A 144,179-nucleotide genomic window follows, 5' to 3' on the forward strand; every position below is an offset into this window, starting at 1 on the left:
TGGATTACAAAAACCGGAAAAAAAGTGAGGCTTAGATTCGAGTAAATACGGTATATTCCTTTTCACCTGGTTTATTTACTGCATTTCTGTTTTTCTCCTTTCATCAATTAAATTCAGTATCTCTTCCATTACCCATGGATTTCTACTAGCCCTCGTCATTTTACCTACTTGATCCTCTGCTACCTTCATTATTTCATCTCTCTAAGCTACCCATTCTTCTTTTACTGCATCTCTTTCTGCTGTTCTTGTCAATTGATCCCTAATGCTCTCTCTGAAACTGTCTACAGCCTTTGGTTCTTTCAGATTATCCAGATCCCATATCCTTAAATTTCTATCTTTTAGCAATTTCTTCGTTTTTAGTCTACAGTTCACAACTAATAAATTGTGTGAGTCAACATCTGCCCCTGGAAATGTCTTACAGTTTAAAACCTGGTTCCTAAATCTCTGTCCTACCGTTATGTAATCTATTGGAAGCCTTCCAGTGTCTCCAGGTGTCGTCCATATATATGACCTTATTTCATGATTCTTAAACCAAGTGTTAGCTATGATTAAGTTATGATTTGTGCAAAGTTCTACCAGGCAGCTAGGTCTTTCATTCCTTACCCCCAGTCCATGTTCACCTACTACTTTTCCTTCTCTTCCTTTTCCTACTGTATTTATTCCAGTCCCCCATGACTATTACATTTTTGTCTCCCTTAACTATCTGAATAATTTCTTTTATCGCATCACACATACCTTCAATATCTTCAACATCTCCGGAGCTAGTTGGCATATAAACTTGCACCACTGTGGTAGGTGTGGGCTTGATATCTATCTTGACTACAGTAATGCATTCACTAAGCTGTTCATAGTAGCTTGTCCGCATTCCTATTTTGTTATTCATTATTAACCTTACTCCTGCATTACCCATATTTGATTTTGTATTTATAAACCTTTATGCACCTGACCAGAAGTCTTGTTCATCCTGCCACTGAACTTCACTAATTCCCACTATATCTAACTGTAATCTATCCATTTCCCTATTTAAATTCTCTAACCTACTTGCCCAATTAAGTTATCTGACATTCCATGCTCCAATCCATAGAACACCAGTTTTGTTTCTGCTGATAACGATGTCTTCCTCAGTAGTCTCCACCTGGAGATCTGAATGGGGGATTGTATTACCTCCGGAATATTTTACCCAAGAGGATGCCATCATCATTTAACCATACAGTAAAGCAGCATGTCCTCGGGAAAAATTACGGCTGTAGTTTCCCCTTGCTTTCAGCCATTCGCAGTACCAGCACAGCAAGACCATTTTGGTCTATGTTACAAGGCCAGATCAGTCAATCCTACTGACTGTTGCCCCTGAAAAGGCTGTTGCCCCTCGTCAGGAACCACGCATTTGTCTGGCCCCTCAACAGATAACCCTCCATTGTGGTTGCATCTACAGTATGGCTATCTGCATTGCTGAGGCAGGCAAGTTCCCCCCCCCCAACGGCAAGGTCCATGGTTTATGGGGGAACCCCTTCCTATCACTTCTGAAATCCAATTATTATTCATTCCGGTGCTTTTTTTTTAGGTACAGTAACACTAAGTTTGTGCAGTCTTTTAAGCGAGTAGGATGTTTGAAATAATACTTAAAACTCAAGTGCTCATCTGATTTTTGTGGCTCTTAATTGAATATATGGCTCATTAAAAACATGGCTTGCTGTAAACAATAATTTATTGTCTAGGTAGGACAATGGGGTTTGCTCTTAAAATTTGAACACTGCTGGTTTCTATTTTTTTTTTTTATCATTCCTTTTATTTTGTGTGTCTTGTATTTCAGTATAATGTAACAAATCTGATTCCATTCTGATATAAATCATTCATTTGTGCATAACAATTCCTTAACAGTTTCATGATGATAACAATTCCATAACTTCTACTTAACAACTGCTACTCTGTAGCTACTACTGCAGAAAGGGCACAAAAATACAAGAAGTTGTAGTACAGCAGTGTTAAACAGTATCAAGTTTACATCCAAAGACATTAATACACAATTAGTTCTTTTATAAATTATTACTCAAAACATATTATAGATTAGAAAAAACTTCCAAAATATAAGTTTTATTGCCCAGATTGCAGTTTATACATATCCTGATTACTAGTTCAGAAAAGTTATATTGCTATCTTCAGATCATTGGATACATAAATTATGAAGGCCATATGTGTGGCATATTGGCATCTAGCCATTGAAAACACAGAGGTGAACTCGCAGAAAAGACACTCTCATGCAAGACTAAGTACACTAAAATAAAAGACGTACTTTATCAGTTTCTGCAGTTACAAGTTTTATTCTAATGTACTTAGTGTTCCATGAGAGTGTTATTATTCACATATCCGATGATCTGAAGATGGCTATATAACTGTGCTAAAACTAGTAAACAGAATATTTATCAATTGTGATCTTGGCAATAAAAAGTATAATATGGAAGCTTTTTTTACACTGCTATAGACATCTCTCCTTCTGACAGTGTAAGAACATAACATATTATAGAATGACATTAATAATTTCAGATCTATAGTACTAATAAAGACAAGTCATAGTTTAACTTTGTTACCAAAAAACTCCAAAAATTCGTGACCGATTTACTTCAAAATTTTACATGATACTGTAATAAATGTTCAACAGACATAGGTTTCATATTTTTTAAATATATATGTAGTTTAAGGTTGTTGCCAAAAATCTCAAAATGTTCTTGACAGATTTATTTCATATTTTTATGTGATACTCTAATAAACACGTAGAATGATGTAAGTGACCTTTTTTTAAATGTATGTGTACTAAATAAAAGAGAAACAATATAAGGAATAGGATAGATTGCTACCCACTGTAAAAATTACGTATTGAGTTGCAGATAGACACGAAAAAAAAAAAAAAAAAAAACTGATGCACGTGGAGCTATTGACCAAAACCTTCTGAAGCAGAGAAAACAAACATTCACACAAGAAAGCACACCCCGTTCACACATAGCCACTGCCACACTTAGCCGTCACCACCAGCAGCTCTGACAGGAATGCGACTGTCACGTGAATAGCAATTTGGAATGGGGCGCGGAAGGGGAGGAATAGCAGGGTTTTGGGGGGGGGGGGGGGGGGGGAGAAGAGCAGTGTCTGGCAGGATGTGCAGAGATTAGAGACCACCAGGCAGAGCATCAGGAGGTGGATTAGAAGGGAAGGAATGGGCAGTGGAAAAGGAGGGGAACAGGGAATGGGAAAGGACAGACAGGAACATTGGCAGAGGGTGGCACACAAAAGAGGGAGTCGGAATGTGAGAGGGGAGGAGGTGATAGGAGGAGCAGGGGGATACTCTTGGGTGTAGGGTAACAGGGGAATGGGTTGCCGTAGCTTGAGGCTGGGATAATTTCAGGACTGAAGAATGTCGTGTAAGGATAACTCCCATCTGCTCAGTTCAGAAAAGCTGGTGGTGAAGGGAAGGATTCAGATGAGGGTTGTGAAGCAGTCATTGAAATAAAGGATGTTATGTTGTGCTACAGGGTGGTCTACTTTGCTTCTGGCCACAGTTTGGCAGTGACTATCCATCCTAGTGGACAGCTGGTTGGTAGTCATACCAGAATAAAAAGCTGCGCAACGGTTGCAACACAGCTGGTACACAACATAGCTGCTTTTGCAGGTGGCCCGGCCTTTGATGGGGTAAGATAAGCCCGTGACAGGACTGGAATAGGAAGTGCTGGGTGAGTGGATTGGACAGGTCTTGCACCTAGATCTTCCCCAGGGAAATGATCTTCCCCAGGGAAATGATCCATGTGACAAGAGGTTAAGATTGGGAGTGGCATAGGGATGGACTAGGGTGTTATGGAGGTTGGGTGGGTGGTGGAACACCACTTTAGGAGGGGTGGGAAGGATCTTGGGTTGGATGTCCCTCATTTTAGGGCATGATGAGAGATAATCAAAGCACTGATGGAGTATGTGGTTCAGTTGTTCCAGACTGGGGTGATATTGTGTGACAAAGGGCACACACTTTGGTAGCCAGCTCTTCGGCTCTTGGGGGTGGTGGGAGGATTGGGGGTATTTGGAGAAATGGAACAGGAAGTCCGTTTGCGAACTAGGTCTAAGGGGTAGTGTCTGTCTGTGAAGGCCGTGGTGAGACCATCAGAACACTGGAAAATGGATTTCTTGTCACTGTAGATTTGCAATCCCCAGTCAGTGAGGCTGTATGGAAGGGACATTTTGATGTGGAAGGGATGAGAGCTGTCAAAATGTAGATACTGTCAGTGATTGGTGGGATTAATGTGAATGGAGCCATCAGAGAGGAGGAGGTCAATGTCCAGGAAGGGGACACACTGACTTGAGGAGGACCAGGTGAAGTATATGAGAGACAAGGTGTTGAGGGAATGAGGATAGGGTGTCTTGGCCTTGACTCCAGATCATGAGGATATCATCAGTGAACATGAACCAGGCCAAGGGTTTGGGGTTCTGGGAGGCTAGGAAGGTTCCTTCTAAATGGCCCTAAACAGGTTGGCATAGGAGAGTGCCCTGCGGGTGCCAAAGGCTGTGCTGCAGATTTGTTTGTATACCTTCCCTTTAAAGGAGAAGTAGTTATGTGTTAGGATGAACTTAGGTAGGTGAAAGAGGAAAACAGTTGTGTATCTGGAGTGTGAAGGATGTTGGAAGAAATAGTGTTCAACAGCGGCAAGACCATGGGCATGAGGTATATTGGAATTAGGGAAGTGGCATCAACAGTGACCAGTAGTGAACTGGGAGGTAAAGGGGTGGGGATGTTGGAGAGTTGATGAAGGGAGACTTTGATGTGAGCGGCTAGATAACAGACAGTTGGTTGGAGGTGTTGGTCAATGAGGGCCGGAATCCTTTCCATGGGGGCACAATAACCAGCTACATTGGGGCATCCATGGTTATTGGGTTTGTTAATTTTGGGGAGCATGTAGAAGGTGGGTGTGCAGGGTGTCATAGGAATGAGGAAGGAAATGTATTCAAGGGAGAGGTTCTGGGAAGGGCCTATGGCTTTAAGCAGGGATTGAAGGTTATGTTGGACTTCTGGGTGGGATCACTCTGGCAAAGTTTATGGGTGACAGGTCAGGCAATTGGCGGAGACCTTTCACCTGGTAGCCACTGCAACTCATCACTACAATGGTGGAGCCTTTGTCAGTAGGGAGGATGATTAGATTAGGACGTGTTTTGAGACTTTGTATGGCTGTCCTTTCCTGTGCTGAAAGGTTGGCACCAGGAAAAGAAGATTAAGTCCATGACAAGTCCAACATGATTAAATTTGTGTGTAGGGCTAAAGATGAGGCCTTTGAATAGGACTGAAACTTCTACAGAGCTGAGGATTTTGGTGGAAAGGTTGACAACAGTATTCCGGAGTTGTTTGGGCTCTGGATTTGGAGTGTTGGTAGTGGGTTCTTGTGGGATGTGGCAAGCTGAAAATGTCCATGAGGCATGAGACAGGGTCTGTGTGCTGCGAGAGGTTGACATGGAGGAGCACTGTGGCTAGGATAGGGGTTGGACACTGGTGCCCCAAAAAGGCAGTAAGATGTCAGCAAATTGGATAACTTGTGAAGGTGGTGTCTGTAATGCTCTTCCAGATGCTGGAGAGCAAGGGATTCCATTTCAGAAATATGTAGTAGGAATTGCACAGTAGCAGTATCTTGCAGATGGAGGCGGGGTGGTTCTAGGATGCCTGTGCCATGGAAATGTGTTTTTGCAGTACCAGGTTTATGAGGAATAAGGACTGATGGAATCTGAAAAGGTGGAGGTCATTGTGAAAGGAGGGGTGGGATCCAAAGAAAAGAATTTTTATGGTTAGGCCATTTGTGAGGATTTCATGGTTTAGGCAGCATTTAAGGAACAGGATATGAGACTGGGTTTTAACCAAGAAAAGGTATACTTTTTTGAACTGGTGCAGAAAAATAAAACAGGGGTCCATTGTAGCAGGGATGGCGTTGGTAAAACTGGAAACGACATAGGAAATAGGTAAATGAGGTTGTTGGGAGGAGCTAGATGACAGAAAAAGACTAGTAAAAATGCTTAAAGGCACACAAGAGACATGAACAGATATGCAAAAGGCACATAGATACACACAAAAATGCATATACATACACAGAAATATGCACATATATGTGAAAATACACACAAATATGTAAAAATTGTACAAAAAGTGGGAAAAAAGGAATTTATGAAGTGTGGAAGTTTGTGTGCCGTGTGGAAGTTTGTGTGCCACAGGTAGGTGGGGAAAATAATACATGAAAATACCCAAATGAGCGAGGAAGTGTGATCAATATGAATAATTATAATAATTGGAGGGACGGATTTGAGACAAGGGATGCTGCACGAACAATCTGAGCGTTCACTTAGCCTTCGTTGTGCACATATGGGATCATTGATACAGTGGGGCTCGGAAGTCACAGTGTGTGCGGTGTGGAAGGCAATGAAAATACACATGAAGGAAGAGAGAGAATGGACACTGAGAACCATAATGCTTTGGAGACAGTAACGAAGGAAAATAACACAGGATTGTGGGATGGAAGAAAAGCTGTTAACAAAATCAAATTATGGAAACTCAAGATTGGTATAACAACAATATAAGGATAGAATATATAGCTACACACCATAAAGATGGTCCATTGAGTTGCAGACAGGCACAGCGAAAAGACATAGACTTGCAGTCATGGGTCAAAGCCTCCCACAGCAAGGAAAACATTCATACAAGCAAGAAAGCAAAAGGAGAGGAGGGGGAGCAGGGAAGGGGAAATGATGGACAAGGAATGAGGGAATGTGAGGGGGGGAGGTGATAGGAAGAGGGGCTGGAAACTGTTGGGTGGAAGGTGTGGGGGCAGCTGGTTACTGTATGTTGAGGCCAGGGTAATTTTGGGAGAGAATGTATTTGAAAGATAACTCCCATCTGCACAGTTCAGAAAAGCTGGTGGCAGAGGGGAGGATCCAGATGGCCCAGGAAATCAAGTGTTTTGTATTCCGCACCATGTTGGGCCACAGGATGGTGCAGACCTAGTTTACAAACAGATTTCCCATACCATTTCCCCACACACCCCCAACCCTCCCACCGCCATCAAGAGCCAGCTACAAAAGAGTGCCCCATTTGTCATCTAGTACCACCCAGGACTAGAACAACTGAACCACATACCGTATTTACTCGAATCTAAGCCGCACCTGAAAAATGAGACTCGAAATCAAGGGAAAAAAAATTTCCTGAATCTAAGCCGCACCTGAAATTTGTGAGTCGAAATTCAAGGGGAAAGAAAAGTTTTAGGCCGCATCTCCAAATCGAAACAAAGTTGGTCCATTGTAATATGAGACACAATTTAGGTCGAATGAATGATGATACAGCTACAGTAGTTCGGTTTGAGTCGTAAGCTTAGCAGTTAAGCTTTACCAGGTAGCCATTGCTACGCGTCAGGCACTCCGTCCGTATTTATACGGGTACCCTTCCTTTTTCATGTGCTTTGTCTGTTTTGAGTTGATTGCTTATTTTTCTTTGATCTGATAAGCGCAGTTTTCTTTGTTATAGGTGTTTATGTCACTCTATGCTGAAAATGCATTACTGTACTGTGTCATGCATTGTTTGTCGCATTCTGATAGTGCGTGTTTACGGCCTGTCGCCGCTCGCGGCATGGCTTGCTTTTGTGTGCGCTACTGCCGCTTACAATTAAAAAAAAAAAAAAAAAAGAGAGAGAGAGGAATTGTCTCATTAGCGAAACAATGGCAAGAGACTGCTATTTGTTGTTACTTACACTGCTGCTTTCTTTGATAATGATCAACAAGAACCAAATAATAGACTGCGTATGATAGAAGATGTTCTGAACGAGAGTTTAGTGAAAATTTTTCTCTGTTTGAAAATCTTTGCTGGCGCCTCTTTAGTACATTACATTCTGCACAGAAATTAGAGTCATCTTAGATTTAAAAATCTAGTCAATTGCCGTGCTTCATTTCTGACTGTATCACTGTTAAGCATAAGAATAATACGAATATAAACATGACACGATATGTATATTCTTCTGCGTTTGCTGTTGTCTCACTCTAGTTTTGTGGTATATTAGGCAGACACGATTTAAATGAGATAGCAAGAAATACAAAACAATACATGGCAAAATGTTTATATTCGTATTATTCTTATGGTGAGGAGAATACTGCATGTCATTCAGAATTTATAAAAGTTCCTATTAGCAACCATCTTTTTTCACAGACAGGAAAAAATACAGAATGTAGAGTTGGCCAAATTGACAAACATCCCAAACAGTCTTGCCAGCCGGGTTTTCGTAGTACATTGAAATGCTGCTACATTCGAAGATGAACAATATGGAATTTGTATTTACTTCGTTGGATAACGTATGAAAATGCAGTGGTCGAAACTCGGGGCGGAGAAAAAATCTCGTCTTCCACCTTTTTTAATTTATTTACTGGCACAGAGGTTTTGGCGCCAGTATTTATCTTTGTGCCTACAAAGCATGCCTGTGTAGCATTACATATATTCGACGGCAGAAGTAAGTTTTGGCGGCACCCACCAACATTTTTCAGAACTTCCGCTTGCTTTGCACTAGATTCTAAGCCGCAGGTGGTTTTTTGGATTACAACAACCGGAAAAAAAAGTGCGGCTTAGATTTGAGTAAATATGGTACTCCATCAGCACCTTGATTATCTCTCATCATGCTTTCATATGTGAGACATCCTACCCAAGATCCTTCCCACCCCTCCTAAATGGTGTTCTGTCACCCATCCAACCTCCATAACATCCTAGTCGATCCTTATGCCACTCCCAAACCTAACCCTTGCCACATTGGCTATATCACTGGGGAAGACCTAGGTGCAAGACTGTCCAATTCACCTGCCCAGCCACTTCCCATTCCAGCCCTGTCAGGCTTATCTTAACCCGTGAAAGATTGAGCCACCTGCAAAAGCAGCCATGCTGTGTACCAGCTGTGCTGTAACAATTTCACAGCTTTTTATATTGGTATGACTACGAGCCAGCTGTCCGCCATGATGAATGGCCTCCACCAAACTGTGGCCAAAAGCAAGGCAGACCACCCTGTGGCACAACATGCTGTGTAACATAACATGCTTGATATCAATGGCTGCTTCACATCTCAGGCCATCTGGATGCTCCCTTCCATCACCAGCTTTTCTGAGCTGTGCAGATAGGATTTATTCTTACAATACATTCTCCACTCCCAAAATTAACCCAGCATCCTGAACCTACAGTAACCTACTGCCCCCTTACCCTGCACCCAACAGTTTCTGCCCCCTCCTCCTATCACCTCCTCCCTCTCACATTCCCTCATCCTCTTTTTGTGCTGCCCTCTGCCAATGTACCTATCTGTCCTTTCCACTTCTCTCCTTTTCCATACCTCTCCTTTTCTGCTCTTCTCCTTTTCCTCTCCTTTTCTACTCCCCTCCTTTTCCCCTCCTTTTCTACTCACCTCCTTTTCCTCTCACCTTCTTTTTCTCTCCTCTCCTTTTCTGCTCTCCTCCTTTTCCTCTCCTCTCCTCTTCTTTACCACTCTCCTCTCCTCTCCTCTTCTTATCCGCTCTCCTCCTATTCCTGTCCTCTTCTTTTCCACTCTCCTCCTTTTCCACTCTCCTTTCTTGCTCGCTTCTTTTGCGCCCACACCCACATGATGCTGAGCCTGGCATCCCTAGCCCCTGCACGCCCTCCCAGATTGTGCTTTCCCCCTTCCCCCCAATACCCTGCTATCCCAGCCCTTCTCCACCCCACTCCAGATTGCTATTCAAGTGACAGGTACATTCCTGTTGGAGCTGCCACTGGTGGCGGTCAAGTGTACGTGAGGTGTGCTTGCTTGTATGAATGTAGGTATGTTTTCTTTGGTAAGGAATGGTTTGGCTGATAGTTGCACGTGTATCAATCTTGATATTAGCAATGATCAATTCCATTGCACGGGATAAAAACTGTAGAAGAAGACCAAGGAATGAATATAGTAAGCAGGTTCAAATGGATGTGGGTTGGAATAGTTACTCCAAGATGTAGAGCCTTGCACAGGATAGACTAGTGTGGGGAGCCGGATCAAACCAGTCTTTGGCCTGAAGACCAGAACAACTACAACAATAACAAGCTTACAGTGCAGTTTGTGCATTTCACTCCACCGAAAATAACACAAACATATAAACTTTCTTTTCCGTATTATGTGCTTATAGTAGTGTTATGTTGAAGATGTTTAAAATTGATAATCATATTTCACTCGTAGTAAGTTTTATGGGGTTCTTCATTGACAAAAAAATGAATAAAGCTGGGGAATAACACTGTGTGCAACTAACCAATTATAAAAAAAAGTCTGACTCTTGAGATGTGGACACAGATTTTTGGCTGTCAGGCAAGCCTCGTGTGATACTTGAATGTACAGGAATCACCAGATGATTGTCTTAGAGAGTTTGGCCTGTTCACTAGCATTGAAACACTGCTGACTGGTTTGACAGAAATAGCTGAGCAGCAGCTGATTTAGATTTGCCTGTAGTGAAAGAAAATCTTTGCAGTGTGGAGAGATGGAAACTTTGATTCTGTGGAAACGAGCAGGACAACACCTGTGCCCATTTCACATTCTTGTTACTGATGGTTTGTAAGTTCTGTATCTGAACCATTCATTCCTAAAAGAATGTGATGTACAATCTTCGTCAAGTTTTGTGCTGTCATCGTCAAAGAATCAGTAGTCTTCATCAAATGACTCCCTTTCATTACAGTAGTTACAAAGTGCATATATGGTAGAACATTGATTTGAGAATTCCCTCAGACCCAAAGAAGTTAAACTCTCTTCTCCCCACCTCCGCCCCCCTTCTGTGGTGGAAGAGGTGGAGAAGTGTCTTGCTTGATACAGTAGCAGAGGGTTTCATAATCAAATCTGAACATCAGGCTTGATACATCATTCAGTATGAGCAGAATGACGAATTGTAGCTTAACTGGAGGAATTTCTTTGCCCTGCTGTATATCCTTGGCACTGATAATTTCACGTATCAATCAGGCTTTCTGAAGGAATGGGTATGGTGATACTGCTGCTCTGCGAAGTATAAATTTCTAAGCTAATGGATGTCTACAGATTTTCAGTATCATTTATTTGGTTTCCAACAGTAGCAAATTTGCTGGGGTTAAATTCGTAATGACCTGACCAATTCTAATAGCACTGTACTTCATGGTGTTAATTTCATTGGGAACATATTTTGGGGCATTGCCATACAAAATGCTACAATTATTCAGTACTGAATGAAAGAGGCTGCAGTATAGGGAGGGTCAAACCAATATCTTGGAACAGCAAAAAAGAGGAAAAAATAAAACGAAAAAAATTCTGTGACAATCTTCGCATGGAAATGAAACGTGTGACAGATAGCAGAAATGTCTTCAAATGTAGTTTAAAGAGCTTATTCCTTAACAACTCCTCTTGTACCATAGGGGAATTCTTGAGTAGAGATAATTAGTCACTGTGAATTTAATCTATGGAACAAATAACTAACTAGCAACATGAGGGAAAGGTAGACTGCTACTCACCATAAAGATAACACGTTGGGTTGCAGGAAAGACGCTTACACATTTAATTTTCACCCAAAGTGTTCTTCAGAAAAGCAATCACACACACATTCATTCGCACAAGCAAGTACACCTCATACACACACTTATGCTATCTCCGGCATCTCAGACTGGTATGCTAACTGGCTAACCATCTAAGTGACTAACTTATGTATGCTTCTCATCATACTTGAGCCACTGCAAGTACTACGCTCAGTTCTTTTCCACTCCTTTTGTGGTATATATTCCAAATGTCTGGTCTGTGTCATTTTGCTGTCTACATAAATACCTAGCCATTTGGTTGAACTTTTGACAGGAATGGTATATGGCCCTAGATGAAATGAGAATAACATATTATTCCAATGACATCTTGAGAAGATGACAGATGATGTTCTGGGAAGCTAACAAGAGGGTCGCTTCTACTCATCACTGATTTCGTCCAAATTTATAACATATCCAGGGGTTAGCCAGTCAGTGGTTGGCACAACAGAAAGATTACAGAACAGTAAACCAGGGGTTGTGGGATCTGAGATCAACTCCCTAAGTGGAAGCCCTTCCCCCTCCTCCACTCCCCACGCTGCAAATAAACAGAAATAATGCTCAATATATTGTATTTATTACTATTTTCATAAAAGTCATGGGAAGGAAAAACAAAGGAAAATTTGGGATTGCAAATAAATTCACTAGAAAAGATCATACTTGCAGCGTCCACGAGGACTAGGGTCTTCCATATTTTGCCCCATAATTTTTTTCTATAAACTTTACGCTCACTCCTTAAATGTTTACTATTTGGGTAAATTTACTCTGTAAAAAAAAATCTGATCTCACTAGGATCACACTGACCTGTGCCAACTAGAGCATCAAATTTTAATATTGGGTATTTTAGGCTTTGTAATTTTTATTCAGTGTATTAGTTATTGATAACTGCATAAAATCAAAGTTAAACACTAAAATATTTTGCTTTTTTAATATTCTTGAGACTCCTCCTCCGCCCCCCCCCCCCTGTCCCCCTCCCCCACCCACCCCCACACACACACACATACACATACACACACAGTTTCTCTCTTACAATCTGAGTGTAGTCTGTCATTTTTGCATATAAATATAGAGTGCTGCCCATTCATGCCAAAAGGCATTCTTGAATAAAACTGGTGTCCATCATCTTCAGGTAAGAGGGCAGATTTCTGCTGTTGCTTGACATGAAGTTGGCTAATGTTTTCTCTGAAATGAAGATGAGATTGAATTAGGAGACGTAAATTAATGAATTAAAACCAATAATAAATGGTAATCAGAATAATATTAAACTTACCAGTAATGATCCATCCAATTCTCCACAAAAATGAATCTACATCTACATCATACTCCACAAGCCACCTAATGGTGTGTGGCAGAGGGTACTATCGGCACCGCTGTCTGATCCCTCTAACCCTATTTCACTCGCGAACAGTGAATGAGAAGAATGATTCGTGGTAAGCCTCTGTACTGGCTCTAATTTCTCAAATTTTCTCCTCGTGGTCAATACACAAGTTGTATGTGAGGGGAAGTAATATGTTGTCTGACTCCTCCTGAAAGTTGCTGTTCCTCTCTCCGTGAGGCACAACGTCTCTCTTGTAACGTCTTACAGTGTGGAGTTTGTTTAGCATCTCCGTAACGCTCTCTCACCAGCTAAACAATCCCTTGACAAAATGCGCCGCTCTTCATTATATCTTCTCTATCTCCTCTTATCAGTCCTACCTGATAGGGATCCCAGATAGATGAACAATACTCAAGAATTGGGCAAACAAGCACCTTATAAGCTACTTCTTTAAGCTACTTCTTTTGTGGATGAGTTACATTTCCTTAAGATTCGTCAGATGAATCTGAGTCTTGTGTCTGCTTTTCCCACTATCTGTTTTACATCGTCATTCCACTTAAGGTCGTTCTGGATGGTTACACCTAGATATTTTGCGGCAGACGCTGTCTCCAGCTGTTTGTCATCAATAGTGTAGCTGTACAGTAGTGGATTTCTTTCCCTATGTATGCGCAGTATGGTACATTTATTTACATTCACCGTCAACTGCAAGAGTGTGCACCACTCATCAGTTCTCTGCAGGTCATTTTGCAAATTCTTACTATTTTCTGGCGTTGATACTTTGGTATAAACAACTGCATCATCTGCGAATAGCCTTAATGAGTATCTGACGCTTTCTACTAGATCATATATATAGCGAACAGCAGTGGTCCTGTCACGCTTCCCTGTGGTACTCCGGATATTACCTTTACATCTGTTGATTTAGTTCCGTTAAGAGCGATGTGTTGAGTTCTATCTGCAAGAAAGTCTTGAATCCATTTGCAGGTCTACTCCAATACTCCATAAGCCCATATTTTTTTCATTAAATGGCAATGAGGGACAGTGTCAAATGCCTTACTTAAGTCAAGGACACGGCATCAGCCTGAGTGCCATTGTCCACCGCGCTGTGGATCTCATGGAGGAACAGAACAAGCTGAGTTTTGCAGGATCTCTGTTTGTGTAATCCATAGAGGAGCTTCTCATTTTTCAAAAAAGTCATAATTCTTGAGCATAAAACATGTTCCATAATTCTATAACAGATTGACGTCAATGATATAGGTCTATAATTGTGTGGATCTGTCTTACAGCCTTTTTTAAAAATGGGAATTACCTGCACTTTTTTCCAGTCATAATCTTTATAGAAGCTTATAGGTATCTCATCTGGTCCTGAAACCTTTCCACTACCAAGCAATTGTAGTTGCTATTCAATTCCGCGAGTTATCTTAATATCTGCCATTTCGACGTTTGCACGACGGTTTAAAGGAGGGACAGTGTTATGATCTTCCGCGGTGAAACAACTTCGAAAACCAAATTCAGTACTTCAGCCTCCTCTCTGTTATCTTCCGTTTTGGTGCCAGTGTAGTCACTGAGAGAATGAATAGATGATTTTGACCCACTTACTGATTTTACATACAATCAAGATCTCTTAGTGTTTTTACTCAGGTCAGTTAACAACGTCTTACTTTCGAAATCATTGAACACTTCTCTCATTGCTCTCCTTGCACTCATTTTCACTTTGTTCAGCTTTTTTTTGTCCGCTAGGTTTTTACTTCTCTGCTCTTTGTTTATGTAGCACTTTCCTAACCGGCTATTAAACCATGGTGGATCTTCCCCATCCCTTAAATCCTTACTCGGATCATACTTCTCTAGGGCATATTGAAGGATGCTTTTGAATTTTTTACATTTGTTCTCCATGTCTTCGTCCTCATCACCAAATATTTGATGCTGACTGCTGAGATATTCTGAAATTTGTATCCTGTCGCCCTTGCTGAGCAAATATATGTTCCTACCTTTCTTGGTTCTCTAACTATCTGCTCAAGGTAATTTTTGGACAAGACATTGAGAACAATGCCACATGATTCCCTGTCCCTGGCACCAGTTTTGATGGCATAACACTCCCAATCTATACTTGGCAAGTTGAAGTCACCCCCTATTACAACGGCATGATCAGAAAAATTACTAATGATACTGTGCAAGCTCTGTCCAAAGCACTCTTACAACTACAGATCCTGATCCAGGTGGTCTATAAAAGCATCCTTTGATTCCCCCAGATTAATTCACATTCGGAATCCACGATAACCTTGTTAGATTTTATCAAATTTTTTATTGCAATAAACATTCCGCTATAATTGGTGCCTAACCTATCCTTATGATAAACATTCCAGTCTGAACTTAGAATTTCGTTGTCATTGACGTCTGCCTTCAAACAGCTTCTCGAATATATATCTTTTCCATTTGTAGATTCTTTCTGTTCAAATTTGCTACCATTGTGATATTGGTTTGTAGATCTGTTATTGAAATTGTTGAATCTATCCTTTCATATGATCTCAGATCTTTTAAGAAGAAGAGATCTGCATGAGGAGGTTTTACAACTCCATTGTACTGAAGCCACAGTTTGGCATACACACTTATCATGAAAAGAGAGACATCTCTCAATACATTTTTATTGTCGATGGATAGTTCAAGTTGTGAACTTAGCATAAACATTTTTAAGCAACAAATTGCTCTTGCCATCTATCTTGCTTACACATTGCTCCAAGAGGATATATTTTCAGTTTTTTTTCTGAAGTCTCCTCCCAAAAGTATTACACAGAGCTCTGTGAGTTCATAGTAATTACCTCTCAGTGTTGGTTTGTCTAATTCATTTTCATAAAAATCAGACATTTCCTTAATTTCTGACTCATTAAAAAACAAATTCGCAATATTTTTGGCAGTGTGACAATTACTGGCATCAGTGTTTTTCAAGTTTTCTATTCAATGTTTAAAAAATGGTATGTTAGGACAGCTTGTTACACCAAGTACCTTACATTCAGATACACTTTCATAGGTGTGATGATGGATGGGAAATAAACTACTCCCTATCCATTATGTGCTCAAGTAAGGTGTTTGACCCATCAAGACATCCAGTTTTTAAGGCAGTTGTGTTGCTGCAGAGAATTTGTATATTGTCTTTAATACCGCAGTATGTTCATGAATTTCAAACAGCATTTTTTCACTTGCTCTTCACCAGAACCGTTATGTAGTATTGCAATGCCAATGAGCTGCTAACAGTCCCCAAATAATAACTGGAAGTCTTTCCTCTTTTAGACCCATAACATTTAATGCTGGCAACAGTTTACTATCCCAGTGAACAGTAGAAGTACATGGCATGGAAGCTGGTTTTATTGTTTCAGACCATTCTCTTTTCTTCTTCTGATTTTATGAAGACGACATTGATTAATACAGAGGTCTTCAATGTTGTAACCAGGTGCCCTGCTGTCCCATAAAGAATATATACAGTATCTTACACTCAGTTGACATATATCCAAGGCAGCCACTAATTTTTTAATAATGAAGTCTTTGTTGCTTCACTTTGCAGCATTGTCGAATGAACTGCTATCAGATGTATGTTCTAAAAAGTCACCATCACCAAAGTTAATTTCATCAGAACTTGAAAATGTCTTCTCTGATTCCTCAGACGATGAAGAGTTTAGTACAGCAGAACATGTAGAAGTAGGTGTTGTGCACTTTTGTTTCTCTTGCCTCGCCCTTCCTTGTTTATCCAGAAGTATTTGGTTTACTCCACCAAGGGAGCCTTTATGCCAAGGATCTCTTTCTTGAATTAAAAACATCCTGCCTTCTTCCAACTTTATTGTTTGTAGGGCATAGGTGTGTGCAATATCACATAAATTATTCACATTACTTATAAACTTATTTTCACAATGCTTAAACCCCCCCACCCTCACACACACACACACACACACACACACACACACACACACACACTTTGAAAGCAAGTTAATAAATATTTTTGAACAATGCTGAATAGCTCGTGTCATTATTCTTGCTTTCTCTCAAGATACAATGCACTCACGAACCACAAGATTAACACTTTCACTAATGTTTAATTTTACTTTTTCTAAGCACTTCTGTATTTGATGGTAGTGTGTGTCCTGTTATTTGGTGGTTTTTGCATCTCCTATTAAAAATGTACATTTCTTGGCACTGCATAACTGATGTGATGTTTCAGATAGTGACTGGAAAATATGTGCCACACGATCAATAACAAATAAACAACTGACTGCACATGCACATGCACATACTGATTACCTGAGGTGATATCAGTGCGACAGCTGCAAATAGTGCGAAAGATCATTTTCCTCATCTGAGTTTGCATCTTAGTCGTCACAGGTTACAATGTTTCGATTGCAGCAAAATTTTGTACAGACAAGTTTTTGAGTCATTCAAACTATATTGGAGGGTGAGTGCTAAGTCAGAAAATAAGAGACACCCAAATGAGGGCTCTTCAAATAATTTCCCAAGAAGAGACTGTAACTATAGCGCGAAGGACTTCGTATTATGTTGGTTTCATTTTTACCTTCGAGCAGTCCTCAGCATACAGTATGCTCCCGGCACTCTTTTGGTCCAAGGATTCAAAAACTGGTCAATGAGAACTTGGAGAAAAAAAAAAAAAAAGTAGGAACGTGAGGATTGAGTGCAGTCGTGCAGTATTAAAGTGACTCTCCCAAGAAGCACTCTATTAGTGAAACACTGCACTGTCTGTTTTTGTCGTCAGTTAAAGAATTTGGTTAAAAAGCTTCACATCCTGAGAAGAGTGCATCAGAATACATTCCACTGTACACCACCAGCTATCCTTGCCAATGTTTGGCGAAATGATGGGTTACGCTTGGTTTGCTGCCAAACTGTGTGATGACAGTGAACCTTTTATGAATGTAAATCAGGTTTGTTTTGCTACAGAAGTTTTAAAACAACCATGAAATTATAAATTTGTGGCAGTTATAACATGTGCAAGATGCGCAGTTATAATATGTGCAAGATGTGAGAAAATTACTGCTTCTGCTGTTTTTATGACGGATATCACATTAACACATGTAAATCATCATTGTATACAAAGTTCTCGTGTCTGATTTACAATCCCTTCCAGGAAATTTATTTGCAATCACAAACTTTCCTTTGCCTCGCTTTTTCATGCCTTTTATAAAGTTTCTACTAAGGGACTCAACCCACAACCCTCAGATTACTGTTCTGTACTCTCCCAGCTACATCAGCCCTGCCTGGAAACAACGCTAACATAATAGCTCATGCCTCACCCAACTTGCAGCAGAAATGGTAAACACTTGGCCATCTGTAACCCTCCCACTTCTGTCATTCCATATCAGGCCAAGCCCCGTGTATATATCATAAATTTGGTTGAAGCTGGTGATGAAGAGTAGGTGTGGTCCACTTATAAGTCAGTTTCATATGACCATTCTGAGATTACTTCAGCCACCTGCTTCTGACACAATAATGTCACTTTGGGACTTATCAATGATATATAGCTACAGATATCAAGGTCAGAATAGCATTTCTACATGGGTAGTGTTCAGTGAGTATGTAAGAGGGCTCAGAGGTGATAGGTTCTTAGTTGCAGGTCAAAATAGTCTTTCTACGTCAGCAGTGTACAATGAGTTTGCAAGAGGGCTCAGAGGCGATACCTATGGTACTTCCCTGTAGAGTGTATGTGGCCTGTAGAGTAAGTTATCTCTTCATTGTATGGAAATTACTCAATAGTGCAGTATATTGTAGTTGCAGTTGATGAGACGGATTGGGAACTGGACTTTGTGCATCAGTAAACTGATATCCGCCCTGTCGCCATACACCTTCATAACTTCCAGGAATAATACTGTCAAATAGCCTTATTTTAAGGCTTGTGTGCTCGATGTCCATTGTTAATAGGCTCAGGGAATCCGTCTAACAGAGTCAGTACTAGTTATTGATGTTTCATCCACCTCTGTGAGAAATAAAACTGATGCAACTGCATCAAATGCTCAAGGTGTCCCGAATTTATGCTGGAAAGGCACTTACAAGTTTTTAAGTAGCTTCAACAACAACAACAACAAAAAAAAAAAAATGTGTACTGATGAGCCTAAACATTATTACCACTGCCTACCACAAGATATGATGACATTGCAGTCACACAGGGTGATAAGGAAAGTATATAAGGAGAGCAGGTGAATCGAGAATCATTCTAGTGGTACTGGTGCAAATGGGGAAATCCATTGACATAAGGGACATCGTCAAAGGACAGATCGTTACAGTCCACTGCCTTGTAACAAGCATCTTGGAAACAGTGTAACTGGTTGGCCACTTGCATGCCATTGTTGTGGAAAGTGACTGAAGGGTGCTGACACAACGATAGGCAATATGGTGTTGAGCATCCAGGCCTCATCATAGAATGTGGAGGTCAGAGGCTTGCCCACTCTGTAAAAATGAGTATGTGGGAATCTGTGGCACATGTCGCAACAGATTACAATGCTGCTGTAGGCACAGGTGTTTTGGAGCGCAAATTGTTGAACACGATCCCAATATCATCAGTTACAAATGCATATGGGATTATCGAGATTCGACCGTTGATCAATGTCAATGTGGCACCTGGTCAGATGAATCACATTCCTTGGTACACGAGGTCATTGGCCGTGGTACAGGGTGCTGTTGTCAAGGCACGTAATTGCCTCTGATCACAATAACAGTTGAACACTCTTGTCGTTTTGGAGCTTGGAAGAACTACATATGTGGTAAACATTTCAGCAGTGTGTGTGTGTGTGTGTGTGTGTGTGTGTGTGTGTGTAAAAGAGTCATCTCAAACAGGCCTTGCAGATCTGGATAACATTCAGTAGAAATGCAGCTTCATTTATTGATACATCATTAATATTCAAATAAGCTAGTTATTTCACTCTGTATTTCCATTCACACTTTGCTTTCCAAGTGTAGAAATCACTAGTCTTTACACTGATTAATGTAAGTCCTAGATATTTTTCACAGTGATGCATTATTTGTATTACTATATTTACAAATTGAGTTTGCTCTTTACACATAATTGTTGGGTAGATTAAAGGAGTTATCTCTAATCAACTTAGATATAATCTAGTACATCACTTGGGTATTTCACATCAAATAAATTAGTGTAAATTTTTTCTGCATTCTTCATCTAGGGAAAAAGGATGAAGAATAGGGTGTGTAATATAATTTAGAGCAAAAACTTCAAATAGTTATTACAGGTATTGTATGATTTCTGACACTTTCTCTTACATAAATACCACGTTTCTAGTTTGCTGCCTGCACTCATTACAGTATCAAAGTGCTTTTCAAATTTCTACAGTAATATATTTCGTACTGTTCAGTACAAAAGTAGGTGGCAGTGCATACATATTGGTGGAGAGAGCCTCACATGAAAAACTCCATCAAACTGCTGATAAACCTGAACTTCAGAACTTCAAACATCAACTGTTGGAAAGAGATTTAAAATTTGAAGAGTTCACAGTAATAATTATTGTCAGCTTTAACAATAAAATTAACCTTATTATCTTGTTAACCAGTTCAGTTAAAAATTCTTACCCTCCTAACATTGACATAATTTTTTTATCAAATTCTACCTTTGGATTTTTCTTTTACAGGTTGGAAGCACCCAAACGAGGAAACTGCCTATGACAAAGTGAAATACAACACTAATATAAATACTACCAGAAGTGTAGATACAATATGTATGTTCAGTCTGTGTCTCTTGTTTTGTATTAATGCCTACAACAGATGACAGACTGCACTTGTTTTCATTTTAAACAGTGCTGCACATCCGTGATTTAGAATATATTGAAGTGTGAAAGTCAAACATTTTACCTATTTTCCATGTTGTATATAAACAATATATGCGTGAACACACATACACACGTGCATTATTACAACCTTTATACAAGGCAGTCAGGAACTGTCTGAAAATCTAATAAGGGTGTTGCAACCTAGTTCAAAAGCAAATTTCCCTGGCTATCACACCCAATCCTGTTACTGTCCTTCCAAAAACCAACTTAGGAGTACACCTCTTGTCACTCAGTATTATCCTGGTCTTGAACATATTAATCAGCTACTTTGACAAGGCTATGATTTCCTAAAATCATGCCCTGAAATTAGATCCATTCTGTCTGATATTTTGCCCATCACACCTAGAATAGCTTTTCTTTGCCCTCCCAATATCCACAGTACCCTTTCAGATCCTATGCTCCTTCAGTACTCATTTTCCTATCCTACAGATCATACTCCTGTGATCGTCACCGCTGGAAGACTTGCCCTATGCACCCACCACCACAACCTATACCAGCCCTGTAACTGGCAAAATGTATACTTACAAACAGAGAACCATCTGTGTAATGACACCCGTCTTGTACCAGCTGGTACGTAAACACTGTTCAGCTTTTTACATTGGCATGACTACTAACAAAGTTATCAGGGTGAATGGGCATAGGCAGAGGGTAGATACTGGCAACACTAAAATCGTGGCGCAGAGCTTACTCTACAACACGAGTTGTGACCTCAGTTTCACCACACATTCCATCTGGATTCTTCCCCCTAAAATAAAACTGTTGTTGTCAGCATGGCGTGAGATGTGTATAATATGGATTGCTGATAAATAAAATATTTTCAGACTTGTAACTGTTGAATGTTTATGCCAAAAGTTATACCAATTTTTGCGGCCACAATAATAATGTGATCCACAAGAATGTAAAAAGTGGGCCTTCACTAGCTGAGATGTTTGATTTAAGTAAACAGATCCAGAACTGTTCATTAATTTAGAGATGAAATGTTGTTACAAAAATGTTCGTGAAATTTAAATAACTTTAGATCTGCATTCTTGATGTGTAGCTTAGCTGCAAATACTCCTGAGCTCTTCTGCTGTGATGCTATACACGCAAAACTAAATGTGTGATGTATGAAATAAATTCCAGGCACAGATGTTCCACAAGATTGCTTTATTCACATGCAGGATGTTCAGTGGAAAAAAAAAGTAAAGAAAGTTCTACATGCTGTGCAGTTGCTGGTTTGTAACAAACTGCCTCCCTGCTGTAAGTAAACCACTGGTATTTATATGATTTACAACCACTGACAATCAGAATTTACAAATTTTATGAAATTTCAGTTAAAGGTGTGTAACTAAATTAATTTAGATACAATAGAAAAATAATGCATTACAATTTTGTGTGGGCACAGACATAATTAAGTTAAGAATTCTGAAGTAATTTACAGGTTTCCAGAAAATAAGAATACATATTACATTCTAGTTAATTATAGTCCAAAGAAAGAACAAAAAGTATTCCTGCCATTTGTATGAATTGCAGATAATATGTTTATCAAAAATAGCTAGCATGTTTGCCAAAAATAAATTTGTAAGCTGCAGAAATATGCTTTTGTTTAGGTAGGTTATTACAGTTTTTCAGAAATATTAATTAACAGACTCATTGCTGTAGCAAGTTTAGATCAATGACTTAGTAATATTTGTAGCATATTCACAAACTTGTTATTGAGCACAGAATACAAAAGCAATTTCAGATGTTACATTAGTTGCCTTAAAAAGCCTAATTACTGGTATAGGTGCATTGTAACATTATAAACAATTAAGCGTAAAATAAATGTAGTCTCTTCAGGCGGTGGTAAAGGATGCTCCAGGAGCTGTTTTATTACATACAGGACACGAGTTTCTTAGAACTCTACAGATGGGAACTGGTGTTTCTTGTCCTTGGTTCTCATCATCTACCTGGCCTTTATTACATTAATTTCTTTGTTGTATTTCTTTCTGTACTCTTTTCATTTTCTATATCTTTTATGATCTGACATGTCTATCCCCCCTCCCCCTTCCACCTCTTAGCTTTCTGTTCTTATTAAATCATGCGTGGTGTTTTGTCAGTTATCTCTGTATTGCATATTCCCCTATCTTCCACCTTTAAGCTCGCAGGTTCTCAAATCTCATCCGGTGCACTCCCCATTTCCATAACCCCACCATTCCTTTCCCTTCATCCCTTCCTTCCATTTTATATGTGTGTTCTCCTGATGCCGTTTAGCAAGTAGAATTTTTATCAGTCCAATTGCATTATACCACAATATAAGGAAAAGAGATATTGCTATTCACCATAAATATGTCATATTAGGCAAGGACTAGACTGCCAACAGGCACAGTATTGGGAGGCTGGGAGCAGAAAGTGGAGAGTGAGAAAGGAGAGGAGTGGAGAAGGGGAAAGATGGGTGGGTGCGTTGGCAGAGGATGGCACTCAAAGATGGTGGGAGACGAGAATAGGCAGGAGGTGATTAGGACAGAGGGGCTAGAAACTGTTGGGTGTAGAGTGTGGGGACAGTAGGTTACGGATACGATAATCTTGGGGGCAAAGAATGTGTTCTAATCTAACTCCCATCTGCACAGTTCAAAAGTTGGTGGTGGAGAGGAGGATCCAGATGGCTCAGGTAGCAAAGCAGCTATTTAAATCCAGAATGTTATGCCACAGCGAGAAGAAGTGCAATAGTATCGAAGGAAATTGACGGAGATCCGAAATGTGAAATAATCTGGGTGAAGGTCACGGTTAAAGCAGGCTTAGACATGGTAATAGGATATCTCTATAGGCCCCCTGGCTCAGCAGCTGTTGTGACTGGGCACCTGGACGATAATTTGGAAAACATTTCGAGTAGATTTCCCCACCATGTTATAGTTCTGGGTGGAGGTTTTAATTTGCCGGATATAGACTGGGAGACTCAAATGTTCATGACGGGTGGCAGGGACAAAGAATCCAGTGAAATTTTTTTAAGTGCTTTATCTGAAACTACCTTGAGCAGTTAAACAGAGAACAGACTCGTGGCGATAACATATTAGACCTTCTGGTGACAAACAGACCCAAACTATTTGAAACAGTTATCGCAGAACAGGGAATCAGCGATCATAAAGCGGTTACTGCATCGATGATTTCAGCCATAAATATAAATATTAAAAAGGTAGGAAGATTTTTCTGTTTAGCAAAAGTGACAAAAAGCAGATTTCAGAGTACCTGATGGCTCAACACAAAAGTTTTGTCTCAAGTACAGATAGTGTTCAGGATCAGTGGACGAAGTTCAAAACCATCGTACAATATGTGATAGATGAGTATGTGCCAAGCAAGATCGTAAGAGATGGAAAACAGCCACTGTGATACAACAACCGAGTTAGAAAACTGCTGCAGAAGCAAAGGGAACTTCACAGCAAACATAAACATAGCCAAAGCCTTGCAGACGAACAAAAATTACGCAAAGCGAAATATAGTGTGAGGAGGGCTATGCGAGAGGCATTCAATGAATTCGAAAGTAAAGTTCTATGTACTGACTTGGCAGAAAATCCTAAGAAATTTTGGTCTTATGTCAAAGCGGTAGGTGGATCAAAACAAAATGTCCAGACACTCTGTCACCAAAATAGTACTGAAACAGAGGATGACAGACTAAAGGCCAAAATACTAAACGTCTTTTTCCAAAGCTGTTTCAAAGAGGAAGACTGCACTGTAGTTCCTTCTCTAGATTGTCGCACAGTTGACAAAATGGTAGTTATTGAAATAGACAACAGAGAGGAAAGGCCGCTGGACCTGATGGGATACCAGTTCGATTTTACACAGAGCACGCGAAGGAACTTGCCCCCTTCTTGCAGCAGTGTACCGTAGGTCTCTAGAAGAGCGTAGCATTCCAAAGGATTGGAAAAGGGCACAGGTCATCCCCGTTTTCAAGAAGGGACGTTGAACAGATGTGCAGAACTATAGACCTATATCTCTAACATCTATCAGTTGTAGAATTTTGGAACACGTATTATGTTCGAGTATAATGACTTTTCCGGAGACTAGAAATCTACTCTGTAGGAATCAGCATGGGTTTCGAAAAAGACGGTCGTGTGAAACCCAGCTTGCACTATTCGTCCACGAGACTCAGAGGGCCATAGACACGGGTTCCCAGGTAGATGCCGTGTTTCTTGACTTCCGCAAGGTGTTCGATACAGTTCCCCACAGTTGTTTAATGAACAAAGTAAGAGCATATGGACTATCAGACCAATTGTGTGATTGGATTGAAGAGTTCCTAGATAACAGAACACAGCATGTCATTCTCAATGGAGAGAAGTCTTCCAAAATAAGAGTGATTTCAGGTGTGCCGCAGGGGAGTGTCGTAGGACCGTTGCTATTCACAATATACATAAATGACCTTGTGGATGACATCGGAAGTTCACTGAGGCTTTTTGCAGATGATGCTGTGGTGTATCGAGAGGTTGTAACAATGGAAAATTGTACTGAAATGCAGGAGGATCTGCAGCGAATTGACGCATGGTGCAGGGAATGGCAATTGAATCTCAATGTAGACAAGTGTAATGTGCTGTGAATACATAGAAAGAAAGATCCCTTATCATTTAGCTACAATATAACAGGTCAGCAACTGGGAGCAGTTAATTCCATAAATTATCTGGGAGTACGCATTAGGAGTGATTTAAAATGGAACGATCATATAAAGTTGATCGTCGGTGAAGCAGATGCCAGACTGAGATTCAGTGGCAGAATCCTAAGGAAATGCAATCCGAAACCAAAGGTAGTAGGTTACAGTACGCTTGTTCGCCCACTGCTTGAATATTGCTCAGCAGTGTGGGACCTGTACCAGATAGGGCTGATAGAAGAGATAGAGAAGATCCAACGGAGAGTAGTGCACTTCGTTACAGGATCATTTAGTAATTGCGAAAGTGTGACGGAGATGATAGATAAAATCCAGTGGAAGACTCTGCAGGAGAGAAGCTCAGTAGCTCGGTACGGGCTTTTGTTGAAGTTTCGGGAACATACCTTCACCGAAGAGTCAAGCAGTATATTGCTCCCTCCTACATATATCTCGCGAAGAGACCATGAGGATAAAATCAGAGAGATTAGAGCCCACACAGAGGCATACCGACAATCCTTCTTTCCACGAACAGTACGAGACTGGAATAGAAGGGAGAAGCGATAGAGGTACTCAAGGTACCCTCCACCACGCACCATCAGGTGGCTTGCGGAGTATGGATGTAGAATCAGAAGTGTTGGGGACGAGTTTGATTGGGCAGGTCTTGCACCTGGCTCTGCTGACAGGGATATGATCCCCATAGCAATAGGTGGGATTGGAAAGTGGCGTAGGGATGGACTAGAGTGTTGTGAAGTTTGGGTGGACGATGGAACCCCACTTTAGGAGGGGCAAGAAGGATCTTGAGAAGGATGACTCACTTTTCAATGCACAATGATAGGTAATCACAGCCCTGACGAAGAATATGGTTCAGTTGTTGGCAGTCTGGGTTGGTATTGGCTGACAAAGGGGGCACTCCTTTATAGCTGTTTCTTGGGGGTTGTAGGATGATTTGGGGGGGGGGGGGGTGAAGGGAAATGGCATGGGAGATCTATTTGTGGGATGGTGCCTGTCTGTGAAGGCTTTGGTGAGACCCACAGCATACTGTGGCAAGGGAGTTCTTGTCACTGCAAATATGTCATCCCCGGGTGGTCAGGCTGAATGAGAGGGAATTTTTGTTGTGGAAAGGATGACTGTTGTTGAAATGCAGATCCTGTTGCTGGATGGTGGGTTTAATGTCAACATAGGTGTGGACGGGGCCATCAGAGGAGAGGGTCAATGTCCAGGCTAGTGCACACTGGGAGGAGGACCAGATGAAGTGGATGGTAGAGAATGTGTTGAGGTTGTGAAGGAATGAAGATATCATCAATGAACCAGAACCAGACTAGGATTTTGGTAGGCTAGGAAGGTCTCCTCTAGACGGCCTGTAACTGGGTTGGCATACGAGGGAGCCATGCGAGTGCCAATGGAGGAGAGGTTCTACGAAGGGTCAATTACATTACAGTCTACTTTTGACCTAGTGTTATGTTGCCACTACCTGAAAGGCAACTGGTCATGTACAACAAATTAATGTAAGTTATGCCCCCTCCCCCGATATAATGATTTCCATAGAAGATCCACTTCCGTTCGGAGTAGACATTAAATATAGCTCAGTTACCTCTCTCAGTAGCTCAGAATAAATCATCTCAGTGATTTTTTTTGTGGGGGGGTTTCTGATATGAGGGCCAGTAAAGAGAAAGTAAGAAAGTACTTCCACTAAATAAGTTTATCACATACTAGCTGTGCCCCTTGGTGTCACCCACCGATAAACAGGTATTTATAAAAAATAAATAAATTAATTAATTAATTAAAAAAAAACACGTTAATCCAAAACTCACCATCCACACATATGTACCATCACAAAAGTTATCTTTTGAAGGTATTGAGGTACAAACCACTTGCAGCCCGGCACACCACATGACATTGGGAGGGAAGGTGGTACCATACACCGAGACGAGACGATGGGAGAAGCTGACAGAATATGTCATTTACTTAAGGAAAAATTCTTTGTGCGACAACGTAGCAGATTAAAAAATGTGCCAGGAAAGGGAGTCAATAATTTTATGATCGTTTCCAACATGCCTACCACGGAAAAAATAGTTACTGTCTTGCCCTGTCATTGGGTGTCTTTAAGCAGCTATAAGATACACCCGAGGCTCAGCAGCTCATTTGAATGGCCTTGTATGGAAGTATTGTGTAATACAGAACATATTAAACGTTAAAAGCATTTTCACAAATAAGATACAGTTTAAAAGTCAAAGAGGAAATAGCTTTTTCTAAGAGTAATTGTTGTTCCACATTTCACATCAATATTGTTCACGTAAATAAATGTTTTATAGTGCACAGTTTTAAAAAAAGAGCTAATTCTGTTCAAAAAAATTTCCAAATCCAATTAGCAATTTCGGCATGAAGGAGTAACAAACATACTCACACATAAACTTTCATATTTATAATATATATGGGATTCCTTGCAGACGTGGATAACGGGGCCAATATAGACCATGCCAAATGTGTAAAGAGCTGGAAGCTCCCAAGCCACTTTTTCAAATTCCTTGATTACAAAATGGCAACTGACTAGCACAAGAAACAAACCAAACCAAGTTTGTTGCTTGATTAAATTGTTCAGGTAAACATTGCTTTTAGAATGATAATGCATGACAGGACAGTCTCTCCAGAAGAAAAATTAATTATATGTGTTGTCATCAAGATGCAGCCCATCCTTCTTGGCTGAAAAGAGAGTGCCTGTCAGCTCATTCCTCAAGATCAGTGTGAATGAGCTTTCTGTAGGCATACTCTGCTAATGCTATGTTCATTACCCATTCGATAGCCTAGTGACAAAATGATTCCATCACCATCCATTTTCATGGTAAATTGAATATTTGGATAAAGAGAGTTTAGAAGACGAATCAGAAAATTACTAACACTCGATGCCTTGGAGTGACACATCAAAGGTTTTACATACATCCAAAGAGTGGAGAGTATCTGTGACTGATAGTTCACCGTCCTGTACCCATAACATTGCACTGTGTCTGTTTGTAAAATGTTGGCGACAAATGAGCTGTGAGTAATTAATAAGTACTGTTATTATAGACACTGTAAATAACGGTGATATATTTTGTCTTCCTCCACACAGTGAATTGCAAGTAATGGAAATTGACTATGAAAATCCTACATTTGTGATAGGAGTAGCTGTACTGCATGAAATGCTCATTTTTAATTACAGAAGTTTACACCTTACTAATGGTGTTTATAGCTATCCAAACTCTAGAGAACCTGTCTTCTGCAGTGGGCTGTTTTGAAATGCGGTTTGCCACATCAATGTGGGTTCCAAAACATTTTTGATTATTTGTGTTTCTCTCTTCATACTACTGTTTCTTTCTTCACATGAATAGATGACTGTGATATTATTTGCTTTTCAGTGGTCACAGATCTTAAATATCAGTTATGCAGTTTATTTTTGTACATGTAGATTCGATATAATATAGGAAGTTAATGAATGTCATTGTGTTCGAGGAATAAAACTTCATGTATAAAAAAAGGTAACTAACTTTGTAAAAACAGTTAACTTGTAAGGAGTCTGGATGGCTGGCCAGTACTTACCTTCAGCACAGCCCAGATACACACTGAATGAATGCTAAGTAGAATAATCATTAATATTAAAAACTCCTTCAGTTACAAATTGACATGTAGGTTGTTTATGTATTAAATAATTTATAATCAACTTTAAATAAAGTTCTGTTATAAATGTGTATTGTTACCATGAATTTATTGAAATTCTAACAGATCTTAAATTCCACACATAAAAACAATGGAAAATCCAGGATGGAATGTAACAATGTTCTGAAAAGGAAAGTTGCTACTCACCATATAGAGGAGATGCTTAGTCACAGATAGGCACCGCAAAAAGACTGACACAAATATAGCTATTGGTCAGTAAGGCCTTCATCAAAATTAGATGACGCACACACACATACACACTCAAGCAAACTCCAGCCCCGAAAGTGAACCTAATGACGTTAGGAATTCTGTAGTAGAAAGTGTGATGGTCTTACAGCATCATCAATGCAGCATTGTCCAACTCCACAAGAACTTATGTCCAAAAATCTTTTGCCAGGCTGAAAAGGCCTTGGATCATATTATCTTTCTATTAAAACAAGTCTTGTATGTATCTCTGTATCAGACAAATAGGTCCCATCTGTTGCTACTTGCACAATGTATTGGCTATTGTACAATGTGCCTTCTGAGTACACTGCACAGTGTTTTCGTATTGCTATGTGCACTTTTTGTATTGTGTGTCCTCATTCTACTTATCCTGCTCTTGTAAATCAAACTCATTGAAATGAGATGAAGAATGTGGTATTCCCATACTTTCTTCCATATATACCTCTACCTGCAGAATAGAGCAGCATTTTCAAGAAAGCTCGTGTGTGGGTATTCTGCAATCAAAGGGCTGTCCACAAACACTGAGGCAGGATTCAGGAATGTGTCGTTCAGACCAAGGAGTAATTCGTGACGCTGTTGATGTGTTGACTCAAGAAGCTTCAGACCAACTTCAAATGCAGCGTATTCCTTTGTGGAATGAAAAATACATCTATGTAGTAAAGGAAATCATTGCAGAAGTTCCTGAATTTTGTGAACAGTCTCAATATACAAATACACACAAGCACATATTGTACCAACCAACTTCAAATACAGATATGAAGTCCATGTACTTGAGCTGGCAGTTACTACAGCATGTAAACCATGTTGGCAGACCTCAATACACCACAAACCTAACTTCCTCCAAATTTCCCCCCATTTGCCTGGATGCAGTGCTGAAGACATTGCAGGAAGGCTTCCATGATCCATGATATCCTGCAGAATGGTGGTTATTTCACAGTGAATGGTAGTTTATTTTTGTCAGTTGTCTGCAAACAATTGGCAAAAGACCTTGTCTTCACATAAACCCAGAGGAAATAATGTGGAGCTTTAATCAGATCTCCATCACATCACTGAAGCAGGATACCACATGGTTTGAAAATATTTATTAGAGTATAGCTATACTTTGGCATGTTGTGTAAGCTATATGTTGTTCAGCAACCCTCTGGTGTGCCATTTTAAAATGAGGAACCTGCACACCATAATTTGACTGTGGATTTTCCTGAGATTAATAGCGGAAGTATTGCTTACTAACATGTCCAGTCACGAAAACGTTTGCTGGATCAGACATTAGCAGTTGTTGGCGAAATAGTGGTTCTCCGTTAAGCATTGCAAGAAAGTCAGTGCATTTGATAAGTCTGCTTTGCCTATCCATGTCTCAATTCTTGAACCACCTGTAGTTTATTTCATCAGCAAGTGCTGCAGTGGACAGCGCAAATTTTGTGAATGTATAGGATTGTGTTCCAGTGACAAACGCATTCGTTTCAGGTTCTCGTAAGTTCAAACATTTCGTCCCCGTGGTGACTTAGTTGAAGAAACTTACAATTGTTTCTCCACTGTCTAACTCACCTGAGAATACTGTGCCTCTTGGGTACAGCCAAATGGCAAGGTACAGCCAAATGGCAATTATTATTGTTATGTCACAGTGTCTGCCGAGATTTCGTCATGGAACCAGTTCAGATAAAGGCTTTTACCACCGAATTCCCAACAGCAGACTACTACTCAATGGCATATTACTTACATAATTCCCTCCTTCCTCCTATTCAGTGATATAAGCATGCACAGCATTCAGTACACATTCTGCCAGGTTTACCAACTGAAATTGGTAGATACAATATGTACCATCTTGTATTAGTGGAACAAAAAAAAATTTGTTTGCTTTTCCCCTCCAACCAAGAAGTGGCAAGAATCCAGGAACATGAAGCCTACATTAGATTGGGACATCACGAGATGCATGATAGATGGAATAAAACAATTCAGAGTTTTACTTCTTGAAGAGGAATATGTCCAATGAAGAGCGTGATTGCATTCTATGTCACAAGCAGAACTTAGGAGAAGCATATTGTATTACGTTGTTTGCAGCAGAAACCCATTTTTGGTGTAATTTTTTTATATGAAAACTAAGATTTTTAAGTAAAACAAATGTTATTAACATTCTGTATCTTTATTCTTCGTGTTTACACATTTACAGCCCTCTGCTGCTAGAAGGCTCTGAATTGTAGCACATAACATTGCTGTGTTGGTGCATGAGAAACAGTGTGCTGTAATCGAGTTTTGAATTTGAAGCATTTGTCCACACATGGAGCATGCCAATGCCAAATCACATGAGCGCTCTGACATTGGCAACAATTTGATGACATCGTTTCACTGTCACTGATCATCATCCTTACAGTCCCAACTTGGCCCCACACAATTTTCATCTGTTTCCAAAACTTAAAGAACACCTTCGAGGACTACTTTAATTTGATAGTGATGAAGTGGTGCAAGCAGAGGTGACATGGCTCAGTCAACAAATTCAAACATTCTACAGTGACTGTATCAACAAACTGGTCTCTTGTTATGACAGATGTGTTCATCACAAGGGTGACTGTTACTGTTGTGGTTTTCAGTCCAAAAGACTGTTTTGATGCAGCTCTCTGTGCTACTCTATTGTGTGCAAACATCTTCATCAGGGTGACTATGTTGAGAAATAAATACATAGACATGAAGATGTAGAATGTTAATAAGAGTTCTTTTTTTATGAGCTATAAGAGTTTTCACTTGAAGAATTCAGTTACATTACTTTTCAGCACCTGATATATTGGTAGTCCAAAAGTTTTTGCATTTTGTCATTTTCAAGTAACTTGTATGCTATAAAAGTACACTTTACAAGTCAACATCAAATTGAATATTTATAAAAATATGTCTTTATTGGTACAATTTGTTATAATTAGATGTCACTTAATAACATATCAGCAATTAAAACCTCCTGGAAATGCTAATACCAAAGACAGTCTTTAATAGAACAATCCACTGTACTGAAATACTTTAATGGATAGAAGTATGAAATAGTGAACTCAGTATCAATATATAATAGGTTTGGATCCCACCGTAATTTTTTTAATGCATCTGCACATTTTCTGAAAGATTTTGAGACTTTCTTATTAATTTAATACAAATATGTCTTTTCATATTCGATGTTATGTACAAAAGTGCTTTCTGTCAGGAGTGAGTTCGTTTGTTTTCATAAACATACCAAGGAACATGTACCAAGGAATTGCACACTGAATTTTATGCCCCTGCCTGATTCAATCATAACTCAGTATTTATTTATTCATTCAAAAAACTTTCCAGGTTGTGAAGTATACAATTCCTTGTGGATTAGATTGTGATGGGGGTTATGTTGAGCTGGGTTGGATGGGTAGAGGGATTGGGGGTGGGTGGCAGTGACTTGTAAGGATGCACCCTGTTCGCCAGCAAGGGAGGGGTGGCAGATTCATGGGACAGCCCACATGAAGTATGTTTTACTTTGCAGTTACAAACAGGCCAGATGTTATCGAAGGCAACAGAATAGAGATGGGGATTAGTGGTTATGGAAGTTAATCAGTCAGGAGGACAAAGAGAATGTTTCTGCTAGAAGAGCAGTTGTTAACATCTCCCTTAGACAATGAACTGCAATCATTTAGTTCCAGAATGATGAAAATAGAGGAATTGTGGGCAAAGTTTAAACAGATTGTAAATCATGCTCTGGACAAGTGTGTCTCTAGTAAGTGAATTAAGGAAGGAAAAGACCCACCATGATTTAATAATAAAATCTGGAAAATGCTGAGAAAGCAAAGGCTGTTGCACTCTCAATTCAAAAGAGGATGAGCAAGTGACAACAGACAAAGATAGTAGAGATTCATGCGTCTGTGAGAAGATTTATGCGCGAAGCATACAAAGCTACCACCGTCATTACCTTGGGTAAAGATCTGGTGGAGAACCAGAAAAATTCTGGTTCTATCTAAAATAGTTAAGCTTATCTAAGGCTTCCATCCAGTCACTAGTTGACCAGTCTGGTTTGGCAGTAGAAGATAGCAAAAAAGGAAGGCCGAAGTTTTAAATTCCATATTTAAGGAGAATCATACAAATATACCATTGTTTGACTAACACATAGAATCCCGTTTGAATGACGTAGTAATGAGCATCCCTGGCACAGAGAAATAACTGAAAGAGTTGAAAAAAATAAGTTGCCAGGTACAGATGGAATCCCATTTCGGTTTTACAAAGAGTGCTCCACATCATTGGCCCCTTACTTAGTTCGCATTTACCGCAAATCTCTCAACCAGCGCAAAGTGCCAAGATAATGGAAAAAAGCGACGGTGACTCTTGTGTATGAGAAGGGTGAAAGGCTAATATATGGTATATATATCACACATGTCAGGTTATCAAGGTTGAATATGTTAGTGGAAGAATAATGATGATGAGACTGAAATGGAAAAAGACAGACTTAGTTATCATCCAGGTCTAAGTAATCATTCAGATGAAGAGGTAGAAGAATGTTATGATACAATAGAAAACTTAGCAGAGAGAGAGAAAAGAAATGCATGTATTGTTATAATGGGTGATTGGAATGCCGTAGTTGGCGAAGGACCATAAGGAAAAATTCTGGGAAAATTTGGACTGGGAGAAAGAAATGAGAGAGGGCAAAGATTGTTGGAATACTGCAATGAAAATTTCATGGTAGTTGGAAATACTCTATTTGATAACCACAAAAGATGACGATATACTTGGATATCTCGGTTTGACAACAAAAGATATCAAATTGATTACATAATGATACAACAAAGATACCAAAATTGCCTAAAGAGTGTCAAAAGCTATCCAGGGGCAGATATTTATTCAGCTCATATATTGATAATAGCTGAGGTTCTAGTTAAGTTGAAAATAACCTGGAAAGGACAGAAGAGAGAGCACATTAACTTTGAGAAACTGAAAGACAAAGGCAATTGTGAAAAATTAGGGAATGCATAATGCAAAATCATGATGAAAGTACAGGAAACGGACTGCACAGAAGGAAGATGTGATCGTTTTAAAAATGGGATCAAAAAGGCAGCTAAGGAAATGCTTGGAGTCAAGGAGAGGAAAAAAGTAAAGAAAGAATGGGTAACAGTAGATATGATAACCAAGATGGATGATCACAGGAAATGGAAAACTGTAAACACAGAAGAATGGAAGTGGAACTACAGGAGGTTAAATAATGGATTAAAACGGGAGACAGAAAAAGCAAAGGAGAAACGGCTGACAGAAAAGTGTGACAAGATAGAGAAATTAAGAGAAAGAAGGAAAATATGATTTGATGTACAAAGAAGCAATGGATTTGACATTCAGGGAAAAGAGAAACAATGGACTAAAAAAAGTAGAGGCAGCAGATAGTAAAATGGTGAGTGAACCCCAAGAAATATTGAGAAGGTGGGAAGAATATATAGGATAGCTATACACTGCAGACAGCTGACCAAGTGAAGAAGACCTTGGGATAGAAGGAGAAGATAAAGTTGCAGATGATGACAAAGGAAATGCAACACTAACTAGTGAGATTGAAGACTCTATGAAGGAGATGAAAAACGGAAAGGCAATGGGAATTGATGAGATTCCTGCAGAACTGTTAAAGTCATTGGAGAAAGAAGGGAAAAAGGAGTTGATTGAATTGTGTAATCAAATATACATGACAGGAAAATGGCACGAGTACTTTACAGAAATTGTCTTAATACCTAAAGAAAAGAAAAAGAACAGCAAAAAGTGTGAGTAACATAGAACAGTGAGCCTGATATCGCATGCAGCCAAAGTCTTGCTGAGGACACCCAACAGAAGGCTATATGGAAAGCTGAATTGCATAATAGGATATGAAGAATTTGGTTTCAGGTGAGGATTGGGAACTAGGGATGCCATTGGACTACTGAGAGTGATAGGGAAGAGGTACATGGAGAAGAAAAAGAAAGTGTATGTTGTGTTCATTGATCTTGTGAAAGTTTTTGACTGTGTCAGATGGGACAAACTGATGGATATCTTAAGGAAACATGGAGTTGACTGGAGTGATAGATGGCTAATTAGAATTTTATATCTGAACCAGAGAGGAAGAGTAAGAATAGGAGGTGTGATGAGTGAAGAAATTGAACTGGGAGGATGTGTCAAACAAGGCTGTTGTTTATCACTAACACTGTTCAATATATATCTGGTGGAAATTATTAGTGAAAGTTTTGATGGAAGGAGAGGAGTTTGTATAGGGGGTCGGAGAGTGGATTGCATAAGATTTGCAGATGACATGGTTGTGATGGCAGAGAGTGCAAGAGAGATGGAACAAATGTTAGATGATCTAAACACAAAATTAGAAGAATATGGAATGAAGATTAACAAGAAGAAAGCGAGAAGCATGATAATTGGAGGAAAGGAGAGAAAATTCCGTATGAAAATAGGGGGAGAGGAAATAGAGCAAGTGAATAGCTTCAATTACTTTGAAAGTATAATAATGGATGATATGTACTGATCAACAGAAATTAGGAAAAGAATTGCAATGGCAAAAGAAGGATTCAAGAGGAGACAGAAATTACTGTGTGGACCACTAAACAAAGATCTGAGGAAAAGACTTGCCAAATGCTACATCTGGAGCATTGCACTATATTGTGCGGAGATGTGGATATGGAGAAGAATGGAAAAAGTGAAGTGGGAAGACTGAGTAAGGAATGAAGAAGTATTAAGAAGAGTTGGAGAAGACAGAAACATTCTGAAAGTCATCAGAAAGAGAAAACGGACTGGATTGGACATTGTTTGAGGGAGGGACTGTTTATTGAAGGAAGAAATAGAAGGAATGGTGGAGGGAAAGAGGAAAAAGAAGATATCAAATGCTGGACAATATCAAAAGAGGCAAATATTCAGAAATGAAAAGACTGGCTATGGACTGACAAACGTGGAAGAGGCTTAACCCATGACAAGACCTGCTGTAAGGCAGAATACCATACACATGCAATATCCTTAACATCAGTTTGCTGCAGAATCCTAGAGCACATTCTGAGTTAGAATATAATAAATTTCCTACAGACTGAAATCCTCACGTCCACGAATCAGCATGGCTTTAGAAAGCATCGCTCGAGTGAAACCCAGCTTGCTCTTTTCTCACGTGATGTACTGTGAACTATGATGGGCAACGAGCAGATTCCATATTTCTAGATTTCCGAAAAGCATTTGACATGGTACCCCACAGGCAGACTGTTAACAAGGTATGTGCATATGGAATAGCCTCCCAGATATGTGACTGCCTCTGAGACTTCTTAAGTAAAGAACCCAGTACATTGTCCTCAACAGCAAGTGTTCATTGGAGACAGGGGTAACATCAGGAGTGCCCCAGGGAAGTGTGATAGGACTGTTGCTATTTTCTTATACATAAATGATCTGGCAGACAGGGTGGGCAGCAATCTGTAGTTGCTTGCTGGGGTGTACAGGAAGGTGCCAAAGATAAGTGACCTAGACAAAATTTCTAGTTGGTGTGATGAATGGCAGCTGGCTCTTAATGTAGAAAAATGTTGAGTTAATGCAGACGAGTATGAAAAACAAACCCATGACATTTGCACACAGCATTGGTAATGTGCTAAATGGTCAACTAGTTCATTTGTAAAGGCGACCACATATAGGATGCTAGTGTGACCTATTCTTTAATACCGCTTGAGTGTTTTGGATCTGCATCAGGTCGGATTGAAAGAAGACATAAAAGCAATTCAGAGGCAAGCTGCTAGATTTTTTATTGGTAGGTTCAATCAGCATGCAAGTATTACAGATATACTTAAGAAGCTCAAGTGGGAATCCCTGCAGAGAAGAAGACATTCATTTCAAAGAACACTACTCAGAAAGTTTAGAGAACCGGCATTTGAAGCCAACTGCAGAATGATCTTACTGCCGCCAACATACATTTCGTGTAGAAACCATGAAGATAAGATACAGGAAATTACGGCTCACAGGGAGGCATATAAACAGTCGTTTTTCCCTCTCTATGTCTGCCACTGGAACAGGAAAGGAAACAACTATTTGTGGTACAGGTCACCCTCCGCCTCTCACTGTATGGTGGCTTGCAGAGGATGTATGTAGATGTAGAGGCATGTGATGCACAGGTCGGAGCCGATGTGGACTGATGCACGCTGAAGATGACATGGGGTAGTGAATCGAGGGAACAGGATGGAGGAAGGGGAAACTTGGGTGAAAGGTGTGTGGACAGTGGGTTACCAGAGATTGAGGCCTGGATTACTATGGAGTGGAAGGTGTGTTGTAAGGATAACTCTCATCTGCGCAGTTCAGAGAAACAGAAGGTGGTGAAGTAGCCACTTAAATTGAATATGTTGTGCTCAGATGGGTGTTGTGCCACCAGTTTGTCAGTTTTGTTCTTTGCAACAGTTTGATGGTGGCCATTCATCCTGGTGGACAGCTGGTTGGTAGACTTACGTAAATAGCTGTGCATTGTTTGCAGCACACCAGAATTGGCATATGACAAGGCTGCTTTTACTGGTGGCCAGTTCCTCTGATAGAGTAGGATATAGACTGAAGTAGAAAGAGCTGTGTGGATTGTTTTTAATGAGCACTCATTTTTGTTTACTCTGATTTGCAAGACAGATCTAGGCAACAACTTTCATTGGAAAGAGCTGCAGTAGCAAACCATGATGGGAAGCACGTTCCATTTGATACACCAATTTATTTCTAAGCGTGCACCAACCATGAATGAAACCAATTTTGGTATGCTTCGTGAGAAGAAATTATGTCGATGCCTTTTATCAGTGAATAAACTTGTCTCAGGCATGTGGAAAAAAAGGTTTTAGATTTTCAACAAAAAATCTGTGCACTCATATTAAACATTTAACTCTAGTATGCATGTTGTTGAAAAAACAAACTGAATGCATATGCAGGGCCTCCAAGGCCCTATCCTTATTTTAAATAGTTCTCTTTATATACCCATCTTTTGGAGTTAAACAATTTGTTTGAAATTTACGGGCATATTGAAATGTTCCTACATTATACTGAAAGAATCTGATGGGCCTGAGTAATATTTTATTAATCCATTGATGCCCAATTTAGTTTTAATTAACATATATTCTTAATTTTTGGAAAACTGTATCCTGACAAATTAATTTATGGAATTATGAGGAAATTTTGTTCACTTAGGACCTAAATGTGAAATTTTAGGTCAACCTTACACTTCCCACAATATGTTCTAGGCTTTCCTTTGCAGGTCTCAAACTGGTATCTTCTTTACTTTTCACACTTCTGGATGATGTGCCGTTTCTGGTCATATCGTATGTCTGGTACATTAGTTCTGGGAAACTAGATGAGTTTCGTTGGTCTTCCCTTAGTTGACGTCATTTCAAGACCTTTCTTCTGGTATGTTCTGGCAATCTGTCTTCTGAATTCTTTCACTTCAGAAGTTCCTTCATTGCACCTCTTGAAAGCCATGCATTTGCACCTCTTGAAAGCCATGCATGCGTTTACAACAGTCATATCTAACATCCTCGTAAAAAGACACCATTATCACTTTTTTACCATGCTCTGCGACTCTGTGTTTCTCTGTTAGTCAGTCATGAAGTACAACATATCCAATGAAATTCTTGTGTGTATTCAATGCATATGGCTGTGGAACACTGAGCTTTTCTTTCTGAAGTGAATTCCAGTGTTGGACTTTGACAGAAGGGAGCACAGTGTCAAAATTAATTGCTAGTGCAACACACTTGTCCTTCAATTTTGTTACTAAAATTTCCTTCTCTCTATCAAATCTGAACTCAAAATAATCCTTCCCTTTCTTTTTCTTTACATTATTGTTTAGTTTTCCTCTTATTAAGACCAGTAAACTAATTGTTAAAAAATACTTTGTAATGGCATCATCCTGGTCCTTCCCACAATATAGAAAGAAGTTGTAACGGTAACCATCAGTATCACATAAGGCCCATAGTTTATATCCAAAGTGTATGGGCTTGATTCAAACTGCTTTATAAGGTGATGTCCTTAACATATCACAATCATTTCATCAGCTGCTAGATTTTCCTGAAAGACACCCCATCTCTGATAATTTTGTACCAGAGCCTCTGCAAATGACTTTCAAGATATGTCACTTTTATTTTTGGCCTTTTTATTATCATTGAAATTTAAAGTAGATTTCCATTCAAGGTACCTGTTACAACACATTGAATCTTTCACTATTTGGCCACTAAGATCATCATTCTCAGACCAATAATCTCTTCCACTGGACAATTTACGATAGCCAGTAAAGATCAAAAATCCAACAACAAATACACAAATTTCAACAGGTACAACTGATGCAAAACTAAACAAGACATGGTGGCAACAATAACCACATTGGGGAGGGGGGAAACTAACTTTTAAACCAACCATGTACATGGTGAAAGACCCACAGATATGGTAAGGTTAAATTTTATTAAAAAATGAAACAGCGATAACGATATAATAAAAGACCGACTATAGCAAATACCCTGTTCAAGAATCACAAGAGAAGGAGGTATACTTGGAAAAGGCCGGGAGATACGGGAAGATTTCAATTAGATTACATCATGGTCAGACAGAGATTCCAAAATCAGATACTGGATTGTAAGGCGTACCCAGGAGCAGATATAGACTCAGATCACAATATAGTAGTGATGAAGAGTAGGCTGAAGTTCAAGACATTAGTCAGGAAGAATCAATACACAAAGAAGTGGGATACGGAAGTACTAAGGAATGACGAGATACGTTTGAAGTTCTCTAACGCTATGCATATAGCAATAAGGAATAGCGCAGTAGGCAATACAGTTGAAGAGGAATGGACATCTCTAAAAATGGCCATGACAGAAGTTGGGAAGGAAAACATAGGTACAAAGAAGGTAGCTGCGAAGAAACCATGGGTAACAGAAGAAATACTTCAGTTGATTGATGAAAAGAGGAAGTACAAACATGTTCCCGGAAAATCAGGAATACAGAAATACAAGTCGCTGAGGAATGAAATAAATAGGAAGTGCAGGGAAGCTAAGACGAAATGGGTGCAGGAAAAATCTGAAGACATCAAAAAAGATATGATTGTCGGAAGGACAGACTCAGCATACAGGAAAGTCAAAACAACCTTTGGTGACATTAAAAGCAACGGTGGTAACATTAAGAGTGCAATGGGAATTCCACTGTTAAATGCAGAGGAGAGAGCAGATAGGTGGAAAGAATACATTGAAAGCCTCTATGAGGGTGAAGATTTGTCTGATGTGATAGAAGAAGAAACAGGAGTCGATTTAGAAGAGATAGGGGATCCAGTATTTGTAGAATCGGAATTTAAAAGAGCTTTGGAGGACTTACGGTCAAATAAGGCAGAAGGGATAGATAACATTCCATCAGAATTTCTAAAATCATTGGGGGAAGTGGCAAAAAAACGACTACTCACGTTGGTGTGTAGAATATATGAGTCTGGCGATATACCATCTGACTTTCAGCTTAAAAGCTCATGCATCGAAGCTGCTTACAAGAATAATATACAGAAGAATGGAAAAGAAAATTGAGAATGCGCTAAGTGACAATCAGTTTGGCTTTAGGAAAAGTAAAGGAACGAGAGAGGCAATTCTGACGTTACGGCTAATAATGGAAGCAAGGCTAAAGAAAAATCAAGACACTTTCATAGGATTTGTCGACCTGGAAAAAGCGTTCGACAATATAAAATGGTGCAAGCTGTTCGAGATTCTGAAAAAAGTAGGGGTAAGCTATAGGGAGAGACGGGTCATATACAATATGTACAACAACCAAGAGGGAATAATAAGAGTGGACGATCAAGAACGAAGTGCTCGTATTAAGAAGGGTGTAAGACAAGGCTGTAGCCTTTCGCCCCTACTCTTCAATCTGTACATCGAGGAAGCAATGATGGAAATAAAAGAAAGGTTCAGGAGTGGAATTAAAATACAAGGTGAAAGGATATCAATGATACGATTCGCTGATGACATTGCTATCCTGAGTGAAAGTGAAGAAGAATTAAATGATATGCTGAACGGAATGAAAAGTCTAATGAGTACACAGTATGGTTTGAGAGTAAATCGGAGAAAGACGAAGGTAATGAGAAGTAGTAGAAATGAGAACAGCGAGAAACTTAACATCAGGATTGATGGTTACGAAGTCAATGAAGTTGAGGAATTCTGCTACCTAGGCAGTAAAATAACCAATGATGGACGGAGCAAGGAGGACATCAAAAGCAGACTCGCTATGGCAAAAAAGGCATTTCTGGCCAAGAGAAGTCTACTAATATCAAATACCGGCCTTAATTTGAGGAAGAAATTTCTGAGGATGTACGTCTGGAGTACAGCATTGTATGGTAGTGACACATGGGCTGTAGGAAAACCGGAACAGAAGAGAATCAAAGCATTTGAGATGTGGTGCTATAGAAGAATGTTGAAAATTAGGTGGACTGATAAGGTAAGGAATGAGGAGGTTCTACGCAGAATCGGAGAGGAAAGGAATATGTGGAAAACACTGATAAGGAGAAAGGACAGGATGATAGGACATCTGCTAAGACATGAGGGAATGACTTCCATGGTATTAGAGGGAGCTGTAGAGGGCAAAAACTGTAGAGGAAGACAGAGATTGGAATACGTCAAGCAAGTAATTGAGGACGTAGATTGCAAGTGCTACTCTGAGATGAAGAGGTTAGCACAGGAAAGGAATTCGTGGTGGGCCGCATCAAACCAGTCAGTAGACAAAAAAGCACCAGCAAAGACATTAGTTATGGTTGGTTGGTTTGTGAGACTGAAGGGACCAGACTGCGACGGTCAACGGTCCCATTAGTTACGAATATACAGTAAAGTGCAGACAATTTACCATACAACAGCATTCACTTTGTTTGTAGATGATTTTGTTTCACTCTCTCGTATGTAGAAGTTTTGTTATGCTCTACTGCTGGGAGTATGACAGGCTACGAGCCTTTTGTATCATATGTGTTTCTGAATAAGAAGACTTAATAACAGCATTAAACAATGGAAAATCCAGGATGGAATGTAACATAACCAGAGACAGAAAGTTGCTACTCACCATATAGCGGAGATGCTGAGTCGCAATAGGCACAAAAAAAGATTCACACAATTTGAGTGAGGTCTCAGTCCTCTGAGACTGCAGATGTGTGTGCAAGTTGTGTGTGTGTGTGTGTGTGTGTGTGTGTGTGTGTGTGTGTGTGCGCGCTCCTGACAAAGGCCTTAATGGCCGAAAGCTATGATTGTGTGAATCTTTTTGTTGTGCCTATCGCGACTCAGCATCTCCGCTATACGGTGAGTAGCAACTTTCCTTCTCTGGTATTAAAATAACAGTATTAACTATTTTTACTAAAGTGAAATAGAAAAAAATTAAGATGAATTCCTTCATATTTTATATCATCTTGAGAGGACTGGTGTTCCCTGGAGTCAGCTGCCTGCATCTACAATTGAAGTTGAGGAAAAGAACTCAACGGTCATTTTTTTGTAAACTTAACAGAACAAGAAGCTTTCAGAAGACGAGAAATATAGTTAAATTATGTATAGTGATTGACACAGCAAAAGAAACGCCACAAGGTAAAGTAAATGAACAATAATACAATTTCACATATGCAGAACATTTCATAACAATGCAATTGTACTAATATTCCTAATCAATTTCTTTCATTCTTTCCTTTAATTTTTTAACTATTTTTGTTTATTGTAATACAACGTGAAAATAGAACACAGAACCACAATACCGTGCAAGAATAAATTATGTGATTGCAAAAAGCTCAAAAGTATACAGACATCTCTAATAACTAAAGGACAGGTCTATTCTCTTTACTCTTTTACTACTTGCTGCTGCTGCTGCTGCTGCTGCTGCTAATACTTCCACATCCTCTACTACAGTTACTGTTTATTAATAACTGCTCCTAAAAAGTGTAAAAGTCAATATGTAATAGAGAAGCAGTAATGGTGTTTCGGTAAATATTTTGAATTGTTCAAAAAAGCTGAAAAACAATTTAGCTCATACTTGATAAGAGGGGTGCTAAAGGGAGAGTGGGAGACTACTGGAAAGGAGTTTGAAATCAAATCAAGAATTGTAGGAAAATTTAAAAAGTAAGACTTTCAAGCGCCTTTGGGGTCCTGTGTATGCACTTTAGAATTAAGTATCACTTTTATTATGATAAAGGAGATTCTGTGTGGAAACAACATGAATGCAAGCCACTATTGCTGACCTATCACCATCCCATCTTGAAATTTTCCACACTGTGCCATCTGAGCACAGGATCTCCTATGTGTGTGAGTACTGTTAACAACCAGATGCAGGGTCCGCCGCTCGTGGTAGCGTACTCGCTTCCCGAGCACGGGGTCCCGGGTTCGATTCCCGGCGGGGTCAGGGATTTTCACCTGCCTCGAGATGACTGGGTGTTGTGTGCTGTCCTCATCATTTCATCATCATCCAGGAAAGTGGCGAAATTGGACTGAGCAAAGGTTGGGAAATTGTACGGGCGCTGATAACCACGCAGTTGAGCGCCCCACAAACCAAACATCATCATCACAACCAGATGCAGGGAGAAACATTTACTGTCTGCTGTTGCAGGAAACAATATTATTTCAAATTTTACTTCTAAAATTGTTTAATGCTAAAAGGAATGTACAGGATAACAAGTGGGCTAATTATGAAAGTAAATGTATAGCTTTCTACGTCTTCCATAAATATTCCAGGCCACACAAGCAATTACATATCATTTTGTTACGGTCATACTTATTTTAGAATGTGACTGCAACATTGTACTTGTAACCAGAAAGTACTCAGCAGATCTATTAAAGTACTCAGTAAGTGTGGAAGAGTGTGTTCACTTGAAGCCATTCCCATTACTACACATACCAGGCAAATCAAGCATTGCCAGAGAACTCAAAAGAACTTAGCATCAACATTTAAAAAGACTTGCTGGTTGCAGCAAGACATAGTACTGGGATTATTTTCTTGCTGTGTCACTCACATAAGGTATAGAATGGGTAACGGTATAGATCAGATCTTGACAAATGAAGTTAATAAAAGTGTAAACTGACGCATTCCATGCTCTATAACTTACAGTTAGTGTGATCCACAGAACATAGGACTAATTAATTTGTCCCCGGTCACATCAATTAAGAACTAACAATATAATAAGTGAAGGTTTCCACTTCATGTGTAATGTAGGCATGCTCGTTCCGAAGTGCCGAGCCCTAACAATCTGCCCTTTGTTAAAGTCACTTGTGTCTGTGGTTTTGCCAATTTGAAGCTCTCATAGTCAATAGAATAATTACCCACTTGTCTCTGCTCTGCTTATATACTTTTCTTAGTGCATCATGTGCCTGAATGTCGCCAGTTGCCATTCAGTCTTGTGATGGCCAGTGGTTGTAACATTTTCTACATATTATCTGTGAGAAAATGGTCACATTTCAGTGAATGAAATAAGAATACAGTACTCCTTACAATAATTCATTGTGTGCTTTATTTTCTCATTAATCAACTCTCTTTCCATTTCAAATCAGCTACTAGTGCTAAGTGATCTGAAGGAAAGACAACATTTGGTAATGCAGTGTGCTGTTTTAGTTCCTCTTCAGTAGGTAAAGGAACAACCTGGAAACAGAAGATAAACCATATTGAATATAAAATTGTAGATTTTTGATACATATCTGCTTACATACAGAAGAAAAACACACAAAAAATTATGACTGGACATCTCACCATAAGATAAATGATGGGTGAGGACAAGCATAATCTCGTCCACTGCCAGCACACACACACACACACACACACACACACACACACACACACACACACAGAGAGAGAGAGAGATATATCCTTGAGAACCAGGAAATTCAAACGAAGTCCTGGAATTTAAAACATTCTATTCTACTGTAATAAACAATAAAGTCAATATTTTTGTATGTTTTATGAATTGGTTTTGTTTAAAAATGTGCAATAAAGAGCAGAAAAGTTTGGAGCAAATCATTTAAGAAGCCTTGATGAGTCTGAAGATGATGGAAAGGAACCATCTGACAATGATTCAGATTAAATGTCACCTGAAAATAGCAATAGTGTAATACTTTTTAAAGATGAATTGCTGCATACGTTTATCATATTATTTTCACAGATTGTGTTCTCCTGAAGGGTTCTTGACAGGTACATCAGGAACTGAATCAGAGCATACGAGTCCATTGAATGTAACACTGGACTGTGTATCTCTCAATGTTTCAATTTGTATAACGTCATAGCGCTCTATGAATACATAATTTTGCTTTGATCTTGTGTTTTGTGAGTTTCTGTAGGGGAAAATTTGCATAAAATGAAATAAAAAATCACATGTTGGCCTATGTATTTCAATACTAAAACTTCTTTTCAATTTTTTTCTGTGATAATTACTATTAAATTTAAGTTTCATCTGTGTAGGCAGGTTTAACATTAGCAATACCAAAACATGCATATTTAAAGTGGAAAGTTCGATAAACCTAAAAATATTGTGAAATTCAAACAACATATTTGTACACATGAGTTTTAACTTCCAAAAACATCACATATTTTAGCCAGTCCATGGGGAACGACAGGTACCTATGAGCTATCTAGGAGCACAACTCCATATCGATTAGGGAGAGATGGTCATTTTATTGCGAACTCATGAGATGTGAAAGAAAATATAGAAAAAATAAAAAAAATAAATTAATACTGGGTAACCGTCATTGGAGTGGTGGGCTAATAAGTAGAAAGTTTTATACAATGTTTCATAGACTTTGACAGCATCCAAAGGAATTTTTTCAATATTTTCGAATGAGTGTCAAAAGTTTTGATGAATTACTTCACATGTTAATCTTATTATATCTTATATTTCATTCAATTCACTCAATGTACAGTTATGGAATTGGCATCAATGTGTTTTGGAAGAGTTGCACTATGTTTGGATTTTTGTTTTATGTGCGGCAACAAATTATTAATATGATTTACGGACACTTTACGAAGATGCGTTTTCTGATGAGGTTACCAAATTTTCGACATACTGGCAACATTTTTGGTATTGAAGTTTGGTGAACACACAACGCAAATTACATCTTAAGAACACATCACATTTTCATCTACACCAAACCAGAACTGTTACAGATTTCTAACATGCGATAATTTCAGTTAAATACGACACACCATTGTCCGCTCACTAACGGTCGCCCGTGCAGTTTTGTTTTGAGAAACAGATCTTGAGGTTTATAATTAAGCAGTTATTAATTTTTCTGATATTCTTCCATTCAGGCTCAGGTGAAGTACATTCGCCAGCAAGCTTTATTCATAACAAATTCCTAGAATAAAGTGCATTCTTCGTTTTAATCATACGACTCCCTGTGCTGACAGTCAGCAACCAATGGGGAGTGAAGAATGCATGGAAAGTGCTAATTTTGTCACCCATGCATGTGGCTATCAAATCCTAGCAATGCAGTGACAAACTTGTCACAGGCTGTTCACGAGTTGGCGGACAAAAGTGTCACTTGATTGCTACGACGTAACATGCACACTCTTCTCCATATATACCCACAGACTGGACAAGAGTGACAAAACAGTCACGGTAAGAAAAATCACTTGTGCGCACTAGCCGTAAGTGTTAAAACAGGAACAAAACATTTTCTTCCATGTTTTTGTTTCTCTTCGCAACGCGGCTTCGAAGGCTGACGAAGTATAGCCGACCTTGATGTCGATAACAGGGCATGAGCAGGACTGGAGCACCTGCGCACATGTCTCAGATTCACACACCTGATATGCATATAATCAAATATTGTAAATAACATTTTTATAGTGTAATCTAATGAAATAAGTATAAAAGCTAACAAAATATAGGTATTTCATTCTGTTCTGTTTAGTCAGGTCAGGTGCCATGGTGGTCTCACTGAATGTTAATGGAAGTTCAGTGGTTGGTACACAATGTGAGTTATTGTTCAGATTTATGATAACAGATGGACAATTTTTGTATTACCATCATGGGAAAAGTAAAAGGAACAACTATATATCAAGCTTGTTATGAATTCAAGTTTCTGTGGGTCAAGAGAGGAAATGTTAACACAGATGCTATGTGTACATGGTGCAATACTTCAATAAACATTTCTTCTATGGGGCAAGCAGCTCTTACCAGCCACATACATTTGAAGAAACACAATGGAAAAGAAATCCTTGCCTCTCAACATGTTTTTGACAAGCGACAGTCACGAAGTGAATAAAAGAGTAGAATCCACCCGCAGTAATTCAATGTAACTTGTTGCATATAAAAATAATTTAGTTTTGTTATTTCAGTATACTTCAATTGTAGAAACATTTAATTCATTTACTTATCAAACACAAATGCTCAAACTAGCAGGGGCTCACATCTGCAAACCACAGTGAAGTGGTGCAGCCCACTGTACCTGTTATTAGGGTTTCTTCCCATTCCATTCACATACCGAGTACAGGAAGAATGACTGATTAAATGCCTCTGTGCATGCTGTAATTTGCTTAAATGCCTGTGTGTGTGCTGTAACTAATCTTACATTGCCCTCACAATTCCTGTGTGAGCAATACATAGGGGGTTGTAGTATATTCCTAGTCGCCACTTAAAGCTGTTCTTGAAACTATTCAAGTAGGCTATCTAGGGATAGTTTACATCTATCTTCAAGTCTGCTAGTTCAGTTTCTTAATCATCTCTGTGACACCTTCCCACGGATCTAAGAAATCTGTGACCATTCATGCTACATTTCTCTGTGTACATTCAATATCCCCTTATCTTCTGTTAGTCCTATGTGGTATGGATCCCACACATTTGAGCAATATTTTAGAATTGGTCACACATGTGACTTAAGCAATTTTCTTTGTAGACTGATCGAACCTTTCCCATATATTACCAATATATCAAAGTCTACCAACTACACTACCCACAACTGAGCTTATGTGAAGAATCCACTTCATATCCCTACAAAGTGTTACAACCAGGTATTTGTATGAGTTGGCCGATTCTATCAGTCATAGGATATTATGTTTTTTTTTCCTTTTTGTGAAGTGCACAGTTTTACATTTATGAACATTTAAAGCAAGTTGCTAATCTTTGCACCACTTTGAAATTTCACCAAGATCTGACTGAATATTTGTGCAGCTTCTTTCACACAATAGTTCATGATAGATAACTGTATCATCTGCAATAAGTCTGATGCTACTATTATTTTTGTTTACATGGTCATTGATATAAGACATGAACAGCAAAGGCCCCAGAACACTTCCCTGGGGCACACCCGAAGTCAGTCCTACATCTGACGACTCTCCATTCAAGATAACATGCTGCGTCATCCCCACCAAAAAATCCTCAATCCAGTCACAAATTTTGCTTGACACCCCATATGATCACACTTTCAACAATAAGTGTAGATATGGTGCTAAGTCAAATGCTTTTTAGAAATCAAGAAATACTGCATACTACCTGACTGCTTTGATCCAAAACTTACAGTATGTCACGAGAGAAAAGAGATAGTTGGGTTTTGTGTGATCAATGTTTTCAGAATTCCTGTCTGAGATGCGGCACCTCATTAGCTTTGAGCTCAGAGTATGTTCTAAGATTGTGTAACAGATCGATGTCAAGGATATTTGATGATAGTTTTGTGAGTCATTTCTACTATCCTCCTTGTAAACGGGTGTGACCCATGTTTTCTTCCAACTACTGGGCATGGTTTTTCGGATGGGGGATCCATGATGGATTATCATTAGAAGAGAGGCTAACTCAGCCACAAATTCAGTATACAGAGACAGGGATTCCATCAGGCCCTGGAGCTTTGTTCCGTTTTAACGATTTCAGCTGTTTCTCAATACCACTGATACTAATACTTATTTCACTCATCTTTTCAGTGGTCTAAGAATTAAATTGGGGCAATTCTCTTGGGTTTTCCTTTGTAAAGGAACATTTGAAAACAGAGTTAACCATTTCTGTTTTTGCTTTGCTACCCTCAATTTCAGTTCCTGTCTCATTCACTAGTAACTTTGATGCCACTAACAGTCATTACATACCACCAGAATTTCTTTGGGTTTTGTGAAAGATCATCTGACATCTCTTTAAATAATTGTCAGCAAGATGTTCTTTTACCACTCATGGACATCAGTGCCAAGTTTTGAAATCCAGAATCATCTCATATATGTGTGTGTGTGTTTTTTTTATTGTCTCTATCAACATACCAACAGTTTCGTTTGGTAAGTTACAGCATATATATAACAATAACTTACCAAACGAGAAAGCGCTGGTAGATAGACACAATAAAAAACACACAATCAAATTTCAAGCTTTTGCAACCCAAGGTTGCTTCTCAGGAAAGAGGGAAGGAGAGGAAAAGATGAAAGGATGTGGGTTTTAAGGGAGAGAGTAAGGAGTCATTCCAATCCCGGGAGCGGAAAGACTTACCTTGGGGAGGGGGGGGGGGGGGGGGGGGGGGGGGGACAGGTAGACACTCGCGTGAGCGCACACACACACGCATCCATCCTCACATATACAGACACAGGCAGACATAGTTGCGAAAGTTGTGTGGGTGTTTGTGTGTTTTTTATTGTGTCTATCTACCAGCACTTTCTCATTCGGTCAGTCACAGCATCTTTCTTTATATGCTCCTTGCATTTACATATGTCTGCCTGTGTCTGTATGTGTGTGTGTGTGTGTGTGTGTGTGTGTGTGTGATGCGCGTGCGCGCACGCGAGTGTAGACCTGTCCTTTTTTCCCCGTCTTTCTGCTCCCGGGATTGGAATGACTCCTTACCCTCTCCCTTAAAACCCATATCCTTTCGTCTTTCCCTCTCCTTCCCTCTTTCCTGATGAAGCAACCTTGGGTTGCAAAAGCTTGAATATTTGTGTGTGTGTTTGTGTGTGTTTTTTATTGTGTCTATCAACATACCAGCACTTTCTCATTTGGTAAGTTACAGCATCTTTGTTTATTCAGCACACTTCTGCTGTTGATTTGTTGGAATGCAGAATCTGAATAAAATTTTACAAGTATCTACAGTTTAGAGTACTCAAAGATTTAAATGCAGATATTAAGGAATCTTTTAATGCGATAGGTTGTCTGAATATAGGTAGTTGTGAGCTTCATGTGGTAAATGGAGCATCTGACACTGACATAACAAAAACTAACTGGAACATTATTGCCTTTCTAAGGACAATTTATTTTTTATTTAAAGATTCTCCTATTAGAAGAGCAAAATACATAGAATGCTCTAAATGTACAATCTTCCCTAAAAATTTTTGTTCAATCAGATGAGTAGAGAATATTGATGTTGCTCTTTTGAGCTTTCTCTGATGCTGCATGTATGTTTTAGAATCTATTCCTCCTTTTTGGAAAATATACCTTATGGATGAAAACAATAGAGTTACAGCAAGAAAGTTTGATCTTGATGATAGTACTCAGGAAGCATTAAAGAATGTAAATAGCCCATCAGAGTTGGACATTCTACATCTGTAACAAGAAATGCAAACATGCATTTTAGGAATACTGGGCAAAATAAGACAGTGTTTGCCTTTAGAGTATAAGCTTAGACGGGCTTTCTTGTTTACACTCATTGGTTACTATCAGTTTTTCTTCAGCTGAAAAACAGTTGACATCATGTTTAGATATTCTAGTTTCTAATACTAAACTCTCTGGCATTAAGATTGGCCATGTAAAACAAGAATATATGGGTATTTGTAGTCAAATGCATGTAAAGGATGTCCTTAGAACCTTCAACAGGTGTGAAATATGCTATTCACAAAAAACTTGTGAAAATTTTAAGGATTTTGTTACAAAGATTCTTATCTTATCCCAAGGCAGTGCAAGCATCAAGTTTGGCTTCTCTGTGAAACTTGCTGGCAAGGGAGTGGGAGGGGGGGGGGGGGGGCAAGAAAGAGAGAAAGAAGAAAGAAACTGTTCAGGCAAGACACAAAATCCATACTGTTTTGAAACTTTCTAAGAGCTTAAAACTGCATGTTTCCCATGCAAAACAGAGTCCTTCATTTGCACCAAAATTGGACACACCATCGATTTGTGTGTAGCAAGGTCAAGGGAAGTTTGCACATCCATTCGCCTAGTCATCAAATGTAATGTAACTGAAAATCAAGGGCCACAAATGTAATCAAATCCTAAAATGGCTCAATTACAGGTCATGGGGAGCAGACATTTTAACTCTGCCTCAGTGCTATAATGTCTTCTTGCAGTCCCAGATAAATTATTGGTGCCAGCTTTATGGACTGGAAATAATTACAAGTCTCAAAACCATCAACTATGGTTCCCGGTACTTACAGCCCCAACTCCACATCCAGCCTTTAGTGATCTGCCAAACTATATAAACTATATATACTCACAAATTCTCATTGGACCAAACAAGAATTTATATGCCTTATGGAAGAACTCGCTAGTATTCCATTTAGTTGATCCTCATTTCATGCAAACTGCATTAAAAAAAGTGGCACCTGCAGAAAAGACACTTGCAGTCCACCTGAAAGGACCCCAGTGGATCAAATCTCAATCCTTATTCCACATCAGCTCCTGTGAGAGCCCAAAAATATTTATTTAACAAAATACACGAAGTATAATTTTGTAGCTTCCTATATCAGTACTGACATGTAACAGGCTCCACAAATGAGTTTGTTTCAGTGAACGGCCTCGACTGTTTTGCAATATGCTCTGATTATTTTTTTAGCACCACGCTAGCTAACGAATTCGCTACCTATGAAGTGTGGTATATGCAATCCTGAGGGCATGGAGCAAACTGAACATTATTCAAGTTGCAAAGTCCCTTGTCTACTCATGGCTTGACAAGTCCATTTCAAACCACCTGCTGTATGGCCCAGCAGAGAAACCACTTCAGTCCATCTATAATGCTCCAAAAGGAATAGATATTTCACTGAGTACAAAAGTATATGGGAATTCTGGGTGACTGACAGATAAAGCAGCTACAGACAGTGACATACTGTGACACTGCATTGTCATCACTGGAAGAAGTGACTGCAAATGGCAGACAAGAAGCTACAGTCGGTAAAATGACAACCCATCAAATCTCCTTCCAGCCACCTGGGTGAATGCTGCTAACACTGTTCAATATTAGACAGTGCAGTGTATATACTGCAAACATTACATTTGTGAACATACACTCCTGAAAATTGAAATAAGAACACCGTGAATTCATTGTCCCAGGAAGGGGAAACTTTATTGACACATTCCTGGGGTCAGATACATCACATGATCACACTGACAGAACCACAGGCACATAGACACAGGCAACAGAGCATGCACAATGTCGGCACTGGTACAGTGTGTATCCACCTTTCGCAGCAATGCAGGCTGCTATTCTCCCATGGAGACGATCGTAGAGATGCTGGATGTAGTACTGTGGAACGGCTTGCCATGCCATTTCCACCTGGCGCCTCAGTTGGACCAGCGTTCGTGCTGGACGTGCAGACCGCGTGAGACGACGCTTCATACAGTCCCAAACATGCGCAATGGGGGACAGATCCGGAGATCTAGCTGGCCAGGGTAGTTGACTTACACCTTCTAGAGCACGTTGGGTGGCACGGGATACATGCGGACGTGCATTGTCCTGTTGGAACAGCAAGTTCCCTTGCCGGTCTAGGAATGGTAGAACGATGGGTTCGATGACGGTTTGGATGTACCGTGCACTATTCAGTGTCCCCTCGACTATCACCAGTGGTGTACGGCCAGTGTAGGAGATCGCTCCCCACACCATGATGCCGGGTGTTGGCCCTGTGTGCCTCGGTCGTATGGAGTCCTGATTGTGGCGCTCACCTGCACGGCGCCAAACACGCATACGAGCATCATTGGCACCAAGGCAGAAGCGACTCTCATCGCTGAAGACGACACGTCTCCATTCGTCCCTCCATTCACGCCTGTCGCGACACCACTGGAGGCGGGCTGCACGATGTTGGGGCTTGAGCGGAAGACGGCCTAACGGTGTGCGGGACCGTAGCCCAGCTTCATGGAGACGGTTGCGAATGTTCCTCGCCGATACCCCAGGAGCAACAGTGTCCCTAATTTGCTGGGAAGTGGCGGTGCGGTCCCCTACGGCACTGCGTAGGATCCTACGGTCTTGGCGTGCATCCGTACATCGCTGCGGTCCGGTCCCAGGTCGACGGGCACGTGCACCTTCCGCCGACCACTGGCGACAACATCGATGTACTGTGGAGACCTCACGCCCCACGTGTTGAGCAATTCGGCGGTACGTCCACCCAGCCTCCCGCATGCCCACTATACGCCCTCGCTCAAAGTCCGTCAACTGCACATACGGTTCACAACCACGCTGTCGCGGCATGCTACCAGTGTTAAAGACTGCGATGGTGCTCCGTATGCCACGGCAAACTGGCTGACACTGACGGCGGCGGTGCACAAATGCTGCGCAGCTAGCGCCATTCGACGACCAACACTGCGGTTCCTGGTGTGTCCGCTGTGCCGTGCGTGTGATCATTGCTTGTACAGCCCTCTCGCAGTGTCTGGAGCAAGTATGGTGGGTCTGACACACCGGTGTCAATGTGTTCTTTTTTCCATTTCCAGGAGTGTATTTTGTTACATTATTATCATATTATTTCTTTCCTTCTCAGACGTTATGTCTGGTTAAAAATGGAAAGTGACGCGGACCTTGATCAAGCGTGACTTCCTTTTAACTGTGCGGTATATGATACATTGCATTTAGGAACTTTCGGGTAATTGAACATGTATCAATTCCTACCCCCATGAACGATGGACCTTGCCGTTGGTGGGGAGGCTCGCGTGCCAAAGCGATACAGATAGCCGTACCGTAGGTGCAACCACAACGGAGGGGTATCTATTGAGAGGCCAGACAAATGTGTGGTTCCTGAAGAGGGGCAGCAGCCTTTTCAGTAGCTGCAGGGGCAACAGTCTGGATGATTGACTGATCTGGCCTTGTAACACTAACCAAAACGGCCTTGCTGTGCTGGTACTGCGGACGGCTGAAAGCAAGGGAAAACTACAACTGTAATTTTTCCCGAGGGCATGCAGCTTTTACTGTATGGTTAAATGATGATGGCGTCCTCTTGGGTAAAACATTCCGGAGGTAAAATAATCCCCCATTCGGATCTCCAGGCGGGAACTACCCGAGAGGATGTCGTTATCAGGAGAAAGAAAACTGGCGTTCTACGGATTGGAGCGTGGAATGTCAGATCCCTTAATCGGGCAGGTAGGTTAGAAAATTTAAAAAGGGAAATGGATCGGTTAAAGTTAGATATAGTGTGAATTAGTGAAGTTCGGTGGCAGGAGGAACAAGACTTCTGGTCAGGTGACTACAGGGTTATAAACACAAAATCAAATAGGGGTAACGCAGGAGTAGGTTTAATAATGAATAGGAAAATAGGAATGCGGGTAAGCTACTACAAACAGCATAGTGAACGCATTATTGTGGCCAAGGTAGATACGAAGCCCACGCCTACCACAGTAGTACAAGTTTATATGCCAACTAGCTCTGCAGATGATGAAGAAATCGAAGAAATGTATGATGAAATAAAAGAAATTATTCAGATAGTGACGGGAGATGAAAATCTAATAGTTATGGGTGACAAATTCGTCAGTAGGAAAAGGGAGAGAAGGAAAAGTAGTAGGTGAATATGGATTGGGGGTAAGAAACGAAAGAGGAAGCCGCCTGGTAGAATTTTGCACAGAGCACAACCTAATCATAGCTAACACTTGATTCAAGAATGATGAAAGAAGGTTGTATACAGGGAAGAAGCCTGGAGATACTGACAGGTTTCAGATAGATTATATAATGGTAAGACAAGAGATATAGGAACCAAGTTTTAAATTGTAAGACATGTCCAGGGGCAGATGTGGACTCTGACCACAATCTATTGGTTATGAACTGTAGATTAAAACTGAAGAAACTGCAAAAAGGTGGGAATTTAAGGAGATGGGACCTGGATAAACTGACTAAACCAGAGGTTGTACAGAGTTTCAGGGAGAGCATAAGGGAACAATTGACAGGAATGGGGGAAAGAAATACAGTAGAAGAAGAATGGGCAGCTTTGAGGGATGAAGTGGTGAAGGCAGCAGAAGAGCAAGTAGGTAAAAAGACGAGGGCTAGTAGAAATCCTTGGGTAACAGAAGAAATATTGAATTTAATTGATGAAAGGAGAAAATATAAAAATGCAGTAAATGAAGCAGGCAAAAAGGAATACAAATGTTGTAGTGTTGGCAGAAGAGCCAACACTGTGGGGCAAGAGGAGGCCGATATGCACGCGCCAACTCACGCAGGTGGCGCTAGGTCTGAAACAGGATACGTAATGAATGCTATAAAGAAAAGTACGTAGCTGCTGGAATACTTAACTTAAATCCATCATTTGTATACAGCATTCTTGATGATACAAGTGAGACTCTCTCTAGATATGGTTAATGGCGCCTTGCCAGGTCGTAGCCATGGACTTAGCTGAAGGCTATTCTAACTATCTCTCGGCAAATGAGAGAAAGGCTTCGTCAGTGTAGTCGCTAGCAAAGTCGTCGTACAACTGGGGCGAGTGCTAGTACGTCTCTCTAGACCTGCCGTGTGGTGGCCCTCGGTCTGCAATTACTGACAGTGGCGACACGCGGGTCCGACATGTACTAATGGACCGCGGCCGATTTAAAGCTACCACCTAGCAAGTGTGGTGTCTGGCGGTGACACCACAAATGTCTCAAAAATGAGATCGACAGGAAGTGCAAAATGGCTAAGCAGGGATGGCTAGAGGACAAATGTAAGGATGTAGAGGCTTATCTCACTAGGGGTAAGATAGATACTGCCTACAGGGACATTAAAGAGACCTTTGGAGAAAAGAGAGCCACTTGCATGAATATCAAGAGCTCAGATGGAAACCCAGTTCTAAGGAAAGAAGGGAAATCAGAAAGGTGGAAGGAGTATATAGAGGGTCTATACAAGGGCGATGTTCTTGAGGACAATATTATGGAAATGGCAGAGGATGTAGATGAAGATGAAATGAAAGATATGATACTGTGTGAAGAGTTTGACAGAGCACTGAAAGACCTGAGTCGCAACAAAGCTCCAGGAGTAGACAACATTCCATTAGAACTACTGACAGCCTTGGGAGAGCCAGTCCTGACAGAACTCTACCATCTGGTGAGCAAGATGTATGAGACAGGCGGAATACCCTCAGACTTCAAGAAGAATATAATAATTCCAATCCCAAAGAAAGCAGGTGTTGACAGATGTGAAAATTACCGAACTATCAGTTTAATAAGTCACAGCTACAAAATACTAATGCGAATTCTTTACAGATGAATGGAAAAACTAGTAGAAGCCGACCTCGGGGAAGATCAGTTTGGATTCCGTAGAAATATTGGAGCATGTGAGGCAATACTGACCCTATGACTTATCTTAGAAGCTAGATTAAGGAAAGACAAACCTACGTTCCTAGCATTTGTAGACTTAGAGAAAGCTTTTGACAATGTTGACTGGAATACTCTCTTTCAAATTCTGAAGGTGGGAGGGGTAAAATACAGGGAGCGAAAAGCTATTTACAATTTGTACAGAAACCAGATGGCAGTTATAAGAGTCGAGGGACATCAAAGGGAAGCAATGGTTGGGAAGGGAGTGAGACAGGGTTGTAGCCTCTCCCCGATGTTGTTAAATCTGTATATTGAGCAAGCGGTAAAGGAAACAAAAGAGAAGTTCGGAGTAGGCATTAAAATCCATGGAGAAGAAATAAAAACTTTGAGGTTCGCCGATGACATTGTAATTCTGTCAGAGACAGCAAAGGACTTGGAAGAGCAGCTGAACGGAATGGATAGTGTCTTGAAAGGAGGATATAAGATGAGCATCAACAAAAGCAAAACAAGGATAATGGAATGTAGTCGAATTAAGTCGGGTGATGCTGAGGGAATTAGATTAGGAAATGAGACACTTCAAGTAGTAAAGGAGTTCTGCTATTTGGGGAGTAAAATAACTGATGATGGTCGAAGTAGAGAGGATATAAAATGTAGACTGGCAATGGCAAGGAAAGCATTTCTGAAGAAGAGAAATTTGTTAACATCGAGTATAGGTTTAAGTGTCAGGAAATTGTTTCTGGAAGTATTTGTATGGAGTGTAGCCATGTATGGAAGTGAAACATGGACGATAAATAGTCCAGATAAGAAGAGAATAGAAGCTCTCGAATTGTGGTGCTACAGAAGAATGCTGAAGATTAGATGGGTAGATCACATAAGTAATGAGGAAGTATTGAATAGGATTGGGGAGAAGAGAAGTTTGTGGCACAACTTGACTAGAAGAATGGATCAGTTGGTAGGACATGTTCTGAGGCATCAAGGGATCACCAGTTTAGTACTGGAGGGCAGCGTGGAGGGTAAAAATCGTAGAGGGAGACCAAGAGATGAATACACTGAACTGATACAGAAGGATGTAGGTTGCAGTAGGTACTGGGAGATGAAGAAGCTTGTACAGGATAGAGTAGCATGGAGAGCTGCATCAAACCAGTCTCAGGACTGAAGACCACAACAACAACATCAATAATTACAGATAGGGTTGATACAAGACATAGAGAAGATCCAACGGAGAGCAGCGCGCTTCGTTACAGGATCATTTAGTAATCGCGAAAGCGTTACGGAGATGATAGATAAACTCCAGTGGAAGACTCTGCAGGAGAGACGCTCAGTAGCTCGGTACGGGCTTTTGTCAAAGTTTCGAGAACATACCTTCGCCGAAGAGTCAAGCAGTATATTGCTCCCTCCTACGTATATCTCGCGAAGAGACCATGAGGATAAAATCAGAGAGATTAGAGCCCACACAGAGGCATACCGACAATCCTTCTTTCCACGAACAATACGAGACTGGAATAGAAGGGAGAACCGATAGAGGTACTGAAGGTACCCTCCGCCACACACCGTCAGGTGGCTTGCGGAGTATGGAGAAAAAAAAAAAAAAAAAAAAAAAAAAAAAAAATTCTGTAGTTGTATATATATGTTTGGATGTAGCTGTATTGCGTTGATGTACTGGTGGATATTGTGTGGTATGACTCCTGTAGTTGATGGTATGATTGGTATAATGTCCACTTTATCCTGATGCCACATGTCCTTGACTTCCTCAGCCAGTTGGATGTATTTTTCAATTTTTTCTCCTGTTTTCTTCTGTATATTTGTTGTATTGGGTATGGATATTTTGATTAGTTGTGTTAATTTCTTCTTTTTATTGGTGAGTATGATGTCAGGTTTGTTATGTGGTGTGGTTTTATCTGTTATAATGGTTCTGTTCCAGTATAATTTGTATTCATCATTCTCCAGTACATTTTGTGGTGCATACTTGTATGCGGGAACGTGTTGTTTTATTAGTTTATATTGTATGGCAAGTTGTTGATGTATTATTTTTGCTACATTGTCATGTCTTCTGGGGTATTCTGTACTTGTTAGTATTGTACATCCGCTTGTGATGTGATCTACTGTTTCTATTTGTTGTTTGCAAAGTCTGCATTTATCTGTTGTGGTATTGGGATTTTTAATAATATGCTTGCTGTAATATCTGGTGTTTATTGTTTGGTCCTGTATTGCAATCATGAATCCTTCTGTCTCACTGTATATATTGCCTTTTCTTAGCCATGTGTTGGATGCGTCTTGATCGATGTGTGGCTGTGTTAGATGACACGGGTGCTTGCCATGCAGTGTTTTCTTTTTCCAATTTACTTTCTTCGTATCTGTTGATGTTACGTGATCTAAAGGGTTGTAGAAGTGGTTATGAAATTGCAATGGCGCAGCCGATGTATTTATTCCTCCTTCCTTTCTGCTTAATGTGAATCTTTCGTTTGCTGAATGTATGTGATGTATTCTATATTTGTGGCATTGTGACCGTGTAGGTGTATTGAGTGCTTCTAGGTCTGTGTTACTCCATTTCACTACTCCAAATGAGTAGGTCAATATTGGTATAGCGTAAGTATTTATAGCTTTTGTCTTGTTTCTTGCTGTCAGTTCTGTTTTCAGTATTTTTGTTAGTCTTTGTCTATATTTTTCTTTTAGTTCTTCTTTAATATTTGTATTATCTATTCCTATTTTTTGTCTGTATCCTAGATATTTATAGGCATCTGTTTTTTCCATCGCTTCTATGCAGTCGCTGTGGTTATCCAATATGTAATCTTCTTGTTTAGTGTGTTTTCCCCTTAACTGTGCTATTTTTCTTACATTTGTCTGTTCCAAAAGCCATATTTATATCATTGCTGAATACTTCTGTTATCTTTAGTAATTGGGTGAGTTGTTGATTTGTTGCTGCCAGTAGTTTTAGATCATCCATGTACAGCAACACGTACGCTGCGTATTTTCGTATTACGAAAACATACATTGGAAATCCACCAAACACCGCATGTTACTTTCCGAACCATTGAAACCGAGATTTCGATGCGATTTTGTAAGCCGTTCGTAACTCATGTCACGTGATCTCGCCAGCCGATGACAGAGGATATTCAGAGCAAGGGGCACGTGATGTAGTCAGCCAATAGCAACACCAGTGTTAAGTAGCGCGCCAAACAGGGAAAGTTAATAGTTTAAATTAATATACATAGTGTTGTTACAGGAAAAGCAAAGCTTTCACATAAAATATTGGTCTCAAGCTGCAAGAGAAGCTAAGCTTTCGCATATACTGTTGATCTTTTTTGTGCGCGTTACACACAAACGTGCCTGTAAAATTTTTAATAATGACATAAATGTCTGACCTTCAGGGTTCGAGGGTTCGAAATGCTTCTAAATGGCTCGTCATCAGACACCTGATTTTTAAATGAGAGTCAAACGCTTTGTGATTTAATAAATTCACGATCCATTCTTGTACGTAGTTCAACTTACGTAAAAGGATATTTACTTTGAAAGTAACACTTTTCAAACCACCAATCGTAATATTTTCCCGCGACCTGTTACAAATAGGTTCGTTTCAGCAGTTGCCAGAGAGCTCAGGTAACAGGCGACACCGCGCTTGGGTAGATATCATGACGTAGGAAGCCCGTATGTACGTACGTGTAAAAGATCATCAATGAAAGATGATACTGCAAGAGCATCGGAATTTCGTGAAACATATTAAAATGTGCACATTTAAAGTGCATACTTAAAGGCACACTCGTATGTCCAGATTCCCAATGAAGTACCGTAGACCCCGACCTGATATTAAGCTTTTAAGTGTGGTTTTCAGGATGTAAATTTTCTTGGAGCACCAGTACTGTATTATATCATGTTTGGTTCTTTATTATGGCATAATGCCATACGTGCTAGAAAATGAAAACGTGCACTTGAAATGCAGCGAACAGTTGAAACTACCCAGTACTGTGGAATTAAACATTTCGTTTCAAACACATTGACTGCCTCTGCGGAAAAGATTAGCAAAAGTCAAATTTCTTTAGCAAACAGACAAAAATAACTTCATTGTTCCGCAAGGCGATTAATGCTTGACTGTAAGAAAGGTGGAAATAAAGTAAAATCTGAAACTAGTGACATATTTCAACCTTTAGTAATTATGTGAATGTGTTTTAATTCACATGATAGCTCCCAGCCACGGATATCCGTTTTGTTTTCATTTGACGTGAGAGTAAACGAAGGGGAAACAGCAAAATAACTGAACGTAAACACGGGTCACGTGGAGACTACCCACTATAGCTCAGATTGCTCTGCGCATCAGCCCCGGATCTACGACATTTCCTCACCTGGTCAATACTAAAAAAAATCGAATTTTCAAAATATGTTCATCTTGTAGCGCACATCTTTCTGAAAAGTCTGAAACATAAAACGTATGTATTCGAGGAAATGTAAGACATATTATTTGGTCTTAAGTATGCCCAAGTGCAGTTCCATGCCTCTTCATAAAACATTTTTCTACTGCACATCCAAACTATATTCAGGAGAGTGGAAATTGAAATGTCCTGTGGTGCCTCTCCTGCTCCCAGTCGGCCGGTTTGGCAGTCTGCCTCTCTTAAAAAAAATCTCGCAATTAATAGCGGATGGGATTATTTGTAATCGAGAGAACAAGAACTCTTCGGAAAATCTGAACTCTTCATTGCCCATTAGTTAATAACTTGCTGTTTTGTGTGACATAAAATTAAATATAGGATATATAAAACCAGTACTGACAAGAGATAAGCAAGAAATTACACATTTCTTCGAACCTTAGCGCCTAGCATTTTTTCTCTCTAATCTTGCTACAGCTTTACATGGCGTGTTTTCTTTTCTGTGAAAGAATCTTCTACCTCATCAAAGTTTGTCAAACGTTTTGCTACATGGAAAATCGAAATGTAGTTATCTAATACTGAAAAAGTTGTTAATACAAATAATACGCAAGACTGGTGTGGTTTCTCGATCTGATTATGTCTATTTTGTCACTGTCTGCTACATAAAACAAAATAGGCCTTTCTATTACGGCAGCAATTTTATAACACACCAAATAAACGAGACTGTTTTGGCACAAATGGTCATTTTTATAACACGACAGAATATAATCCAATAAGTATCAATATCAAATGCCTATTAGGCGTACTACAAGCAAAAACCTTTATGTTAGGAAATAGTTTCACGTTTCATTCATATGCACCAGCTTCTCTAGCATGAGATCGAAAACAAGTATTACGAAATTTTTTATAAATTTGGAATCGTCTTATTCTTCCATAATTTGTGTGATGTCCTCGTTCTAACAAACAATTCTGTCATCACCAATTCTGTAGCTATTGCTGCCACTGTCAAAATTTGTTCGCCGATTAACTTCACTAACCCTGCCAGAATCACTGGTTTAGTTCTCCCGAAATTATTCTCCGGTTAGGCGTTGTTACGTGTTCGTACAACACGTTTTCCATGTTACTTCCATAATAGAACTTAAGCGGCTGGTAGCCGGGGACTGTACTACTGGTCCTTACTAGTGTAGCGATCTGGCCAAACATTTTCTGTCAAAACTTCATTTTCTTGGACACACCGAGAAGATAATACATAATATTTCTCACCTGTTATTCCTGTCAGTCGTTTATTTCCATTCTGATAGTATAAATCTATGGATTTCGCTAGTAATTATAACAACGCTGATCATTCGCACACCCAATCAGCCACATAAGCAAACAGCGACTGGCATTCATCCATTCGGCTTTACTCCACTCAGCGCGTATAGCCCCGTCCCCTTTTGTCTGTGGAAAGTTTATTTCTAGATGCGACGAGGATTCTCCTGACAGAGACATCACGTACACTATGCATGCATTCAAAAGTCAGCTTATGATTCATTCAGAAATCAACTTAAAACGTGTTCAAAAACCAACAGAGAAGCGTTTCAAAATCATATGACTAATTGATAGGCAAACGTGCGCTGAATGCTAGGTGCTTTGTGAAACAAGTTTTTTTTCCCCTCAATAATATGAATTAGGCGCCCCCATTTCCCGGAAGTATCTAGCTGCTTGTTGCGACTGCTTGCACAGCTAACAGCCACATTCCTGTTGACAGAAGCGGGAGAATCTACTACTCAAACGTGACTCTACTTCGCATGCGCATGAGCCCGCGCGTTAACTGCTAAAACCAATCGAATGTAAACAGTTGCGACTTCACGCTCATTGGAGGCAATTTGTTGTTATGAAGCACTGCATAGTCTTCCTAAAGCCTTTGACACATTATCAATCGGCAGACGCTTGCATGAGCACTTATGTCGTCCTGGTATATGGCGCATTTCCTTTGCAGTTAAGTTATTTTCGTTTTTTTCTCTCGTTTATGTTTTATTGTTGAAGTATTATTCTGCAGTAGCGGGATACAGTAATATCCTTTGTTAGTGTGTCGGTTCTTACTAGTCAAAATTACAAAAATTTAACTGAAAACTAAAACAATGAAAAATTCCCGGAATTCTAAAAATATCCCGGGTTTTTCCCGGTTTTCTCCCGGATGAAAAAAATCCCGGGTTTTTCCCGGATCTCCCGGTTGTCCCGGGTCGTAGACACCCTGATTTAGCATGTTGGATAGTGGGTTCAGAGCAAGGCAGAACCAAAAAGGACTCAATGAGTCTCCTTGGTATATTCCACATTTAATCTGTATTGGCTGTGATGTGATATTATTTGAATTTGTTTGGATATTAAAAGTGGTTTTCCAATTTTTCATTACTATGTTTAGGAACTGTATCAATTTAGGATCTACTTTGTATGTTTCCAATATCTGTAGTAACCATGAGTGGGGTACACTATCAAAAGCTTTTTGGTAATCAATGTATGCGTAGTGCAGCGACCTTTGTTTAGTTTTAGCTTGATATGTCACCACTATATCTATTATCAGTTGCTCTTTACATCCTCGTGCTCCTTTACAAGGCCTTTTTGTTCTTCATTTATAATTTTGTTCTGTGCTGTATGTGTCATTAATTTCTGTGTAATGACTGAAGTTAATATTTTGTATATTGTTGGTAGGCATGTTATGGGGCGATATTTTGCTGGGTTTGCTGTGTCTGCTTGATCTTTAGGTTTCAGATAAGTTATTCCTTGTGTAAGTGTATCAGGGACTGTGTATGGGTCTGCAATGTAATTGTTAAATAATTTAGTTAGATGTGAATGTGTTGAGGTGAACTTCTTTAGCCAGAAATTTGCTATTTTATCATTTCCAGGGGCTTTCCAATTGTGTGTAGAATTAATTGCTCGGGTGACTTCATGTTGCAAAATTATCACTTCAGGCATTTGTGGTATCATCTTGTATGATTCTGTTTCTGCTTGTATCCACCGTGCGTGTCTGTTATGTTGTACCAGGTTTGACCATATGATACTCCAGAAGTGTTCCATGTCTATTATGTTTGGTGGATTGTCTATTTTAATGTGTGTGTTATCTATTGTCTGGTAAAATTCCTTTTGGTTTGTGTTGAATGTTTGGTTTTGTTTCCTTCTATTTTCACCTTTTTTGTATCTTCTAAGTTGTTTGGCCAATGCTTGTAATTTCTGCTTCTTTTCATCTAATTGCTCTATCGCTTCTTGTTGTGAGATTTTACCTAACCTTTTTCGTTTTTTGTCTGATATTTCATTTCTTATAAATTGTGTTAGCTGTCCGATGTCTTTTCTCAGTTTTTATATTCTGATCGCCTGTGTTGCCATGCTGGTTTTGTGGGTTTCTTCTGTGTGTTGGTTGGTTCTGATCTCTGTCTAGTGTGTATATTTAGTGTAGTGAGTGCTCCTATATAAACCAGTAGCTGTAACTCTTCCATAGTTGTATTTTCATTTATTATGTTGTGTATGATTGTGTTGATAGTTGTTATTGTTGTTTCGACTTGTGGGTTATTTGATGGTCTATGCATGAATGGTCTAATGTCTGTATTTGTGTCTTTGTATTCTATATATGTCAACTGAAATTTTTCTTCTATATCTAACATGTGTGTCACTTCATGTTCTATTTGTGCTTGTTCTGGTGGCTGTCTTAAGATTTCGTTTTCCTCTGATTGTTTAATTGATGTGTGTTATTCTTTGTTTGTTTGCTCTGGGATGTTTGAGTCCATTACTGTATTTTCTTCTTCTTCTTCTGATTGCACATTATTTTGTTCCAGTATTTGTTGTACTTTTTGTTTGATGTTTTCTAATTCTGACTGTGGTATCCTGTTATTTTTTATTATTACACGAATCTGATCAGCTAGTTGTTGTCCTGTTAAAACTTTTAATTCTGGGTATCTGGTAATAAATGTTGTGTATACTTGTGATCTGTATCCAGTTGTGTTGGTTCCTAAGTTTGTTGCTTGGTAATAACAGAACATCAGGTGTCGGTTAACTTCATCTGACCATCTCATCCTCTATCTTTGTTTTCCTTCTAGAGTGGTTGCAGGAAGCATATCCTGTAAAACACCTCTATTTGGATTTAAATCATTTTCCGTGTGGCTAGCAGTGTCGTTACCATTGTGGACGGGCATAGGGTTCAAGCGTCGTCCCCGACCATGACAGCACTTGTCCGAGGCTTCATTAGTTCAGTCCTGAACCAACTAATCACACTACAAGGAGGATTAGCCCTATTAGTGGTTTGTTCTTTTCGTCGCCTTTTACGACTGGCAGAACATACCGAAGGCCTATTCTTTTCCCGAGCCTCCACGGGAGTCATTATTATTATTATTATTATTATTATTATTATTATTACTTTATTATTGTGTTTTTGAATTATTTAAATTCAATTAGGTAATTGACAGGCTTAGAATAAAAGTGCTCAAAATCACACTGTGGTGCACCCTTACCACAAAAAGCAATAACCCTCTTATGAGGCAGCATTCATCTGTATTTCCTCGCACAACTTTTGTAGTAATTCATCACAATTAACCCAGTTTTGACAGAAAGTTTAAAATACTTTACTTCTGTCTTGCAATGTGTAACACATCACAGTGCCAACTCTCTCATTATCTTGTGTTTTAATGTAAAATCAATATCTATTATTGCCCACCTCATCATTATTCTGTAAGTAAAACATCAATGTTACTCTCAAATCACTGCTTTACATCAAAAGGTTACTGCTGTATATATTTTTAATGAAAGCCAGCTCAAGTCATGCACAAATACATTCCACTAAGTGCAAAATGAAACTTATTGTAACTTTAATGCAAAATATCTTGCAGTGTATTAACCCTAACAATACCACAGTGGTGGGTGGGTTTATTTCATGCCTACCTTTTTGTAAATATTGTACTCTATTCATGGACTTTATACTTTAAAATTTTCAAAAAAGTTTTTATTGTTTTAGTGACATCATCTACCAGATCCTTTAACTGTTTTAAATTTTTCAGTTAAACTTCCTAAAATTATCTGATTAACAATAATACATATAACTATTCACAACATCTTTTTAAAACATATATGTGGTTTAAGTCAACAACAACTAACAAAATTAGTAACTCCTTCTTCTTCTTCTTCTTCTGTCATAATGTAACCCTTCCTTCCTTTGCTGGTAGCATACATAATTGAAAATGTGTTGGTATTGCTATGACAGTGCTGAAAGATATTTTCAGGTTCTGGACCCTAGTTACACATCCGTAAATCTTTAAAAACATGTTGTTACTGAAAGTAAAAAATGATTAACAAAATTTGATTTTATTTTAAGTTCATTTGTTGTGGTCATAAAGAAAGCTGACAACCCCCCCACCCTTTCCCCCAAACCCTCTCCGTTGATATTGCTACAGTTAGTTAATAATTAAAAGTAACATTAAATTATATCCATTAGTTTAAGTTACATACCTGTGTCACCTGTAAGTTATCTGTCTGGAAGAATATATAATCTAAACATCCAGCAAATCCTTCAGTGTAGTTTGTGAAATCTGGTGTCCCACATGCACTTGCAATGTTGAATTTGTGCGACAAACAAACACCCTTCACAGCCTCTGCTTCATCTGTACAAATGAGTGGAATAGCTAACAATACAAGACTGCACTGTATAGACGAAAGCACACAGCACGCACAAGTTCATTTAAGTCTCAAGGCAATTGTCTTTAAAGATATTACATATTTTCTTATTACAAAAGAGATTCATTACCACTAAAGTTAAAATTACAAGATACGTAAAAGAAATATCACTTACTGCTTGACCAGTCGACAGCATCTTCCGTAACCACCTGCTGCGTCATAAGTTGATAGACTCCACATTCTGGTGTGCTGTTGAAGTCGCCACACAAGAGAAGTGTCGCCTCTTTGTCTGGAAGCTACAAGAATAATTTAATCTACAGCATTTTTGGACCAAATTCACAGTTTTGAAACATTATTTCGTGTGACAGACAATGAGGCATACGAGGACTGTACATTAAATTTCTTTGCTCTACGTATATTTGAGTAACATTATTCTACATAGAGGACGTGAAAGAACTTGCCCCCCTTCTAAAAGCCGTGTACTGCAAGTATCTAGAGGAACGGAAGGTTCCAAATGATTGGAAAAGAGTACATGTAGTTCCAGTTTTCAAGAAAGGTCGTCAAGCAGATGCGCAAAACTATAGGCCTACATCTCTGACATCAATCTGTTGTAGAATTTTAGAACATGTTTTTTGCTCGCGTATCATGTCATTTCTGGAAACCCAGAATCTACTCTGTAGGAATCAACATGGATTCCACGAACAGCGATCATGTGAGACCCAACTCGCTTTATTTATTCATGAGACCCAGAAAATATTAGATACAGGCTCCCAGGTAGATGCTACTTTCCTTGACTTCCGGAAGGCGTTCGATACAGTTCCGCACTGTCGCCTGATAAGCAAAGTAATAGCCTACGGAATATCAGACCAGCTGTGTGGCTGAATTGAAGAGTTTTTAGCAAACAGAACACAGCATGTTGTTTTCAATGGAGAGACGTCTACAGACGTTAAAGTAACCTCTGGCGTGCCACAGGGGAGTGTTATGGGACCATTGCTTTTCACAATATATGTAAATGACCTAGTAGATAGTGTCAGAAGCTTCATGCGGCTTTTCACGGATGATGCTGTAGTATACAGAGAAGTTGCAGCATTAGAAAATTGCAGTGAAATGCAGGAAGATCAGCAGCAGATAGGCACTTGGTGCAGGGAGTGGCAACTGACCCTTTACATAGACAAATGTAATGTATTGCGAATACATAGAAAGAAGGATCCTTTAGTGTATGATTATATGATAGCGGAACAAACACTGGTAGCAGTTACTTCTATAAAATATCTGGGAGTATGTGACGGAACGATTTGAAGTGGAATGATCATATAAAATTAATTGTTGGTAAGGCGGGTGCCAGGTTGAGATTCACTGGGATAGTCCTTAGAAAATGTAGTCCATCAACAAAGGAGGTGGCTTACAAAACACTCGTTCGACCTATACTTGAGTATTGCTCATCAGTGTGGGATCCATACCAGGTCGGGTTGACAGAGGAGATAGAGAAGATCCAAAGAAGAGCGGTGTGTTTCATCACAGGGTTATTTGGTAAGTGTGATAGCGTTACGGAGATATTTAGCAAACTCAAGTGGCAGACTCCGCAAGAGAGGCGCTCTGCATCCCGGTGTAGCATGCTGTCCAGGTTTCGAGAAGGTGCATTTCTGGATGAGGTATCAAATATATTGCTTCCCCCTACTTATAACTCCCGACGAGATCACAAATGTAAAATTTGAGAGATTCGAGCACGCACAGAGGCTTTCCGGCAGTCCTTCCCGCGACCCATACGCGACTGTAACAGGAAAGGGAGGTAATGACAGTGGCACGTAAAGTGCCCTCCTCCACACACCGTTGGGTGGCTTGCAGAGTATAAATGTAGATGTAGATATACCGTATTTACTCGAATCTAAGCCGCACTCGAATCTAAGTTGCACTCGAATCTAAGCCGCACCTGAAAAATGAGACTCGAAATAAAAGAAAAAAAAAAAAAAAAAATCCCGAATCTAAGCCGCACGTGAAATTTGAGACTCGAAATTCAAGGGGAGAGAAAAGTTTTACGCCGCACCTCCAAATCGAAACAAAGTTGGTCCATTGTAATATAAGACACAATTTAGGTCGAATGAATAACGATACAGCTACAGTAGTTTGGTTTGAGTTGTAAGCTTAGCAGTTAAGCTTCACCAGGTAGCAGCCATTGCTATGCGTCAGGCGCTCCGTCCGTATTTATACGGGTACCCTTCCTTTTTCACTTGCTTCGTCTGGTTTGAATTGATTGCTTATTTTGCTTTGATCTGATAAGTGCCGTTTTCTTTGTTATAGATGTCTATGTCACTCTAAGCTGAAAATGCATTACTGTACTATGTCACGTATTGTTTGTCGCATTCTGATAGTGTGTGTTTACGGCCTGTCGCCGCTCGCGGCATGGCTTGCTTTTGTGATCGCTACTGCCGCTTACAATAAATAAAAAAAAGAGAGAGAGAGAGAGAGAGAGAGAGAGAGGAATCGTCTCATTAGCGAAACAATGGCAAAAGACTGCTATTTGTTGTTACTTACACTGCTGCTTTCTTTGATAACGTTTAACAAGAACCAAATAATAGACTGCATATGATAGAACATGTTCTGAACGAGAGTTAGGCGAAAATTTTTCTCCGTTTGAAAATCTTTGCGGCCGCTTCTTTAGTACACCAAATTCCGCACAGAAATTAGAGTCATCTTGCCGTGCTTCACTTCTGACTGTATCACTATTAGGTATAAGAATAATACGAATATAAACATGACAGGATATGTACATTCTTCCGCGTTTGCTGTTGTCTCACTCTAGTTTCGTAGTTTATTAGGCAGACAGGAATTAAATGAGAGAGCAGCAAACACGAAGGAATACATGGCAAAATGTTTATATTCGCATTCTTTCTTATGGTGAAGAGAATACTGCATGTGATTCACATTTCATCAGGTTCCTATTAGCAACCATCTCTTCTCACAGGTAGGAAAAAATTTAGAACGTAGAGTTGGCCATATTGACAAACATCCCAACAGTCTTGCCAGTCGGATTTTCGTAGTACATTGAAATTCTGCTACATTCGAAGATGAACAATACGGAATTTGTACTTACATCGTTGGATAATGTATGAAAATGCTGTGGTCGAAACTCAGGGCGGAGAAAAAAAGCTCGTCTTCCACCCTTTTTTAAAAAACAATTATTTACTGACGCAGAGGTTTTGGCGCCAGTATTTATCTTTGTGCCTACAAAGCATGCCTGTATAGCGTTACATATATTCGACGGGAGAAGTTAGTTGTGGCAGCACCTACCAACATTTTTCAGAACTTCCGCTTGCTTTGCACTCGATTCTAAGCCGCAGGCGGTTTTTTGGATTACAAAAACCGGAAAAAAAGTGCGGCTTAGATTCGAGTAAATACGGTAGATACTATTCCACAGAAGTAGAGAAAGGGATTCACAATAGCCAGATTTCTGGTTTTACTGTCCTCAACTCAACTCTAACCAGTAACTTAGCCAATGGCTCATGACTGCCACAGCACTGCAGGGTGTGCATGCGGTATATTGTATGACCATATAGTCTCTGTACATTTTCATGTCTGTATCAGTTCCAGTTTCGTAGATTGCTACACAACCAAATACTGGGAATATTATAATGTTCATATAATTCATCTTTTCAGTGGTGCAATAATTAAACTGGGGTAGTAATCCCGGCTTGTCTTTTTTATACACTGAAATGTGTACAAATGTTTGCTGAACTCCCTATGACTGACTTACAATGAAAAACTGCTCTCAGCCTATACAGTATATTTTTTCTTTTTTTTTTTTACTAATTGACTTACAGTGGAAAACCACTCTCAGCCTATACAGTATATTTTTTCTTTTTTTACTTACCGATCTTCTTACACTTAGTAAAATATCTTGAAGATACAGAATTATCATTCCAGCCTGCAGAAGTCGTATGTGGTCAGCATCCGGATGGAAATATAGGTGGGTGTTGCCAACAACTAAACATCTTTGTGAATTAACACAATCCAGCACAGTGACCTTAAATAGTAAAGAATGCAGGTTACACTTCAACATAAAATCAAAATCCAGAAAAAGCAATAAAACAGGTGTGAGATTTTTACCTGCAATGAAGTTGTTCTTGCCTGTAGCCTAGTAATCAGAGGTTCATTTGTTCTAATTTTTTGCCACAAGTCCGAAAATAAAGGATTTTCAGGCAGTTCTTCAGAAAGAATCAAATTATGAGTATCTAATAACCTGTAAGGAGACAAAATGATAGCACAATGAATACTCATTATCTCTAGAATGGTTAACACTGAATGTTAACATTCAAAACTGTCTGTAAACAACACTAATAACTGATGGAGGCTCTGAGTGTTGTCCCCACTATTACTCTTCTAGATTAATGTGGCAAAATGTTATCATGCCAGACTCATGAATCTCACTTTTGTAAATCAAGTACAGCCTTTAATGAACTTGGCATTCTTACATTTTAACACCAGAATGTTTGCTGACTGATATTGATAACTACACAAGTTTATTTTTGAAAGAGAGTGTATATAAGCAGAACGAATTAATGCCAGTCATTCAATTGCAAATTACAGGTGTCAATACATGGGTAGATAAAGTAGAAAGAAATTTCAAAGAGAAAATAGCTAACTCTCATATTATAAGTGTAATTAGTTTGGAGGAACAATTTAGAGTAATTATAGATCGAAAGGTTACCGAGAGAATAACATTCGGAAACGTATCACCCATTCCTTCTTCTAAACTTAGTGATACCAGGAAGGGTATGGATGACCTGTGGAGAGAATTTAAGGTTATCCAAGATAAAGTAGAAAAAAGGGTAACTTCACCTAATGTTGTATTAACTAGTGAAGTGGTGACTGATTTGCAATGCGGAGCTAATTCAGGGTTATCTAGGCAATTTCCTAAATTTAAGCTGGACGGAGATGTACATATGACCCATTTCTTAAAAAGGTTTAACAAAGCTTTACCAAAAAAACTGGGAAGATTCCAAGAAGATTGAATTTGCTTTGGGGTATCTTCCAGGGGAAGCCTCAGAATAGGGAACAGTAAATACTGAGAATTTTTCCTCTTGGGGAGACTTTCAAAAGAAATTTAAAGAGAAGTACTGGTCGGCCAGTGCTCAAGAAAAGTTAATATCAGATCTATGGGAACCAAAATATTATAATAATACTTGGGGTACTATAAGGAAATATTTCAATTGGCATTTAACATGAGCAAAGTATTTAGATAAGCCAATGGAAGAAGAAGGATTAGTTCATATTTTAATTAGATGATTGCCAATCTATGCGAGAAAAGCCATCTTGTGTAGTGGTTGGAAAACGCTGTCTATTATTTCCCTCTTTTGATATTCACAAACTTCTATCTCCCTTCCTTATATCTGTGTTTACTAGAAACCTAAATCTTATCTTTAGATAAGAAGGCCAAACAATCAGAACTACTCTAACACACATCCACTTATACACAAATATACACTTCTACACAAACATTAAATAATATAAGACAAAGCCTGTCATGATGTAGGGGAAAATGTGTGTACATGTGGAAATATGTGCCCATATATAGGAAGCTATGACGGTTCTACATCAAATGTACATAAGAAGAGGTGCACATAAACAAAGAACAGTGACAGTTCTAAATAGAGATTAGAATAGGCACAATGAACTCAGGCGCACAGAGAGAGAAAAGCATATATGTTTATGGAACGAAAATGCTACATAACGAACAACTATAAATTAGTAATGAGGAATGGATAAATAAGAAAGAGGGATGAGCAAAGAAAGAAAACAAAAGTAGGAGAGGGATTAGTCATGTTGATCATTAAGAAACGTCAGTGTAATAAATACTCTGATGAATTCAAGGATAGTGGGACGTAAATAGTATATGTAGACATTGTTGTTGTTGTTGTTGTTGTGGTCTTCAGTCCTGAGACTGGTTTGATGCAGCTCTCCATGCTACTCTATCCTGTGCAAGCTTCTTCATCTCCCTGTATCTACTGCAACCTACATCCTTCTCAATCTGTTTAGTATATTCATCTCTTGGTCTCCCTCTACAATTTTTACCCTCTACGCTTCCCTCTAATACTAAATTGGTGATCTCTTGATGCCTCAGAACATGTCCTACCAACCGGTCCCTCCTTCTTGTCAAGTTGTGCCGCAAACTCCTCTTCTCCCAATTCTATTCAACACCTCCTGATTAGTTATGTGATCTACCCATCTAATCTTCAGCATTCTTCTGTAGCACCACATTTCGAAAGCTTCTATTCTCTTCTTGTCCAAACTATTTATCACACATGTTTCACTTCCATACATGGCTACACTCCATACAAATACTTTCAGAAACGATTTCCTGACACTTAAACCTATACTCGATGTTAACAAATTTCTCTTCTTCAGAAACGCTTTCCTTGCCATTGCCAGTCTACATTTTATATCCTCTCTACTTCGACCATCATTAGTTATTTTGCTCCCCAAATAGCAAAACTCGTTTACTACTTCAAGCAACCCATTTCCTAATCTAATTCCCTCAGCATCACCTGATTTAATTCGATTACATTCCATTATCCTCGTTTTGCTTTTGTTGATGTTCATCTTATATCCTCTTTTGAAGACACTGTCCATTCCGTTCAGCTGCTCTTCCAGGTCCTTTGCTGTCTCTGACAGAATTACAATGTTTTTATTGCTTCTCCATGGATTTTAATTCCTACTCCGAATTTTTCTTTTGTTTCCTTTACTGTTTGCTCAATATACTGATTGAATAACATCGGGGATAGACTACAACCCCGTCTCACTCCTTTACCGACCACTGCTTCCCATTCATGCCCCTTGACTCTTATAACTTCCATCTGGTTTCTGTACAAATTGTAAATAGCTTTTCGCTCCCTGTATTTTACCCCTGCCACCTTCAGAATATGAAAGAGAGTATTCCAATCAACATTGTCAAAAGCTTTTTTCTAAGTTCACAAATGCTAGAAACGTAGGCTTGCCTTGCCTTAATCTATTCTCTAAGATCAGTTGTATGGTCAGTATTGCCTCGCGTGTTCCAACATTTCGATGTAATTCAAACTGAGGTTCCCCAAGGTCGGCTTCTACCAGTTTTTCCATTCGTCTGGAAAGAATTCGTGTTAGTATTTTGCAGCTGTTGCTTATTAAACTGATAGATCGGTAATTTTCACATCTGGAATTGGAATTATTATATTCTTGTTGAAGTCTGAAGGTATTTCACCTGTCTCATACATCTTGCTCACCAGATAGTAGAGTTTTGTCAGGGCTGGCTCTCCCAAGGCTATCAGTAGTTCTAATGGAATGTTGTCTACTCCCAGGGCCTTGTTTCGACTTTGGTCTTTCAGTGCTCTGTCAAACTCTTCTCGCAGTATCATATTACCCATTTCATCTTCTTCTATCTCCTCTTCCATTTCCATAATATTGTCCTCAAGAACATCGCCCTTGTATAGAGCCTCTATATACTCCTTCCACCTTTCTGCTTTCCCTTCTTTGGTTAAAACTGGGTTTCCATCTGAGCTCTTGATATTCATACAAGTGGTTCTTTTTTCTGCAAAAGTCTCTTTAATTTTCCTGTAGGCAGTATCTATCTTACCCCTAGTGATATGCGCCCCTACATCCTTACATTTGTCCTCTAGCCAACCCTGCTTAGCCATTTTGCACTTCCTGTCGTTCTCATTTTTGAGATGTTTGTATTCCTTTTTGCCTGCTTCATTTACTGCATTTTTGTATTTTCTTCTTTCATCAATTAAATTCAATATCTCTTCTGTTACCCAAGAATTTCTATTAGCCCTCATCTTTTTACCTACTTGATCCTCTGCTTATTTCACTATTTCATCTGTCAAAGCTATCCATTCTTCTTCTACTGTATTTCTTTCCCCCATTCTTGTCAATCGTTACCTAATGCTCTCCCTGAAACTCTGTACAACCTCTGGTTCTTTCAATTTATCCAGGTCCCATCTCCTTAAATTCCCACCTTTTTGCAGTTTCTTCAGTTTTAATCTACAGTTCATAACCGATAGATTGTGGTCAGAGTCCACATCTGCCCCTGGAAATGTCTTACGATTTAAAACCTGGTTCCTAAATCTCTGTCTGACCATTACATAATCTATTTGAAACCTGTCAGTATCTCCAGGCTTCTTCCCTGTATACAACCTTCTTTTATCATTCTTGAACCAAGTATTAGCTACAATTAAGTTGTTCTCTGTGCAAAATTCTACCAGGCAGCTTCCTCTTTAATTTCTTAGCCCCAGTCAATATTCACCTACTATGTTTCCTTCTCTCCCTTTTCCTACTACCGAATTCCAGTCACCCACGACTATTAAATTTTCGTCACCCTTCACTATCTGAATAATTTATTTTATTTCATCATACATTTCTCCAGTTTCTTCGTCATCTGCAGAGCTAGTCGGCATATAAACTTGTAGTACTCTGGTAGGCATGGGCTTCGTGTCTATCTTGGCCACAATAATGCGTTCACTATGCTGTTTGTAGTAGCTTACCCGCATTCCTACTTTTTTATTCATTATTAAACCTACACCTGCATTACCCCTACTTGATTTTGTATTTATAATCCTGTATTCACCTGACCAGAAGTCAGGTTCATCCTGCCACTGAACTTCACTAATTCCCGCTATATATAACTTTAACCTATCCATTTCCCTTTTTAAATTTTCTAACCTACCTGCCCGATTAAGGGATCTGACATTCCATGCTCCGATCCGTTGAATGCCAGTTTTCTTTCTCCTGATAACGACGTCCTCTTAAGTAGTCCCCACCTGGAGATCCGAATGGTGGACTATTTTACCTCCAGAATATTTTACCCAAGAGGACGTCATGATCATTTAACCATACAGTAAAGCTGCATGCCCTCGGGAAAAATTACGGCTGTAGTTTCCCCTTGCTTTCAGCCGTTCGCAGTACCAGCACAGCAAGACCGTTTTGGTTAGTGTTACAAGGCCAGATCAGTCAATCATCCAGACTGTTGCCCCTGTAACTACTGAAAAGGCTGCTGCCACTCTTCAGGAACCACACGTTTGTCTGGCCTCTCAACAGATACCCCTCTGTTGTGGTTGCACCTACGGTACAGCTATCTGTATCTATCTGTATCGCTGAGGTACGCAAGCCTCCCCACCAACGCAAGGGGTGGTGGTGGGGGGTTGACATAGTATCTATTGAAAATATAGACGTTGATAAGTAGAGGAGGACTCTAGGGAGTAAATGATATATTAAAGAATGAATGTGAAGTTTAAGATACAAATCTATCTTTACCAGAAGATATTTAATGGTATACATATAAATGTATACTAGGCTAATGAACCATGAGGCCTACTCAGAAAGGGTAAGAGGGGGGGGGGGGGGGCGTACCTGGCATTCACTAATAAGGGTACCTCCCCATCGCACCCCCCTCAGATTTAGTTATAAGTTGGCCCAGTGAATAGGCCTTGAAAAACTGAACACAGATCAATCGAGAAAACAGGAAGAAGTTGTGTGGAACTATGAAAAAAATAAGCAAAATATACAAACTGAGTAGTCCATGTGCAAGATATACAACATCAAGGACAGTGTGAGTTAAGGAGCGCCGTGGTCCCGTGGTTAAAGTGAGCAGCTGCGGAACGAGAGGTCCTTGGTTCAAGTCTTCCCTCGAGTGAAAAGTTTAATTTTTTATATAATCAACTTTGCTCTCCAAAATTCCAGGACATGTTCAGATTTGCTTGGACATATGCAGGATTTGACGGTCTGCACACGGAACAATTTGGAAACGTTAAAAACATATGTTTTGACAGAGCACAGGGAAAACTGTGTGGCCGTGAAACTGTTGCATTCATTTGTTGCAGTTTATGTGACACTCTTATGTTTTCATCACTTTTTTGGGAGTGAATATCACATCCACAAGAAAACCTAAATCGGGCAAGGTAGAAGAATCTTTTTACCCATTCGCCAAGTGTACATGTTAGGTGGGACGACAACATATTCCTGTCGTGACGCACATGCCGTCACCAGTGTCATATAGAATATATCAGACGTGTTTTCCTGTGGAGGAATCGGTTGACCTATTACCTTGCGATCAAATGTTTTCGGTTCCCATTGGAGAGGCACATCCTTTCGTCTACTAATCGCATGGTTTTGCGGTGCGGTCGCAAAACACAGACACTAAACTTATTATAGTGAACAGAGATGTCAATGAACAAACGGACAGATCATAATTTTTCGAAAATAAAGGCAGTAAATTTTCCAATTTTTCACTCGGGGGAAGACTTGAACCGAGGACCTCTCATTCCGCAGCTGCTCACGCTAACCAGGGGACCACGACGCTCCTGAGCTCGCGCTATTCTTGATGTTGCCTATGCTGCACATGGACTACTCAGTTTGTATATTTTGCTTATTTTTTTCATAGTTCCACAAAACTTCTTCCTGTTTTCTCAATTGATCTGTGTTCAGTTTTTCAAGGCCTATCCACTGTGCCAACTTATAACTAAATCTGAGGGGGGGGGGGGGGGGGGGTGATGGGGAGGTTCCCTTGTAAGTATAAAGTGCAGGCGTACCTGGCATCCACTAAGTATAAAGGGCACGCGTACCTACGTGGAGATGGGACGATCTGTGGCCTCAACAATTGGGATGTTTTATAAGGGGCATACCTACCAGAATGGAAAGAGGAAGTGCTCTCATAAGGTCAATCCACAAGCAATAAATAGGTGCTGATCCTAGGAGAAGGGGACAGTATCGTGACAGTCACAAATTTTATACGGATTATTCTGGGAAGTGTGAATTCTATGGACAACTAGCATTATTATGTTTCATGGAAATAAATGAGTGTCAAAAGAACACTTTCATTTCATCCAGAGTTCCTCCAAGCTACAAATAATGAAAATAGTACATACTAGGAAAAAAAGGTAGTACAAAAGATATGAATAGAAAATAGATTACTCATGTGTCATAAAGGAAATAAAGAAAAGAAAGGGTGTCCTCACAATTGCTAAATATTAGTAATGCTGACTAAAACCACGAGTAAATGCTCATGTCTTAATAACAAAGTAAAATAAGACAATAGTAGAGAAACAATAAGCAAAAGATTTTTCAAGAGAGAACAGAGAATTGTTATTGAAAGGAAAGATATGTATATAAACATATGTAAGAAATGTATACTGTTAAGATATGAAATTTTATTACGACTGATATTATTTCCATAATGATTATGTATAAAAATATTGCGTGTTCGATCTGGGGGCAGGGGGTATGTGTAATGATTTGAGAATTTCTGTGTAAATTCTAGAACCACTCAGCCTGCTACCTTCTTGAACACACGATATTCTGGATACGAGTGTGGGATGGTAGAATCCTACCTACTGCATGTCACATGTTTGTGTGTGCAGGTTTAAAATCAGTCGCGGGAAGAAAGTAGACGTGGCAGACGAACGGCACTGACAAGTACCTGTCGAACAATCCACAGATGTTTTAGTAAGTATGTGAGGAAGAACCACGGAGTTTATATGCAGCTCTGTGCTTATTGGGTCATTGACTATTGTTGTTAAAACAAAAACAGATGAAAAAGAACTCTTTAATTTAATTTGTTTCTGACGTTCGATTGTATGAGGGATTTACCGGAAGTTACATATTTATGTTGAAAGTGAGAGTTTTATTGTGTATGGAAGTCAAATACATCATTAATTGATGAAAAGCAATGTTTGTATGTCTACTTATTTCATAAGTACAAAGAGTTAAAAAATTCCTGTACCTAGCGTTATTCGACGGAGAAGAAGTTGAGAGGGTTTCCAGCAGCCAGCTATCCAGTAAAGAAGAGTGGCTGCAAATTCCAGGTACGTCACCTCGTAAATAAGTGAAAGGTGGTTTGGGGGAATAAACCAAAATGACCCAGATCCACACTCACACTTTAAGTCAGAAATGTTAGAGTGTCTACAACTCAGCACTTCCTCTGTTGGTTAATAGCAATCTATCCTTTTCATAATATTGTTGAGCACAATGGGGTGGTCGTAAACAGTCTGAAAAGCTTGTAAAGGTAGGTTGTGCTGAGAAATAATTGTTAAGAAATAAATTCTGTATGTAGTGCTGTTGGAGTTATCATCTTAGAAATCAACTAACCAGGCCATTGCACATGCAAATTCAAATTCAAGCACTCCATCAGATACAATTAGTGTCAGTTGTTCTCATAGCATAGGTGATAGCGTCTGAGATTACTCAGCCTTCGGCGCAGTTTTAATCCTTACTACCATCCCACATCCAATTTTTGTATTGCACTTTTGTTCGGTTTTAGGAAACTGAACGGAGAACACGTTTGCTTGGCCACAGAGTCTCTGCTGGGTCGCTTGAATTTGAGCATGCAACAGCCTGATTGACTAACTTCAATGCTAGTTAACTCAGAAATAGCGGTACAACCTACCCTGTAACACCCATGCAAGCTTCTCAGACTGTTTCTGATCACCCTGTACACAGGGTAACAAAAATTTACAGCACACATTGCACGACACATTCCTCACATGCAGATGAAGAAATAATTTTATATGAATGTGTGTCTGGAAATGCTTTGTTTCCACGTTACAACTCATTTTCTCCAACTTGATCGTGGGAAACACACAAGAACAGAATGTTAGAATCATGGGGAACATGCACTCTTCGTGACACCTGGTTATGTTGTGAATCACCACTGTTTTGTCCTACATGTCCCTGTTGCCATGCGACATACATCAGTGCTTGTTTACAGGTAAAATCAATTCTTCCAGTAATCAGTATGACCATTGCAAGCACACGGATTACTACGCAGAGTTAATCACACACTTGGCTCGTGCAATGGCAGTGCACATAAATGCAAAAGTGGCAGATGCCCATTTGATGTATGGATTAGCTGATGGCAATGGTGCTCACACTCAGCATTTCTACCAGGATAGATGTCCAGGATGAAGGTGCCCCAACAGACAAATGATTGAAGTTATTGACCATCAACTTGGGTACATGGGGCATTTAAACCTGATACTCACACCTGGGGCGGCCTAGAAGTATGAGGACACTGCAATGGGAGACTGCAATTCTTCATGCAGTTGACAATGACTCTAGTGTCAGTATAAGTCACATAGCTGCAACACTGAATGTTGACGACAAGACTGACTGGCGAGTGTTACACGAGAACCAGATGTATCCATACCATACTCTTCTGCAAATGGTTTAATCAACCAACAAAGTGTCAACCATAATTTTAATGCAATGGTGTTGTTCAAAGATGAGACATAGTTTTAATGAGATCAGATCGTAAATTTTCAGAATGGGCATGTATGAGCAAAGTTATCATAATTTTGTAGAGAATGTTCTACCTGACCTGTTAGCAGATGTACCTTTAGCTGTGCAACAAAACACATACTTGATGCACAGTGGAGCACCTCCTCATTTTAGTGTTAATGTCCGTTGGTTTCTAAATAACAGTTTTGGTGATGGATGGATAGGTAAACTGCTTGGTCTCCACGCTCTCTGGACCTAGCCTCATTGGAATTTTATTTGTGGGGGCATTTGAAAGCTCTCGTGTATGGAATCCCAGTACAAGATGTTCAGAGTCTCCGTGCCTATATAATGCAGGGCTGCAAAACCATACACAATACTTCAGGGATACATCAGCGCATCTGAGTTTCGCTACGACGGGGGGCTGATGCATGTATCAATGCCCAAGAAGGGCATATTGAACATCTCCTGCGAGAAAAAGTTATGTGGTATGCTGGTACATTTTGTTTGTGTGTTTTTCCCATGATTAATGAGATGGAGAAAATTATTTGTTACATAGAAACAAAGCATTTCCAGACTCATGTTCACATAACATAATTTGTTCATCTACCTATATATTTATATTATTATCTACATGTGAGGAATGTACCTTGCAATTTGTACCGTACCTTTTTGTTACACCCAGTATAGTTTTAGTTAGTTTAGTTTTAGTTATGTCATGTGCCATAGATCATTTTCCCGATAATTTTATCGATATGATGTGGAACAAGTCAGATTACAAGATATGTATACACACATGAATAGTGTTAATATTAATATTACTGATATTTTTAGTTCTACAAATGCAACTACATTTAGAGGTACTTTTTTTTTTTACCAGTTCTGAAACAGAAATTCATCCATGGAATAGAAGTAGTTGTCCAAAAGGTATGATTTTAAGCTAGATTAAGATATTAACATATCATTTAAAGGGGAACACTGCAACATAAATCTATGTCTGTGAATAACTGAAAAATACATGGCACTGGACAACTTTCATGGAACCCTACATAAAGGCTTCTTCCCGTTTCATTTCCAGGTTGGGAACAGACAGAAATAATGCTTGTATGTCTCTGTGTGCGCATACCTGCACAATTAAGCCTCAACTGATATGTAATAGGTCCTCCAGCACATCTACATTAATGAGTGTTTCATTTTAATGAATATTTTCCCCCAGAGTGTTTTAAGGTTTTTCTTCTGCAAGATAAGGTCCCACATGCTTAAGATCCAAACAATGAAGACCCTGTAAAGTTCCACTGTTGCTGAAAAATATAGGACTGGTAGTGCTGACCACTCCATGGCTTAGGAATTTTGTGTTCACTACAGATGCTTGTTATAGCTGGGTGCACGTAAAAGGCAGCAGCATGATATATTCTGCACAGCAGAAGACAGAATATCTTGCAGAGTTGCCAGTGTACTTCCTATTTCTGTCCCACACCTCACAATCCACCATTGCCTGCCTAGGTAACTATAAGGGTCACTCCAAAATAAATGCACACTATTTTTTTTTTTAATCCATCTTTTATTCTACATGCTTGAAAGTTTTACAGTGTGTAGATACATCCTTTAGGAACAATATTTTCATTTCTCTGCATAATTTCCATCCCTCTCAACTGCCTTACGCCATCTTGGAAACAGCGCCTGTATACCCGCACGGTAAAATTCTGGACCAACCTGTTGGAGCCACTGTTTGACAACGTGCACAAGGGAGTCATTATCTTCAAACCTTGTTCCACGAAGAGAGTCTTTCACTTTCCCAATGAGATGATAGTCACATAGAGCCAGGTCAGTACTGTAAGGTGAGTGTTTCAGTGTTGTCCATCAGAGTTTTGTGATTGCTTCCATGGTTTTTTGACTGACATGTGGCCACGCATTAACGTACAACAGCAAAACATCCTGCTTTTGCCGATGTGGTCGAACACGACTCAGTCGAGCTTGAAGTTTCTTCAGTGTTGCCACATATGGTGGTTCCACTTGGCATGATGTCCACAAGCAAGAGTCCTTCGGAATCGAAAAACAAAGTGGCCATAACTTTTCCAGCAGAAGGTGTGGTTTTGAATTTTTTTTTTTTTTTTCCCCCTTGGGTGAATTTGCATGATGCCACTCCATTGATTTCCTCTTCGTCTCTGGTGAAAAATGATGGAGTCATGTTTCATCACCTGTCACAATTCGTCCAAGAAATTCATCTCCACCATTCTCGTACTGTTCCAAAAGTTCGCTGCATACTGTTTTTCTTGTTTCTTTGTGAGCCACTGTCAACATCCTGGGAACCCACCTGGCACAAACATTTTTTTAACACCAACACTTTCGGTATTCTGCAAACACTCCCTTCCCCTATCCCAACATATCGTGACAATTCGTTCACTGTGATGCGTCTGTCAGCAGTCACCAATTCATTAACTCTCTGCACATTGTCTGGAGTGTGTACAGTACACGGCCTGCCACTGCAAGGGCAACCCTCAATATTGCCGTGCCTGCTTTCATCACGTAACCTGCTTGCCCACCGACTAACTGTACTGCGATCGACAGCAGCATCTCCATACACCTTTTCTCAACCTCTTGTGGATGCTTCCCACTGTTTCGTTTTCACAGCACAGGAATTCTATGACAGCCTGTTGCTTCTGACGAACGTCAAGTGTAGCAGCCATCTTAAAGATATGCTGTGACGGTGCCACTCACGGGAACAGGTTGAACTAAGTTTGAAAACAAGCGGGAAGGATGTATCTACACACTGTAAAACTTTCACACATGCAGAATGAAAACTGTTTTCTTACAAAAATAGTGTGCATTTCTTTTGGAGTGACCCTCGTAGCAATACACGGGTGAGCGCTACAATCAGCCACTGTTTCTGCTTAGGAGAATTTATAAGCTCAGAAAACTGTCACAAGCACTTCTTAATGTAATATTTGTCATGTATGTTCTATATCACCTGTAGTGAACATTATAATGGCTATATAACCTCACAATACCTAAAATAACATGAAAATCGATTCTAAACGTGTTGCACGCACTCCGATGCACAGGCTACAAACAGACATGGCGGAATGACACTACTGGTTGAAGTGTCACGAGGTACACTGCTCCTTGCCACTGCACACATGTGTGCACTGTTTTAAGGCTGGTCATGATACTCTAGTTACCTAAGACTTGGCACCACCTACAGTGAACATGTAACCTACGGAATGTTGCTTCTGTGTAAGTTAAGGAAAGCAAACAAATAATTCCTAGCGTTTTCATTCAATATGAATGGAATGAGATATTACATAACAAAATCATGTTAATCAGCAGCCAAACAGGGAATGAACTGAGGTGTAATGTTAAATGGGCAAAATCAAGATCAAACCAAAAATTTAGTCAATACAGATGCATCCACATGGATCGTGAAGCTACTGTCAATCTAATGATATGTGGTCAGTTTCAAGTGCAATTTGTTGTGTAACTATGTTAGTAAGAACTTTGAATGTTAAACAAGAAGATAAATTCACCTAATAAGTGAAACAGTAGTGGTATTTTTGAACTATGAAAATCAAATAACTGTGCATATAATCACTTTAAACATGAGAAATACTATTTCTAGTTTTATGAACTATGCATTCCTCTTTCCAGGAGGAAGGAGGGTTTCACTGCAGAATGTTGAAAATAGAGAGAAGGTTACCTAGACCAAGTTAAATACTGGTCAACATGTCAATATGTCTCCCTGCAATTTTAACCATTTTTCTGTTTGATGCAGAGAACAGTATTTACAAGATATAAAATACTTTCTATATACACAATAAAACATTACTACCTCTAAAGATGTTGACGATCTTTAATATTAGCTATGAAATCACGAATTAAATGAAGACTTACTTGTATTTGGAAGAATGGAAGAAGCATGCAAGACCTTCAGACACGGTTTTTCCTTTTTTCTCAAACACCCCATCATATCCTTCAGAAGAAAGAACTGGGAGAAGGTCATAATTGAAGACCTTCGAATCAACCTCCTGAAGGCAGATTAAATCTGCATTATAACCTTCAACCCAAAACAAATATACGTTAATTGAATAAATTACTCAAAGCTTGAAAAAACAACAATGCATAAACAACATTATTCATTCTGGCATTCTGAATGCACGTTCCAGTGATTCTATCATGAGGGAAAATCTTGGGGATGAAGAGTAAGTAAAGGCACACGTTACAATAGAGATGCACCTATGGCCAACTGTTTCTGTGAACTATCTGACTTTACTGACAGGTAACTTAATGGCATTCATCAAGGGTGCAAGTCGTGCTATGTTCAAACATATAAAGCTTAAAAAGTTATCTTTGTCCCTTGTGGCTGAACAAGTTGTCCAGCACAACAATGGATCCATTTATATTCCCTCCCATCACCCACCCATGGTTCTCAAAACTGAACAGGAGTTTATTGCACACCAGAATGTCTTAAAAACCCCACAAGCCCAGGTCTGTATCTCTCACACATCTGTGTTCTAGACCTGGCCTCTTCAACTCTATTGTTTCTTTCCCTTACCGCATTCTGCAATACACTTTGTAAGTAAGAAATATACATTTAGACAATCAGAACGTACCGTAACTACTTACAGCTTAAAGTTATAGTACTGAAAACTGGGAAATTAAATAGAAAGACGACTACAACAAAATATCTTGTTGACGACAAAATCATCAGAGGTGGAGCAAAGGCTCAGATAGGGTAAAGATAGAAAAGGAAATCAGTTGTGTCTTTTAAGTAACCATCCAGGAATTTGCGTTAAGTGATTTAGGGAAACCACAGAAGACTTACATCTTAATGGCTGAACAGCAATTTGAGCTGCTATCCTCCAGAATGCAAGTCTAACATCTTAATAAAATTCCACTTCACTCGACAGAAAATAAATAGTTCTGTGTGCAGTTGTGTATATATTCATAATAAACTGAGACAAAAAGTTTGTGTCACAAAACGAATGTGTTCAAATATAAACTTCATTTATTTAGTGGCACACTTTCATATCCACAGCCATATTAGAAATTTATATATAATAAAACTCCTGATACGAGTCTGCAATAAGTGAATTTTTACGAACAATAGTATTCAGATTACATGACATACTTTCATTTTTTTTGATGCTTCACCTATTTCCATAAAAGGGTTGGAACTTACAACTCGTAAAACAAAATTTGGTTTCAGTAACAATAAAATCTATTTTTAAGCTAAGTGCCAAGTGCTAACTGTTGCCATCCCACTTAGGCGTAGTTTATATAATAACTGAGCTTTGTATTACAAGGTTTAATTTTTGTTCTGATGATGGCAGTAGCCATAATAAATGAAAATATATTAGACAATCTAGATAGCATTTTTAATTTGGGGAAGGGGGTGAGGTAATGGTTACTCAGCATTTTTTTTAACCACCAGTCTGTAGCTCAACCTCCTAGGTTAAATCCCAACCAATCCACAAAGGTACATGAAATCAGGGAATATGCCACAGTTCATAATAATCCAGAGGGTGGATAGAAACATTAAACTTCATGCCCCCTCCAGGTACCCTTTGGAAGAGGTAAGGGCATATCCCAGCACTGAGTTACATCCTCGTTCTTCCTTCCATTCCACACTCATGCACTTCACCACGGACACAATACAAACCCCATACAGAGTAGTTCAAACTCGTTGACACCTCATAGCAAATATGAAATTTATTCAGTCTGTTTTCAGTACAACGTCCAAGTTAAGCATTTTGCAGAAGTAAACTTGCTACGTGAAATCAATCAGTAAATATAAAGTTAATTAAGGTCTTACCTAGAATCTCTTTCACAAACAGTTGTTTTCTGTAGTCCACATTCAATGCATATGGCGGACAGTAGGGAAACAGCTGCAGCCGAGCCGTGTCAGAATCAGCGTACAAGTCAGCGAGAATGTTGTAGGACACGACTCTAAAACTGCAACAAAAAACAACATATATTCAGAAATATATTTATATTATTATCTATTTTTTTGAAACTGGGTAATTTACATTTTTATGTTATTGACCTCAGGCCTCCCCTCTCCCTCACACACACACACACACACACACACACACACACACACACACACACACACACAGAGAGAGAGAGAGAGAGAGAGAGAGAGAGAGAGAACTCCCCCTCTCCCACTTCTTACGTCTCCATCTACATCTACACTCTGCAAGCCACCTTCCTTATGGTGTGTGGTGGACTGCCCCTTCCCTCATTTCCATTTCCATTCGTGAATGTTTCAGAGAAACAATGATTGTTGGTAAGCCTCTGCATGTGCTCAAATCTCTCTAAATTTACCACCTAAGTCTTTTGCGAGGTTTATGTACAAGCAAGCAATATTCTAGTTGCCTTTTCTAAAAATGTACACTCTCAGAATATTAACAGTAAACCACACCATGATGATTAACACTTCTCTTGCAAACTCGCTATTGGAGTTGGCCGAGCATTACTGTGGTGCTTTTGTGCTTACTAAATGAATCTGTGACAAAATGCGAGCCCTTCTTTGGATCTTCTCTATTTCCTATATCAGTCATATTTGGTATGGATGACAGACTGATGAGAAATATTCAATTATAGGTCAAACAAGGGTTTTATGAGCCATCTTCTGTATCAGTTGACTACACTTTCTGAGGGTTCTTCCAATTAATCTCAGTACTGCATCTGCCTTACCAGCGATTAGCTTCATATTCTCATTCTACTTTAAATTACACTGTATGCGTACTTCTTAGATGTTTTATGCAAACAACTGCTTTCAGTGATTGTTCTGCAATCATGTAATCACACAATAGTGGGTCTTTCTGCCTATTTATACACAACTCATAACATTTGTTTATGTTAAGGGTCAAGTGCCAATCAGTGCACAAAGTGACAATCTTCTGCAAATCTTCCTGCATTATGCTAAAAATTTCTAACATTATGACTTCTCTGTATATATCAGCATCATCCGCAAAAAGGCTCATGGAACTTCTAATGCTATTCACTATCGACTAGATAATACATGTGCTACAGGGGGAGAGCATGTAGATCTTGATTAAAGAACCAGAATAAAACTTTTTGAGTTGGTTCATCAAACAAACTTTACTTTTGTTCTCCAAGTTAATTACAAATTGACTGCTGTATAACACTGAAGTTGTAATGTACCTCTTGGGAAAATCTGTACGTATACCGTGAAAAGTAATGGTCCTGTAACATTCTTTTGGGGTAAGCCAGAAGTTAGTTTAGGGTCTGAAGACTTATCTACATTGAGAATGACATGTTATTTTCTATTTGCTAAAACTCTTCAATCCAATCACATAGCCGGTCTGATATTCTGTAGGTTCATGTTTTGTTCATTAGGTGGCATGTGGAACTGTATCAAACAGCTTCTAGATGTAAAGAGAGATGGCATCAACCTTGGCATCAGTATCTACTGCCTTGTGGGTCTTGTTGACAAACAAAGCTGGATTTCAACTGTATCAACAGTATACCATCAAGTCCAGGAACAATTCTCTGTTGATCAATTCCAATTAGTTTTCCATCACATGGTCATTTAATTCTACATCTGTCATTTTGACAATCATGCAATGATTTAAATGAGGAACCACAGTATGATCTTTCTCAGTGAAACTCATTTTGCAAAATACAGTTAGTACTTCCGCTTTCTCTCTATCATCCTCCAGTTCAGTACCATTTTGTTTGTTTTGTTTTGTTTTTGGGCGCAAAAACAACTAGGGTCATACGTGCCCACAACAGAACTGTAGAACACGAAGACAAAAAAAGGAGTTAAAAACGACTACATGTTATGCCCAATCGACGGAAAGAAAGACAGCTAAAATCAGGAACTTGGAGAAAGATCTATAAAATACACCATAGAGAAACAGAGGTCCTGAACTAAAGATCAAACGTCCTTCGCCATATTGCTACGATGGATAAAAAGTAAAACACAGTTGACACTGTGAGCAACATTTGTTAAAATGGCTGATGATTCAGACAGCAAACACAAATGAGAACATAAGTGGTTAAGAAAAGGGCATTCCATCAGGAAATGACAAACTGTCAGAGTTTGAAGACAATGAGCACAAAGTGGTGCAGGAACACCACTTAACAAATGGCAATGGCTAAACAGATAGTGCCCAATACGCAATCTAGCTAAAACGATCTCCTCACGGCAAGAGGGCCAAGAGGAGGTCATCCATGCTCCTAGAAGAGTCTTAATTCTCTGGAGCTTGTTCCCACAAAAGGAGGACCAGTGGTGATGCCAAAGTGACACCACGTGTTGTCAGACAGCAACACAGAGATCATTGGAGGGAATGGAAGAACTAGTGGGCCGAGGTACAAGGACTGCAGCCTTGGCAGCAGTATCAGCAGCCCCATTTTCCATCAGACTGACGTGACCAGAAACCCACATGAACATCGTAATGGCTCCATCAAGAGTGAGCGACAGCTTTCGTGGCCCCGTTGCACAAAGGGATAGACAGTGTACAGCACACGGAGGCTCTGAAGGTCACAGAGAGTCAGAGCAGATGACACAATTGAAAAGCCTGTGTCACCAGATACACTGAATGGCCTGATACAGGGCAAAGTGCTCTGCTGTAAATACTGAGCAATGTTCAATAAGCCAATACCGAAAATCATCGGAGCCAATGACGGAGGAAATGTGCTTGCCCACAAGAGAGGGGTTCTGCAACATCTGAATGAGAACACTGTCCGGCCCTGGGGTGGAGGATTCAGATGAAGTGAGAGCATGGTCTAGCTCCTTCATAGTAAAGGTGGCATTGCCTGAACCTCCTCCACTCATTTCCAATGGAGGAAGGGAGAGTGATGGTGGAGCTCAAAATCTCCATAAAATAGCAGGCCAATGTATTGGAGATAACAATAGGATTCACTATGACAGCAGCTGCTACTGCCAGGCCAGAAACTGGGGAACAGACCTTGGTCCCAGAGAATTGTTGGAAGTTGGCCCATATGATGGAAGAGGGAGTGGAACTGTTAAAGCAACTAGCAAAGGAAATCCAACTAGCTTTTTTGCTATCCTGAAGAATGGAATGACACTGTGCACGCAACTGTTTATAACAAATTCAGTTTGCCATCATAGGATGACAGTTAAAAATGTGGAGAGCACATCTCTGCATGCGAACTGTGTCATGGTACACCTCAGTCCACCAAGAGACCGGGGCATGGCATGATAAAGAGGAAGTACAAGGAATGGAACTTTCTGTGGTGGTAAGGGTGACATTTGTAAGATATTCTACCTGGTCATCACAAGTGGGGAAATGTTGTTCATTGAAGATCACCAGGGAGGAGTAAAGCCTTCAGTCAGCCTTAGAAAGCTGCCATTTGAGTGTGCACGGAGGTGGGGTAGGAGTCAGCAAATGGATAGTACATAGGAAATGGTCACTCAAGTATGTGTCAGAGAGAACTCGCCACTTGAGATGATGGGCACGTTGCGCAGTGAGAACGAGAGGTCCAAATGGGAATAGGTGTGCATGGAGTCTGAAAGGAATGTAGATGCTACCCTGTTAAGGCAGACGAAGTTAAGTTGATTGATGTCAGCCAAGAAGGCACCTTTTGGACAGGTTCTGGGAGAACCCCAAAGGGGATGGTGTGCATTAAAGTCACTGAGCAGCAAAAAGGTGTGAGGGAGTTGCCCAATAAGCTGGATGAAGTCTGCCCTGGTGACACCGAGTGACGGAGGAAGGTAAATGATACAATTGGAAAAGTGCAAGTGAGGAAGGAAACTGAGAACTGCAACAGCTTGAAGCTGTGTAGTCAGGGAGATGGGTTGACTATGAACATCATCCCAGACGAGCAGCATTACTCCCCCATGAGATGGAATGCCGTCCTCAGGGGCAGGTGGGGGGGGGCATGGGGGGTGTTGGGGGGGAGACATGGGGGGAGGGGGGGTGTCAAAGAGGACCGGGAAGAAATCCGAGAACTCAAAGCGTCATGAGGAAGCAATTTTGTTTCCTAGAGGCAGAGAATAAGCAGATGCTGCAATTCCAAGAGCAGCCAAGTCCTCTTTGTTGGATCAAAGAGTGTCATGACTAGGAAAGGGGAGGAGGGAAAAAATGAAGGGGGTGTCACCTCAGCGGCTGCCGAGTGCCAGCCTTCGAAGACTCACTGCTACAGGGCGCAGAGGCTGTACAAACCTGCTCCACGAGATCTACAGAAGCATCGACGTTCTTCTTCTGTCGGTTTGCAGAGTCCAGGGCACAACAATGGTTGGTGGTGCGCACCGGCAACATGGAGGTCAGCCAGGCAAGGGTATCGCAGGAGACACCTTCGAAGAGGGTATCTGAATCGGCGAAGGAGAAGACCATTTCCCTTTGTTTGGTTTCTTGGAGCCTTTACAGTTTGCAGAGGGAGACTCAAATGTTTGTTGGCTGGAGGGACATAAGAAGTCTTGTTGGCAGTATTCCTTCTGTCCTTTCCGGCCTGCCGGTTGAGTAGCAGGTGACTTTGCACCATGAGGTGTAACAACCGCGATGCTGAATTTGAGGTTGCATGTCTGTTTGGACATGTCCTTCATGGAACAAGATGTAGCAAGAACAGTACTGCAAGTGCCAGATGGTAGAATGGAGGGTTTCCTACTAGCCAACAACTTGTAAGTGACTGGGTAAGGCGCTTTTTCCATCAACTGGATCTCCTCGACAGCCCACTCATTGAGATACATGGGATAATCTTGAGAAGAGACGCCATGGTCACCATTGCAATCGATAGAGTGGGGAGGAGGAGGTGGGCAATTGCCCTCATAAGCATCCCTACCACAGGTTACAATTTGACCAGGTGTCGACATTCAAGTGTGGTTGTAACAATGCCATTGGTAGCAGCGCATCAGGTTCGGAATGTACGGTTGGACTGTGGTAACTTGATAGCCTGCTTTGATCTTTGACAGAAGCATCATTATCAAAAGTGAGAAAAAGAGTGCGTGTGGGCACTAAGGATGGATCTACCTTTCTCATCATCCAATGGATTGCAATGACATTCTGATCAGAGAGGTACGTTTGGATTTCTGTTTCGGTCAGGCCATCGAACAGCCTAGTGTGAATAACACCACGGGAAGAATTCAGTGATCAATGGACCTCAACACGAAAAACTCAAAGTGCCATTGCGTAAACAAGAGCACGATTTCACAGGGCTGGCAACTGTATCAACACCTTTCAGAATAATATACAGATTTATTGCAGCAAAGGACTGATCATCTTCAGTACATGAAACTATGAGGAAAAGTGGTGCAGCTGGAAGGGTCTCTGAATCATTAGCCTTATTCTCTTTACATTTACTAGACGTTGACTGTGAAGAAGATGATTTGCTCATTGCGAGAAAATCCCGCACGATTGCCTGTGTCTCTGATGGTGTGCTTCTTCCAACTGCCCCCCCCCCCTCCGACACACCCAATTTACGTGATTGTTTACAGCTGAGGTCACAACTCCCAAACACCTGACAGAAGGACCAATCGGCAACTGGGAAGGTCGCAGCTCAGGCAATCACCCCTCCCAATACTAGTGGGTACATGAGAACACTACCTGTCAACCCAGGACTGGGAATTACACATTACCCAGTCACTTGTTACACATCAGACACATGGGCCGGCCTTCAGGAGCACACAGGGAGAAAGAAGAAAAAGATCGGCCTTCAGGAGCACACAGGGAGAAAGAAGAAAAAGATGAACCTCAAATTCTGAAGTGGAGGAAGGATAGGAGAAGGGGAACAAAGAAAGAAAAGAGGAACAAAAAACAGCAGAAAGACTGTTCTGATGTCAGCTACTGAAAATGCGGAACATATTTCAAAAACATTCCAGACTGTTTGCCAAGGGAGGTGTAAAAAAAAAAAAAAAATAGCAAGAGGATAGACAGGCAACATGGAAGGGAAGAAATGCTGCAAAGGCCAGGGCCCCATGGTAGCCAAGCATGCACGAACCTCTCAAAGAGGTGAGCCCCCTAGGGGACCAATGCCATTATGGTCACAAGTGTCTGGACAGATGGTTTCAATCCATTTAACATGAGAGCAAAACTTTTTACGACTTTCTATTGAGTCAGTAGACAGAATTTTACTTCAAATTCAATGAAAATGTCACACACTGCTCTCCTTACACTAATTTTGGCGTCTTTCAGTTTTTGTCTGTGAGGCTTTGGTTACATTTAAATTTGCAGTGAAGTTCTCTTTGTTTTTGTAGCAGCTTTCTAACATGGCTGTCGAATCACAGCAGGTCTTTCCCATCCCTCACAACTTTGTTTGTCACATACCTGTCTGCAATGCATTGGACAATATCCTTAAACTTTGTCCATTAATGGTCAAGATTGTAAGTGCTGGAGATCAAATTTTTTCTTGTCCACTAATAACTTACTGGAAGAGTTTTATTTCTGTCTCCTTAATTGGAAAGTTTGCCACAGGCATAAAATCAATATGGTATCATTTGCTGATGGCATGAACAGGAATTAAGTCAGAAGAGATTTAAAACTTTCCCAGTGTACATATTGTTCCACAAAATTCCGGGAGAACTGCCGGATGTTTGTAACTTCCTGCCACAATATTTCAGTGCTGAGCCTTCTGGCCATCTTCAGTGGTGGATTCACTTGGTGTTGTGTGAATGCTACTTAAGCGCATTCGATTCTGCTGCGCCGCTTGATCTCCATGGTGAAAACTCACCAATTCGATATCAATTCAATTGTCTTCCTGCGGTTCCATCACAGAATTACGCCAGCTACGGAGGACACGACTGGATTCCACGCCTCAGCCACTTTTAAACCAACAGCATTTTGGCAATATGTTGATGATACTTTTCTAGTTTGGCCTCGTGGTTTGGATCGTCTGCAAGAGTTAGTACAACATCTGAACTGCATACACCAAAACATAAAATTTACTATGGAGTTGGAGGAGGGTTGGCTGCCTTTTTTAGACATCTTGGTGCAACGTAAGAGCGATGGCACACTTGGTCATTCAGCATACAGAAGGCCCACTCGCAGAGACCTTTTCTTCCAAGCCACTAGTTGCCACCATAGGGCACAAACGATGGGCATTTTGAAGACATTGATTCACCGAGCCCATGTCATCTCTGAAACCAATAGTTTGCAAACAGAAAGGAGCATCTGCAGACTGTATTTCTGAAGAATGGGTATTAGTCCCATCAAGTGGAGAGAGCGCTACAGACCTGTAAATGATGGAGCAAAGAAGAGAAAGAGGTCTTTAAAATGACCGCCTATTTATCATAAATTGGTAATATTTCAGAGCAAATAGGCAGAATACTAAGAAAATATAAAGTGAAAGCAATCTTTCACCCTCCTGCAAATATTTCGTCGCTGTTGAGATCTGTCAAAGACAACCTAGAACTGCACAAGGCAGGTGTTTACAGCACAAATCCTTGGATATCACCTGAGATATTGAATTAACTGATGAAAGGAGGAATATAAAGATGCAGTAAATGAAGCACGCAAAAGGGAAATGAGACTAAAAAATGAGGGTGACAAATCACAAAATGGCTAAGCAAGAATTGCTCACTAAGACAAATATAAGTTCTACAGAAGCATGTATTACTAGGGGAAAGACACACACTACCAACAGGAAAATTAAAGAGAGCTTTGTACAAAAGAGAAGCAGCTGAATGAATATCAAGTGCTCAGATGGAAAACAAGTACTAAGCTAAGAAAGGAAAATTGAAAGGAATACATAGCTACGGGCTATAACAGGGAAATTGGGGTGGGAGAATTTGACAGAGCACTGAAAGACCTAAGCTGGGAGAAGGCACCTAGAAGTGACGACAGTCTTCCAGAACCGCTGATAGCCTTGAAAAAGCCAGGCATGACAAAACTATTCCACCTGGGGTGCAAGATACATGGGACAGGGAAAATACCCTCAGATTTCAAGAAGAATATAATCCCAACTCCAAAGAAAGCAGGTACTGAGAGACATGAATATTACCAAACTTGTAGTTTAATAAGTCAAGGTTGCAGAATACTGATGTGCATTACTTACAGAATAATGGAAAAACTAGTGGAAGTCAACCTAGTGGGAAGAGCAAATCGGATTCTACAGAAATGTAGAAACATGTGAGGCAATATTGACCCTACGACATAGCTTAGAAGATACGTTAAAGAAAGGCAAACCTACACTGACAGCTTTTATAGCCTTAGATAATGCTTTTGAAAATACTGACTGGTATACCCTCTTTGAAATTCTGCAGGTAACAAGGATAAAATACAGGAAGCGAAAAGCTATTTACAACTTATATAGAAACCAGACAGCAGTTATAAGAGCTGAAGAGCATGAAAGCAAATCAATAGTTGAGAAGGGAGAGAGTCAGGTTTGTAGCCTATCACTGATGTCATTCAATCAGTACTCTGAGCAAGTAATAAACGAAGCAACAGAAAAATTTGGAGAAGGAATTTAAGTTAGGGAAACTAATTATGAACTTTGAGGTTAGCCAATGACACTGCAATTCTGTCACAGACATCAAATGTTTTGCAAGTGCAGATGAATGGAAAGGGCACTGTCTTGGAAGGAGGACATAACATGAACATTAACAAAAGCAAAACATGGGTAAGGGAGCAAAGCTGAATTAAATCACGCAACTCTGAGGAAATCAGATTAGGAAATGAGACACTAAAAGTATGTAACACACAAGTTTTGCTATTTGGATAGTAAAATAATGGATAATGGCCAAATTAGACACGGTATAAAATGTACTCTGACAATGGCAAGAAAAGCATTTGTGAAGAAGAGAAATGTGTTAATACTGAATACAAATTTAAGTGTATGGAATGCAGCCTTGTACAGGAGTGAAATGAGGATGATATGCAGCCCAGACAAGAAAACAGAAGCTTTTGTAATGTGGAGCCATAGAACAGTGCTGAAGATTAGACGGCTACATTGTGTAACTAATGGAGAGGTACTGGAAAGAATTGGGAAGAAAAGTAATTTGTTGCACAACCTGATTAGAAGAGTGAATTGGTTGTACGACATATTCTGAGACATCAAGGGATCACCAGTTTAGTACTGGAGGAAATGTCGTAGGTAAACCAGAGGGAGACCAAGAGACAAGAACAGTAAGCAGGTTCAAATGGATTTGAGTTGCAGTAGTTATTCAGAGATAAAGAGACTTGTACAGAACAGAGTACCATGGAGAGCTGCATCAAACGAGTCTTCGTACTGAAGACCATAGCAACAAAAACAACACAGAAACAAACCTAATTGGGACAAGAAACCAGGCAAAATATAATACCTCTGTTACGAGCGGCCGGAGACCATAGATCCCTTATACCAAAAGACTCTGAAGGTATTCCTGAACAACCTTTGAAAGTCAGACAGCGGAATTCTGGTTCATCCTGTATAAGGGGAACAAACTTGAGTGCAATAAGAGAAAGAGAAGAAGTAGTGAAGCTGGGATGGGAGGTAAGATATTATGTGAAGAATCTGACAGAGTATAGACACAGCCTCTAAAGTAGATGAGAGTCCTTCAGAGTTATTTAGATCCTTGGGAGAGCCAGCCATGACGATTATTCCACTTTGTGTGCAAGATATATGGGCCATTCCATGAAAACTTAAAACAAAGATTGAATTTTTTTCTGTAAGTGAAGGTTGGATGGATTAAATTTGAAGTAAAATAGACCTAACTCTGAGAAATTGTATAAACAACAAGTGGCAACATTGTTACATCTTTATTATTGTTATATTACTGCAAGGTGACGATGATTATTGAAAGAACTGTCTGGGCTGTTCCATTTGAGGAAGATTTCTTATAAATAAATTTGAATAATTCTGAAAATTAATCTTTTATTTACTTACATATAGACTCATGGCTACATTTGCATTTAATTTATTTGTCATTATTACTCCATATTATATATAATATTGGAACTTTAATTATGATGGTTTGAGTGTCCCATTTTATCACAGAAAAAGTGGATTTTTTTGTATTACATTCAAACAATTAATATTTATTCAATGCTGTTTTGTATGATAAATGAACTTCATGTGATAAACATCCAACAGCAACCTGATCTCAAATAACACAAAACCATAACACTGGAGAAAGCTTTTAATAACTGTCCCATGCTGTCACAGACCAGTATATGTGGATCACTGAGCTAAACGTAACTTTTGTTTGTTTGTCTGTTTTGTTGGTTGGTTGGTTTCCAATATCCAATCTAAGAAGATGGGTAAATCTGCAGCACAAAGATAGATAGATAGATAGATAGATAGAGAGAGAGAGAGAGAGAGAGAGAGAGGAAAATACTGAAGAATATCAGGGAGGCAAAGAGAAGTACTGGCAAAAAAAAAGGCTGCTAAGCCCACAGAGAGACAGAAAACTAGCACTAAACATGAAGCAGCAGTTTTAGGGGAGGAGGGGGAAATTCTAAAGAGAGAGTACAGACAGAAACTAAAAGAGAAGAAGATACAGCCTGCAGGACTTCGGTCACCCTTTCATGTTGCACCTGCTTATCCACCCCCCAAAGTAAAGCAATGTCTGTCAAAAAGGCATTGAAGTCACTTACAGTAAGTCCAAGCAAGATTCGCTGTCTGATCACAAAACTCGCTAATGCTCATTGTCTCTCTATAACCCCAGAAACAAAACAAAAACAGAAACTGGGTGAGATTTAGTCAAGCAATTAAATCAAAGGGATGATATATGACTGCAAGTTCCTGGGAACAATGAGAGCGAATGAAGAAAAACAAAAATTTCAGAAGAGATTTATGTACACCAATATTTAAGGGGCATATCAAATATTTAAAAAGGAAAACACTGATAAGGAAGTGGGGAAATCAAAATTCTTTTCACTGCGACCAAACTTTGTCCTTCTAATCAGTGAAATGCCTCACCACAGCTGCTTGTGCCAGCTATCATCAGAACGTCAATTGACTCTTGACTGCTCTAGGTGGGCATAAAAAGGATATTCCTAAATGATCATCAGAACTGATCACTACATTAGTCTGCAATCCTGAAAATGAAATCTGCATGTCAAACAAATGTGATAGTTGTGATATCAGAAATCTGCTCAGTCAGCTTAATTCCTTAAGAGATGATACAAATGACTTACCATGGTTGGTTTGGAAAACTGTTAACGGAAAAATTGAGGTTCTGAAGGAACATACTGTCTCAAACATTTGAAGAACTTGCTGAAGAAATACCTCAGTTCCTAAAACACTGCTTCTTGGTGAAAACTCAGGATACATATTTTCAAAAAAAGAAAGGTGCTGTAGATGGTAAAGAAATCTTAGTACAGATTTTTGCCAAAAATTATACTGCCAGATTTTAAAACGGAACTCAATCTGCATACTGGAACTCTCAACAGATTGCAATCTTGACAGCAGTTGCCTGGATAAGTCCTATAATGGCAAAAAGTTGTGCTACTGCTTGTGACAAATTTCAACATGATAAATATGCTGTAACACATTCTGTCTAAAATTCTGTGATTTTTGTGTTCAGGGAAACCTACCCAGAGGCATCAACAATAAACATTTTTTCAGATGGTGCAGCAAGTCACTTTAAACAGTGTTATTCTCTCTAATTTAACTCACTTTCAGGAAAATTTCAAAGTTCTGTTAAGATGGAACTTACTAGCTGCAGGTCATGGAAAGGAAAGTGTCAGTGGTATTGGTGGGGAACTGAAGAGATTAGTATGCTATTCAGCATTAGGTATAAAACACCTGGTTGCTGGTGCAGAGTATTTTTACTGGTGTGCCAAAATCATCAGAGATAATATTTTGTTATAAAGATCAAGTGCATCAACAGAAGCCACAATCTGATGCCAGTGTTACGCTCTATTACCAAACCAACAGTAATGCTGCAGCTGCACTTCGAGAATATCACCAGCTGAAAGCGTTATGGAAATGTGCTCTTTCTCCACCTTCTGTGTGGAGCATGATGAAGTAGTTTGAATCAACTCGAGAACTGGGCATTGCTCCGAGAAGAAGCCGATGTCCGGTTTCACCACAGGTCGTTGATGAATCACTGTTGCTACGGCAGGCAAAGCTGCGCACAATTCTTTCAGGCAGTGCGTGTGGTGTTTCATGACAGTTGAGCATCCTGTGGTCCAATGTACACAAGGTCCTGACACACTCAAATGGTTTGCGCGCAATTGCCAATCATCAGGCAGTACGCATGCTGTGTCACGACAGTTGAACACCCTGTGGTCCAGTGTACAGAAGGTCTTTTGAACCATTCTCAAACGGTATCTGTACAAGATCCATATCACACAGCAGCTTGCACCGCAGGACGCACAATGACGTGTTGACTTTGCTCTCTCGCAAGAATTGAAGTTGACAAGGGCTGGCCCTGGACCACCCAATGGGCAGACGAAGCTCATTTTTCTCTAATGGATGAGGTGAACACACAGAATTGCCAAGTGTGGGGATCTCCACCATGAATGAAGCTCCTCTATATGGTGAACGTGTCAATGTATGGTGTGGCTTCATGGCTATGTTCATCATTGGCCCATTCCTTTTTGGACAGGATGGCACTCAAGGACCAAACACGTGCAGTGTGGCTGGCCAGTGTTACTGTGATATGCTTCACCAGCATGTCATAACCACCCTACGGGAGAGGGACACATTGAACTCGACAGTTTTCATGCGAGATGGGGGCCCACTACACACCACTCATGAAGTTCACCTGCTTCTCCGAAACACATCTGGAAACGATCGAGTTATCAGCCTATTGTTTCCAAATGCCTGGCCAGCACGATCATCTGATTTCAATCCTGTGATTTCTGATCGTGGGGCTACCAGAAGGACATGATTTACCATGGGGACATTCACACGTGCTAATCTAAAGCACAGCATATCAAGAGAGGTGGTAGCCAGCATACCTATAGACATGCTTCGTTCTACTGTGCAGAATGCAATCCTGCACTTTCAGACTCTTCTAGACACTGATGGGTGCCATATTGAGCCCCTTTTGTAGCAGTAACGGTACCAGCATGTCATAGTTTGATGTATCGTAGCTGCCTATTAAAAGTGTTTCAGCTGAACTGATTCTGCATTATTTCTCTTCCCCATGTCCTTGACATTAACAGTACCAAGTTTGGTTCTCGTACAGAAATTTGTTTCCGTGTTATAACGTGTTAAATAGGAAAAGTTTAATTGTAACCACATGGTACATTCAAATGTTGAAGTAGGTGCTTCTGTAGTGGTGAAGATTATATCAAAAAGACAACTAAAAATTTCATAGGACAAATCTTACAATTTGACACCACCAAATGTGAGATCAGTTTTATGAGAAAAAGTAACTCTGATTTCAAACTTGCATTCAAAAGCAAACATATGTCATGGGTTCAAATTTCTGACATAATGAAAATACTTCCAGTTCACAATATTGATAATGGGCAGAGATTTCCATTTCCTGGTGTAGACATCACTCATATATCATAATGTGAGTTCTGATAAAGAATGCTGATACTGTAACACTAGCAAAGTAGTTTTTAAGTTCTCATTTGGTAACTGACCCTTTCCGTCACATATGTAAAAAGTAAGTAAAAAGCAATGGTTTCCATGTAATTCTCCATACTCTTACAATAATACTTGATATGTGGCTATTAATTACTGAAATCATGAGACAGCACATTTGTATAATTTCACAGTACTTGAGGGATGTACTAACTCAGATGAAACTTTCATTTTGTAACAGTCCCTTTCCATCACAGGAGAATTACTTCATATTTTTACTTCAGTTAACAAAATTTTTACCTTTTATGCTTTTTGTATTAACCTTAGGATTGAAATTACCTGTTAAGAATAAAATAAACATTTATAATTTGTTTTCATGCTATTTTTGTAACAATACAGAACAAACAGAGTCTTCCAAATGATCCATTCAGACACACGGAATGGCCCATATCAGACAGGTAAAATACCCTTCGACTTCAAGAAGAATGTAATAATTCCAATTCCAAAGAAGGCAGGGCTGCCACGTGTGAGTACTACAGAACCATCAGTTTAACAAGTCACAGTGTAAACATTTTAGGGTCAACCAAAAGTTGTGGTTCCTCCCGTCTGCTTTGACCCATGACATAACTGTGCTGTGTCGTGTGATGTCACGGTGGCACAATGTTTTTGAATCAGTTTGTGTTTGTAGACTGCATGTTGTAGTATTTGGTGGTACACTCGTGTCCAATGTTTATGTTTCAAAGCTGTTTGTTAGGTAGCTTAGTCAGTCACTTGACACAGTTAGTATGAGGTCATCATCATTGGAAGAGTTACTTTAATTTTGCATATTATGGGTGATCGATTCATACTTTTGTTTGCTATTATTAGGCCTAATGCCATGTGTTCCTTATGGTCAGAAATTTATTAGTGTTTTTTTTCTTTTTGGTCAATAATGAACATCACAAATTTAAGAGCAGGTGTTGCAGTTGGTGAAGATATGTTGTCTACGGGCAAGTTCCTACTGTTATTTGGACAGGTTCAATAACAGATTTGATGATTTGAGTGTGTTGGTTTTTGGTACTGTAGGCTTTGTTTTAGATACCATGTATGTCAACTGAAACTGCGGTATCAGGTTCTGAAGTTGTGCGTGGGTTCACGGTACTGAGGGCTTCATTTGAAATGTATAGGTCAAGTGAAATTTGCAGTACCAGGTTTTTGAGTCGTGTATGAGTTCCTGGCATCAAATGCTTCATTTGAGCTACTATATAGGTCAAGTGAAATTTACAGTACCAATTGTTTCTGTTGCTTCCTTTTCTGATTGTAAACTGAAAATTCTGTGTGCTTGGGTTTTGAGTTAATATTTGTTTTTGGATGGTGTCATTCTTATTGTTGCGTATTTAGTCTGTCTCAACCCAAAACCCCTTACTTCCCGCAGTTGTCCTGTTAGCTTCATTGGGTCAATGGAGGCGCTTGATCCCATCTGTCAACTTCGACCCATGACATAAGGGTGTTGTGGTGTGTGACGTCATAATGGTGCGGAGTTTCATTTATAAATGTGTTGTGTTTGTAGATGTCATCTTGTTGTGGTTGGTGGTGTCCTCCGGTGGTCTGTGTGTGGTCCGCGTGTTATGTGGTATATTAGGTTCATTTGGGTGCCAGTGCTTGATGTGTGCATTTATCGGTCACGACTGTTATAGAAGAATGGAAATTGGTTTCAGTGAGTTCAGAATTAAGTTTATGTTATTGCAGTGTCGTTTGATGTTATTGGTTTGCTGTTTGTCACGCAGTAAGCCGTTTAACTCAATTTGTGGCTACTTTTGTTAGGTATGGATATGACTTCTAAATTTAATAGTGCACGTCTGTGGGCTGAAATGGGGCACGGCATGTTGTCCGTCATTACATTTCTGCAACTTTTTGTGCTTGTGATGGAGATAGTGAAATACGGCGTATGCAAGCAGAATATGCAGTTGGCCAGAGTTCCAGCATCTTGGATCAAAGACTGTTGGTGGATTTTTGTTTTTGGGGGGAGGGTAAAGTTTGGGTGGGTGGGTGGGGGTTTTTGGATCTATTGTTCGCGTATTATGATGTTTGGTGTGGTTTTTAAGTGTTGTTGGGTCAGTGTTATTTCTACATGTGTTGGTGGATCATGTTTTGGTATCAGCACTTGTGGTTGATTTATGTATCTTAGGGGAAGCACTCGATTTCAATTTTTTTGGTATTGTCAGTTGTATTTGAGCTATATAGGTCATGGGAAGTGTCAGATTCCAATGTGTTGTCATAGCTATATGTGTTTTGGTATCATGAGCTGGTGTTGACCTGTATAGGTCAAGGGAAGTGTCCAATTCCAATGTTTCGTAGCTGTGTTTTGGTATCATGAGCTGCTGTTGACCTATATAGGTCAAGGGAAGTTGGTTAGTTGGTTTAAATGAGGAGAAAAGGGACCAAACTATGAGGTCATCGGTCCCTTGTTCCTAATAAAAACAATGCCACAAGTGTGAGAATAAAACAGACGAGACATATAACACAAAATGGAACGAAAGGAAAGACCGCAAGAATGAAGGAAAGGCAACAAACACTACAGGAACAAAAGAGGACAGGAAAACAGCAGAGATATGCAAGAAACAGCTAGAAGAGAGTAAAACAAGGAAGCACATTACAGTAGCTGGCAGACCACGAAAATAAAAAGGAAAAGCCAGCCACCCTGCAACACATTAAAAGCTCCACCCTAAAAGCACTACGGTGAAGGACACATAGGGAAAAAAAGGACATGTGCTAAGACTCAGATCGAAAAAACCCACCCTCACGGATGAAATGTAAAACCAAATCAACTGATGAGGCGTTGGCTGCTAAAATCAATGATAACGAGTCTGGCAACCGAAGATGAAGTCACACGGCAGCCAAAGGAGGACAGAGCAAAAGAAAATGGGCCACTGTCAACCCGGCACCACACCGACACTGAGGTGGACCTTCACGGCATAGGAGGTAGTCTTGGGTCGCCCAGCCATGGCCAATACAGAGCTAGCAGGGAACCACGGAGTCCCTGCAAGAGGCCCTCATCAAGGACTTCCACACATTCATGAATGGTCCCCTTAATGGCTCGCAGTTTCTTGTGCGTATTGAGATTTTGCCATTCCATCTCTCAAGGCTGAAAAACCTTGCAGTGTAATAACGAACACAGGTCAGTTGCGGGCATGCCCATCTCCAGAAGTGGTTTCTGTGTAGCCTGTTTGGCCAGCCTGTCAGCAAGTTCATGTCCTGGGATTCCGACATGACCAGGGGTCCAGATGAACGAACACCACTGAACGACTGGACCGTTCCAGGGCACAGATGGACTCCTGGATGGACGCTACCAAAGGATGATGAGGGTAGCACTCGTCGATAGTTTTCAGGCTGCTCAAGGAGCCAGTACATAAAATAAAAGCCTCCCCAGGGCATGAACGGAGATATTGAAGTGCATGAGAAATGGCCACCAACTCTGCAGTGAATACACTGCAGCCATCAGGTAAAGAATGCTGTTCAATATGGCTGATGTGAATTTAGGCAAAGCCAACGTGACCATCAGCCATCAAGTCATCTGTGTAAACCACCTGAGAGCCCCGGAACACGTCAAGAACCGAGAGGAAGTGACAGCGGAGAGCCACAGGGTTAATGGAGTCCTTAGGGCCATGTAAAAGGTCCAGACAAAGCTGCATTCGAGGCGTACACCATGGAGGCATACGTGAACGGACCACAAGTAGAAGTGGTAAAGGGAAGGACTCCAGTTCGGAGAGAAAGGACCAAACGTGAACCACAATTGTTAACCTCGACCTGGGCTATCAATGCGGAAGATGGACTGCCACAGGTGGGAAAAGGAGAAAGTAATTCAGATGCTTAAGAGAACTACGAATTTGTGCTGCATAACTGGTGAGCAGTTGTGCACGTCTGATTTGGAATAGAGGGATCCCAGCCTCCACCAGTATGCTGGTCACCGGACCCATCCTAAAAGCTCCTCTTGTTAGTCGAACCCCGCAGTGGTGCACAGGTTCATGTAAATGCAATGCTAAGGGCACTGCCGACCCATAAACCACACTCCCATATTCAATTCAGGATTGGACAAGGGCTCGGTAAAGACGCAGCAGCATAGAGCAATCTGCAGCCCAATTTGTGTTGCTCAGGCAATGGAGGGCATTGACGTGCTGCCAGCACTTCTGCTTACGCTGATGAAGATGAGGGAGCCAAGTCAATCGAGCGTCAAAAACCAGTCCTAGGAATTGATACGTCTCCACTACAGTGAGTGGATCGTCATTAGGGTAAAGTGTGGGTTCTGGATGAACGGTAGGACACCAACAGAAGTGCATAACACACGACTTTGCAGCCAAAAACTGGAAACCGTGGGCTATAGCCCATGACTCCGCCTTGTGGATGGCTCCCTGTAGGCAACACCAGTACTGGAGCAGCAGTATGAAATGCTGAAGTCCTCTGCATACAGAGAAGGTGAGATGGAGGGCCCGACAGCTGCTGCTAGACTGTTAATGGCCACTAAAAATAGAGATACACTCAATACAGAGCCCTGCAGGACTCCATTTTCCTGGATACGGATGGAACTATGGGAGGCACCAACTTGGAGACACAAATGTCGAAGCGACAGGAAGTTTTGGGTAAAAATCGGGAGTGGGCCCCAGAGACCCCACTCATACAATGTCGCAAGGATATGATGTCACCAGGTCATGCCGTATGCTTTACATAACTCAAAAGAGATGGCAACCAGGTATTGCAGTCTGGAAAAGGCTGTTCAGATGGCAGACTCGAGGGACACAAGATTATCAGTGGTAGAGCGACCCTGACAGAAGCCGCCTTGACATGGAGCCAGTAGGCCACATGACTCCAGGACCCAACCCCATTGCCAACGTACCATACGCTCCAGCAGCTTACAAAGAATGTTGGTGAGGCTGATGGGCCGATAGCTATCCACATCAAGCGGGTTTTTACCGGGTTTGAGCACTGGAATGATGGTGCTCTCCCACCACTGTGATGGAAAGACGCCATCGCACCAGATCCGGTTGAAGATGACGAAGAGATGTCACTTGTAGTCATGTGAGAGATGTTTAATCATCTGGCTGTGGATCCGATCAGGCCCAGGAGCTGTGTCGGGGCAATGTGCAAGGGCACTGAGGAGCTCCCACTCTGTAAATCGGGTGTTATAGGATTCACTGTGGCGTGTAGTGAATGAGAGGACATTCCCTTCCAGTCACCGTTTGAGAGTGTGCAGAGGCTCAAGCAAAGTGCTCGGCAATCATGTTTACGTTGGTAGATAACACGCCATTTAGGCTAACACCAGGAACACCTGTTGGGATCTGGTACCCGAAAAGACGTTTGATGTTTGCCCAGACTTGGGAAGGTGATGTATGGCACCTAATGGTCAAGACCTATCTATCCCCAACACTCCTGCTTCCGTCGTTTGATAAGTTGGCGAACGTGGGCACGGAGCAATTTAAAGGCTATGAGGTGCTCCAGGGAATGGTGCCACTTAGGCCGCTATAGAGCTCGCTGACACTCCTTAATTGCTTCAATGACTCCCGGCGACCACCAAGGGACTGCCTTACACCTCGGGCACCCTAAAGAGCGAGGTCTTGCATTTTCTGCCACAGAAACAATTGTTGTAGTCACCTGCTCAACCACCACCTCAATGTTACCATGTGGGGAAGATTCAACAGCAACAGCAGAGGTGAAAGTTTCCCAGTTCGCCTTGTTTAAAGCCCATCATCTGGGTAGGCATCCATGGGCCTGATGCTGGGGCAGTGACAGGAAGATGAGGAAGTGGTCACTACCACACAGGTCGTCATGTGCTCTCCATTGGATAGATGGGAGAAGTCCTGGGCTGCAAACTGATAAATCAATGGCCGAGTAAATACCTCTAGCCAAAGTGAAATGTGTGGCGGCCCCAGTATTTAAGAGGCAGAAGTCAAACTGAGACAGTAAAGTTTCGACATCTCTGCCTCGGCCAGTAAGCACATTAAAATCTCCGAAAAGTAGGAAAGGTTTAGGGAGTCGATCAATCAGTGCAGCTAATACATTCAGGGGTACTGCGTCATCTGGAGGAATATATACATTGCAGACAGTTATTTCCTGCATCGTCCTTATTCTGACAGCCACAGCTTCAAGAGGGGTTTGAAGAGGCACAGGTTCACTACAGTCTGAGTTTAGGACATAAACTCAAACTCCACCTGACACTCGATTATAGTCACTACGGTTCCTGTAATCTCTCTTATAGCCACGGAGGACAGGGGTCCACATTGCTGGGAACCAGGTTTCCTGGAGGGCAATGCAGATAGCATGTGTAAAGCTTAACATGCTGGCATAGCTCAGCCAGGCGGTGGAAAAAACTGCCGCAATTCCACACTGGAGAATGACATCATCGTGAGACTGAGAAACCAAGGAACATTCAATGAGGCAGTTTACGCCTCAGAGTCACCTGCTGCCACTCACTTATTGCCTGAGCAGTCTGTACCCATTGTGTCTGAGGGTCAGGCGAGATCCAGGTCCTCGATGGACACCAAAATCTCCACCCCATTCCCACATGCAGAGCTTGTAGGTAGCAGTGGTGTGGGTGCCACCACAATTTCCTTGGTCTTAGGGGTTTTCTTTTTGGATTCCTCTCACTGTTTCTTGGAGTTTCCCTGGCTCGGAGGACTTCACTGGCTCAGTCTCCGGAACTGAGGATGAGCATGAAGCCCTATGACCAGCTGCTTTTGGGCTCTTCAGCCAGTGGCGAGTGTCATCTTTCCCACTAGGAGAAATCTGGGAGGGGAGTGACCCAAGGGACCCCTTTCTAGAGAGAAGACGAACAAGACTTATGCTTTTCCAGCTTAGAAGTGGGGAGGGATGTCCCCGATGGTTGGGGGGGCGGGGGGGGGAGGGGAGGCGGGCTGCTGCTCCTGAAGTAGGTGGTGCAGGAGCAACAGGGAGGGAAATGCCCCCCAACATCAAGGGGGCAGGTGTAGTCTTCTGGCTCTGAGAGGTGACTGGGGTTGGCGGAGTTGATAGTGCCAGAACTGTTGTAGCAGCAGCTTAAGACAATGTCATACGCACAGGATGTAGGCATTAAAATTTTCTCTTAGCCTCAGTGCCAGTCAGTCGGTCCAGGGTCTTGTACTCCATGATTTTCCTTTCTTTCTGGAGAATCCTGCAGTCTGGCAAGCAAGGCAACTGCTGCTGTCCGCAGTTGACACAGATGGGAGGCGAGGCACATGGAGTATTGGGATGTGATGGGTGTCCACAATCTCGATATGTGACGCTGGAAGTACAGGGGGAAGACATATGGCCGAACTTCCAGCACTTAAAGCACCGCATCGGGGGAGGGATGTAGGGCTTTACATCACAGCGGCAGACCATCACCTCGACCATCTCGGGCAATGTATCACACTCGAAGGCCAAACGGTGGACACACCAGACGAAATGTACACCTCGCCACTCTAAATTGGCGTACAAGATACTGGAGCGAATAAGATCCACTGTCATCCTTAGCCTGACGTTCCTCCAGTGACATGGCCGGGGAGGGGAACAATTTGGGGTCGTACTTCTGTGCACTGAACTGAGCTCGTGAATGCTTAGAGACTGCTGGTGTTTCACCACCAGCAAGAGATGATGGACTACGCTTCATCGCGTGTCATCCACCCTGATGCCACCCACTCCAACTAAGGGCCCTCCCCACGGGTGCCACTCAGTCGCAGCAAAGGCCACCTGGCAGGGCGGCCATTGCCGGCAGTCCCACTGCCCCAGGGGGATGGGCATCAATCCCTTGGCATACACAGGGAGTTAACAAGGCAGGCATCAGCAGAGCAATCCCTGTATGGTCAGGCGGCTACAGCCAACAGGGTACATGGTGGCCCCACAACGGACTGGCTACCGTGCTGGATATCAGGTACAAAGAAGTCCATGGTCATCGTCGACGCAGAAAGTGACACTGCTTAGTGCATGGTGGAAAATGCACCCAGGAAGGTGTCCTTGCCCAAGAGCAGCAGAATGGGTGGGACTGCAATGTGACAACAAGAAAGTGAGCTAAAGCTCTCAATGCACGATGGACACAATGCACCATGTAAGGTGGCCTTCCCCAATCGGCTCACTCTTCAGGCAAATTTTGAAGAATGGAGGTCAAACCGTACGAGAGACCATCACATAAAGGCCGAAATGTGTGAAACTACTTTTAGTCACCTCTTATGACAGGCAGGAATACCTTGGGCCTATACTAGCCCCAGGTCCCTCAGGGGGGTCAAGGGAAGTGTCCAATTCAAATTTTTGTTGTTATATGTGTTGGTTTTGTGGTATCGATAGTTGCAGTGTGATCATGATTTTTGGAGTTGTTGGTTTTTATTTTGTGGTATCGACAATTGCAGTTGAGCTACATAGGTGAAGGAATGTAACAGATTCCTGTCGATATTGTAAGTGTAGAAGAATTTGGGAATTTTGTGGTGTTTTTATGTCATCATTTTGTGTGGTTTGGGTTCGTGGTGTGCATCTGTATGTGTTTATATTTAGTTTGTCCCCGCCCAAAATCCCCAATTTCCCACGCTGCTCCCATTAGTTCGATTATAGTTTTGGAGGGAGATTTGTTTGTTGGTTTTATAGGTATTTTTGTGTTTATGTAGTGACATCATAGGCACCATATTGGAGATGTTGAGAATGGTCGTTTCCACTGTATTGGTGACGTCGTGGGTCAAAGCAGACGGGTGGAATTGGATGCTTCTGTAATCCCACTTCATTTATTGCTGGAATTAAAAGTATTTCACATGTTTTTTGTGTATGTTCATGTGTGTAATGAAGTGTCATCATGGTCTGTCACAGTGTATACACTTGAAATTGGGGTGCCTGCCATGATAATGAAATCACAGGTTAAAGAAGATGGGTGGAATCATAACTTTTGGGTAACCTCAAATACTGACACAAATTATATATGGAGGAATGGAAAAACTGGTAGAGGCTGACCTCGAGGAAAGTAAATTTGGGTTCTAGATAACTGTAGAAACACAAAATGTAATACTGACCCTATGACTTATCTTAAGCAATAGGTTTAAGATATGCAAACCAGCATTTATAGCATTTGAAGACTTAGAGCAAGCTTTTGACAATGTGGAGTGGACTACGATCTTTGAAATTTGAAGGTAGTAGGTATAAAATACAGGGATTAAAAGGTTACTTACAACTTGCAATGAAAGTAGACTGCAGTTACAAAGGCTGAAGGATATGAAAAAAAAGGCAAAGATGAGAAGGGTTTGTAGTTTACCCTGGATGTTATTCCATCTGTACTTTCAGTAAGCTGTGAAGGAAACTAAGGAGAAATTTCAAAATGGAATTAAAAGAGGTCAATGGAGGTGTCAGATCCCACCTGTCGGCTTTGACCTGTGATGTAAGGGTATTGTGGTGTGTGACATCAGGACGGCACAGAGTTTAGTTTATGAGTGTGTTGTGTTTGTAGATGTCATTTTGTTGCAATCGGTGGTGTCCTCTTGTGGTGTGTTTATGGTTTGCGTGTTATGTGGTGTATTGGGTTCATTTTGGTGTTGCTGCTTGATCTGTTCAGGTGTTGTTTATGACTGTTCTTCGACAGAAATTGGTTTCAGAGTTAAGAATTAAGTTTTTGTTGTGTCTAATTTATTGTAGTGCTGTTTGCTGTATGCCGCATGATGAGTCATTTAATTTAATTTGTGGCTGCTTTTGTTAGGCACGGATATGACAGATAATATAATAATGTTCGGCTGCAGGTGGAAATGGGGGACAATATATTGTCCCTCATAAAATTCTTACAGTTATTGGAATGTTGGCTGAAGTGGTGAAGTGCAGCGTGTGTCAGCAGAACATGCGGTTGGATAGAGTTCCGGTGTCTCCGACCGGGGACAACTACATGTGGCGGTGCCATAGGAACAACCTTTGGCACTCCATAAGGTGTGGTACCTGGATCGAGAGGTCTAGGTTGGGCATGAGAGAGAGAGTGTTGATGACATATTATCCTCCCATAGAGTGAGTGAGAGGACAGTTTTTGATTTGTTTCCATTTTGTAAGGAAGTTTGTTCTGAGTATATTAAGTACAGGGTCAAGTTGGGTTTTGGAGAGGAGCACAAAAAGGGAATTGGTGGGATTAATTGAGAAGTTTATAGAGGAGGGTAGCACAATAGTTTCCGATGCTTTTACATCCTATAGGGTGGTGGGCCAGAGGGGGTATGATCATTTAGTTGTTTACCATAGCTTAAATTCAAGAATTATGAGACTGGGGAATGTACAAATACGATAGAGGGATTTGGGGGGGTGGGGTTTAAGTCAGTTATTGGGAGGGGGAAGAAGTGCTCTTCTAACCTTCAATCTCATTTAGATGAGTATTGTTGACGGAAGAGTGTCCCTAGGGACTATTGCATTTTCACATTTTTTAAGAGCTATTAGCAAAATATATAGGCTGAAGGTGGGAGAGGGGTATAGTTGTTGGTAACATTAGTGGAGGTAGGTGGGTGGGGGGTGGTGGCTGTTTTATGATTATGTTGTGGAGAATCTGTTTTGTTGATTTTGGGGGGAGGGTGGAGGTTTTTTGTTTTGTGTGTGTGTGTGTGTGTGTGTGCGTGTGTGTGTGTGTGCGTGAGAGAGAGAGAGAGAGAGAGAGAGAGAGAGAGAGAGAGAGAGAGACTGTGTTGTGTGGTGTCTGACCTAGCATGTAGTGCCGGAGCTCTTTTGTGGTAAGCAGTCTTTTTTTTTTTTCATTTTGGTGTATTTTTCAAGTGTTATGATGTTTGGTGGGGTATTTCTGTGTTGTTTGGTCGGTCGGTGGTATTGTATTTACTGCATGTGTTGGTGGTTGAAGTTGTGGTATTGGCACTTGGGGTTGATTTAGATACTTTTGGGGAAGTACTTGTTTGGATTTTTTTGGTATCATCAGTTGTTTTTGAGCTTTATAGGTGATGAAAAGTGTCTGATTTCAATATGTTGTCGAAGCTATGTGTGTTTTGGTATTGTGAGCTGATGTTGACCTATATAGGTGAAGGGAAGTGACCGATTCCATTGCATCGTCGGTTTTGGTACTGTGAGCCGCTGTTGACCTATATAGGTGAAGGGAAGAGTCCGATTCCAATGCGCAGTGGTTGTTATGTTGGTATCGCGAGCTGCTGTTAACCTATATAGGTCGAGGGAAGTGTTCGATTCCAATGCGCGGTCGTAGCTATCTGTGTTTTTGGTATTATGAGCTGCTGTTGACATATATAGGTTAAGGGAGTGTTCGATTCCAATTTGGTTTAAGTGTTGGTTTTGTTTGAAGAGCAGTGGAACAGTATGGACAGGGTCTTTAAAAGGGATAATAAGATGAACACCAATAAAAGAAAAATGGGGGTAATGAAACATAGTCGAATTAAATCAGGCAATGCTAAGAGAATCAGATTAGGAACCGAGATACTTAGAGATATGGATGAGTTCATGCAGCAAAATAACTGACAATGGCCAAAGTAGATATGATATAAATCACAGACTGGCTACAGCAAGAAAATAGACTCTGAGAAAGATAAATTTAAGTATTACTTAGTCTTTTCTGGAGGTATTTGGAATGCACCCTTGTACAGAAGGAAAACATGGAAAATAAGCAGTTCTGACAAGAAGGTAACAGGCGCTTCTAAAATGTGATGCTATAGAAGAATGTTTAGGATTACATGGGCAGATCAAATAACACATAAGGAGATACTGAACTGAACTGACGAAAAAGTAAATTAATGGCATAATCTGACTATACAAAGGGTTCACTTGATAACACACATCATGAGGCATCGATGAATTGTCAAATTGGTATGGGTGTGTGAATGATGGTTTATTCCTTGAATATTGTTACTCCAAAGTCCTGTATGCTGCTGTTTTTTCACAGTGAAGTTTGTTGTTACAGTATGTTTATATAGTTTAGGATTCCATTACAAATAGATTGGTGTGTGTTTACTAGGTAACAAGAGGTCCACTTTGGCTTCATTGCAGCTAAATTGACGTTAATGAGTCCCGGAGAACTTCCATATTTTCGTGTTGCTGGTTTCTTTGAGAATACTATAGTTTAGTGGATAATTAACATCATGAAGTGTGGTTCAGATACAGTGGTCAATTGATCTTGAATTTTTGTTTTAAGAATTCGTCAAACAAGAAGTCAATGGAGTTTTGTTTAATTTATTGGATTTGTTTCCTATTTAAAGGGCAGAAGGGGCTGTTTATTCGGTTTGTCCCAACGCCACAAAATTTACGCGAGTATTCCCATTGCTTACATATTGGTTTTTAGAAACTTGTTTTTTTTTTTTTTTTTTTTTTCCTTCGATGACATTGGGGTTTGTTGCCAGTTCATTATGGTTGTATGAACGACTTGTTGGACGCTAGTTTGATATAGACAAATTGTCTATGTTTGCTATTTGAATGACATACCAAGTCAAAGCCAAGCCCCAATATTGGCTGTTTTGATTGCTTCTATAAACGAGATGTGACGAGTTGATAATGTTACGATGCGATGAAAAACTTAATGTAGACAACCAAGATATAAAACATATGTTACACATCGGAGATCCTATTGTCACTCCTTTTTTACTGTCACATTGTTTCATCAAGTTTCACTACGATACCTGTCTTTTTCAAGTCGTGTAGACGTGAAAACATGGCGGTTCTCGAAGGGACATCGACCTGGTCCAGCTTCAACGACATTCTTCGACATTTCTTCTGCTACGGGACCTTCCACATCACCGTTGCTCGGAACACAGGAGAACTTCAAAAAGCTCCCAATGTCTTTAACTGTTGGCGTGTAATAATAACCACTCCCGACCTGTACACACTCAGAGCACGTTGATGTCGCACATCTGTACCATGTAAACTTGCTACTTTCCTCTCTAGCAAACAGCATTTTAAACTTCGCAGGATAAACAGGAAAACCTGCCATAATACTGGCAGGTAATTTCACTATATCAACAGACGGTGCATTCATAACAACAATATAATCGACACCAGCAACATGTAAAGTAAGATTTTTCGAACATTTAAGAAGATCCGCACATCTAGTGTCTGGCGGTACAAGAGCACTATTTTTGAGAATTTCAACACGTACATTTGAAGACGTATCTTCTGTTTCCTTTTTCTTTTTCTTCGCTTTTTTCTGTAGAGCTTTCTCTACATTTGCAGAAACTCTGTTTGTCAAATCCTTAACACTCTCTGACACTTGCCGACTAAAATTGAATTGACGATTCACTCCTAAGTCTGCATTTTGGAAATGAAATGTAACATGGAATTGGTCAGCTCCTTCCTCGTGCCTGAAATATGCAGCAGGCATCTTGCAGAGAGAACGTAGAGAAATTTTTGGCAGTGTTATTTTACGAGCCACCACCCAACCTCCACGCATCATCACATAACCTACATAGCACAAACAACTAACCAAAGTGTTTTCCAATTACACTGCAGACTACACAGCACTTCTTGAATGTTCCCCTTCCTCTTTGAACTACTGGTTCCAAGTAGGTAACCTCGTTGGTTAGGCTGGTATTACACTATCAAACTTCTTTGTCAAAAATCTTTGTCAAATAAATTTGATGGTGTAATAGGATCTTTGTCAAATGTCGTCCAATATTTGATCAAATCTAGGGCCTCGCTGTAGATTTGATCAAAGAAATCGCTTGTCTTCTGTTCACTGCAATGTGACATGTTAACAGTCCACATGGAGCGCTAGCATAGGTGCAGCGTTCTGTCGTCTGTAGTGTTTTTTTAAACATTGCCGGTAAATACAGTTGGTGTGTGCCGACAACTACAAAATTAATAGAGATGTTGAAGCTGATTAGGCGCTTTACAACGTGAGGCACCCTGAATACAAAAATAGATTAAGAAGATTGGAGACCTGACCTGACCTAACCTAACATAACCCTCTCCTGTAGCAAGGAATTGGAGTGTTACCTTCGACCATAGATACTAGTAGACTGGCCTTGCTGTGCAGAAGCTATGGGGCTAGTGTGGCTCCAACATAAACCACGTGACTGTTGGCAAAACGTGGCGGGATTTCAAATCAGCGGTCTGCCATCCTATGTTTGCATCGGATTTTCCCCACATTTCTCAACTGGCTGCCAAATGCTTCCAACAAAAACTACTTTTTTATTTGTGAAAAATTATGCCAGAACTACATTTGACCTGGATTTGTTCAAAGTACCATTTATAAAATCTAACAAATACATCGAACGCCACTCTGGTGGGCAGCGGGACGAAATTACTATAAACTATCAATTATAGTAAAATGTCGTTAAAATTCTCGTGTCAAAACTTTAAACATTGTATTCGCCACGTTTCGAGCTTTAGTCACTTATAAAAGAAAATGGGCTATGGGAATTATGTCAACTATAGGTGTCAAAATTGTTTACTTTAGGAGCAGGTCCATTTTAGAGTATCAATTTTAGGTGCACTTCAAAGGTTCAGTTCCAACTATTTTTACAAAAGTTTAAACTATCAGTTTAAAAAAAAAAGATATTTTAGATGAAAGGTGAGACTTTGCAGTTTCAGAAAATAATTTTGGAGCCTAGGTTTAAAAATGACAGACACTAAATACAAATTATAGATATACATTGTAAATAATAACTAACCTATCAAAACACTTCTCCGCGAAGTGCTTAGAGCAAAGGCGCGTATGTGCAAACGGCTTAAAGTTTTTCCGTTTCAGGGCCTGTATCCAAAGCTGCCTTCGGTTTTCATCCTTACGGAACTTATGAGTAGGAACGAGAAACGATTATACTTACTTCTGTAACCAAATTATCACAGATACTTTCCAAAATGTAACATGAGTCTGACTTTACAGGCATCGCTTTCAACACTTTAATTTACGTGATACTCTATTTCAAGTGTAAAAAACATATAAAAGTCACTTCAGCAGATTTCAATAAACGCATCTGCACTACCTTAAACACACTTACACGTGAATGTAATGCCATTTACCCATCAAAACGCTGAGTACAGCCTTAAGCGCAACACGAAACAACCATGTTTTGCCAACATTCACGTGACTTCAGCCCAGAGATGTTGGGGCCACGAAAATGACGTCAGGGCCAGTCTATTATATTTATGGTCGAAGAGTGTTACAGTGAGGCTGTCTTCTGAAGATGTAGCAGTTCTTAAGTGAATATTGTGCTTTGTGATATGAGGATACACTTCACTGAGCACATACAGAAATGTATGCTCATCCATTCTTAAGTAATTGTTGTACGACTTGACGTCTTCCACTGTAAGCTCACGTAACAAGTTTTGTTGAATGCTTTTATCGTGTCGTCGTAAAACCCACGGCTTCACCCAGATTAGATTAGTTTTTCGTTTCATAGATACGTGCTGAGGAGATCCTTGTGGATGTGGAATACGTCAATTTTTTAAAGCTGAAATAACAATAACAATACTAATAGTATGAATCAATACAAACATCATTTGTTTTTATTAAAAATTTCGTCAATGGAGTAGAAGGAGTTGGCCACTAGTAAGTCTTTCAGGCTCCTTTTAAACTGATCTTTATCTGTAACTAAATTTTTTTATGTTTGCTGGCAAATTATTGAAGATGAGTGTTCCTGAGTAGTGGACCCCTTTTTGAACTAAAGCAAGTGCTTTTAAGTCCTTCTGCAGATCATTTTTGTTCCTGGTATTGTATGTATGAACTGAGTTGTTTGTTAGAAAGAGAGATATATTATTTAGGACAAGTTTCATTAAGGAGTAAATATACTGAGAAGCAGTAGTTAGTATACCCAGTTCTTTGAAGAGGTTTCTGCAGGACGTCCATGAATTTACTCCACAAATAATACGTATTACACGCTTTTGGACTCTGAAAACTTTTGTTTGACTTAGAGTTACCCCAAAATATTATACCATATGACATTATGGAATGAAAGTATGCAAGCTTTTTCATTTTTATGTTGCCTATGTCTGCTAACACTCGAATTGCAAATACAGATTTGTTAAGGTGTTTCTGCAGTTCTGTGATGTGCTCCCCCCAACTGAATTTATTATCAAGTTGTAATCCCAGGAATTTAAGACTGTCAACCTCGTATGTATGGTTCCCCTTTTTCCCCACTTCTTTTCTGCATGTGCACACAATGCAATTGCGGTACGTGCAACTGCTGCGGTTAGTAACAAGGTGTTGTCAGCCATCTTGAACTTTCACGAAAAATTTGATGACAGTGTAATACATACAAGGTTGACAGTCTTGATAATAAATTCAGTTGGGAGGAGCACACCACAGAACTGCAGAAAGGCTTTAACAAATCTGTATTTGCAATTCGAGTGTTAGCAGACATAGGCAACATAAAAATGAAAAAGCTTGCATACTTTGCCTACTTTCATTCCATAATGACATATGGGATATTATTTTGGGGTAAATCTTGAAGTCAAACAAAAGTTTTCAGAAACAAAAGCGTGTAATACGTATTTGTGGAGTAAATTCACGGATGTCCTACAGAAAGCTCTTCAAAGAACTGGATATACTAACTACTGCCTCTCAGTATATTTACTTCTTAATGAAATTTGTCGTAAATAATTATCTCTTTTTCCAACAAACAACTCAGTTCAAACATGATCTGCACAAGGACTTAAAAGCACTTACTATAGTTCAAAAAGGGGTCCACTACTCAAGAACACTCATCTTCAATAATTTGCCAGGATACATAAAAAATTTAATTAGAAATAAAGATCAGTTTAAAAGGAGCCTGAAAAACTTACTACTAGCCAACTCCTTCTACTCCATTTTCGAAATTTTTAATAGAAACAAATGGTGTATTGTATTTATTCATACTATTAGTATTGTTATTTCAGCTTAAAAAAAATCGACATGTTCCACATCCACGAGGATCTCCTCGCACGGATCTATGGAACGAAAAACTAATCTAATCTGGGTGAAGCCGTGGGTTTTACGACAACACGATAAAAGCATTCAACAAAACTTGAACGTGAGCTTACAGAGGAAGACAAGTCGTACATCAATTACTTAAGAATGGATGAGCATACATTTCTGTATGTGCTCAATGAAGTGTATCCTCATATCACAAAGCACAATATTCACTTAAGAACTGCTACATCTTCAGAAGACAGGCTCACTGTAACACTCCGATTACTTGCTACAGGAGAGGGTTAGGTTAGGTTAGGTTAGGTTAGGTCAGGTCAGTTCTGGTCAGGTCTCCAATCTTCTTAATCTATTTTTGTATTCAGGGTGCCTCATGTTGTAAAGCGCCTCATCAGCTTCAGACATCTTTATTAATTTTGTAGTTGTCGGCACACACCAATTGTATTTACCGGCAATGGTTATAAAAACATTACAGACGACAGAACGCTGCAGCGATGCTAGCGCTCCATATGGTAACATGTCACATTACAGTGAACAGAAGACAAGCGGTTTCTTTGATCAAATATACAGCAAGGCCCTAGATTTGATCAAATATTGGACGACATTTGACAAAGTCCCTATTACACTATCAAATATCTTTGACAAAGATATTGGACAAAGATATTGGACAAAGAAATTTGATAGTGTAATACCGGCCATACCCCTTCTAGCGCTACGTCAAAGATCTTTGTCAAATATATTTGACGGAATATTTGATCACATCTTTGATCAAATCTTTGACAAAGAAATTTGATAGTGTAATACCGGCCTTACTGGCGGATTAAAACTGTGCCGAGCCGAGACTCGAACGAGTTCCATACTCTCATTCCGCTCTCTCGATCAATTGAGCTGGTGGAATCCATCACCAGGCAGTCAATGGCATGAATAGTATTTTTCCTTCATTGTGATACTTTCGGAAAAGTTTTTATTACAGTGGTGAGGTCTTGAGCAACATTTGGTTACAACAAAAATATGTGAAATGAAGAAGTATTTCGTCCCATAAACAAAGCTGCTTTAAAAACACATAAGCTGCGAACACTTTTTTCAAGATCGGGTCACTGTACAACAGACAGAAATTGAGTGACTCAGTTACTAAGCAGATGGTCTCCTATATGCGAATAATTATTGTGAACAAATATTATGAATTTAAAGAGAAAGATCATCATATATATGCCATACAAAAGTCCGTGTGGACATATATGAAATGTTAGTAGCACGGTTTTTATTTATTCTATTCCAGTTCTGAACTTCATAAGCTCCTTTTATGTAACCTTAATACCAATAACAATTTTCTCATAGATGTAGTGCAAGGGTGTGTTTGGACCCTCGCCTTGGAAAGATAGACTTTTCAGGTGAAAGTTGTTTGCAAGCTCCCTCTCCTTTTTCTAAGCACTTCAGTTCGTTTAATTTGAAGACAATCGGGTCTTTCACTGTCAGCTTTCAATCATATCACGCACAGCAAAGGATGAAACCACGTGCTCATAGCCAATGACGTGCCTGTTATTAATTGACACATAAAATTAATAACTACTGATGACAAAGTACCTATACAATAAAAGATGATGTCCATTCACTTAGGTGAAAGGCCCGACACACACACACCGGCTGACAGACTGACTGACTGATAATTGGACATGTGTAGCTGCTTTGGCCAAGAGACCAAACAAGTTTTTTTGTCAGGCTGTCAGTTGGTTATGATCACCTAGCAGACGACCCTTTCCCCTCGCCACTTCACCCAATGCCAACCACCACCTCACACAATAAATACTGGCAAGTGTAGCACTGTAGTGCCAACTGTCTGACAAAAGTTCATATTCTGTCACTGCATGTGGGATTATCTGCTGTTCAAATACCGCTAACATGACACAGAGCCAGGTGGACGAAATTTTGACGATAGAGTTTCTGGAGAACTTTAAAGATTTCAGATGTTTGTGGAGCACATCATATAAGGATACAAGAAATGAAGCACTTGTTCCATTTTTTATTAAATCTGTAATGGTTTCATGTGGCACATAGAGTAAAATATACACACATTTTTATGGATAAAGGTTCGTTGACCTTCTTTATCTTATGATTCTTGAGTTTCTCCCGGCGTATTTGATAATCAAAATATCCATGGGTGTGCTGCCGGTCTATAGTGTCCAACGGGCACAATATTTCGGCGATCATGCATGTTGCTGCTCTCATCTATTACTTTCCCCTCTTTGGGGAAGTGTGAGGGGGAGTTTGTAGCCTTTCGGCTTTTACTCCCCTGTGTACTTGTGTGTGTGATTATTTCTGTACTTTTTTTGTGTCTGTGAGATGTGATGATTGTTCTGTGTGTGTCTGGTACTTGCCTGAGGTTTGGCGAGATAGTTGTGGTAATTTGGGTAGGAGCGGGATTTGGGAATGGTTATTGGGATTTTCTCTTCAACTTAGTCGTTGAAGATCGTCATGGGGCGATTGTGTTTATCGCGGGTCATGTCATACCGACCTAGGGAGTGGATGAGGGCGTTTCGCGACCTGTAAGAACCTTCATAGAAGGCCCTTGCCAGGTCTTGAAAACGCTCTCTCAGGAGTGGGATTTCAGCAGCGGCATGCAAATCGTCAATGGAGAATCCAAGAGGTAAACGCAGTGCTCTCCTGAGGGCGCGGTTCTGCAGCCTCTGGAGTTTGTCCAGGTGCTGCTTCGCCGCGTATCCCCAGACAGGACACGCGTATTCCATGACTGGCCGGATCAGGGCCTGGTATACGTTCACTCCTACTGAGTAGGGAAGGGAGCTGGATGAGTTGAGGATTGGGTAAAGGATGGACACTCTGGCGCAGACCTTCCTATGGACCTCGTCTATGTGGGGTTTCCACGTAAGACGAGAGTCCAAGGTTACGCCAAGATATTTGGCGGTTCTGCGCCAGGGGAGTTGGGTTCCGTTTAGGTGAAGGAGGAGGTGGGGGCGTTGAGGAGGTTCGCGCCTTCCGAGCCTACGGGTAATCAGCATTGCCTGCGTCTTTTCGGAGTTGATGGTGATTCGCCAGCGATGGGCCCAAGTTTCTGTGTCGTCTAAAACCCTTTGTAGCCTACGGATGACCAGGTCCTTGTTCGCGTTTCTTGTGTAGAAGGCTGTATCGTCAGCATACTGAGCGGTGTGTACCAGGGGGGCCGTTGGTGTGTCCGCAGTGTACAGACTGTACAAAACGGGCCCCAGGACCGATCCCTGCGGCACCCCAGCACGAATACGCCTCTTGGTGGAGGTGGCTGTTTCTACTTTGACAGAGAAAGTTCTGTTCGAGAGATAGCTTTTGATCTGCTTAACTATGCTCCCGGGGAACCCTTGTGTGTACAATTTGTAGAGTAGCCCTCTATGCCATACTGAGTCAAAGGCTTTGGCTACGTCTAGTAGCACTATACCGCAGTAGCCTCTGTGGTTGAAGCCCTCTGTGACTGCTTCAACCACTCTCATGATCTGTTGAGGGGGCAGAGTGGTTCCGCCGGACTCCGAATTGGAAATCCGGCAGAAGTTGCTCTCTGGTAATATGTTCCTGTATGGGTCTTAGCAGGAGGCGCTCATAGATCTTGCTGAGAGTTGGCAAGAGGCTAGTCGGCCTGTAGTGCTGCGGGAATAGAGGGTCTTTTCCTGATTTGTGTATCGCGACCACTTCCGCATGTTTCCAGCAAGCTGGGAACTCGCGGGTACGAGTAATCTCGTTGAAGACGTTCGCTAGGTGTTCGATCGCCGTGGGTGGGAGGTTTTTGACCAACTGGTTGGTGACACTGTCATGTCCTGGCGCCTTTTTGGAGGGGAGAGACCTAATTACTTTTGCCACGTCTTCAGGGGCAAAAACTGTGGGTTCGTCCTCTGGGTCCTCCTCAGCATTGAGGAAGACAGCCAGCTGACGACGGACCACTCTTTCATGCTCGTCATCCTGGGGTTCTACCGCTTGGAACTGCTTCTCGAAAGTGTCAGCGAGGGCGTTGGCCTTTTCAGCATGGCTGTAGGCCATACCCCGCTCGCCGTGCAGTGGCGGCATCCTGGCGCGTCTTTTTGTGAATTGTTTGGTTGCTTGCCAAAGTGTGTGATCGTCTACTTTGAGGGCTGTGAGGCGGTTTTGCCATTGCTGGTTTCTGTGCTCATTGAGCGCTACCTTCAACTCTCTCTGTAGACGATTGAGCAGCCTCCTTGTGGCCTGGTTTCTGGTTATCTTCCACTCTTTTGCCACTCTGTTCTTATGTCGAATTTGGGCTAGCAAGTGTTCCGGGAGCTGTATTTGCGGCGGCGGGCCATCCCTTTGTGGAGGGGTGGCCTCTTCTGCTGCCTGCAGGATGGTACCTGTTAGGTCTTGTAGCGCTTGTTCTACTGTTTCGGCAGTAGGTGGCGGAGCGCGAGCGATATCAGAGGCGACAGTTTCTCGGTATCGCTCCCAGTTTGTACGTTTGTAAGACGTCTGGTACCGTGGGAGTGCTACCCATTCTCCCACGTCGACCTCTAGAATCACTGGGTTGTGGTCGGAGGACATTCTGTTGATTGTCCTTGTGGTCACAATCCCTGTAATCCTCCTAGTAAGAGCTATGTCTAACACGACGGGCCTACCTCCATTTTTTGGAAAATGTGTGGGCTCGACTGGACCCCATGTTTCGAAATGGTGGTTGCGCGCTAGTTGTTGCAATCTGGCGCCTGCTCTGGAGGTTACTCTAGAATTCCAATCAGGATGTTTGGCATTGAAGTCACCCCCTATTATGAGTTTGCCTTCAATTTGCCCTAGAGTAGCTATGTCTTCCTCATCTATCTGGTCTTGTGGGGGTCGGTAGATTGCAACGATTGTTAGGGGTCCAGTGGCAGTGGCTACTTCCACCGCCACTGCTTCGATTTTATTGGTAGCTGGTAAGAATACCTGGTGGTGGGGGATCTCTCTTTTTATGCATATGGCCACTCCTCCGCCTTGGGTTGGCCTGTCTTTGCGGTAGCTAACGTAGTTGGGATTTGTCGCTTTTATTCCCGATTTTAGGTGGGTTTCCCCCATCATGCATATGTCGATGGAGAACTCCTTCATGAGTTCTCTGAACTCGACCTCTTGATTAACAATGCCGTCTGCGTTAAAGACGCACATTGTCAGGCCTTGGATGTTTGGTCGTCTATCCATGATGGGGTTTTGTGACTACTGAGGAAGTCGCAGAGGGGAGCGACTGCTGGACTGTTGCCTGAAGGGCAGCGAGGATCTGTGTGTTCTGCTTCTGGGCTTCCCTGAATTCCTTCATCATTTCCATGACGAGGTTCATGGTCCGCACCATAACGCCTAACAACTGATCCGTGGGTGGGGACTGTGTGTGGTGTTCCCTAGAGCTTCCTCTGTCTTGGTGGACCTGGTCGTTGTTGTTGTGTGTTTCCCAGTGTTGTTCTTGTGACTGTGATTGGTGTTGTGGTGACAGGTCCACGCTTTCATGGCTTCTCGGGGGAGAAACCACTTCTGCATAGGTTGCCCTGGGTGTGTCCGGTCTTGGTTTTACCCAGGCCTTGTCTGTGTGTGTTGTTGTATTTTGTTTTCTTGTGTGACTGGTCGGGTTTGTCGTGTTTTCTTTACGTGTGTGGGGGCGGCCTTTGCGCCCTTTGCCTGCTGTGAGTGTCTTTTGTGGACCTCACAACCTTGGTAGCCCACTGTGTGGTTTTTGCCACACAGCGCGCACCTTATTTGTGGGTCCGTGTGTTTTAGTGTGCATGTCCTAGTGTCGTGGGCCTCGGTGCACTTCCTGCATCTCACTGGCATGGTGCAGTGCGCAGCGATGTGGTTCAGGCCCTGACACCTGAAGCACTGCACCGTCTTGTTTTTACGGCGCAGCGGCTCCGTGGTGACAGGCACAGCCAGGACCATCTTAATCTCCCTCTTGTTTTGAGGTATGTCAGGGAGTGTTACTTGGTACAGCGGCCACTTACTGTCTATGCTGCCCATTTGCTGGACCACCTTGACGACGTACCCCTGGGCAGTCAAGTCTATTTTGATTGCCTGGGGGGACAGTCGTCTTGGAAGGTCTCTAATAACTATGTTTCTGTTCCATGTTTTTGTTGTGGGGAATATGTAGTGAGGTATGTTTTTTGTGTTGAATAGTGTTTTGACTGTGTTGTAGTGTTCGAGTGTGTGTACTGTGACTTTTATTTTGTCTCCACCGGCGGGTTTTGCCTGGAAGCTGCCTCCCCCGATTTCTGTCTTGAGCAACTCGAAGAGCTCCTCGTAGTTTTGAGGAAACTCTGCGACAATCGGGGGGAGGTGGTGGGCGACTTGGTTCTGTGTTTGTGTTGTGTTTTCTGTTGTCTCTGGCTCGTCAGCAACCGCCTGAAATCTGTTCAGGGTGGGTTCCACTCCCCGGGCTGGCGGAAGCCTCGGCTGGCGAAACGTTTTCTTCGCCAGCACGAAACCATCCGTGTCCTACCCGGTTACACGGTTCCCTTCCAGTGCTGGTGTTTCCTGGTCACCTCCCAGTGCGACGACAGGTGCTGTCGGGGGCGCAGGCTCCTCAGAGGGTGTGGAAGTGGTTGGGGTAGGGGTGGTGGATTGCTTCTTCCCCTTGGAGTGCTTCTCCTTCCTGTCCTTCTTTACACGCCGCTGCTTGGATGTGGTGGACTTGTGTGGGGGGGATTTAAGGTATTTGGAGTGGGTGGAGGACTGAGACGAGGGGGTGGGTTTGGGGAGGATTTTGGTCGGCAGACGGATCGTCTGCTTGCCATTTTTCATGGATTCAATGTATTCAGTTAGTGTGCCGGTGGCGCTGGCAAGCAGGAGCGGAGATAGGACAAGGTTAGGAGGGGTGGGATTGCAAGTACTGACGATGTATGAGGTTGTTGGTGTTCTGTGTAGGGTGGCATTATTTGCTGTGTTATTTGCCATGTCCGGAGCGGAGAAGGGGGGCGCTGCCAGGGGGCTGCCAGTTACAGCCTTCGTTGGCACCGTTAGGTTTCCCGGCTGCATTGCTGGCCCTACTGTATTCGTAGACGCGAAGGTCTGGACGGCGGCGGCGGAAACCTTTTCTGTGGTTCCGCGACCGGCTTCCAGGTCCTGGCCCACAATTTCCCTACTCTTGGGGGTAGCAGAGCGTGGCTCTGCGGCAGCTGGGGCGCTCCAGACGGCCGACGACGCGGCCCGCGGCAAATACAAGACGCGCTTTTTGTCAACGGCGGTTGACCGCTTTGACCCCAAAGCACCACTGGAGCTCGACATCCCGCAGAACGAGAAGAAACACGACAACTCTGCTGCCGGGCGTCGCAAAGTAATGAATCCTGCCCGCCGTTGCTTGCTGTAGACGTGTGAGCGAGTTACCGCCAATGCTTTAATAAAAGCAGAGCCGAATAATCTCCTGTTTTGTCTCCCGTGCAAGCGGGGGCCTATGACTGACAGTAAGCGAGTGAGAGGAGCAATGCTCAACCCTCGACTGCTACTCAGCGAGTAGGGTTGTGCATCTCAACAGGTTGTGCTGCAATGGTTGGGCGGAGAGCACGTTGAATCTGCCACTCTGAGTACCCATTTGAGATGGATGAAGTCACGAGGGAGGAGGTAGGCACTGCATTTATTCCATACACAGGCGCACTCTCGGGGAAAATCGCCCGCATTCTGAAGAAACACCAGGTCGGAACTGTGTTTTGTCCTCCAAATAAACTCGTGCACTGGTGGGGAGCGCCAAAGATGACCTCGGTTTGAGGAAGGCCGGCGTGTACCAGATTCCGTGTCAATGTGGCAAGTCGTATATTGGTCAGACGATGCGTACCGTCAAGGATCGATGCCGTGAACACCAGAGGCACACTCGACCGATGTATCCGAGCAAGTCGGCGGTCGCTGAACATTGTTTGTCGGAAAATCACGCCATGGATATGACCGCACGAGGATTCTGGTACAGACGTCGAGATACTGGGACAGCGTTGTTAGAGAGGCCATCGAAATTCGCACCAATGACGACCTCATAAACCGTGACTGTGACTATAATCTTAGCAAGGCTTGGGAACCAGCGATTGGGTTAATCAAGAGTAAATCGAGCAAACGTATAGTTGTGACGACCACGGCGGACAGAGCCATCACTCCGACGTCATCAGACGCCGTCGCAATCTGTTCCACCGCGCGACCGTGGCGTGGACGGCGGAGGGAGCGCGCCGCGGGCGGCGGGCATTTAAATCGGCCGCCGCCGCGACCGAACCCAGTTCCCTCTGAGCAGCCATAGCGTACGGATCTCCGTGCCGGCACGTTCACAGGAGCTCAGTCCGTCAGTTCACCTGATGATGGCGACATGTATGATCGCCGAAATATTGTGCCCGTTGAACACTATAGACCGGCAGCACACCCATGGTTATTTTGATTTTCTTTATCTTAGTTCTTAGGTTTTATTTCCGATACTTTTCGGAAATGATATCTAAAAGCCTAAATTTGTGGCACAACATGCCTACAAGAAGGGATCGGTCGGTAGGACATGTTCTGAGGCATCAAGGGATCACAAATTTAGCATTGGAGGGCAGCGTGGAGGGTAAAAATCGTAGAGGGAGATCAAGAGATGAATACACTAAGCAGATTCAGAAGGACGTGGCTTGCAGTAAGTACTGGGAGATGAAGAAGCTTGGACAGGATAGGGTAGCATGGAGAGCTGCATCAAACCAGTCTCAGGACTGAAGACCACAACAACAACAACAATTGCTAAATGTTTAATTTGATGATGTGCTACCTCCATTTGCAACTTTTCTTCTTATAATTTGGAGTGGGTTTCTTAACCTTATAGGAGACATCTGTCATACTCCACACAAAATAAATTAATAAAGTTTACAAGAACATCATTTGTTTTATTTCTTTTACTCTACTGTGATATATTACCTTTGGTAAATATAAGTCACGTTGAATGTTTCAGGAACCATTTTAGATAATAACTGTGGGACTCCAGCTGCATTTTTGCCGGTGGTAAGAAATCGTAATGTAGCTAACAGCTTCTCCTCCTAGCCTCTCTCATAACTGTATTCTTTTCCATTAAGAATGCTCTCATGATGTTCAGCTGCTCCGAAAAGCGAAAGACATTTTCATCCATTCTTACATAATTAAAAAAATCGTTGGCTCCCAGCGCCCTAGGCAACAGAGTGTGGGTGAATTTATTTCTTTGCATTAGCCACTTCTTTGGCCTCAGCTTTCTCTCAGCTTTTCTTGGCCTTGTTACCTCTATAACAGCCACGGCAAATCCCAGTTTTTGTTTCTGTGTCAAACCTAGTGTCATCTCCTCGAACATAACCTCAGTGAACTTACTATTAACAATGCACAACCAGCGACAGGAACGGGGCAATGCTGCATTTCGTCTTTTGTGAGTTCGGTGACTTAGAGACACCATGAGTAGGGAACACTGTGTAACAGATCTGTCAGTGTGATGTGGTCTAAGCTACCTCTGATTGTTCTTCTTCCAATGCAGCCGCCTTTTAGTTCCGTACTTGTAGTCCTGCCACTCTATACCACTGTCCTGTGAGAAATTATTCCTCTTGTCTTTGTATCCAGGCAGCATGATGCTGTAAGAGAGTGTCTCTCTACTTCCAACTACTGAATGACGAACACGTCTCCAACAATAATCTTCTGAATTGTTCCGCTATTTACATCAATTGTAAGTACAGATCCAAATATCACTAACTCATAAACTTAAATACATTGAAAATACATCCGATCTCCATTAGTTCGACTTAAGACCTAAGATTTACAATCTTTATTTGTTTTGAGCGCTTACATTGTTTCCCTGATTTGTTAATCAAACCCTTAAGAAGCATCACCAAGGCATAAACGCCCATGTCCAGCAAGTGGTACTGTGCCCACTATGCCATGCCTTGCCCCTACTATGTTACCTCGCTGTATAGGCACCATGTGGACAGATCACAGATTGGGGTGCGCACTGTGGATTGTTCTCACTACATAAAATGTTTTTGAGAGGCACAGCCCTCTTTCGTTAACGTGAATGTCCTCAGTGAAACATAGATCATAAACCATGTCAATAATACAGTTGCAAGTTACAAACATGAGATTGTTTCACTATTAATACCAACCAGCACTACATGTGCTCATAGATGGAGAAGCCAAGTGCTTCTTGATATGAAGTAAAACAAACTGAAGTAAGCTTTTATCTATAACATTTCGTCCCTTAATTAAATTGTTGTGTGCTTACAGTGTCTCTGTAACAATATTTAGAAACAGGTCACACAAATATTATTCTTATGTATCATTTCTAAATGTTCATAAACTTTCTTATCCTTCCCCTTTCATAGATTACAATATTACAGGATGCATTAGTTCAGCACCTTAATGGTAAATGGATGGAATCTGAAGTATTAACAGTAGTAGTTTTCACACAAATCGTAGTTTTCACACAAATGGAATGATAACAACTTGATTAGTGAGAACACCTCGATTAGTGACAATGCATACAACAAAAAAACATTGTACCTACCAAAAAGATATAAGTAACGTAATACATGTGACAACTGCTCATCCTTCTACAAGTTTTAACGTTATCTGTCGTCTGACCTATGAATTAGATGTTCTGAAGGAAGGTCTAGGACGACACTGCGAGATTTTATTTGCTTCTTTCTGCAAAATTTCATCCAATACCCATGGTCACTACTGTAACACAATCTGTACAGTTTGTTTGTTTGTTTGTTTGTTTTTTTTTTTTTTTTTTGGAAGGACAGATCTATTTGACTGAATCATCTTATTGTCTTTCTTCATTAAAATAGCTTTAATCTAATTTTCATCACTTAAAACTGTCATTCTTGTTTCTCTTGTGGCAGCAAATAATTGCTTATTATCCAGATGTATGCAGAAACTACATTCTGGAGCTGTTATTCTTTTTGGTCAAATTTTGAGCTGAAGAGACGCAGGGTAGACGACTCCTATGGTGGCAGGGTTGAGCTGAAGCGAGTGGGTTGTTTTCAGGATGATGAGCGATGTTTGCTCAACCAAGCATCATTATTAGTAATACATTTTATTGGAAAACAAATTACAATACTTTTAGTGATGCTGTGTAGTGGCAGTCCTCTCCCGGGGCATGTTCTGATGATGGCTGGTGCATCAGCACTGATGCAACAGGCGCCCAGTGTCTTGTTTGATGCCAGCGGCTGGGCAGGACTGCTGATATGCAGGTCCATAGCAGCACATGTACTGTCTGGGCGTGGCTCTGCACCTCAAGGCAAGGCGTGCTGGAAGGTACAGTAACCCACCGTGATTGTCATAGAGGAGAACAGTCCTCAACAATGGTGTCCACTCTTGTGAGCAGAGGCATACAATGTCAGTATGCCTACCCAAGTGTAGGCGGTTAACCGAATTAAGTGACTGCACTGCCCTGGCCTCAAGCAGCTGTCCTCCAGGACAGAAGACTAGCTACGGTTGTAGTGAGCCTGGCAGTGGCCTACGAGGTAGACAGCGCTTGGTTTACGGTGGTAGATTCATCGTTGGCAGAAGGCAGGTCCCATGGTAGCTGCTTCCAGACCTGTCTCACCCCATCACGTGCAGCAGACCTCACCTCATCGATGCTGCCACCATACTGAGATCCCTTTTGCTAAATGCGATGGCTATTTATACTGGTTAAGTGCCAACTTGTTTTGTCAAAGCACCACTTTCACCTACAAACACAAAACAAGTCCGTAGCTTGGATGTGTAGTAATCTACTTATTCATGCTGCAGTCACCCTGTAATGGTGTTTTGGTCAGCTGTGCACTCACGGGTTTCCTTGGCCTTTTGTAACAACCGTGAAAGTGTCGAGATTTTACTCAGTAGCGCCGAAAGATACAAGCGGTGCTGCACACGTCCCCTTGTGGTATTTTATTCAGCAGCGCTGACAAATAGTAGCAGTGTTATACCTATCCCTTCCCTGGTATCTCGAGTAATTCTGCGAAGATGCAAAATATATTCCAACGCTGATAATGGTGTAACACAAGGTTCATTGACTGCATGGTTAAACCTGTAATGTTTGCCTGATTGCTCTGCACATTTTCCCTTGACCAATAACTTTTTTAAATGCCCACTAACAGCGTAACTCAGAGTAACTTTGCCAAATTATTCACTTTCGCTTATCATCCTTTAATAACTACTTAACCACAAATCGGAGTAGTAAATTCTTCACAAAATTACATGGAACAGAATACCATCATTTCACAGGCTCATACTAGTCGACATAACCACTGGCAAATTTTCAACATGACATAAATCGTTTTCGTTTGTCATTAACAACCATACAAAACATCGCACAAGGGCGCTATGTTACTGATGTCACTGGTGCATTACACCACAAGAAAAAAATCTGCAATGTTACTCATTGAACATCTTAACATTCACATGAAACAACAAATCCCCTAATACTATCGTCAACAAATATAGAATAAACTAAAAGTAATACTGGAAAATTCTTTTTCTCTTGCAAATTATCCTTAACAAATCATCTTTTGCAGTAAATAGTACAATTCGACTGATCTCTTACATGCAGCATTTCTTTTTGTCTACCCATATTTGGAAGTTTCTTAACTTGATGTTTCTGTACATCATCTGGAACTGTTTCTTGTTTTTTCTCAAAAAACACAAAATACTCCCCTATACACATGCTTTCACATAAATCACATCCGATACTACCACACACAATAGGTTGATAGATAGTTACACTTATCACCTTCACTTTAATGCACCGTAAGTCACGAAGTGACTGTTTCTCGTAATGTTATGCTTTCTCGTACTCTCGATCGCCCAAAGCAATTTCCTGATGCCCTTGGCACTATATCACACCAATTAAGCCTTAGTAATTTTGTCCGCAGTGTAACTGGTTTGTATTTCACTGGGCACAGTTTTTCCCAGGTGGGATACTGTTCCCCTAACTTTCACCATACACTGTCGAAGGTCAGTTTTGACATGATGCTCGAACAGAAAGGTTAACCATAGGGTTGCACTGTATCCTTCGCCTACGTTACACCCATCGTGCACAAAGAACTATAGTTGTGTTGCAAACAGGTTGTGTCAACAACCTGCGCTTTCTGCTACTCTTGCAATGATGTGACCAAGTGCTCACACTACCGTAAAATTTCGGTCCGCAGCCACACACCCCTCAAAAGATTCAGCCTTGTCGGTCTAATTATTAACCTTACTACCGCGTTTTCTCTTTCTGCTTCTACCACTCCCCAGCTTCTAAGGAGGCGATGCCACTACAGGTGACGCCAAATCTGCGTCCTTTGGAAAGAAATGTGTCTGTACCACTGCATTATTCACAATATCCGCAACACAGTCAACCTTATCAATAGCTTTCAATAGCTTCCAGAGCATCCTCTGCAGTATCTACAACGAAATTGCGGTCTGTAGCTCCGTTCTGCACTATACATAAATCATCGGCATATGCACTTCCTTCTACATCTGCCTCAGACTTCATGGACTCTGAACAACATGCATTATCACCCAGTAGGTTAGATACTACTACATTTAAATCACCATATTGCGATCCACACACTGATTTACTTCAATACAGCTAGCACTTTTTACGTCTGGCACTACTGGTGATTCAGACTCTACATTTCCACAAGTTATCAGATCTGATATTCTACATTAGTCTCCTTGATCTCTATAGAGTTAGTACTTCAAGTATCAGCTAAAGAGATACTATTGACTTTTTTCCTTGCTTTCTGCTCCTATGCAATTATTACCCTTCTTCCTTCTTTCAGGTCTCTCCAAAATACTCATATTCCTTTCCCGCAGAGGCCTGTCCTTAACCAACCACTCGTCAAATACTTTCTGCATCTTCCCCACATACTGTGAAGTAACTCTTCTGCACAAAGTTACGTTCTGTTCCTCAGTCCTTATTTCCCCAGACAAACATGCATTGTTTGCTAAAAAATGGGCTACCTCACTGCTAAAATTGGTAATGTCTCCTCCAGGGTAGTCCCTCTATGGGCTGTAGTACTGTAAACGACATGGTTGACTACCAGTTATATGAAACTCAACAAAATTCGAGAGCAAAACAGAACAATGGCAAGAGCATTTAAAGGTCATACTATTCCAGTGCTATAACTTAACTTCCCTGCCTGAGCACCTACTCATGGCTGCTACGTTCCAAATGACTGAAACTAGCACACATTTTGTGCAGTTAACAGATTCCGACGTTTTGGAATCTCTACTCAATAAATACAACGAAACAGAAACAACAGGAAAAAAATGAAACGAAATGGTATTTTATATCTGTAACACTGACATAATATTTCTTGACAAAACCTCCTGAATCACTACATATGGCTAACACTCTTTACGCTTCCAGACAATGAGCAACACCCCATGCTAACGATAACACACTTGCCTGTATTAACCAAGTGAAACTATCACTTTTATTTACACATTCACATAACGCTGCTTTTTTTTACCTGCCACATACTGTATCTACAAGTACAATTTAACTTCTGGCAAAAGACCGACGACTGGCTACGATATTTACTGTCAAACAAAAGAACAAAAAAAAACACTTCACTCATCCACTGCATGTTGACACTACGAGTTGGGGATGGGGCCGAGGTTCCTGGTCCAGCAAGAGATGTCGATCCTGTCTATGACCAAAAGGTAGAAGCCTGGAGTGGATGACTTCTACAGTGACAGTATCGAGTTGAGCTTGGGGATGATGAACAATGGTTGCTCAAAGAAACACCATTATTGCCCATGCGTTTTCTTCAAGAACATATTACAACACTTGTAGCGACAATCGCTGGTGTAATGACCCATGGACGTGTACTGACGATAGTGAATGTAATGTCGCTGATGCAACAAAGCACGCAGGGGCCTGTTTAACACCTGCAGCTGGGCAGGAATGCTTAAACATGGGCTCTGTGCCAGTACATGTACCGTCTGGCCAAGACTCTGCAACTCAAGGCAGGGCACACCAGAAGGTGTTATAACCTTCCATGATTCTTGTAAAGTAAGGCAGCCCACTAGAGTGGTGTCTGCTTTTGAGAATCTGCAAGCGGAGGTGTAGGGTGTCAGTAAGCCCATCCAGGCGTAGGTAGTTAAGCTCTTGTCTCAAGCAGTGGCCATCCAGGGCAGAAGACCAGCTGTGGCTGGAGTGAGCCCACCATTAGTCTACCAGCTGTAAGGCAGTGGGTCTGTCATGGTGGACTCAGAACCAGCAGTAGGCTCATCATTGGCAGAGGCCAAGTCTCTTGGTGGCTGCTTCCAGAACAATATCACCCCATGGTCTGGTGTAGCTCTCTCCTCGTGGGTTGTGCCACCATACTGATATCCCTTTGGTATCTACTTGTTTTGTCAAAGCATTACTTCCAACCAAGTACACCAAAAAAGCTCATAGCTTGAAAGTGTGATGGCCAGCCTCCCAATTCCGCAATCACCCTGTCTTTCTGTTGTAACGATATTATTGAGGTGCTGGCCCCTGGCTCAGCTCGCTATGTAGAAACTAATCAGTGATGTTGCTGCATCTGCCATAAAGGTGTTTTGGTCAGCTCTGCATTCACCCAGCTTCCATAACCTTTTCAATAGCTATAGTTGTGTCACAACTTTACTTAGCAGCGCCAAAAACTAGTGGGAGCAATACTGAGTAGAGTGAACACAAGATTTACTAGAAATATTCATTGCCAAACAAAGAGTGGGAAATGGACAAATGGGGTGTCAAAGTGACCAGTGAGAGGCCTAGTTAAAAAAAAGGTCTTGGAAGTAATCAAGGGAAACTTGAAACATTTCATGAACACCTGCTGCTAATTCTGTAAATGAAATGTCAAAAACTCATTTTGCAACGTCTAATTATTTTATACATTAAAATTTACATTGGTGTGATGTTTAATAGTTAAGCAGTGTTTGCAAAGTAAAACAGTTACATGTCGGGTGAAATGATTTGTCTAAAAGTTGTTGTTGTGGTCTTCATTCCAGAGACTGGTTTGATGCAGCTCTGCATGCTACCCTATCCTGTGCAAGCTTCTTCATCTTCCAGTACCTATTGCAACCTACATTCTTCTGAATCCCCTTAGTGTATTCATCTCTTCGACTCCCACTACGATTTTTACCCTCCACGCTGCCCTCCAATACTAAATCGTGATCCCTTGATGCCACAGAACATGTCCTACCGACCGATCCCTTCTTGTAGTCATGTTGTGCCACAAATTTCTCTTCACCCCAGTTCTATCAATACCTCCTCATTAGTTATGTGATCTACCCACCTAATCTTCAGCATTCTTCTGTAGCCGGCAGGTGTGGCCGAGCGGTACTAGGCGCTTCGGTCTGGAACGCGCGACTGCTACAGTCGCAGGTTTGAATCCTGCCTCAGGCACGGATGTGTGTGATGTCCTTAGGCTAGTTAGGTTTAAGTAGTTCTAAGTTCTAGGGGACTGATGACCTCAGATGTTTATATATTTAAGTCCCATAGTGGTCAGAGCCATTTGAACCAACCATTCTTCTGTAGCACAATATTTCGAAAGCTTCTATTCTCTTCTTGTCCAAACTATTTATCGTCCATGTTTCACTTCCACATATGACTGCACTCCAAAAAAATACTTTACAGAAAGACTTCCCGACACTCAAATATATACTTGATGTTTACAAATTTTTCTTCTTCAGAAATGCTTTCCTTGCCATTGCCTGTCTACATTTTATATCTTCTCTACTTCGGCCATCATCAGTTATTTTGCTCCCCAAATAGCAAAACTCATTTACTACTTTAAGTGTGTTATTTCCTAATCTAATCCCCTCAGCAACACCCGATTTAATTCGACTACATTCCACTATCTTCACCCTGCTTTTGTTGATGTTCATCTTATGTCCTCCCTTCAAGACACTGTCAACTACTCTTCCAGGTTCTTTGCTGTCTCTGACAGAATTATAATGTCATTGGAGAACCTCAAAGTTTTTATTTCTTCGCCACTGAATTTAATTCTGCTCCGAATTTTTCTTTTGTTTCCTTTACTGCTTGCTCCGTACACAGATTGAATAACGTCAGGGAGAGGCTACAACCCCGACTCACTTCCTCCCAACCACTGCTTCCCTTTCATGCCCCTCAACTCTTACAACTGCCATCTGGTTTCTGTACAAATTGTAAATAGCTTTTCGCTCCCTGTATTTTACCCCTGCCACCTTCAGAAGTTGAAAGAGAGTACTCCAGTCAACATTGTCAATAGCTTTCTCTAAGTCTGCAAATGCTAGTAACATAGGTTTGCTTTTCCTTAATCTATCTTACGCCGTAGGGTCAGTATTGCCTCACGTGTGCAACATTTCTACAGAATCCAAACTGATCTTCCCCGAAATCGGCTTCTACCAGGTTTTCCATTCGTCTATAAAGAATTCATGTTAATATTTTGCACCCATGACTTATGAAACTGATAGTTCGGTAATTTTCACATCTGTCAACACCTGCTTTCTTAGGGATTGGAATTATTTTACTCTTCTTGTTCTCCGAGGGTATTTCGCCTGTCTCATAGATCTTGCTCACCAGATGCTAGAGTTTTGTCAGGGCTGGCTCTCCCAAGGCTGTCTGGGTCTAATGGATTGTTGTCTACCCCTGTGGCCTTGTTTTAACTTAGGTCTTTCAGTGCTCTGTCAAACTCTTTCACACAGTATCATGTCTACTATTTCATCCACATCTACATCCTCTTCCATTTCCGTAATATTGTCCTCAAGTACATCGCCTTTTATAGACCCTCTATATACTCCTTCCACCTTTCTGCTTTCCGTTCTTTGCCTAGAACTGGGTTTCCATCTGAGCTCTTGATATTCATACAAATGGTTCTCCCTACTCCAAAGGTATCTTTAATTTTCCTGTGGGCAGTATTTATCTTGCACCTTGTGAGATATGCCTCTATATCCTTACATTTGTCCTCTAGCCATCCCTGCTTAGCCATTTTGCTCTTCCTGTTGATCTCATTTTTGAGACGTTTGTATTCCTTTTTGCCTGCTTCATTTCTGTATTTTTATATTTTCCCCTTCCATCAATTTAGTTCAATATTTCTTCTGTTACCCAAGGATTTCTACTAGCCCTCGTCTTTTTACCTATTTGACCCTCTACTGCCTTCACTATTTCATCCTTCAAAGCTAACTATTTTCTTCTACTATATTTCTTTCCCCCATTCCTGTCAATCGTTCCCTAATGCTCTCCCTTAAATTCTCTACAACATCTGGTTCTGTCAGTTTATCAAGATCCCATCTACTTAAATTCCCACCTTTTGCAGTTTCTTCAGTTTTAATCTACAGTTCATAACCAATAGATTGTGGTCAGAGTCCACATCTGCCCCTGGAAAGGTGTTACAATTTAAAACCTGGTTCCTAAATCTGTGTCTTACCTTTATATAATCTATCTGAAACCTTTTAGTATCTCCAGGCCTCTTCCATGTATACAAACTTCTTTTATGATTCTTGAACCAAGTGTTAACTGTGATTAAGTTATGCTCTGTGCAAAATTCTACCAGGCGGCTTCCTCTTTCATTTCTTACCCCCATTCCATATTCACCTACTACGTTTCCTTCTCTTCCTTTTCCTACTACAGAATTCCAGTCTCTCATGACTATTAAATTTTCGTCTCTCTTCACTATCTGAATAATTTCTTTTATCTCATCATACATTTGATCAATCTCTTCATCATCTGTGGAGCTAGCTGTCATATAAACTTGTACTACTGTGGTAGGCGTGAGCTTCGTGTCTATCTTGGCCACAATAATACATTCACTATGCTGTTTGTAGTAGCTTACCCACACTCCTATTTTTTTTATTCATTATTAAACCTACTCCTACATTACCCCTATTTGATTTTGTATTTATAACCCTGTATTCACCTGACCAAAAGTCTTGTTCCTCCTGCCACCGAACTTCACTAATTCCCACTATAACTAGCTTTAACCTGTCCATTTCCCTTTTTAAATTTTCTAACCTACCTGCCCGATTAAGGGATCTGACATTCCACGCTCCAATCCGTAGAACGCCAGTTTTCTTTCTCCTGATAATAACGTCCTCTTGAGTAGTCCCCACCCTGAGATCCGAAAGGGGGACTAATTTATCTCCAGAATATTTTACCCAGGAGGATTCCATCATCGTTTGACCATACAGCAAAGCTGCATGCCCTCGGAAAAAATTACAGTTGTAGTTTCCCCTTGCTTTCAGCCATTTGCAGTATCAGAACAGCAAGGCCATTTTGGTTAGTGTTACAAGGCCAGATCTATCATCCATTGTGTTGCCCCTGCAATTACTGAAAAGGCTGCTGCCCCTCTTCAGGAACCACACGTTTGTGTGGCCTCTCAACAGATACCCCTCCGTTGTGGTTGCACCTATGGTACGGCTATCTGTATCGCTGAGGCATGCAACTCCCCACCAATGGCAAGGTCCATGGTTCATGGGGGAGGCTGCCAATAGTATTCAAGATGAAATGAAATTGCGATTAGCGTTGTGCACTGAGTTAGATCTGGCCACAAGTGCTGTAATATTTAAAATAACTGTCTGTTTTAACAATTTTACCTCAATAATTGACACACGAATTTTTTGATAGTCTAGAGGGTCTTTAGTGTGATACAGTCGAGAAATAAACTACAACCAAAATGCGCCAACTGCGAGATTCTGCATATAAATTCCGTCCCACGCTCACCTAGGGTAACCTCTTCCTGTTACTTTGGTTCATCTCCCTCTTAAGCCGTCCAAAAATTGGCAGCCTCATTCATCAGGCCCTTTTTGCTGTTGTTGACAATGCAACATCAGCAGTCATACTGTAATCATTTCAATTATGAGATAGTTTTCGTTTCTTTGGTTTTTTACACAATGAATGGCCGCTTTGCTGAAGAATGAAACATTTGACACATTACTGTCAGTACTTTTTGTTCCTTGACTCTCATCACAACTGTTTCTCTCTTCATATTATCAGAATCTGGTCGAACTTACACAACAATTATGCACTTGTGTTATTATCTTCACGGCTTTGAGTCCTGTTTTCCGATCAGTGCAAGAACTTCCCTTGCACAGTTTACTTTGTGATATAAAACTACGAGTATATGTTTTTTTGCAGCATAAGAAATTTAGTTACAAAACGTGAACATCTACACGCAGTGCTGCGTTGTCTTTTCAGTTCTGTCACTATGCACTGGAGGTGGTGCCAATGCAAGCATTCACAAGGAAAATTGTTTTCAAGTATATGATATTAAAATGTATGTTATTGACTCATAATATTGATAGTGTCTGGTGCCGCTAAAAAAGTGAATCGCTTCCAGTGAACGAGTTTTTTAGGTTGCTGTTTGCTTAAGACGGAAAACAAAAATACCTACAACAATTACAGAAGAGAAAAAGTGCTAAATAGTTTTCCTTGCTGTTTGTTAATGTTGTTCAAGTTACGGCTGATGCATCTGAATGTTATTCGTTTTATACCCAAATCATAGTTACAGAGCTATGAATAAAACTGCTTCCAGTCAACGAATCGGTAGCCAGCAACCCAGCGCCTTTGAAGGGCAAGCCCCTTCGGTGCAAGCCAGCTCAAGAGGCACATTGGTTGACGAAATGTAATCTTGCCTGTCGCTAGTCTAATGGAGTATTGGCAACATTGTGGAATACGTTTGGCTACTATGTGACTATCGATCTACTTCCTAGTTTGGTTCAGAATTATCGTGGTAAATTAACTGAATCTTTTATTGCGATTTAGATTAAATATTCTGCATTATTCTCATTTAAGTGATGCCATATAGGTCGAAAATTCATGGTTTTGATTCCAGGAAGCTTGTTCCAACAGAAACTGCAGCTTACTTCGCTATTCATGTTGCGAATTCTCTTAGGCCGGTATTACACTATCAAATTTCTTTGTCCAATATCTTTGTCCAATATCTTTGTCAAAGATTTTTGATAGTGTAATAGGGATCTTTGACAAATGTCGTCCAATATTTGATCAAATGTAGGACGAGGCCGTACATTTGATCAAAGAAATCGCTTGTCTTCTGTTCATTGCAATGCGACTTGTTACCACGCGGAGCGCCAGCATCGCTGGAGCGTTCTGTCATCTTTTGTGTTTATAAACATGGCTGCTAAATACAATTGGTGTGTGGCGTCTACCACAAAATTAATAGAGATGTATGAAGCGGATGAGGCACTTTATAATGTGAGGCACCCTGATTACAAAAATAGATTGAGAAGATTGGAGAGCTATAAAAATATAGCGGAGGTCATTAGCCGTGACATACGGCCTGGCTGTACGGTAGAAGACATTAAGAGGAAGATCAATGGCCTCCGTACTAGCTACGCGTGCGAGAAAGCAAAAGTACGTATTGACATATTCATTTATATTTATTTATGCAAGTAAAGTTTACATGTCATACAAATGATTAGCATTAGCATTAATTTGTTCACTGCAGTGACTTGAAGCATACAATAATGTTTACGTAACCTACAAGTAGTTTAAATTACTTTCATTATTAATATTGCAGATGCATAAAAGCAAAAGTGGAGCCAGTGCGCAGGCGGCGTACACACCACAAGTGTACTGGTTCCAGATGCTTAAATTCCTCGACCAGTCTACTGAGGCCGACGATAGTTTGTGCAACCTGGAGAGCCCTGAAAGTGAAACGGGAAGTGAACGTGCCACTCCGACATATGAGGAGATGAGTGCGGTATGTACATTTGTTTACATTTTACGTTACTAAATGTGATTATCTTGCCAGGGCACTTTCCCAGCGCCATTGTAAAATGTCTTAAAGTATTCCCTAACTGCTCTCCCGTGTACTGTACGTCCAGAAGCAGCTTGGCAAGCAATTGGTTCCATTTGCTGTAGGTCCTCAATGCTTTGTGTCTCAAGATAAGTGCAGTCTCCTACTACGGCAGACACTGTTTCCTGACGAGTGTACAAGTGTTTTCTTCTCTCAGTTAACAAGTTGTGCAATGTGCAGGCAGCCAGTGTTATTGTGGTAACTTTTTCAGGAGGCAGATTAATAGTAGTAAGAAAAATCCTGAAACGACTTGCAAGAATGCCAAAGCTGCTCTCCACTAATCTTCTCCCTCGTGACAGTCGGTAATTGAAAACCTTTTCTTCTTTTGTGATTCCTTTTAAGGGGTATGGCTTCATAATGTTATAACTCAGTGGAAAAGCGTCATCTGCCAGTACTACCATTGGAGTTGTAATGTTTGTGTTCCCAAGCTTCCTGCCATCAGGAATGTTGAGCATAGATCGGTCAATAAGACACTCACGTAGTTTGCTTTTTGAAAACACTCCAGCATCACCAACACGCCCATTAGTTCCTACATCTACATACAAAAATTTGTAGGAAGCATCTACCATGGCAAATAAAATGATACTGTTGAAGGATTTATAATTGAAAAAGTGAGATCCACTAGCTTGTGGACATTTAATACGAATGTGCTTTCCGTCCATTGCTCCTATTGTATTATAACAGTTCCACTTCTTCTCGAAATCCTCTGCAATTTGCTCCCACTCTCCTCTGCTTGTGGGTACCTGTAAATAAATAAGATTTATGTATGTGCAAGGAAGTACGTAACAAGCAAAGAGGTACGTAACTAATAGCTTTTTTCTTTTATTTCATAGCATGCGGTACAAGAGCCTGTCGCATGTAGCGAGGCTCAGCCACAGCCCCTGCGTCAAGAGCGGCCTCCCACGAAAAGGAGGAGAGCCACGCCTGACGTGGCCACAAATGTAATGGTGGAGGCCACCAAGACACTTCAGGCTGTGGCTGATGCTGCCAGATCCATGCCTGTCCAAGAAGACCGCTACGGCACCCTTGGCGCCCACATTGCAGCAGAACTGCGTGAAATGGAGAAGGTGGGCGGCAGGGAATACACCACTGTCACTGCGCACAGTCTGCAGCGGACATTAATGGACAGGTGGGATTTGCTGCATGCGACAGCCCGGGCACAACAAGCACAACCGTCCACCTCAGGTTATATCCAGGCTGCCTTGCAGCAGGCTGGAATAGAGGATGAAGACTCGATGTTATAATTATAAATATATATGTGTGTATTATTTTTGTATCTCTCCAATCTTCTTAATCTATTTTTATAATCAGGGTGCCTCACATTGTAAAGTGTCTCATCCGCTTCATACATCTCTATTAATTTTGTGGTATCACACATCAATTGTATTTTGCCATGTAAATAAAGTTACATAAATAAAGTAATAACAATTTATCTTCATGAACATAAAGTGTATCGAACATTTATTTACCTTCAGACAATGGTCCTTTAGTGCTTTATAAATTGCTTCACAAGTTTCAGGTATTATTTTACTTAATGTGCATTGTGGAATTCGAGTGCTGTACTGTAAGCTAGAGTAACTTTCTCCTGTAGCAAGGAATCGTAGTGTTACTGTGAGCCTGTCTTCTGCAGATATAGCAGTTCTTAGGTGCGTATTGTGTTTTGAGATATGAGGAATCACTTCACTGAGAACATACTGAAATGTATGCTCATCCATTCGCAAAAAATTGATGTATGACTTTACGTCTTCCACTATTAGCTCACGTAACAAGTTTTGCTGAATGCTTTTTTCGTCTCGTCGTGAAACCCACGGCTTCACCCAGGTACGTTTCCTTTTTTTCACCCGCTTCTGTATCGCATGTGATTGTGCACTCACAGCAATTGTAGCACAAGCAGCAGCTGCTGCAGTTAATAACAACAATTTGTTTTTGTCAGCCATCTTGAACTTTGACGAAAACTTTGATGATAGTGTAATACCCCTTCTAGCGCTACGTCAAAGATCTTTGTCCAATATATTGGACGGAATATTGGATCACATCTTTGATCAAATATTGGACAAAGAAATTTGATAGTGTAATACCGGCCTTAGTCATCATTGGGATAACAAGTGAGTGCTGTTTGCTACAGTTGTATTCCAGTAATGGTGTTCACCCTTCAAGCCGAAGAGTGTGTTGGTTTTCGGTTCTAATCCCGCTGGAGACAAGATTTTTACCTCTTCTGTGGATGAGCCACTGGCAAGCAGATCGACAGTCAGTATAAAAATATAGAATCCTAAGACTACTTCTCCCACAATAGGTTCGTCGCTTTAGATCTAAGGCGAAAAACTTGCTGAACTCCTCACTTGTTAGTGCCTCCTTTTTCTGCTTGTGACAGTTGTACTAACTTAATTGTGGCACTGAATGACTTGTTAACTCGATTTTGTTATGTATATACCCCTACTGCTACATTTGCATTCTTTAGTGGTGGTCCTTTCACACAACTTCAGTATGACTGTGGACTGAACGTTGACACAGACCGTTTCGAAGCTGCGAAAGTGCGAATCATCGTACATATTCGTGACGATTTGGGGTACTTTGTTTTATTAAAGGAGACTTTTTTTGTAATTTTAACAGTCACTTGTATCAGTACAGCGTTTGTTAGTTAGCTTATTGTCCACAGTGGATAAACATAAGAAATAAATAAATCAGCAGCGATATAGTCTACCGCCTTATCTAAAAGAGACTAACAATGTTTGCGTATTTTCTCGACATCACTCATATAGGCAGTATGTTGGTAGCACTTCATCTCCTTCCATGTTACGCTGTGTCAGCAGACAGTAAAGCTCTGTAGTTCAGCATAATGATAAGGCGAAGGGTCTCGCGAACTCTTGTCACTGACTGTACAGCCATACATTGCAAACCACTGTGAAGTGCATAGTAGAGGATACTTCCCATTGTACCACACATTAGGGATTCTTTCTCTTAGATTTGATTATGATCTACAGGAAGAACTACTGCTTAAATGCCTTTGCGCAGGGTAGATCGCACCCATGGGTGGTTTGTCAAGGCCAGTTTGTGGCCAGGAGATTGACAGTTGACCGCCCAAGAACTGTAGGTATGCCAATTTGGAGAAAAAGATTCCTGTCAGATATTGGAAGGCGTTATTAAAACAGTGTTACAATAGTACTCATTTATCTTCCACAAGATACAACAGCGATCTATCGACGTTCAGGCAGCCGGCACTGGCAGGAGCACGAGCTGTAATGGCTCACCCAGTGTGTGCTGACCAGCCTGCAGCCTGCAGCCACAGCAGTGGTGGCAGAGTGGGCCTCTTTAGCACAAATGTCATCATAAGCCCATTGTTCCATGGAGTTGGTATGTGTCATTGCCCGTGCTGCCCAAGGCAGCCAATAGTTTACTGGAGAAGATGATCAGACCATCCATGACCCTCTTGTAGACGACAGAAAGGGAAGTCGTCTACTAGCTATGCTCAGAGAAGTGCTGTGGCCACCTCATAAGAGAGAGACTGGCACCAGCGAACTCGGTCACAGGAACGAATGAGAGTGGCAGCAGTCACACACAGACACGATGACAGATTATGATCTCCTGGCAGGCCCAGCTATTTAGCCTTTCAGAAAGCCTGTAGTATGGTGATGACCACAGCTCCCCAACAGTCTTGACTCAGTAGTTGACACTGCAGCTCAAGACGACTAAGTCTCTCCAGCCGAGCCTTGCACCTCTACATAAGATCCATAGAAGACGAGCAGAGGGTCAACAGACATATGCTTCCCGTCGTGACAGGATGGCTGCAAACTGAATAAAACTTCCCCAGAAAAGAAGTATATTTATGCAGGGTTGGCTTGTGCTCTCTGCTCTGATGAGAAGGCAATTCGCACTGCTTTTCTCGTTTTGTCAGCTCTCTTCATCGCTTCATGGTTTCAGAACGGCATCTTTCCAACGATCTTTCTGCCCTCTAAGTATACTGAATAGTTACTCTTGCCCCCAACTTAAGATTTCTTATGAGGCTTCGTGCAGTCATCATGACGCATTATGACGATTTTCGTCTGCCACAATGATGTCATTCTGATACGTTGCTAGCTTAGGTTTTCAGCTCATTCAGTATTAACAATAGCTTCCGGGTTCACTGATGCGTCATTGGCAGGTTTTTCGTGTTGGAATTCCGCCTAGCTATTGATCCGTTCTGCTCTGCCTCTGGCGTTTCTGGGAGAGATCTCTGAAATTTTTACAGCAGCTCCAAGTATGGTGTTATGTTGTGCAACAACACCGTAATAAGTCTAATCTTGTCTTTATGGTCACTACAGGAGCGATGCATATGAGGCTGTAGTGTGTTACTAAATTTTTCACTTAACACCTGTCTCTTGGAATTTTGTAACTGGGCTTATATGTGATAATCAATATGTCTTCAAGTGTTTGCCTGTTCAACTTGGCACCTATCTTCGACTGTGTGTCATTTCAGATTTTTCCATATGTTCATGTACACTCCCATCAGTCAAATAAATGTCACTATTCGTGCTGCCCTCCTTTATATGCATTCAGTATCTCCTGTTAATCCTAACAGATATAGATCCAACATACTTCAGCATAATTCTAGAATGGGATGCCTCATTATTTTGTAAAAAGTCTCAATTACAGACTTAATGCATTTTCTGAATATCCTACCAATGATCTGAAGTCTGCTTTGCTATCAATGAGCTTTATTTTTTCCCACTTCATATGACTTAACTGATTGCTAAGACTCCAAAACCTTCTCTGTAGCATGCCTGAAATGACTTCTAAATCTGTTATTGACACTCCATCTGAGATAAAACCTCAAGTCCTCTGTATCAAGAATTTCTCACTATAGTAACGAAGTTAATCTGATACTCTGTATGATAATACATTGGTTAGTAAGTTTTGGAGTGTTACTGAGTCAAATGCTTTTCAGAAGTCAAGAATACTGTGTCCCTGTGATATCCTTGATCCATAAGCTTCAGGGTGTCACATGAACAAATCCCTAGTTGAGTTTATCATGACCAATGTTTCCAGAATTCATAGTGATTTGTGTGAAGTAAATCATTCATTGCAAAATGATACCTTTGAGCTTGGATTATAGTATACGATTCTACAACAGATGGATGTCAGTTATATTGAATAGTAGTCTGTGTATCACTTCTGATACCCTTGTGAAAGTTTTTTCCTTCAGTGGATCTGTAGTTTATTGTGTATCAGTTGGGGGACAGATTAGGGGGAGGGGCAAACTCAGATTCAAATTCTGTATGTGATCTGTTAGGGATAGTCTCTGGCTCTGGAACCTTGTGCAATTATACCTGTTTCAGCTATATGCCAATGGCAAACTGAGACAGTACACCTGCAGCTTCTTTGTAGAGTAGCACTAGAAAACAGAGTTCTGCTTTTGAAGAATCAGAGTGAGAATCAGTAGTGAGTGGTACGTTCTCACTGACCATAGTTCTCCAATTTTCTCAACTTTTGGGATGAACCAAGCTTCTGGGAAGCTGCAGATCGCCTTCTGCTATTTCATTATTAATTATTGCTTGTATTTGTTTAGCTACATAGAGGGGCTGTGTACAGACATCTGTGCACGAGAATGGTGTTGTGAAAGATCGTCTTCCAGCGCTAATAAAACATGATTAGCCAGTTAATATTTATTCATTCAGATTTACCTTCTGTGTCTTCTCATTAGATGTGGCTGATCCTTCATCCCATTGACATGGAGAAATTCCACTAACTCCTGTTGTCGACTCAGCTGGCTGTCATTAAGCCAGCTACAGCATCAATTCGACCAAAGTCTTGCATCTGCCGACTGGCAGGTGAAGCATTTGAATGAGATTACCCCCACAATCTGCTAGACAGACCTCAATCCCTCTCCAGAAGATGACAGTACTCGTGGTGACCCATCAGGAAGTATCATGCAACTGGAAGTCATGTAGTTGGTTGATACTGGCCCCACAAGACAGACAGCTCTAGCACCTGGATGTGCCTCTAGCGATGTTCAAAAACAGGAGCACAGGATGACTTTCTTACACACCGAAGATGATAATGTTACTGCAATAAGCACCACGAGAAGTACTGGTGTTGGAAGATCTTCAATCTCCCCGTCAGCAATGTGGTAGGTGGCGATCAGTATGATGTCCCATGAGTGGACGCTCGTCTTTACTTAGATGTTGTCATCTCAGGAACATCAAGCAGTGTGTACATGAGAAGTACTGGAAAATGGATGTCACTACACCATAATATTCATTGAATAGAACTGCCATCGATCCTAATGACCAACTGAATTCAGAGCTGGAGTAGTGTAGTATTTATGGAGGTGGGTGGGGAATAATGATGTGTGTAACGATTTGTTACAGGCTCTTAACTGCTCTGTCAGGTCTCTGGTAGGTATGACTGCATCCAAAGCATAGCTTGTTGCCCCAAGTAACGAAAGCTGAGGAATATATCTCTGTCCCTCTTTCTTCCAGTTTGCAATCTGTTGAATGTGTAATTTGTGCCTGGCGATTGGTGCCAATGTAGCAACGAGTGAACATGTCTGCAACCAACTTACAGTGATGATTGTTCTTCCTGCTCCACATCTGTGTCACCATCTCTGCCTAGTGCCACCTGTGGCTGTGT

General features: G+C 40.9%; 3 protein-coding genes across 4 annotated transcripts in view; 2 read left to right on the top strand and 1 right to left on the bottom strand.

The window, feature by feature from the left end:
• LOC126190758 (structural maintenance of chromosomes protein 6) overlaps positions 1-20,772 on the top strand; it is a 221,183-nt gene extending 200,411 nt beyond the window's left edge. For both annotated transcript variants that reach the window (XM_049931273.1, XM_049931274.1), the window contains exon 20: positions 20,507-20,772. In XM_049931273.1, coding sequence (XP_049787230.1) covers positions 20,507-20,540 — 34 coding nt within the window. In that variant the 3' untranslated portion in view covers positions 20,541-20,772. The remainder of the gene's footprint in view (positions 1-20,506) is intronic.
• A 23,845-nt stretch (positions 20,773-44,617) lies between these two features.
• LOC126191224 (2',5'-phosphodiesterase 12) lies at positions 44,618-112,461 on the bottom strand. The gene is made up of 8 exons (XM_049932026.1): positions 111,668-112,461; positions 85,519-85,658; positions 83,598-83,760; positions 70,581-70,713; positions 70,345-70,497; positions 66,652-66,772; positions 66,312-66,463; positions 44,618-44,771 (listed from the first exon to the last, which is right to left on the bottom strand). Exons 1-8 carry the CDS (start codon positions 112,435-112,437, stop codon positions 44,658-44,660), a joined length of 1,746 nt encoding a protein of 581 aa, XP_049787983.1. The 5' UTR covers positions 112,438-112,461; the 3' UTR covers positions 44,618-44,657.
• Positions 112,462-136,888: 24,427 nt separating this feature from the next.
• LOC126191266 (uncharacterized) lies at positions 136,889-138,972 on the top strand. The gene is made up of 3 exons (XM_049932075.1): positions 136,889-137,128; positions 137,295-137,477; positions 138,407-138,972. The coding sequence occupies exons 1-3, from the start codon at positions 136,889-136,891 to the stop codon at positions 138,815-138,817; spliced, it is 834 nt and encodes a 277-aa protein (XP_049788032.1). The 3' UTR covers positions 138,818-138,972.
• Positions 138,973-144,179: the final 5,207 nt, after the last annotated feature.

This window comes from Schistocerca cancellata, chromosome 6 (assembly GCF_023864275.1).
Source record: "Schistocerca cancellata isolate TAMUIC-IGC-003103 chromosome 6, iqSchCanc2.1, whole genome shotgun sequence".
Lineage (NCBI taxonomy): Eukaryota > Metazoa > Arthropoda > Insecta > Orthoptera > Acrididae > Schistocerca > Schistocerca cancellata.

Excerpts from the sequence above, each read along its gene's own strand:
- LOC126191224 (XM_049932026.1), bottom strand. The coding sequence starts at position 112,437 with ATGATGCGTGGAGGTTGGGTGGTGGCTCGTAAAATAACACTGCCAAAA. Across the intron at positions 70,498-70,580 it reads CAAGAACAACTTCATTGCAG|GTCACTGTGCTGGATTGTGT; the intron begins GTAAAAATCTCA and ends TTACTATTTAAG. Across the intron at positions 66,773-70,344 it reads TACTAAGTGTAAGAAGATCG|CTTCCAGACAAAGAGGCGAC; the intron begins GTAAGTAAAAAA and ends TTATTCTTGTAG.
- LOC126191266 (XM_049932075.1), top strand. The coding sequence starts at position 136,889 with ATGGCTGCTAAATACAATTGGTGTGTGGCGTCTACCACAAAATTAATA. Across the intron at positions 137,129-137,294 it reads ACGCGTGCGAGAAAGCAAAA|ATGCATAAAAGCAAAAGTGG; the intron begins GTACGTATTGAC and ends TTAATATTGCAG. Across the intron at positions 137,478-138,406 it reads CATATGAGGAGATGAGTGCG|CATGCGGTACAAGAGCCTGT; the intron begins GTATGTACATTT and ends TTTATTTCATAG.